General features: G+C 46.7%; 1 protein-coding gene across 1 annotated transcript; it reads left to right on the top strand.

The window, feature by feature from the left end:
• Positions 1 to 25,718: 25,718 nt before the first annotated feature.
• FRMPD2 (FERM and PDZ domain containing 2) lies at positions 25,719 to 128,897 on the top strand. The gene is made up of 45 exons (XM_045023661.1): positions 25,719 to 25,842; positions 26,091 to 26,248; positions 28,355 to 28,420; positions 29,824 to 30,009; positions 31,759 to 31,876; positions 33,115 to 33,240; positions 39,144 to 39,228; positions 41,731 to 41,881; positions 44,213 to 44,284; positions 45,001 to 45,175; positions 45,898 to 46,048; positions 46,145 to 46,283; positions 48,108 to 48,260; positions 52,739 to 52,924; positions 54,190 to 54,346; positions 58,201 to 58,411; positions 60,979 to 61,082; positions 62,515 to 62,613; positions 65,266 to 65,373; positions 65,485 to 65,601; positions 67,029 to 67,264; positions 68,862 to 68,966; positions 70,640 to 70,733; positions 71,222 to 71,307; positions 71,478 to 71,625; positions 73,300 to 73,514; positions 77,018 to 77,116; positions 78,843 to 79,210; positions 83,958 to 84,243; positions 84,531 to 84,689; positions 85,471 to 85,645; positions 86,562 to 86,772; positions 91,545 to 91,582; positions 99,662 to 99,726; positions 101,445 to 101,606; positions 103,245 to 103,413; positions 104,361 to 104,449; positions 106,739 to 106,812; positions 108,570 to 108,688; positions 116,809 to 116,957; positions 119,971 to 120,061; positions 122,086 to 122,420; positions 125,421 to 125,636; positions 125,878 to 125,940; positions 126,693 to 128,897. The coding sequence occupies exons 1-45, from the start codon at positions 25,719 to 25,721 to the stop codon at positions 126,771 to 126,773; spliced, it is 6,519 nt and encodes a 2,172-aa protein (XP_044879596.1). The 3' UTR covers positions 126,774 to 128,897.
• Positions 128,898 to 144,179: the final 15,282 nt, after the last annotated feature.

Below are 144,179 nucleotides of genomic sequence, written 5' to 3'. Positions count from 1 at the left end.
AGACTGGTAAGACACCTCTCTGACAATCACATCTTTCAAAGGCAATAAAATCAGTCCCTCAGCATAAAGACTGGAGTTGGTTTCTGTCACTGCGTTAGGAAAGATCTCTCCAAGTTCCCTTCCTGCTACCTGCTCAGTATTTGGTCCTGCTTGGACTTGTAAGTGGAGTGCTCACAGCACCTTATAGGATGGTGTCATTTCTTCTTGCAAAATGCTGTCCTTGGGCCCAATCCTGACATTAATCAGAGTTTCACCTTTAACCTGTATTGAGTCCCCTTGTTTCTGTCCACTCATTTACAGTGGGTGCTTAAAGTTTCCTGTCCTTACTGCAGGACAGGGAACTTTAAGCACCCACTGTAAATTAACTCAACTGTGAAGCTTCAAAAATCATGCCATAGCAGACAATGCAAAGGTGACCCAAAGGTTGCTGCGGCCCATAGCTGAGAAGTTTAGGACACTTGTTGAAAGGGGTAGATGAGAAGGCCAGAAACATCATAGCTAAAGAAGACTGGTCCAGGACTGTCCTGCTGGTGAGTAGCTTTGTAGGTGCCTCCTCAGATATGGTGCCAGAGGCAGCTGCCTCCTTAGCCTGTGTCTAGGACTGTCCCTACAAATGAGTGATGGAATTATCCTTCATCAAAAGAGGTGATGCTCAAAAGAGTCATCCTATTAGATTTGGAACGGCACCCAAAAGTTCAGATGCTTCTTCAAAGCTTAGTGCCTTAATTAAGCTAGATCATTATTAGCCAGTTGCAGATCAACTGAGTGTCCACATGGGGCTTTGCACCAGTGTAACTAAATTAATTAAAATGGGCCACTGTACCTTGAATGGTCCCTTATACTATGTGCTGACTACTTATGCTAATCATAGAATACTAAGGTTGGAAGAGACCTCAGGAGGTCATCTAGTCCAATCCCCTGCCCAAAGCAGGACCAACACCAACTAAATCATCCCACCCAGGGCTTTGTTAAGCTGGGCCTTAAAAACCTCTAGGATGGAGATTCCATCACCTCCCTAGGTAACCCATTCCAGTGCTTCACCACCCTCCTAGTGAAATAGTGTTTCCTAATATCCAACCTAGACCTCCTCCACTGCAAATTGAGACTATTGCTTCTTGTTCTGTCATCTGCCACCACTGAGAACAGCCAAGCTCCATCCTCTTTGGAATCCTCCTTCAGGTAGCTGAAGGCTGCTATCAAATCCCCCCTCACTCTTCTCTTCTGCAGACCAATTCCCTCAGTCTCTCCTCGTAAGTCATTGTCCTCCACTGGACTCTCTCCAATTTGTCCACATCCCTTCTGTAGAGGGGGGATCAAAACTGGATGCAATACTCCAGGTGTGGCCTCATGAGTGCCGAATAGAGGGGAATAATCACTTCCCTCAATCTGCCGGCAATGCTCCTACTAATACAGCCCAATATGCCGTTGGCCTTCTTGGCAACAAGGCCATACTGCTGACTCATATCCAGCTTCTCATCCACTGTAATCCCCATGTACTTTTTTGTAGAACTGCTGCTTAGCCAGTTGGTCCCCAGCCTGTAGCGGTACATGGGATTCTTCCTTCCTAAGTGCAGGACTCTGCACTTGTCCTTGTTGAACCTCATCAGATTTCTTTTGGCTCAATCCTCCAATTTGTCTCGGTCACTTTGGACCCTATCCCTACCCTTCAGCGTATCTACCTCTCGCCCCAGTTTAGTGTCATCTGTGAACTTGCTGAGGGTGCAATTCATCCCATCATCCATGTCATTAATAAAGATGCTGAACAAAACTGGCCCCAGGACAGACCCCTGGGGCACTCCGCTTGATACTGGCTGCCAACTAGACATCGAGCCATTGATCACTACCCATTGAGTCCAACAATCTAGCCAGCTTTCTATCCACCTTATAGTCCATTCATCCAATCCCTACTTCTTTAACTTGCTGGCAAGAATATTGTGGGAGACTGTATCAAAAGCTTTGCTAAAGTCAAGATATATCACATCCACTGCTTTCCCCATATCCACAGAGCCTGTTATCTCATCATAGAAGGCAATCAGGTTGGTCAGGCATGACTTGCCCTTGGTGAATCCATGTTGACTGTTCCTGATCACCTTCCTCTCCTCCAAGTGCTTCAAAATGGATTCCTTGAGGACCTGCTTCATGATTTTGCCAGGAACTGAAGTTAGGCTGACTGGTCTGTAGTTCCCCGGGTTCTCTTTCTTCCCTTTTTAAAATATGGGCACTATATTTGCCTTTTCCCAATTGTCTGGGACCTCCCCCAGTCATCACAAATTTTCAAAAATAACGGCTAATGGCTCTGCAATCACATCAGCCAACTCCCTCACCACCCTTGGATGAATTAGATCTGGATCCATGTGTGACGGTGCCACCCATAAGGCTTTATGGAAATATGCTTATGAATGTGTGTATATATGTATAAAACATAACTAGAATGTGAACCACTTATATCACTACCAGTATCTCAAAGCAATCAGCTGTGCACAGACCCTGCTCGACTATGCCATTGTGACGGGTTGGATCACAGAACCTCCCTTGGGAGCTGCCAACTGATGTGCCAAGACTACTTCTGCCCCTGCTTTCCAGCCCTGTCAGCTTAGGACTTCAGTGCCCTGCCTGGTTTCAGCCAGACTTGCTAGCCTGCTGCAGACCCAGATCCAGGTCTGACTCACGTCACCTAACAGCTGTAGGCTTGACTGAAAGCAGCTTACAGCAGTGTTTTTGTCTTTAACACTCACATGCCCAACTCCCAATGGGGTCTAAACCCAAATAAATCTGTTTTACCCTGTATAAAGCTTATACAGGGTAAACTCATGAATTGTTCACCCTCTGTAACACTGATAGAGAGATATGCACAGCTGTTTGCCCCACCCCCAGATATTAATACATACTCTGGGTTAATTAATAAGTAAAAGTGATTTTATTAAATACAGAAAGTAGGATTTAAGTGGTTCTAAGTAGTAACAGATAGAACAAAGTGGATTACTAAGTAAAATAAAATAAAACACGCAAATCTATGTCTAATACAATAAGAAACTGAATACAGATAAGATCCTCACCAGTTCCAGAACGGTTCCTTTTACAGACTAATCTCCTTTCAGTCTGGGTTCAGCAATCACTCACCCACCTTGCAGTCACTGTCCTTTGTTCTAGTTTTTTTCAGGTATCTTTGTGGGTGGAGAGGCCCTCTCTTTAGCCAGCTGAAGACAAAATGGAGAGTCTCTCCTGGGCTTAAATAGACTTTCTCTTGTAGGTGAAGACCCCCTCCTCTCTCCTATGCAAAGTCCTGCTACAAAATGGAGTATTGGAGTCACCTGGGCAAGTCACATGTCCGTGCATGACTGAGTTCCTTACCAGCCAAGCCACATTCCTAGGAAAGTCCAGATGTGGATTGGTGTCTCCAAGTTCATTGTTGGCTTAAGTGTTTCTTGATGGGACACTTACTGAGAATAGTCTTTTCTCAGGAAGCTGACCAACTGCTTCACTACAGCCTACTTAGACTCAAACAAGTATGCAGCCAATAGTCATAACTTTGAATACAAAAATGATACATGCATACAAATAGGATTAATAGATTCAGTAGATCATGACCTTTACATAGATATGTTACTTGGTATATGTAGCATAAAACACATTCTAGTTATGTTATATATATACACATTCATAAGCATATTTCCATAAAGCCTTATGGGTGGCACCGTCACACCATGGACTTGTGCATGTCCAGCTTTTCTAAATAGTCCTTAACCTGTTATTTCACCAATGAGGGCTGCTCACCTCCTCCCCATACTGTGTTGCCCAGTGCAGCAGTCTGGGAGCTGATCTTGTCTGTCAAGACCGAGGCAAAAAAAGCATTGAGTACTTCAGCTTTTTCCACATCATCTGTCACTAGGTTGCCTCCCCCATTCAGTAAGGGTCCCACACTTTCCCTGACCTTCTTCTTGTTGCTAACATACCTGTAGATTCCCTTCTTGTTACCCTTCACATCCCTTGCTAGCTGCAACTCCAGTCATGCATTGGCCTTCCTGATTACACCTCTGCATGCTAGAGCAATAGTTCTTCTTCGAGTGATTGCTCCTATGCATTCCAGTCAGGTGTGCGTGCTGCGCGTGCACGGCTCTTCGGAACATTTTTACCCTAGCAACTCCGGCGGGCCGGCTGGGCGCCCCCTGGAGTGGCGCTGCTATGGCGCTGGATATATACCCCAGCCGGCCCGTCCGCTCCTCAGTTCCTTCTTACCGCCTGTGACGGCCAGTTGGAACAGTGGAGTGCTCTCTGTCCTCCACAGCCCTAGCGTTTCTCTACCTTTGTATGTATATAGTTGTTAAGTACTTAGTTGTTAGATAGTTGAATAAGTTAGTTAGTTATAGTTTAGGATAAGGGAATAAGGGGGGTTTACCCCTCTTCCGCAACCGGTGCGGGCTCATGCCCAAGGCACCGGGGTTTAAGCCCTGTGCGTCTTGCCAGCGGCACATGCCAGTCGGGGATCCGCACGACTCCTGCCTACGCTGCCTCGGGGAGACTCACCATCCAGATAAGTGCCCTATCTGCACGGCTTTTAAACCTCGAACGAGAAAGGAGCGGGACAGTCGTTTGAAACAGCTCCTCATGGAGGCAACGCTCCAGCCCCCGGCACCGACCCCGCCGGCGCCGAAGTCATCATCGGCGCGCAGCGCACCAGCGGCCCCGAGCCGATCAGGTACCGAGGCTCCTCGGCCTCCGCGAGCGGCACCGGCCACCCGGCACTGTTCCCTCTCCCCGTCAAGAAAGCGTAAGCCGGCGAAGGCGACCTCGCAGCCGCAGCCTTCGGGACCAGTAGCCCAGCCACCACCGACGCCTCTGGTACCGGCAGTGGCGGTGCACAGACCATGCACCGTACCGTTGACTCCGGCGCCGCAAGGGCCGTTGAGTCCGGTATCACCCTGCTCCCCGGTGCCGACCGCGGTCGAGCTACAGCTCCCGTCCACGCCCGAGACGTTCTTGACGGCGAGAGAGCTCATAGAGCTCACAGAGGCACCGAGCCTCCGGCCCCCAGCACCGCCGGTGTGGGCTGTTAAGTCAGCGGGTAAGCCGGCTATGATGCGGCCCACTTCCCCTGATGAACGAGATAGATGGCGCTCCAGGACTCGGTCTCGCTCCCGGTCCCGAAGATGGTCACCGTCGCGCCGCTCCAGGTCCCGGCACCGCTCACCATCGCGGTACCGTTCACCTTCTCGACGCCGGTCGCAGTCCCGGTACCGCTCAACATCGCGGTACCGGTCGTACTCCCGGAGACGTTCCCGGTCCCGATCACCGTCCCGTCGGCACAGCAGAAAGTCAGATTCCCAGCACCGTTCCCGGCACCGTGACTCCAGAAGCCACTCCCGGCACCGCCAGTCGAGATCCCGGTCGAGCTCCCGGCACCGGTCAAGCTCCCGGCACCGCGGCAGTCGATGGTCTCGTTCGCCATCTCGGTACCGTGATGACCGGCACCGACCCTCGGCACCGTCCGGGGACAGGTTGCCAGTTTCGACGGCGCAGTCCGTCAGCGCCTCCGCACCTCCGTGGCCCTCCTATCACTCATCGGTCGCTTCGCGGGCAGACAGCTATGGCCATCTCCAGGCGGCCCCGCACGGACAAGTCCACGGTGCACAGCAGTGGGGTTTTTGGGTCCCCTGGGCCCAATACGAAGCTCAAGGGCTACCTTGCCCCCAGCGGACCCCAGCCTCCGAACGCAGAGTGCCAGATGCCACTGTCAGCAGGCCGCCCCCATCACCGGGTGAGGCCCAGTTACCACCTGATCCCACGGAGCATCCATGGTCCGAGTCAGCTGCGCACCCCATAGAGGACCCACTTGCGCAGGCGGTGGTCCAAGGTCTATCCTCGTCATCTTCACCAGACGAGGCGGTGGCGGGGGCTTCTACGGCAGACCCTCCACTTATTGACTTGCGGGCCCACCAGGACCTTCTTCGCCGGGTGGCGAAGGCTATCGACCTCCCTGTAGCGGAGGTCACTGAGGACGAGGACCCGGTGACAAATGTAATTGGAGCTGAGGCTCCAGTGCGGGTGGCCTTGCCATTCATCCGCACTATTCAGAAGAACGCCACTACCATCTGGCAGTCACCGGCGTCCGTCCCTCCCACCGCCCACGGTGTCGAAAGGAAGTACTCCGTCACCTCCACGGGGTACGAGTACTTATACACCCATCCTGCACCAGACTCGCTCGTGGTCCAGTCGGTCAACGACAGGGAGAGGCATGGTCAGCCAGCCCCAGCGCCGAAATCCAGGGAAGCGAGGCGCATGGATCTGTTGGGCCGAAAGGTCTATTTGGCAGGGGGTCTTCAGCTCCGAATCGCCAACCAGATGGCCCTCCTCGCCAGATACACCTTTGACATCATGGTGTCCCTGGCGAAATTCGCAGAGCTGATCCCAACAGCCTCGTGCCAAGAGTTCGCGGCCCTCCTGGAAGAGGGCAAGAAGTCCTCCAGGTCCTCCATCCAGGCCGCTTTGGACTCCGCGGACTCAGGTGCTAGAACCCTGGCCTCAGGAGTAACCATGAGGCGCATCTCCTGGTTGCAGTCCTCCACATTGCCACCGGAGGTGCAGTACACTTTGCAGGACCTACCCTTCGACACTCAGGGTCTGTTTTCTGAAAAGACGGATTCCAGAATTCAGACCCTGAAGGACGGTCGCATAGCCATTCGCACTCTGGGTATGCACACACCGGCTACCCAGCGAAGGTCCTTCCGGCAGCAACCCTACCGGCCATTTAATCAGCCTAGGTCGCGACCCTACAATAGCTGGCGTCCCAGCCTGAGTCGCCGTAGACCGTCGGGCAACAGGCGCAACCAGAGCCAGGCGCCTTCCAAGGCCCCTCAAGGGCCCAAACAGGCCTTTTGATGGGACGCCCGAGGACGGCCCATCAGTCTCTGTACTGGATCCTTCCCGTTTATTTTGCAACCGCCTTTCCCACTTTCTTCCGGCATGGTCCCAAATAACATCGGACAGCTGGGTGCTTCGTACAATCCAGTCTGGTTACCGCCTTCAATTTGTTTCGCCCCCTCCTTCCCACCCGCCTTCCCCGTCCCTCTTCAGGGACCCCTCTCACGAGCAATTCCTCCTACAAGAGGTCGAGACTCTGTTGAGCTTGGATGCCATGGAGGAGGTGCCTCACGACATGCGGGGCAGGGGATTCTATTCCCGATATTTTCTCATCCCCAAGGCGAAAGGAGGTCTCCGACCCATATTGGACCTCCGGGAGCTCAACGCATATGTGTTCAAGCTCAAGTTTCACATGGTCACCCTGGGGACCATCATTCCCTCCCTGGATCCGGGAGACTGGTTTGCCGCCCTCGATATGAAGGACGCGTACTTCCATATTGCGATTTACCCTCCCCATCGACGCTACCTGCGTTTCGTGGTCAACGGTGCGCACTACCAGTTTGCGGTGCTACCCTTCGGCCTGTCCACCGTGCCCAGGGTCTTCACCAAATGCCCTCTGCCGTCGTCACATTCATGTATACCCGTATCTCGACGACTGGCTGGTTCGCGGGACGTCCCGACAGCTGGTAAAGGACCAGATGTCAGAGATACTATCCCTATTTCGGTCCCTCGGCCTTCTCATCAATGCCGAGAAGTCCACTCTAGCTCCATCACAGCGGGTGAAGTTCATCGGAGCAGTCCTCGACTCCACTTTGGCCAGGGCCTGCCTCCCTCGCTCTCGGCACCAGACGATGGTATCCATCATCCAGGACCTTCTCACCTTTCCCACGACAACGGTTCGGTCCTGCCTGCGCCTCCTGGGCCACATGGCGTCCTGTACGTTCGTCACGGCGTACGCGAGACTCCGCCTTCGCCCCTTTCAATCTTGGCTGGCGTCGGTATACCGCCCGCACCGCGACTCAATAGACATGGTAGTCACCATCACAAAGCCGACACTCGCTTCGCCCAGCTGGTGGCTGAACCAAGAGGTCGTGTGTGCAGGAGTCCCGTTCCGTCCTCCTCGCCCACGGATGCCTCGGAACCCTGACCACGGATGCCTTGGCGTTGGGATGGGGGGCTCACCTGGGCGACCTTCACACCCAGGGTCTCTGGTCCCCCCAAGAGCTCGCTCTCCACATCAATGTCCGGGAGCTGCGAGCGATCCGCCTAGCGTGTCACACCTTCCGTGCCCGTCTGCAAGGCCGCTGCATGGCAGTCTTCACGGACAACACGACGGCGATGTTCTACGTGAACAAGCCCGCTCCTCCCTCCTCTGCACGGAAGCGATGCTCCTGTGGGACTTCTGCGTGACCCACTCCATTCACCTGGAAGCATCATTTCTTCCAGGAGTGCAGAACACGCTGGCCGACCATCTCAGCAGGTCGTTCCTCTCCCACGAGTGGTCTCTTCGTCCGGATGTGGTGCACACAATTTTCCGGAGGTGGGGGTTTCCCCAGATAGACCTGTTTGCCTCCAAGGAGAACAGGAAGTGCCATCTGTTTTGCTCATACCAGGGTCACTCCCCAGGCTCCCTGTCGGACGCATTCCTCTGCTCCTGGATGGATCACCTCCTCTACGCCTTCCCTCCATTCCCGCTCGTACACCGAGTGCTATTGAAGCTTCGAAGGGACAGGGCCCACATCATACTCGTCGCTCCGGCCTGGCCGAGGCAGCACTGGTACACCCTGCTGCTCGAGCTCTCCATTCGGGATCCCATGCCCCTCCCGTTATGGCCGGACCTCATCACGCAGGACTTCGGCAGACTCTGCCACCCGGACCTACAGTCCCTCCATCTTACAGCTTGGTACCTGCGTGGCTGACCCACGCAGAGAGGGACTGTTCGGCGGCAGTGCAGCAAGTCCTGCTAGAGAGCAGAAAGCCTTCCACTCGCTCCACCTACCTTGTGAAATGGAAGCGTTTCGCGCTCTGGTGTGATCAACGAGGCCTTAATCCCTTCGTAGTCCCTATCCCTACCATCCTGGACTACCTCTGGTACCTTAAGGAGCAAGGTCTTGCGGTCTCCTCCTTGAAGGTGCACCTGGCAGCCGTGTCTGCCTTTCGTCCATCCATAGAAGGTCGTTCCATCTTCGCTAACCAGATGGTTTCCCGCTTCCTTAAAGGCCTGGACCGCTTGTACCCGCTGGTGCGGCGTCCTGCCCCGACCTGGGATTTAAACCTCGTTCTGGCCAAGCTTATGGGACCGCCCTTTGAGCCCCTGGCCACGTGCTCTTTACTCTATCTCTCCTGGAAGACGGCCTTCCTCGTCGCAATTACATCGGCAAGGCGAGTCTCTGAGCTCCGTGCCCTAACAGTTAGTCCACCATACACCGTCTTCCATGGAGACAAGGTGCAGCTTCGACCACACCCGGCCTTCCTCCCTAAAGTGGTGTCGGCCTTTCACCTTAATCAGGAGATCTTCCTTCCGGTCTTCTTCCCGAAGCCGCACGCCTCACCTCGTGAGCAACAGCTTCACACCCTGGATGTCCGCAGGGCCCTCGCTTTTTATATCGAGCGGACGAAGCCCTTCCGGCGTTCGACCCAGCTGTTTGTAGCGGTTGCCGATCGCATGAAAGGCGAGCCGGTCTCCTCGCAGCGGATTTCCTCCTGGGTGACGGCATGTATCCGGACATGCTACGAGCTTGCTCGCGTGCCATCTTGTCGCCTGACCGCTCACTCGACGAGAGCGCATGCCTCGTCGGCCGCCTTCCTAGCCCATGTCCCCATCCAGGACATTTGTAGAGCGGCCACCTGGTCTTCTGTCCACACCTTCGCTTCCCACTACGCGTTGGTGCAGCAATCCAGAGACGATGCAGCCTTCGGCTCCGCAGTCTTACACTCTGCCACGTCTCACTCCGACCCCACCGCCTAGGTAAGGCTTGGGAATCACCTGACTGGAATGCATAGGAGCAATCACTCGAAGAAGAAAAGACAGTTACTCACCGTAGTAACTGTTGTTCTTCGAGATGTGTTGCTCCTATCCATTCCAGACCCGCCTTCCTTCCCCACTGTCGGAGTAGCCGGCAAGAAGGAACTGAGGAGCGGATGGGCCGGCTGGGGTATATATCCAGCGCCATAGCGGCGCCACTCCAGGGGGCGCCCAGCCGGCCCGCCGGAGTTGCTAGGGTAAAAATGTTCCGAAGAGCCGTGCACGCGCGGCGCGCACACCTGACTGGAATGGATAGGAGCAACACATCTCGAAGAACAACAGTTACTACGGTGAGTAACCGACTTTTTTTATACTCCTCCCTAGTAATCTGTCCAAATTTCCACTTCTTGTAAGCTTCCTTTTTGAGTTTAAGCTCACTGAAGATTTCATCGTTAAGCCAACCTGGTCACCTGCCATATTTGCTATTCTTTCTGCACATCAGGATGGTTTGTTCCTGCACCCTCAATAAGGCGTCTTTAAAATACAGCCAGTTCTCCTGGACTCCTTTCCCCCTCATATTAGCCTCCCAGGGGATCCTGCCCATCAGTTCCCTAAGAGAGTCTAAGTCTGGTTTTCTGAAGTCCAGGATCCGTATTTTGCTACTCTCCCTTCTTCCTTTTGTCAGGATCCTGTACTCAACCATCTCATGGTCACTGCTGCCTAGGTTGCTACCCACTTCTACTTCTCCTACCAATTCTTCCCTGTTTGTAAGCAGCAGGTAAAGAGGAGCATGGCCCCTAGTTGGTTCCTCCAGCACTTGTACAAGGAAGTTGTCCCCAACACTCTCCAAAAACTTCCTGGATTGTCTGTGCATTGCTGTATTGTTTTCCCAGCAGATGTCAGGTTGATTGAAGTCCCCCATTAGAACCAGCCTGTGATCTGGAAACTTCAGTTAGTTGTCCAAAGAAAGCCTCGTCTACCTCATCCTTCTGATCCGGCGGTCTATAGCACATGCCCACCACAACATCACCCTTGTTGCTCTCTCCTCTAAACTTAACCCAAAGACTCTCAACAGGCTTTTCTCCAGTTTCATACTGGAGTTCTGAGGTGTTTCACCTTGCGTTTCACTGTGATGCTTGGAGTACCTTTCCCAGACCTGGAGAAGAGCTCTGTGTGGCTCGAAAACTTGTCTTTCTCACCAACAGAAGTTGGTCCAATAAAAGATATTACCTCATCCCCCTGGCCTCTCTGATATTCTGGGTCCAACACAGCTACAACCACATTGCATATAAAAAAACCCTGTTAGTTAAACTAGTGGAACTTGTGTGTTTAGACAAGGCAATCTCACTTGTTGACATTACTTGAGGTCCTGTCTTAGATCTTTCACAGCTGTAGGGGATGGAATGATGAAGCAGGGCTGAAGACTGGAGGCCTGGTCAGAGGAAAGGCAAGGCACTCTCCAGGAATGGCTCCTTGGCAGTGAGAGTTGGGAGATGGCTTGGAGCAGGCAGAGTCCCCTGTCAGTTCACAGAGGGCTGGATTGTAGCCTGGGATGGATTCTTTAATTCCCCCTCACTATTTATGCACAAAGCATTGGTCTCACTGTTCATCTCCTCCTGGTTATTGGTCTCTTTCAGGCTGCTCAAGTAATTTGATGGGCCAAATTCATCCCTGGCGCAAGCCCTTTGAAGCTACAGCAGGGAAACATTTGAGCCAGTGAGTCCCACTCTTCCCCCAGCACCTTTCCAAGGACTGACTGAGTCCTGTGGTCTCTCTTTCAGCTGCCTTTTACTATATTATCAAGGACATGGCTCAAACAGTGCCTTTATTATATAGAAACCGCTTTCACAGCTGAACCAAATCCCCAGTGAAGTCCCCCTGATAGGCTTTTATGAAAAATGCCTCTCACTTAGCTAGGATTCTAAATATCCCCATTCTCTTGGGTTTTTAAATCCACCTAGCTGTGTCTGCCAAAGGAAAACCTGTTTCACTAGCATGGGAATCATAATTTGCAATTCTTTCCTCTGTTACACGGTGAATAAAACAGCAAAAATAAAGGAGAAGGCTGACAAAAGTGAGCTTGTTCCCTTACATGCTACTGAATCACATTGTCAAATCTAATAAAGCCAAATTGCATGTAAAGTGATCCTGGCGTATGAAATGAGCAGTGGCTGATTGATATGAAGTGTCATATTCAGCTACAAAGCTGTAGTTCATTATCCTGCATAATCAAGTCTATTACCTTCATTGACCCCAAATCTCATGAATGTTCACAGGGAGATAGATGTGTGCATAGGAGGAGACCCCCCGTGGTCAAAATGTGAAATATATCAAAATAAAAGGGAATATGATAAACATATGGGTACTGGGGAAAGGACCTTTGGGGTCTGTTCACATTGCGCTACTGAGAGCTACACAAACATATGAGACAAAATTCTTCATTAATCTCAGGGGGATTATGCAGTGGGTGAATCTATGCTATGGAGGTTTGGATGGGGAGGGTCCTTCACGCTGATTTTTCCAGACTGAGGTCTGTGCGTTTGGAGGTGAAGGAGCTGCCCCCCGCTTCCATTGAAGTCAATGGAAGATTTGCCTCTGACTTCAGTGGCAGCAGGATTAGACGCTAAAGGTCCGTTGTTACTTTTCACAGAGCAGGGATATTAACATCAGCTTCCTGGCCAAATTCCCATGTGGGTGATTACATTCTGCTGACCTACATTCCCCCTGGAGGCTCAATTTTACTCTTCTTCACTTCCTATTATATGGAGTCACTGTGAGCTATTAGAACCTCATCCTGCACAGTTGTTAACTTTGTCTGCTTTTCCTCCTAACCTAACCATTCTGTCTTATCACCTGTGTTATGTCCAACTAAAGACTGAACCCCCCTGGGGCATGGATCATGTCTTTCATTGATTGGAAGGACCAGGCACACATGTGGCACTACAATGAGAATACCTCCTTTTTACTCCTCTGCTTTATATAAAAGTCCTAGGTTGGCTTGAAAAAGACAAAATCATACACTCCTGAAAATGAGGGCAGTTTTGTGTTTGTTTCCAACATGGTACAGAAATATCACTTCCTGCTGACCCTGAAAGTCAAAAATCAAAAGTACACTCCATAAATAAACAGCGCTTTGGTTGTGTGTTTAAAAATCAATTGCTAATTTGCTTTTAAAATAACACTGCTTAAGCATTGACTCTGCAGTGAAAAGGAGCTTTAAAGCAACAATTTATTACCCTTTAAAGTGATTCTGATGTCCCTGCCCACACAACCTAATTACTTTCTTTAGAGAACTTTGCACGTCAGTGCTAGCAGAATTTATTTAACTTATGCTTAATATCGATCCGGGACATGTGCCTGATTCCCCAGAGAAACGTGCCCTCTGAAGGTTAAGTAGAACTGGTATCACTCCACTTGCTTCAGTGGCCGGGTGCCACCAAGGGCAGCCTTGACCCTCCGTGTTAGTTTATTAAGCCATTTAAGCTAGTTAGAAGCATCAATGCTGAACTAATTTGGCAGAAGTGTTTCCATCTAAAATAGATACAGCAGCTTTCTTCAGGAGGAAGCTGCATGGTGGATTAACCCTATGGTGGGGAGAACATCTTAACTCTAGCATTGGGGATTTGAACTGGCTGCCGAGTCCCAGCACCACAGAGTTAAATGAAATGCTGCCCCAGCAATTTATTACTAGGAGAGAATGGAGATGGCTTAGATTAAGAAGATTTTGTCTGTCTTTTCTAATTAAGGTTAGGCCTTAAGAAGCTTTACTGTCCCTTGAAGCCACATAGACTAAAATTAGTATTTTGGGTCCCATTTGAAATGTCAACAAGTTGGTTGAGAAAACCACGGGGAGGGCACTGAGGGCTCAGTTTACTGCCAATACTGTGGCTTCCGGTTTGGAAGATGATGAGTCTGGGGCACAGAGCCCCTTGGAACAGAGTGAAAATAATGCAGAACACCAAAGCATACACAGAGCGACCTGGTGAATACTGCATTATAAAGAAAAAGCTGGCTGAGGAACAGGCTGTTGGACTTACCAAACTCTTCTCTGCAGAAAGCAAGCAGCTGTGGCAACTGGGCTATGCACAGGGGTGTCCCAAAAGGCCAGAGCTTTCAGGCTGTGGGGTGAACGCAAAGCTCCAACACCTCTACTCCGTGGATGGCAATGGCGGCTGGATACGGACAGTGGTAAATCTGTCCCCTCCACCCTTCCCCAGCATGCCACTCTCCTGCCACTACCCACCCGATACAAAGCCTTTATATATATACAGGCTTTGGTTGTGTACACACACACACACTAACCTGTGGAACTCAATGCCACAAGAGATTATTGAGAACAAGAGCTTGGCAGGATTCCAAAACAGGATGAGACATTTATCAGTTTGAATTCAATCTTACTTCCACCAGTGTGAATCTGGAGTGACTCCACTGAAGTCAATAGCAGCATAACAATGGGAGAGAAGAATTAGACTCTTCTGTGAATAAGGAAAACATCTGCAGTTTCGTTCAATGGGATAAAGCATACTGAGGAATATAAGCCTTCATGCTTCAGGATACAAGTCAGTCTCTAACTGCCTGGGGTTAGGAAGAAACTGCCCCTGTGGTGATTGTCCACTGTGGAGTTTCTTGCACTTTCCTCTTAAGAATCTGATGTTGCCCACTGGCAAGACAGAACAGCAGACTAGATGCACCACCAGCCTTTGCCAGAATGGCAGTTCCTATATCCGACTCACACAGGACAATGTGCTGGGAGCCCCATGGAACCACACTCAGTGGCACACAGAAGGCATGTATAGCCTGCAAAACTTGCTCTCGTAACTGTGCATACGGAGTTAACACCTCACGCTTATGCATGCAAAGTGTGTGCTTCTATGCAACTGTATACAGTCTGCGAAAACAAAGCTATGTTAACAGTTCCAGATTATCTGAATACCACTGCCATCAGCAGTGTTTTCCCACTTGGCCAAACAATGCCATGTACTCATATCATGAAACACAAAGCTAATGTGTAATGAAATCATATCCTACTCCTAACTCCTATGTAGGAGCATAATACTCTGTCCTTTATGCTAAAACATCAGCTGGTAGTGTCATAACAAATTATCACACTTAATATATTGAACAGATATGTACAATCTCAGTTATGCAAATAAGTTCTATCTATCACATTTTCAATTCTTCATGTGGAAAATACAGGCATTTACTGCATTCCCCAAAATTAATATTTAAAAGGCACAGAAAAAGATTAGCAGAACACAGGGGCAGAGTTAAGGTTATTTGGGTGTGGGTCACTAAGGGCCAGATTCTGCTCCCCTTACTCACACTGTGTAGCATGAGTAGTCCAATTATTGTTTCTAAAGAGGGTGCTGCTCAACATGAGTATGAGTGGCAGAATCTGCCCTAAAGAAATTCTCTTTTCTTATAATGTTCATGTGTGCACGTGAATTGGATGTTAAGATTGGTGGCAGAAGGCAAAAGGGTCTAATTCTGCTCTCACTTAAAAATCAGGAGCAACTTTACAGAAGTCAATGGAGTTACACAAAGGTAAAACTGGAATCTGTGAAACTGGAATCAGGCCCAAAAATTTCTCATGCCCATACACTTCAAAATAGAGAGATGTGAAAAGTCACATTAAACATTTTAAGAGAAACCTTAATTCTTCCTTCCTTGTAATCTTGCTATGCAATACAATTGTCCAACAATTTTTTGGATATTTATGGTATGCTATAAGGCACAGCTTACATAAGGACAATGAATAAAACCAGTATTGGGAGTAATTTTAGCAGCAGATATATATACATATACACTGTATAGGGTGTGTATGTATAGCAGAAGATGTACTATAGAAAGATCTGTCTTAGTTACATACCAATATTAGATACACAAAAGTGTTCTTTGTGTAATGTCAAAATAATTGCAATGTTAGTATTCTGTAGTAGACCTTGAAATGTATTTCAACAAAGTACATGTATGCCATAGACTTCCATGTGTAGTTTGGTGCGAGGCAGTTATAATTACTGTGGATTTATTTGCACTTAATAGGCTGTAATTTTAGTTTTAAACCTTTTTAACAGTCTGTGTATAATCTATAAACTGAAATGCTATGACTTTTGATAATTAAATCTTAGGAGTTAGAGTTAAGGTGGTGATTAGAATGTCTAATGTGAATTTTTGTACGTCTGCTTGTTTCTAAGAGAAAGTCTGAGCTGGAAGGGTATTAAAAACTTCAGGGTAGATTCAAAGGTGAATCTCAATGTAAATGATTATAAAGGACTCTAAACTGAGGTCATTCATACCATCTTTTGACACCATAAAATGTAAGTTAGACTCACTTTGACTAAGGCCTGGTCTACACTAGGACTTTAATTCGAATTTAGCAGCATTAATTCGAATTAACCGCGCACCCGTCCACACCAGGAAGCCATTTAATTCGACCTAGAGGGCTCTTTAGTTCGAATTCGGTACTCCATCCCGACGAGGGGAGTAGCGCTAAATTTGACATGGCTATGTCGAATTAGGCTAGGTGTGGATGCAAATCGAACTTACTAGCTCCGGGAGCTATCCCACACTGCACCACTCTGTTGACGCTCTGGACAGCAGTCCGAGCTTGGATGCTCTGACCAGCCACACAGGAAAAGTCCCAGGAAAATTTGAATTCCTTATCCTGTCTGGACAGTTAGAATGTCATTTCGTGGTTGGACATCGGGGCGAGCTCAGCAGCACCGGCAGCGATGCAGAGCTCTCCAGCAGAGGAGTTCATGTAATCTCTGAATAGAAAGAGGGACCCAGCATAGACTGACCGGGAACTCTTGGATCTGATCGGTGTGTGGGGCGAGGAGTCTGTGCTTTCGGAGCTGTGCTCCAAAAAACGGAATGCAAAGACCTATGAGAAGGTCTCCAAAGCCATGAGAGACAGAGGATACAGCTGGGATGCAACGCAGCGCCGCGTGAAAATCAAGGACCCCAAACAAGGCTACCAAAAAATCAAAGCGGCAAACGGACGCTACGGAGCCTGCCACCACTGCCCCACCAGTGACCATGGACTCTGACGATGGGACAGTGTCGACGGCCAGTTCCTCGGCGATGTTCGCGGACGGGGAAGATGAGGAAGGGTTTGTGGAGGACGAGGCAGGCGACAGCGCTTACAACGCTGGTTTCCCTGACAGCCAGGATCTCTTCATCACCGTCACGGAGATCCCCTACCAACCGTCCCCGGCCATTAACCCGGACCCTGAATCAGGGGAAGGAGCAGTCGGTAAGTGCTTTATCCATGTAAACTTTTATTCTTAATATAACAGGAATCTGAAGTATGTGAAAAGGAGGTCTCTCTATATATGGGGATAGAACAGAAATCCTCCTGGGAGATCTCCACGAAGCTCTCCTGGAGGTAATCGAAAAGCCTCTGCAGGAGGTTCCTGGGGAGAGCTGCCTTACTGGGTGCTCCGTGGTAGCACATTTTTCCGTGCGAGGCTTTCATGAGGTACTCAGGGAGCATTGCCTCCCCGAGCACGGCTGCATAGGGCCCTGGTTTGTGCTGGCTTTCACGCAGCATGCGCTCTCTAGCTCCTTCAGTGACCGTCCTCAGGGTGATCTCGCTCGGAGACTCCTGCATCTAATTAGGGGAATTACTGTAATGTTATGCCTGGTCCAAAGTATTTTCAAAAAATCTCCGGACAGACGGCATAGCAGAGACTCAGCACGCTGCTGCGTGACGAGCATAACGGAAAGCCAAAGAATCAAATGGACGCTCATGGAGGGAGGGGGGACTGAGGACGCAAGGTATCCCACAGTTCCTGCTGTCTCCGAAAAGCATTTGCATTCTTGGCTGAGCTCCAAATGCTTCTAGGGTCAAACACAATGTCCGCGGTGGGTCAGGGCATAGCTCGGCAATTTACGCACCCCCCCCCACCCCCAGAAGTGAAAGGGAAAACAATCCTCTGTTGACTCTTTTACATGTCACCGTATCTTTACTGAATGCTGCAGATAGATGCGATGCTGCAGCACTGAACACCAATATCCTTGCTCCCCCCCCCCCCCGCCATGGGTGGCTGACGGCACAATATGACTGATATCCATCGTCATCATCAGCCTATTGGCACATGGGGGCAGTGCAAAAGGACTGGTAACCATGCCGACTAGCATCTATCAGGTCCCCCAGTGTCAAGTGAACCTAATTTTTCATGGTAGATGGTGCAGTATGGCTGGTAACCGTCTTCATCATAGCAACAGGGGGCTGAGCTTCATCAGCCCCCACCCTTCATGTGTAAAGAAAAGATTCAATTGCCCCTGGACTAGCAGCAGGATGCTGGGCTCCTCTCCTCCACACTCCTTAATGTCCTATCTGCACTATCATAGCAACTGGAGGCTGCCTTCCACTCATTTCTCACTAACAAGTCACTGTGTCTTATTCCTGCATTCTTTATTACTTCATCACACAAGTGGGGGGACAATGCTATGGTAGCCCAGGAAGGCTGGGGGAAGAATGGAATGAACAGGTGGGGTTGTTGCAGGAGCACCCCCTGTGAATAGCATACAGCTCATAATCTATGCAGGATCTGACACAGAGCAGCTGTGCTCTCTGGTTCTCTGATACAGTGGTTCTCTAGTACACTTGCCCATATTCTAGGCAGGACTGATTCTATTTTTAGATACCAAAAAGGAGGGATTGACTCAGGGAGTCATTCCCAATTTTGGCTTTTGCGCCCCTGGCTAAGAGCAGCCAGGGGCACTTATGACAGCAGCAAATGGTGCAGTGCAAAAGGACTGGTAACCATGCCCCTCTTATTACCAGTTTATGGTATGGTAGATGGTACAGTATGGCTGGTAACCATCTCTGCTGTCATGCAAAAGCAAAAGCATGCTGCTGTGTAGCGCTGCTGGACCGCCTCTGTCAGCGGCATCTAGTACACATACGGTGACAGGCACAAAAGGCAAAACAGGCTCCATGGGTTCCACGCTGTGGCGTCTGCCAGGGCAATCCAGGGAAAACGGGCTTGAAATGATTGTCTGCTGTAGCTTTCCCGGAGGAAGGGATGACTGACGACATTTACCCAGAACCACCTGCGAAAATGGTTTTTGCCCCATCAGGCACTGGGATCTCAACCCAGAATTCACAGAGACAGACTAGACTGTGTTCATTGTTCGCAAAAATGTATCTTTGCAAGGAATTCACTCCCTTTTTCCCATCACACAGCTTCGACTGTCTCCAGACCTGCCACAGCATCCCCCTCACAGAGGCTGGCAAAGATTAGGCGGCGAAAGAAAAAGACACGGGACGAGATGTTCGCTGAACTTATGGGGTGCTCCCGAGACGAGGCGGACCAGCAGAGCCAGTGGAGGGAGACCCTCTCTCTGTACCAGCGCTCACACAGCGAACGGGAGGAGAGGTGGCGTGAGGAAGACAAGCAGGCGACTCAAACGCTGCTTGGACTAATGAGGGAGCAAATGGACATGCTCCGGCGCCTTGTGCATGTTCTGCAGGACCTCCGGCAGGAGGACAGAGCCCCCCTGCAGTGTATCTGCAACCGCCCTCCCCCGCCACAAAGTCCCATACCCCCCTCGCCCAAAATAACCAGAAGGAGGGGCGCCAGAGGCCGTGAAAACTGTCACTGCTCCCCAGCAGAGTGCTCAAGTACCCGAAAGCTCTCATACCCTAAATTTTGAGAAGTGCTTTCCTTCCCGCCTCACCCAAGCCCCCATCCCAGTTTCATCCCCTAACTGTCTAGTTGATAATAAAAAATATTTTTCTTTTAATTACTGTTTCCGTCATGTTCTTTTAGAGGAGACTGTGTTTGAAGGGGGGAAAGGGAGTTGGTAATTGGACAGGACAATCACCTTTACCAGGGTACAGACATGGGGGCAGGATCAGCAGCAGGTCACACACACACTGCAGTCAGTACGCACCCTAGTCGGTATGGGAGGTGGTTTGCAGGTTCTGTGTGGGTGGGGGGGGTACGTGACTTTGTAGCGGGGGAGGGGGGTTACAGATCTCATGCAACGGTCCCTGTCCTGGACCACAGAGCCACGCAGCAGAGGAATCTGTATCCGTCCTCCCCCGCCAAAAGGCCACATAGCCCCCGCACACAGAGTCCCAAAAAGGAGGGATGGCAGGCTCCGTTGAAACATCCAGTCCGGCACTGCAGACCGCTCTGGGAGCAGGAGCCTGTCATTCCTCGAGTTTACAGGCGGTCTTTACATCACTGCACACCCTACCCAGCACAGTCCGTGTCCCAGTTTCAACCCTGTAACGCAAAGTCATCAATAAAGAAACCTTTGTAAAGTTACAGTGGAACATGTATTTTATTTTTAAACGTGTGTTGGAAGTTGGGGAACCGGGGTGGGCGGGGTATGTAACTGCAGATGCTAGTCAACAGTAACTTGGTAAAGAAACAGGAACAGGTTCAGCTTCTCTGTAAAGAAACTGAACAGTCACAGGTCACGCTGCTCACTGCTCGCTGGTACTTGAAGAGTTCCTTGTCGCTGTGCAAGGCGCCTGCACAGAGCTTCACGAGCCAGGGCATTAGCGGGTAGGCTGGGTCCCCGACGATCACTATAGGCATCTGCACATCCCCAAGACTTATTCTGTGGTCCGGGAAGAAACTACCTTCCTGCAGGCGTCTAAACAGACCAGAGTTCCTGAAAACACGCACATCATGAACTTTGCCTGGCCACCCGACGTTGATGTTGGTAAAACGTCCCCCATGGTCCACCAGTGCTCGCAGCACCATTGAAAAGTAGCCCTATTTCTCAGCAGCTGACTGTGGAAGAGGTGGACGATAAGGTGCGAGGAGTTGACAACGGCCATAACTGCAGTGGGATCCGTGCTCAAAGTGCTGTGGCGCCCGCGCTGTCACTGAGCAGAAAAGTGCACGAACAGATTGCCCGCAGGCGCTTTCAGGGAGGGAGGGAGGGAGGGCGTGATTGACGGTTCAATGATGACAGTTACCCAAAACCACCCTCGACACATTTTTCCCCCCAGCATGCATTGGGGGGAAATCCCAGAATTCCAATGGGCAGCGGGGAGTGCGGGAACTGTGGGATAGCTTCCCACAGTGCACCGCTTCCAAAGTCGACACTGGCCCCGTTACTGTGGACTCACACAGTCGAACTAGTGTATTTAGTGTGGATACACACCTTCGACTTCATAAGGTCGATTCCACAAATTCGAATTAAGTTGATTCGAAATAGTCTTGTAGTGTAGACATACCCTAACATCTGCTTATCAATGTAATTTACCTTCTCTTACACATCAGCTCTGAATTTGGCCCATTGAGAAGAAGTGAGTGTACACAGGTGTAACTTACATATTTTGGGGCCAAAGAAGTGTATAGCTGGAATACAAGGAAAAGTAATTCCCGGAAAGATATGAGGAGTGCATTATTGAAGGCCATTCCCTATTTGTTAAGCTGCCTCCGGAAGGAAGATAGGCTGTGTGACACTAAGAACTGTGGAGTGAACTTCTTGTGAGGTGTATTACTGAATGAAGCCAGGCTTCACAGGGGAGATAATTCACTGTGATCATCTAGGGGTTGCTACAACCTTGTAAGGTGCATCTTGTATGTAAATGACTGTCTGGCCTGTGCTGAATAGTGCCACAAAATGATACATACATGTATTGACAACTGTAGAAAAAAAATGCATGCATTTATATTGTTTAAGGAATAGTACGTGCTCAGTATGTAATTTAGAACCTGTGTGGTAATGATGCCTATGTACAGGGGGCAGAATTAAAGTTGCACGGGCAACCTTGACTACTTCTTTGAGTGACCGTCCACAGGTATTCTATTGCTGGTGCACATGCACCCTATGTGTGTGAGATCAGATTCTTTGGAATAGCAGTGTCTGTTGGGGCTGGGCCTGCGCCTGCGCCCCAGATATTTTGTGGCGCCCTGTAGCTTAAGGCATAAAGGGCAGGGTGGCTGCAATCACCCTGCAGTTCCTTCCGGATTCCAGGTGATATAGGACTTCGCAGCAGCAGGGAAGAAAGGCAGGTTGTGGAATCCATCTAGACCAGTGGTTCTTAAACTTTTTTTTTTTTGCGGACCACTTGAAAATTGCTGAGGGTCTTGGTGGATCACTTAATGATCTTTCCAAATGTTGTTAGTACCATTAGCTAACTATTGTATAGCGCTTTGGATAAAAGCACTATATGAAAAACCCCTTACTAATAATTAATGTGTTTTTGTTCCACAAATAAAAGCACACAACTCATATTTTACTATCAGTAGTCTTACCTTTCTAATGCGATGGATGTGCCCTCTCTCCCCTGCCGCGGCAGCCCCTGAGCTGGGTCTGGGAAAGAGGGGGGTCTCTCTCTTCCCCTCTGTGGCAGCCCCCAAACTGGGTCTGGGAAGAATGGGGATATTTCCCCTGCCATAGCAGTCTGGGAAGGAGGGCATAACTGAGTCTGGGAAGGAGGGCTGTCTCTCCCCCGGCAGCCGCAGCCCTGGAGCTGGGGAAAGTTCCTTCTTTCTCTGGCCGCCGCAGCTCTGCACATCCCAAATTGCCCCCACCCCCTCTTCTCACCCCACTGCCCCCTCCCACCTACCCCCTATTCTCCCCAAGGCCACCACCTCACCTTACATGTGTGTCTTCTTCAGGGTCCAGGCACCTAATTAATGTAGCCACGCCTGCACGGCTTCACTAATTAGGTGGGTGGCCCTTCATTCTCTTGTGTGCGGCCACCCAGGTGCACACCTTAGAGGGGACTATCCTGCAGACCACAGTTTGAGAACCTCTGATATAGACAATACATTTCAAAGGCCCACAGGAGGGTAAGTAACTGTTCTTTCTCCTTTGAGTGATTGTCCAGCTAGACTCACTTCTGGTGACTCTCAAGCAGTGATCTCATGTTCAAGGGTGCTCAGAGTTTGCTGACACAAAGACCATAAGACAGCTCTGTCAATGTGGGCATTAGATCTGGAAACCTGTGCCGTGGGGTCTCGCTTGGTGAAGGAGAATGAAACTCTTGAGCTATGTCCTCCCTGAGCTCCAAATCTCAGTTGTTATCAGCTGCTGAATTGTCGAGAGCCTCCAAACCTTCTCGGTTCAATCTTCTGAGGGGAGAGGGAGGAAAAAACACAGCTCTCAAGGCAATAGGAGATCTGCCTCACCAGCATGGATAGTGTTGAAGTCTAAACTAGCTGTTACTATTCAAGAAAGAGATCTTGGTGTCGTGGATAGTTCTCTGAAAACATGCACTCAGTGTGCAGTGGCAGTCAAAAAAGCTAACAGAATGTTGGGAAACATTAAGCAAGGGACAGATAATAAGACAGAAAATATCATATTGCCTCTATATAAATCCATAGTATGGCCACATCTTGAATGCTGCATGCAGATGTGGTCGCCTCATCTAAAAAAAGATATATTAGAACTGGAAAAGGTACAGCAAAAATGATTAAGGGTGTGGAATGGCTTCCATTATGAAGAGAGATTAATAAGACTGGGACTTTTCAGTTTGGAGAAGAGACGACGAAGAGGGGATGCAAGAGAGGTCTATAAAATTGTGACTCGTGGAGAAAGTGAATAAGGAAGTGTTGTTTATCCCATCTCATAACACAAGAACCAGGGGTCACCAATGAAATTAATAGGCAGCAGGTTTGAAACAAACAAAAGGAAGTACAGTGAAATCCCGTTATAACGCGATAATTGGGGTCCAAAAATTTGATCGCCATAAATGTGGGGTCGCGTTATAGCGGGGTTACGAAAATTTAACATTTCAAGCTGGTCAGTTTCTCTTGGACAGAAAACGACTTGTGAACTGCTCATAACGGTAACTGAAAGGATGTAGCAATAATTAGTGGCAGCACGAGCTAATCAATCTATTAAACAAACCAGAACCAGCCTGAGAATGGCTGGGTTTGGACTTTGAAAACCGGAGTTTTGGGACCTGGCAGACTGGGGCTGGAGCGGCTCTTGAGAGATCTGTACAAAGGCGCTCAGCCGACTCCCCTCCACCCGGAGAGCTGATTGCAGCGTTTGACACTGAGGAGTTGCTGATATTCAGAGCAGAGTTCGTGCCACTGTTTCTGTAGCATCTCTCCCAGTCCAGCTGTCAGCCTGCTCCAGCAGCAGGGGCTCTCAACCATGCAGCAAGAGAGGGAAACACTTGGGGAGAGCAGGGGAGATGTGCAAGGGGCAGAGGAAGAGCGAGGAGCAGCTGGGGAGGAGAATGGCTCTTCTCGCCAAAAAGGGAAGCGGGGACAGGGGGGAAGAGGCAGTGGGGAAGGCCCCCTTTTTTTTTTTTTGTTTGGGGCAGCCGGAGCCACCTTATGATCGCGTTATATCTGAATTCGCGTTATCATGGGGCGTGTTATAGCAGGGTTTCACTGTACTTCTTCACACAATGCACAGGCAGCTTGCGGAACTCATTGCCAGGGGATGTTGTGAAGGCCAGAACTATAATAGGGTACAAAAAAGTTCATGGAGGATAGGTCCATCAATGGCTATTAGCCAAGATGATCAGGGATGAAACCCCATGCTCTGACTGTCCTTAGCCTCTGATTGCCAGAAGCTGGGAGTGGACAACAAGGGATGGATCACTCAATGATTGCCAGTTCTGTTCCTTCCCTCTGGCATTGGCCACTATCAGAAGACAGGTTACTGAGCTAGATGGGCCATTGGTCTGATCCAGTATGGCCGTTCTTATGTTCACCTCTCCTTCAGCAGGAAAGAATGCAGGTATTTCTTTAATCTTGGGTCCATGTAGATAGCCAGATATTATGCTCTTTCTTGTGCAAAAAAGCATAAGGAAAGTATTTTAAATGTCATACATTTAATAGACCTTCTTGTCTCATGGCATCTCTTTCTTCTCCAGCTCTTTCTCACTCTCAGATGCTCCCTCCTTCGCCCATCCACCACCTCCCTAGGGAAAATCACAGAAGCAATGCTTTGTTCAGCCATGCTTCCTATTTAGAAATCGTAAGTCATCCAATCAGGGAGCAGAAATGATGCCATGTGATTCAGGTGACCACTCAAGCCTCCTGAATAATGAATAATCATACCAGCCACTTCCACAAAAAATCTGGTAGATGGAAATCATTTGCCCCAAACAATCCAGTAGCAGTTCTGCAGAAAAGGACCTAGGGGTTACGGTGGACGAAAAGCTGAATATGAGTCAACAGTGTGCCCTTATTGCCAAGAAGGCTAATGGCATTTTGGGTTGTATAAGTAGGGGCATTTCCAGCAGATCAAGGGATGTGATCATCCCCCTCTACTCAGCACTGGTGAGGCCTCATTTGGAGTACTGTGTCCAGTTTTGGGCCCCACACTACAAGAAGGATGTGGATAAATTGGAGAGAGTCCAGCGGAGGGCAACAAAAATGATTAGGGGGCTGGAGCACATGACTTATGAGGAGAGGCTGAGGGAACTGGGATTGTTTAGTCTGCAGAAGAGAAGAATGAGGGGGGATTTGATAGCTGCTTTCAACTACCTGAAAGGGGGTTCCAAAGAGGATGGATCTAGACTGTTCTCAGTGGTAGAAGATGATAGAACAAGGAGTAATGGTCTCAAGTTGCAGAGGGGGAGGTTTAGGTTGGATATTAGGAAAAACTTTTTCACTAGTAGGGTGGTGAAGAACTGGAATGGGTTACCTAGGGAGGTAGTGGAATCTCCTTCCTTAGAGGTTTTTAAGGTCAGGCTTGACAAAGCCCTGGCTGGGATGATTTAGTTGGGTTTGGTCCTGCTTTGAGCAGGGGGTTGGACTAGATGACCTCCTGAGGTCCCTTCCAACCCTGAGATTCTATGATTCTATGAATCCGGTGATGCTGCCCAAGGTCTAAGAAATCAGGTTCATGAATGGTTAGCTACCCTGAAAAGGGGATAAATGTGCAATGAATGTGATTTATTCTGAACAGTTCAGTCAGCTCTAGCTGTCTGGTTTCTATTGTAGCAAGGATGAGCATCTCATGTGTGACTCTGGCTGAGGTCCTGCAGCTGAAGGGAAGCCCTTTGGAGGAGGAAGATATATGGGCTCTCTTACATCTGGGTACAGAAAATCTTCTCCAGGACCTGCCCAAAGGTGAGTGGATGGTTGTGTTTTGGTAGCTGTCCATCTACCTGCCTACACTGGTCACACTGGAACATTCATATTGTTCAGAAGGACTCATGGGATTCCCCATTACCAAAACAAAGAGCAGTGATGGGAAAGACAGGATCCTTCAAAACAGACTGAGACGTTTTAAAATGTGACTGCATCAGAAGCTCATTGTCCTAGCAGAGTGAATTGAACAATATTAACCCTGCTTTCCTGCTGGTCCTGTTTTTCAGATCCACTTACCCATGTGATTTGCCCATGGTCAATGGTACTTTCAGCCAGAGGAAGTTTGTCTTTCCAAGACAATATGTCTCACCAAGAGGCTGTCCCTTTCAGGGCACCAGAACTGCTCCAAGGACAGAGTAAAAACAAGCATGTTGGATTGACAAAGGTGGGGGGTTTTGAACAGCCTGATTGTACCTTGGAGTTTGTTAGGCAAAATACCCAGGTCCAAATGTGTCAGCACAACAGACCCAGCATCTAACCTCAGACTCCCTCTCACAATGGCAGTGAACAAAACCAAGTTAGACCGTAGTTAAGGTTGCGAGAAAGGTTTGCCTGGAACCTAGAACCCCCCTGAAATCAAGAGGCATTTGGGATTCTACTGCAATCTCAAACATCATCCCATGGCCCCACGAGTCTGGTGGAAATGGGCCAAAATGATTTGCACCAGCCACCTCATCCCATCTGAGAAGTGACCCCCCACACTTCCAGTCACCCCACATTGTGAAAGGAACTTTTTTAAAAAAGACTTTTAACTAATAAGGTCATTTTAATGTCAGATACTGTGGGAGGATAGTGTTCCCTTGATTCACATCCAGAGGGTCCTTCCATGCTTACCTCACATCTCCTTGTTGGATGGGTTGCCTATTCCTCAGCACTCTCTAACACAGAGGACCCCCTTCCATTTTGGGGTATATAGAAAGAGCAGGAGGGCTGATGGCAGGATGGGCTAATTCACTGTGTGTCAGAAACTGTAGGACTGTTCTAGTTGAGGCACCTCTCTGCTCAAGAGGGGGTCCTAGAGGCAGCCACTGGCTTCATTGGATCTGGGCTGTCCGGGAGCTGGGCAGAGCTGTGGGGGGCCGGGAGCCATTAGGAGGAGGTATAGGGCTTCTGCATGGATCGGGTTCTCACCCTTCCATGGCAAAGAGGGATCCTAGAGTAAAGCTAGAGAGGAATGGTCTCTTAAAGTCAAGTCCCCGTACTAAATCAGTGACTGTATGAAACCTGGCTAATTGAAAGCAGCTTCTCTGTATAAACATGAGACAGGAATGTGCTAATCATCCAAATGGATTTTGCTTAATAACTGTTCAATAGACACCCTGCAAAATGGGTGTCTCTGGCAGCTTTGCTCTGCTGGGGTGATTTGCAAACTGAGCTCTGGCCCTCTGAAGCAGATGGGACTAATAGACATTTTAATAGACATCTTTACCGGGTTTGTTCTTGTGGCAGCCTGCTGGCAAATGGAATCACAGCTGGTAATAAACAGGCATAATGTCAGGGCTACAGAACAGAACGGAAACCTCCTCAGGACGCTAGAAGTGCAAGAAATGGCCATGGCAGAGCTGAGGGAAAAGACATATAGCAATGGGGACCAGATCTTCTGCTATGCAAGCACAGAAAGAGAGGTGAATGGACCCACTTTCTCCTGTGCAAGCTGTAGAGCAGCATTGCTCCCTGGCGGGTGGGGGCCTAGCTCCAAAGACAGGAATATGCACCAGATCTTGTCCTGGCTGATGCTATGGTGAGGGACGCTGACAGTGCTGTGCTCCAGGAATCCCACCAGCCAGGGGAAGGCGAACATCATTTATGCACCCCTGTGGCTGGCAACCCAGCTGGTGTGCAGAGGCTCCTTTCCTGCCTTGGGATCACTCACAAACACTCTTGGATGCCTCTTGATTGCCAACCCCTCTGTGAGTGTTTTTCGATGCTCCTACCACCACGCTGCCATCACAGTCCTAGTGCAGCACTGTAATCCTCAGGGCTGTCTTCAAGGAGAGGAAGCAATCTCATCAGCCACAGGCCTGGCTTCCCCTGTTAGCCCCTCTCTTTCCTCTGCGCTTCCTTCTTGTGCTTTACAACCACCTTCTCAGCTGTTGGGATAAGTAGCCCCTGAGCACATAAGCCCACAGTCTGATTAAGTAATTGTCTTCCGACCCTCAGTCAGGACTTCTCTGGGGAACTAGTTAGTGCCTAAGTGACCAGAGCATGGGTCAGCTGCTGGCTCGCCAGCCTGTCAAACCATCTCCAGCATGTGTTTTCATGCATAGGAGACAATCTGGCCCATAGAGCTGAAGTTCTATTATGTCCCACCTATTCCATCTCTCTGCTAGTCAGGGCTGTGTCCCATTGTACATGTACATGTGCTCTATCCAGTCCAGCTTTAAAAGTCCCAATCTCGGCTCACAGCTTCAGAGATCTCACTGCCAGGCGAGTTCTTTGTAATTGTTGACATATAATTCATAACTGTTGGTTGGGTGTTCTTGTTTGCCAGATGCTGGTGTATTCGTTGGGAATGACCCTCTATTGGTCAGCAGATTATCAGGTTCCTCCAAACCAGGTCAGTAATATCAATATCTTTGTTTTCCTTTATCTTGTCACACATTGGCAGGTTGGAAAGTTGGGAGGTATGAGTTGAACTTTCCATAGTCCAGGTGGGAAGTTTGTGGCTAGTGTTTTGGCTTGGCCCATTAGAGAGACCAGGACCAGCTGGGAAATTCAGAGCCAGATGCCAAAGTTTAGGATTATCCAAATCCAGGATTTGCATTTGAATTGTATCTTTCTTTTAAGAGTCAGGATTCCCTAGCCCCTCCCTCGAGGCAAGGGGAGGGGAATTTCCTTCATACCAGAAATAAGATAAATAGGGCTTCAAGCTTGGTTTCAAAAAAAGAATTACCGGTAAGTAAGCTCATGGAGGTTAGGTCCATCAATGGCTATTAGCCAAGCTGGTCAGAGAAGCAACCCCATGCTCTGTGTGTCCCTAAACCTCTGATTGCCAGAAGCTGGGAGTGGACGACAGGGAATGAATCACTCAATAATTGCCCTGTTCTGTTCATTCCCTCTGAAGCACCTGGCATTGGCCACTGTTGGAAGACAGGCTACAGGGCTAGATGGACCATTGGTCTGACCTAATATGGCCGTTTTTATGTTCTTATGCTGAAGAAAGTCACATCTGCATCCTTTTAGTGACCTGTACGTATACAGTATTGGACACACAGCTCTGTGCAAATGAAGATGACTTTTGTTCAAAGCATGGGATGGCTGTGAAGTGACTAACAATCTCTCTTTGTGCCCTGGGCAGGTTTTTACCACCAGAACTGCTATTAGTAGCCAACCATTTCCATTTCCTGCTCAGCCAGTTCAGTGTCTCTTCAAAGATTTGCAGGAGGCACTCTTGTTTCACTAACATGTCCTCCGAGCTATTAACTGCGCATTGGTGATATGGAAAGCTATTAGTATTTAGTCCATCTGAGCTCCTTTTCTAGGATGTTTTACTTCTCCGTGGTCTCAGTGTAGGGAGCCCGTAACCTAAATAACTATGTAGAATTTAAATATCTGATCTCCATAGAAACATAGATTTGAGTAGCTCAATTCTTGACCGTTCTGAGACTGATAGAGTGCCATGCAGCTTAAGGATGAGATGTTAAAAATGAATGATCTGAACTTCAGATTTGTGGAGCAGCCACAGTTGCTGTCAGTAGCCACATCTCCCCTGCTATGCACTGTTCTGAATCATAATATATGACATTTACCTTCAGTGACATCCTCCTTCCCCAGGTGGCTTCATTTCAGTAGTACTCTATGTATCTAAACTGGGATTTCCCAAGGGGCTAAGGGAATTAAGTGAATTCTCATTGGAACTTAAAGGTCCCTCAGAAAATTCCAGCCCTAGTTCATGGAGCATTTTACAGTGTTTTATCTAAATGAGAGCTATTATTTACCATTATCTCTCTGTTGTCTCAGTCCCTTCAGCTGAGTGATCAGTTACATGCCCTGCTGCTAAAGCTGTGTGAAGATCTGCCACATAAAAGACTTTCCCCAGAGTCCATTTTGGAGGCATGTGAAGTGCACCAGAAGGAATCTTCCTCTTCTCCTGCAAGTGTTTACATCCAGAGAATGGTCAAATTTGTGCTAGGAAGCATCACTGAGGTCAGTACCTCTTTTATTTCCCAGCAGTGACAATAATATAGTAGTTCTGGTTGTTTTTGTTTTTTTTGGCGGGGCAGGGAGTATGGACAGTAGAGTCAAATATTTTAGAGCAAGACAGCCTGTGAAAAGTCAGTGATGGCTTGAAATGAGTGACTCTTGTGCCATGGAAGAAGGTGCATGTACTTTCTTCAGTGTTTAGGTTGCATTTTTCTATTAGGCTTCTACATATTTTTGACACCATGGAAGCAGGCGTGAATTTTTCCAAAGTACCTGAAAAATCAATGGGACTTAGGCTCCTAAGTCACAGAGGTGGGCAGTTTTGAAAGTTATACCCAGATACCATTAAGTTTTAGGAATACAATGTATTGTCAACATTGGGATGCCATGGCCCCAATCCCAGGATTGCAATATTGTCACTCCTAGGATTCTCAGATGTAAAAGCCCCAGCCCAGAGCATGGTGAAAACCTTGAATGCTAGATGACTTTTAAGACTAGCTAAGTACCTTTAAAGCAACTGTGCTGTGGGTTATGGGCTATATCCTGCTGGATTTACCCATCCAAGTAACCCCACTGTATTTCAGAGGGAATATTTGTGAGAGTAAAGGAAGTAGGATCTGGTCCTAATTTCCCCCAAACCAGATTATGTGGTTGTCCTGGGGCATCTGGGCATAGACAGAAGGGAGAGGAGCATCTTCCCCACTTTCAGGCAACCAGGCTGACCACTCCCCAGCACAGCTGCCAGCACTGCCAATCATGGCGGCATGCAGCCACAGCTGGCACCAATAAGGAAAACAAACCCTGCTTTAAAGCAAGGAGAACAGAGTGAGACAGGGAAGCAGAAAGGCCTGGGGTAGCAGAGGGGCAAGAGTCTCAGGCCAGACTGACAGGGTGCTAAAGGAAGATTGAAAGCCCTGAAGTTTTAGGGCTGATTGACTGATTTTTATGTTAAATTGATGGATTGGGTTAATTTGAGATGAATAGTGGGAGACTAGCTAGGAGAGTGCTGGGACCTCTGGGAGACTGTCTCTAGAGCAGTTGACAGTGACCTTGTGTGGGTGTGTGCCCATGTGGATGAGGCAAAGAGGCTTCCCCATACAATGTACCTCCACGCATAGAGAGATACAAATCCAGTCTCCATGGGATCATTGCCCAGACTTCACGCTCCAGGCTAATGCCACAGTGATAGTAGCTTTTCCACAGGCTGTGAGACTTCACACTGGCCAATGGAACTGGCTTCACGAGGGAGGAGAGCATTCTGCCCCCTGTATAAAGAGTTTCCACTTGCCACTCTGGTCTATGTCATTCTATGAGCTCAAAGACATCTTACCTATATCAGATATCTGTGAGCTCCCTGCACCTCCTTTGCCGTGGGGCTGGGCCGTAAAGGCACAATCAAGCCTGAAAGGTGGTGGGGTTAATAAATAAGCTTGATAAATTGTTTTCAAGAGTTTACGTTTTCAAGGAGCACTTTTGTTGACATTTTGATTGGAAAAAAATGGGAGAGAAAGTCAATGAGATTTTCAAATAAAATGTCCCATTTTTTGATCAGCTCTAGTTAATAATAGTCCAATAGTCCATTTGCAAATAGTTTATTTCCAACCCCAATAGGAGGTATCATTTATTTAACACACACTCACATACAGTGTCACTGATGAGCCTAGACCAAGCTGAGGGTAAGGAGCACTTCCTCATGAAGGTTTGCAGTCCCCTGGTCTGCTGACATTGACTTGCAGTGCAATTGGTTTGCAGGTAGAACAGGTAGTCACTGAAGACAGCCAGCTGAACAGAAGCCATGTGATAAGGAAAAGGCTGCATGAGAAAGCATCTGACAGCTCAGCATTTCGCTCCCAGCTGAATTTTCATCAAGGTAAAGGCTTCTGGTTTACACTGCGCTTCTCAAAGGGTCTCCCAGGCCAGGTGAATTGTTTCAAATTATGTTGGGTCAATTATATGTAGAGTTGAATATGATATTTACTGCTTTACCTCTGAATGAGTGTATGATGGAGAAAAATCTGTGACAACTCAGCAAGACTTTCACTGCTTACAGGTTCAAAGGACTGTGATCTGAAGGCTATGGAGAAAGGTTATGTGGTCACCATGCATATATTTAACTCCTTAAAATGGTCTGCATGAAAGACACTATACCAAAAAAAAATTGTTTTGGTACTCTGTGTATCCAACGGAATGCTCAAAGGTGAAGAATAGTTTTCCCTGAATCTGTGCTCAAGCCATTTCAAGAGCATATTCACATCTTTCCTTCTTGAATAGCCCAGTAAAGGTCAGCATACATCTTCCTTTCAAAAAGTTTTTTACTCTTACTTTTATTACTCCTAGAGTAGTTTTAAAAAACAAGGCCAAATTCTGCTCATCAGACCCATGAAGGCAGCCCTACTGTAGCCAACTAGACAACTCACCTGAGAAAGGCGAGTGGGATTCATCCTTTTGGATCCCTGGTCAGAATGTACGCAGCAATCCATCCTGACTTCATGGTTCACTTTAACTGAACTTCAAAATGTTATTGTCCCTCCGAGTAAAATTCTGCTGTAAGATAAATATTGACTTCAGCTTCATGTCCTTTTGTTTCCTCTCAGGTCAATAAATCTTGATGTTCACCTCAGCAGAAGTTAATATCAGTGTATTTCTGTCCTGATTTTGCCCCTAAATCAGCAAGCTCTTATGCATAACATACGAGTAGCCCTGTCTCTATTCAGCAAATCATGTGAGCACATGCTTATGTCTCATTGACTTCAGAAGTAGCTAGAACTTGTTCCTTGGCTACCTGAACCTTCCTGACACTTTTCAATTAAAACTTGAGGGAAATAATATGTACATTAGACTCATGTTGGTTGGGATCGCTGAAGGGGCTGTAGGGACTGTCAGAGTAGGGCTCTAAAAAGCACAAGGGAAGAGAAGCAGCTCTGCCAAGGGATGGTGAATACTTTCCTGATGGAAGTGAAAAGCACTCATGACATTCAACAGCAAAGATGACTCAATCAAAGTGAGCCAAGACCAAGCGATAGCTAAGCGGGCACTCGGATACAGCAATTTTAGAATCAAAAGAGAATATGGTGATTTACCAGGCTTCTTTTCTGTTTCCAAACACAGGGGCCAGGTTACTGAATTATAGTCAGTCGGCAGAGGATTACAGACAACTCTCTGTGGATTATTGTGACTCCAGCAGCATTTCGGAGAGCACATCTTTGATACTGTCAAACAGGGGCCGCAGGAGAGGTAGGGTTCTACTTTGAAATGGTTACTATGATTTATCCTTGCAATAGGTCACCTCCAGACTGACTTCCAGCTTTCCCTGTGCAGAAATCAGAAAAGGTATTGAACAGTCAATGTTGTGCCAACAAACATGCAAATACCAGTTGGTTGATCCTGAAATTTTATTGACACCACTTTGCTGGTTCTGTTTTGTGTATGGAGGTGAAGGGGGAGCTGCGTGCGTAAAAGGCAATTGAAATAGTAGAAGCTGCTCCCTCCCTCCCGCCCTGAGTTGAGCTGAGTCTCTCGCTTGTTCTGTGCTGCCAGAGCCACAGATGAACATTTTATGTAAAAATAAAGGTTTTAAGTGCTGGTGACTGCCAGCATGCTGAATGCTGCATGAGACAGGGCCTGCAGGCTGGGCTGGGAACCCCCCTGCACACATCCCAGTTCCCCCTCCAGCCTCCCCACCTGCCCCTTTCCCTCTTCAGCCTTCCCATACCTCCCTTCCTTCCCCTGTCCTCTCCGCCCCCTCCGTGCCCCCTTGCCCTGTGGCCACTCTTCACTCTCCCATTCAGCCCAGATGGCTGGAGCTGTCCCACTCCCCAGTGGGGAAAAGCCCCTTGCAGTGGTCACCCCCTGAAGCAAGCATGCTGAAAACCAGGCTGGCCAACCACAGAGCACAGGCTGACAGAGGGCCTACTGTGGAACAAGGTGAATGTTAAGGCTGAAGAGCCTGCATGTGTGTGTAACAATCTGCTCCTGCCTTGAGCGGAACTGACTGGGGCGGGTGGCTGGGGCAGGTACACGGGGTCTCCAGGACCCTGGCTGTCAGGGGAGAGGGGAGGTCAAGATGCCCAATCCTGACCCCACTGGAGTCAGAGGGCTGCCGTGTATGACCCCTGCTGGCGAACTGCTCCTGGAAGCTGGCCGTAAAGGGGTCTCAGCTGGCTCAGAATCTTCAGCACCATGGTCATTTGGGAGAGCCCCCAAATTCTGATCTCCCTGGACCTGCTCAGTCCTACCCCAGGGCACAGCTTAGAGTGGAGCCGCCTGCACGGAGCAATGTGCAAACTGGGAGCAGCCTGCAGCATGCATCCTTGCTGATAACACACACAGCAACTCAGCTCTAATTTAAGGACATTTGCGCTGGTGGGCTGGGCTGGACACTCCAGAGTGCAGGGGGCTAGTGTCTTGGAGAGGCCCTTTCCGGCCTGACTGGTGACAAACTTCTCTGGATTGCAGTGGGCTTTTGGAGGAGGGGGTCTGGTGGCACAGCTCTCCTTTCTCTGGCAGCGTTGCAATAGGATTTGTTAATCAGCAGTGGGCAGAGAGACTGCAGTGGCTGAGCTGAGGCAGGCAGGTAGGAGCAGGGCACCCACTGAAGTTTTGCCTTGGACAACAAATTGCCTTGAGTGGGGCTGGGAGTGGGAGAAGGTATCGGGGTAGCACTGAGGCCCATAGGGTAGCCGGAGAGGTCTGCCCACAATTAGACAGACTTCAGACTGTCTAACTTGGGCCAGGAGTTGTTACAGCTCCCAGAGCAGCCCAGGTCTGGGAGGGTGTAAAGGGGTCTTAATGCCCCCTTAGTACCCCTCCCACTCCTTGGGCTGAGAGTTCTGGGATGCACCTTTAAGATGCACAGCACAGAATCCACCCCTCGCCTCATCACTAAAGGGGAAAAAAAGATCCTTCCTTCCTATAAGAGAGGTGGATACTTAAAGCTCCAAAACTGTAGTGAGTATAAACTTACAACAGACCATGGATGCTGCAGTGTGGGAGCCACTACTTATCAAGGTGCCTGAATATAGATTTAGAGGCTAGCCCCTTTTTGAAAATCCTGGCCATAATGCTCAGAACCAAGGGCTGAGTCCTGTGGGATGGTGCATACACTCAGTTCCTGCTGAGTCCGTGGCAGTTGAGGGTGCTCAGCACTTTGCAGGAGCGGGCCCTAAAAGCGCAGTATATAAAGTAACACAAGTAGATTCGGAGAGTTTGCTCACCGTAGCCATCCTTTCCCAGGATAATATATCCAAAAAAGACATTCTCCTCCCCATGGGGCTATTACAGTCCAGGAAAAGACCACCACAATCAAGGGAGATCCATATCCTCAGTGATCTTTGCTAGTATTCCAGCCTGTACTCTGGAAGCTCATTTGCATTTAAAAATTCATTGTTCATGGGAAGCAACTTCTTCCAGAGCCACATGCTAATCTTAAATCAGGAATATAGGACTGAATGGGACTTCCTGGGTCATCAAATACAATCACAAGCAACCCCATCATATAATCCCATTCATAAATTTAACTCATTTTCTGATGACTCTTGATAAATTGTTTCTCCCCACTGTTCCTACTGGAAGGCTGTTGCAGAACAAGGAATGGGCTTGATTTGTGCTAAAAGCATGGCATCAAGGCCTGTGAACTAGTCAGGTCATCCCACCAGGATGATGAAAAGCTAAGAGTATTTGAAGTGCTTGTCAAAGAATATGTAACCCTTCTGCCCCTCTGAGTTGGCAGCAACAAGGGCCGGGTTCAGTATCCAGGGGTTCCGTTTCAATAACACAATGCAAAACCGGCTCGAGCCCCCACCCAGTGACCTGGGACAATTACCTACCACCCCCCCCCGGGCGCCTCCAGGAGGCAATACTTCCCCACTCGCAAGCACAGAGTCCGAGTGTAGCAAAATTCTTTTAATAAAGGAGGGAAACAATGCGGCATCACGTTGGAGAGACACCACAAACAGGACTATACACAAACCATAAGCAAAAAAACCCACCTCCAAGTACATTTGGCACTGTCCTTTCCCCCTTAGGGTCTTAAGTCCAATCACCCCAAAGTCCAACAACCCAAGAGTCTCTGTCTCTGGTCAGTGCCACCCCCAGAGTTCAAAAGTTTATCTGCAGAGTTTTACCCCCCCCAGCCTGGGTGGAAATGGGGTGGGGGCGCACACAGGGTGTTAAGGGACACCTTACGTGGGCCAGGGCTGACTGCCCCACTTCTCCGTGGAGTTCTGCTGCAGCCTTCACCACGACTGGCTCCACTCCATCAGCTGTGCCGCTCCTCCAGCCAACCCGTGAACCGCATCAGCCGTCCCCGCAAACCGCTCCACACTGCTCACTGTTCCACGGGCTGCGCCAACGTGCTGCAGACTGCTCCGCTCTGCCAGCCGCTTAGCAATCGATCTTCAAGCTCCCCCACTCAGTGATCTCAGCTCAGTAAGCTTAGCTCTTTTAGTGATTTCAGCTCTTAGTGGTTTCAACTTGTAGTAGAGGAGCCGCAGTGCCACCAAATTAGCTCTGCTCTTTAACAGTGGAGAGAGGAGGATGTGCAATTGGTGTTCCAGGCCCTCAAAAGGGGCCCATACCATCAGGTACACACACCAGTCCCCAGCCTCTCTCTCCTCACTGGGTTTTGGAACCCATGTCCCTTGTCTAGCAAGTACTATTTAATGTAGGTTGAGTCATTTCTGTCATAAAGCAGTCTCATAGTTCCTCATTCACATAATTAAGGTAACAGCACTTTTTTTTCCTTCCTGCCCCAATAACAAAGAAATTGGGGATTCCACAGTGTGAAAATAACCATCCCATGCTGCTGTGTGTTATGCTAAGTGGAGTGGGTTTACCAATGCAAATGCACATTCCTAAAATTCCTTTGCCCACTCCTCATAATGTACCACCAGATGTCAGGGTAGATCTCATCCTGACTCTGCTTACAAATACATACAGGTAACTTGTCCTGGGTGAGTGGGCGAGTAGAGACTAGAGTGACCCGACAGCAAATGTGAAAAATAGGGACAGGGGGTGGGGAGTAATAGGAGCCTATATAAGGAAAAGACCCCAAAATTGGGAACTGTCCCTATAAAATTGGTACATCTGGTCACCCTAGTAGAGACTTGCAAGGCTGTCTTATCAGACAGGAGTGTAAACATGTGCCCTCCTGAGAACCTCAGCCAGTGTACATCGACACAGCTATGTTGACTTCAATGGGCCTATGTTAACTGATATAAGAGGAGGATCTGGCCTTGATATCAGACATGTCTCTCATTTCTCACTGCCAGCATCTTTGCCTCTGAGTCACCCAAAGAGCCTGACTTTGCAATACTGCCATCTGCTGTTTGAGAAAATACACTTTGATTTCTTTAGTCTCATTTTTTATAGTTACGTATTCGTTTGTTTTTGCATATTGCCATTGTTGCTGTTGTTCACCAGGCTTATGTTCAAGTGATTAATTTTCTTAATATTTTTGCTCCAAATGCCCAAACATGTTGAAAATGGTCTGACCTGTCTTATGAGAGAGTGGCTCAGATTTTCATTAGAAAGATTTTAATAGTTAGAATTGTGCATCAAGGGACCAGGAATCACATTGCAATAAAAGACCAGCAGCACGGCTGTGACTGGCCCAGGTCAGCTATCTCCGACTCCAGGGGCTCAGACTCCAGGGCTATAAAATAGTAGTGTAGACATTCAGACCTAAGCTGGAGCCCAGGCTCTGAGACCCTGCAAGGTGGCCTGAGCTCCAGCCTGAGTCTGAAGGTCTACACTGATATTTGTAGCCCTGCAGCCCAAGCCCCACAATGCCAGCTGACCCAGGCTCTGAGTCTTGTTGCAGAGGGTTTTTTATTGCAGTGTAGCGGTACCCACAGAGTTTGTGTCTGGATTCAGAGCCAAACGTCCACAAAGTTTGTGGCTATTCAGCTTTATGTATTTAACATAAGTTAACTGTAGATTTCCGAGTTACTGTTTTTTTTTTAATGCTTCAGATGGTGGCTCTTTTATTGGAATCCAACTTTGTATTTTTGTGTTGCTATTTAGAAAGAGGGCTTGATAATAACACTCATTTCTGGTGCTGCACCTGATTTTAGCTCCCCCATAATTGGAGGGAATTAGACCCTGCTCACCTCTAGCTCATTTCCATTTGCAAATCACTCCCCAACAAACCCTGGTTTCTGTGCTTGTATTAGTTATTCAGAAATATTCACCAAATAGTTTCTGCAAACTATTGGCCAAATAGCCTGCAAACAGTTCACTTCAGCTGTTTTGTATGGCTGGGGTGTGATTGGCAACCTGTGTCACATAATATTGTTTCTCTTCCTTGATCGGATGACTGGAAAACATTTAAACAGAAGAATAAGGACTTCAGTGGAATAATAAATGCTCCTGTTTTCACACAGGACCCTCATATTCACGCAAATATAGGGATTCACACACAAACAGCCATTCCCCCAAACTCATTTGTCTGAACGTCCACGAACAGTGAATAACAAGGGCTTCAGACATGGCCGAACCAAACAGCCAGTCCCAATACGAAGGATTATTCACTGATGCTGTTAATGCAGTGTTCAACCAACTCTGTCGTGCAGTCATTTATTATGTCCCGCAAACAAGGATACAGGACAGCCAGTTCAAATCTTCTCCCTGCCATATTGTCCCAGGATCTAATGCTGTGCGCGCCTCAGGGGAGATGGAACTGGGAGGCAGTTGGGGCTAGTGCCCTCACAATGGAAATATTGGGGAGAGGGCAGATCTATGTTTCCACCCACAAGTGTTGTTCTGCTGCATTCTGGGAACGAATAGGTAGGAGGGTGGTAGAAGTGAGAGCTGGACGTGGAGGGGCTGGAGCAGCCACCATTGTGCCTGTGATTGGGCCGGGGAGCAGGTGGGACCCGGGGTGACTGGGCTGGAGCTGGGAGCAGCTACACTTGGTGGCTGGCAAAAGCGAGACATGAATCGCCAGGACCCCTTCCCCAGCCTGGAGCCGGCTGTCCCACCCCGCTGAGTCTCAGTAGCTCCCCTTCTTGCTCCCTAGGCAGAGCACCCACCCCTGCTCCCCCTCCCATCCCTCTGCCTCCCTATGTAAAGCAAGCTTTTGCCACCTTTGGCACTGCTTCAGTGACAGTGATTGTGATATTCCCTTGATTTAATGTTAGGGAGAGCTCCGCAGGCACAGCAGGCGTGGGACCCAAACCGGAGTGGGTCGAGGACACACAGTAGCTACAAGCTCTTCATTAACAGGTAATCAGGAAAGTTTTTATCCTTAAAAGATGGACCTTTTTATGACTGTGGGAGGCACAGGGGATCTAGTGAGCCAGTGTGAAACTACAGGGAGCAACTGGATCAGTTAGCCATGTGGTAGCAGACACTGTTCATCTAGAGCCAAATCCTGAAGACTTCACTGCACTCCTGCTCGGTCCTTCCTCAGAGAAAACCTCTCATTCCCTTCAGGGAGTGTTTTCCTGAATAAGGGCGAAGGGAAAATGGAGCAAAGACTTCAGGTTTGGGCCCCCAACTTGTGCTGATGTTACTGTACGAGAGGTCTGATTTATAAGAGATGGGCCCTGATAGGCCGAGTTTGCAGTACATGGTTTTCAGAGTAATGTTAGCTTTTCCTATAGGTTCTCAGACTGAGTCACTATTTCAACCGCCCTGGCTCACTAAAGAGTTAAAGGTAACCAACAGATGCCACCAGCAGAAAGCTATGGGGCTTGTCTCTACTTGGGGGATTGGCCTCGATTCAGCCAGGGGTGGCCAGCAACCAGTTGTGACTGCTCCAGTGCAAATCCCAAGTGTAGACCATGGACGCTGTGATTTGCATCACTGGAGCTAATTCCTTTTTGAAAACAGAGTATGCTGCACCTCTGCCTATCTTGGGATGTCTAAAGCAGGGGGCTAGCATGCTGCAACTGCAGTTGGGTCTAATTCCAAGTGCAGACAAGGCCTAAGAATTGTTAGCCTCTGAGCATCACAAAGACCAGAATCCCCTATTTACATACCCCTTAATCCATGATAGTTACCCCAGTTAAGCAGAATTCTTGTCCTAGTTAAACAGGAGTTCCTGCCATCAAGCATGATTGACTTAATTCAGAACCATGGGAAGTGCTGCATTTAGATTTCTCCATTAACCACGTCCTGAGTAAACTGATTGAACTTCCTATTAAACAGCCAACAGTTAACCACAATTACCAGAGCTGTGAGCTACTCCATGTTCCCCCATATGTACGTAAGAAATCATTGCAGTGCATGCCCCAGGACAGCAGTGATTTTTGTGGGGATTTGGTACATTTAGAGGTGATAGTCACATGTTAAATTGATCAGTGTATTTATCGTGTGCTTTTTGAGCACCTCACCGGCCCTTTGCCCAATCAACCGTCCCTGCCAGGGTGTTCCAAGTCAACATGCTGACACTGTTATTGTCAACTCTGCCCAAAGGTGGAATCACTTCCCAAATTACTATGGTCTAAGGTCCAGGGCGGGCAATATAGAGTCTTGGGTCCATGATGGGTTTACGATCTATGACTCTAATCCTGAAGGCCCATAGGCGTGTGTTTTAACTTTACCACATTGACTTCAGTGGGACTACTCAGGGTATTCAAATGAAGCATGCCCACGAGTGTATGCAGGATTGGAGCCTGTACATAAAAATGTCACAGCTTTGAAGTCTGATATCTCACAGGATGAGAAATGGCAGCCTTCTCCCATGGGCAAGGAGAGACTCTCATCTTCCCACTGGACCCACTATGCTTGGCATTGGGCTTCAAACTCCTGACATTTTTATGTCTAGAAAAGCTATTTTAGGTCATTGGCTTTAATTTTTCTCTCCCTCTGAGGCTGGACTGATGGTAAAAAAGATACAGCAAATATTCTCAGGGAAACATTTAAAAATCTTTGGAAACATCTCTCAAATAGATTTGCTCTAATACATGTGGTATATTCAGAATATATGATAGCGTGGTGGGTATAGAAGTTTGGAATGGCTGCCAAAGCTCACTCACCACTTTGCTATTTGTTAATAACACAACTAATCCAAACTAATGCCAGCAAAACCTTTATACCCACAGCTTGGCATTGGCCATTCCCTATATATAACAGTGCATATGCATTACATATTTCTGATAAGTGTACATTTGTCTGGCAGTGTGGATGACATCAGTGTTTTAAGGGTTAAATCTCCAGTATTGTTGACATTATCTGAACCTCGATTTTCCACAGTGCTCAACATCTGTTAATTACACTGACAATCCCCTTGACTGTCTGAAACCTCAGTTATTTGATTAGATTCAATGTCTCCCATCCTGAAAATAGCCTATAGAAAGTAATGAAGAATGGTACCCTTTCCCCTGTTGTTTTTTAACCACCCTATAGAATTTAATAGAAAATGTCATCCTTGCTGCAGATTTCTTGAGGATAATTCAAACAACCTGCAGCCAAATCCTCTGCTGATGTAAATTGGCAATAGCTTCACTGACTTCAGGGGGCTATGCTGATTTCCAGAAACTGAGGATCTGGCCCAGGCAGTATAGAAAGGAACACATTCTCTGTTTAAATCTTATAGGCTTTTAGATTAATTTCTGTAGAACCTTCACAGTTTTATCCATATAACACTTTTCTGTAGGGGTCATGCCTTGTAGATCATGGAGATTGTCCTTTATTGCATAAGACAGTGCCACTCAAAGACTTTTAAACTCTCTGTCCGTTGCTCTGGATACACAATCTGAAATATTGCTCAATTCTTTGAAGATCAGCAAGTGCTGTGGATGAAATCCCTGCTGGAACTCAGAAGAACGACAAGCCCAACCTTCTGAATTTAGGCTCTACCTTCTCGGTGTCTGCCAAGGACTCGTTAGCAGCTGCTGCGTCTCTGAGGTGCATGTTCCAAAGGAAAGAAAAGGTGACTAGTGAAAATGAGTGCACTGATTGCAAAATGTAAAGCCCGCACAGATACCTGCCCCCAACGGTGTAGGGTCTATTGGATAGCTGACTCAGCTCATCAGAATGGCCTCCCATAACGACCGAGCCCAGAAGGGGCACCATCAGGGCCGGTGCAAGGAAGTTTCGCACCTTAGGTGGAACTTCCACCTTGCGCCCCCTCCAGCTAACCCCACCCGCTGCCCCTCTGGCGGCGGCTAACTATGCCCACCCGCCCCTCCCACCAGAAGGGAGCCCCCCTGCGGCAGCTAACCCAGCCCGCCACCCGGGGAGCCCTCCCCGCAGCAGCTACCCCTCCCCCCCCGCAGCTAACCCTGCCCGGGGAGCCCCCCCTCCATGGCAGCTAACCCCGCCTGGGGACCCCACCCCAGCTCTCCTCTGCTGAGCACGCCGGCGCCGCTCTAATTCTCCTCCCCTCCCAGGCTTGCGGCGCAGACTGGAGGAGACTTAGAGCGGGGGCTGTGTGCTCAGCGGAGGAGGCAGAGTGGAGATGATCTGGGGCGGGAAGCGGTTCCCCTGTGCGCCCCCCCCATTACTGCAGGTGGTCCTCCCCGTGCCCCCCCCACCCCAGTTCACCTCCATTCCACCTCCTCGCCTGAGCGGGCTTTTAGGCGCCCTAGGCGGCTGCCTAGTTTGCCTAAATGGTTGCACCGGCCCTGGGCACCATAGGATCTGGGTGTAATAAAGAGCTCAGTCCAGCAATCAGACTCCCAGAGATGTCAATGGGAGCTTTGTCTACATAAGGACTAGGAGCTGTAGGACTGAACCCTAAAAGGCCAAATTTCCCGCGTGAGGTTCTAGTCATGCTTTCTGGGACCAGTAATGCATACGAAGGGGTGTTTCTATCAGTCACCTTAGCTGTGCCTTCAACACCCCAGAGAAGGGCTGGATCCAAAGCCCATTGCAGTCAATAGGGATCAAAGAGCTTTAGAACAATCCCATGTTGCTCTTCTTTTACAATATACACCCAGGCAGAAGGCATAGCCTAGAAATTAACACACCCATGGGATAGTTGAGTGATCTTGGAGCTATTGGTAGTGCCACCATTAAGGTGTTGTATAACCTGTGACTATGAATGTCCTGTCTGTAAAATGGGGATGGTGCTTAGCAGTCTCAGCATTGAAGCCAAGGAATAAATGAACCATTGGGATTTAGTTCTCCTTTCATCCTCAGCTGTGGTTGAGGGTGGTATCCTTGTGCTATGGAAAGCAGAGGGGGTCAGCCTCCAGAACTGTCAATCGCCCAGCTGCATGTGTACACAGAGAGAGGAGCTTTTCGCTATTTTAATTTGGGTGGTTTTGTTTCCATAATGCTGCAGCAAAAGATGCTGGCAAGCAGATTTCTGTGGAGCTGGGAAATATGCTTCTCTTTTCAGGTTACTTTATTTCTTTCATGCCAGGTCCACTCTTCAGACCTCCTCTAAGCAACCCAAGCTTGTTGCTGCCTGCGTGGCCCCTTGGGCTGCTGCTGTCGTCCTCTTTCTTCTGTCTTTCAAATCAGTGGGGCTGCTCCCAGAGAATTCAAATTCCCTCTCGTCTCAGGCCTGAGCAGTGGCAGGGCTTTGAAGATCAATAGCCACGTGCGTCAGCACTTGGAGCTTGTTAGAGAGAGAAAAATAATTGTTCTACAGTGGAATTTAGATTTTAATAGTCTTACCTTTTTTGGGGGGGTGGGGTGTCAGATTCATAATTGGAATCCAATAATCGCACAACGAAACACTTTGCAGGAGAAAAGAAAGAGGGAGTGTGAAATGGATGGGCAGGGCAAGCTATTATTTATTTACTGTTTATATTACAGTAGCACCTCAGAGCCCCCAGTCATGGACTGGCCCCAACTGCGCTAGGTGCTGTCCATACGTAGCACAAAAAGATTCTCTGCCCCATTCAGCTGACAATATAAGTATAAAACAATAGTGAAGGAAAGACAAAAATGCTATTGTGCTTCTCTGGATCTGAGTGGGGGACCTAGGGCTGCCTCAGCTGGTCCCACCCCCTTTGGCTGCTGGAGGAGTGTAAAGGGTAGGGCTCGGCAGGGCTTTCCCAGCCTACAAATAATTCTGAGAGTTCAAAAATTTTCCATTTCTGCAGCGGGATGAAACTGGGGCCTTCTTGTGCAAAATGAGGGAGCAAGCTGCTCCCTGCTGTAGCCAATAGCCTGGAGGCCAGGGACTCACCTGCAATGTAGAAGGGCCAGGTTCACGTCCCTGCTTTGCTGGGTGTGTGTAGAGAGAGAGCTGGGATCTTCAGAATATGAATGACTCATTTTATTAACTTTCTAAATTGCTTCTTCCCAGTTTTCAGGGCCAGAATTTATCATTCTGTCCAGTGAACCACCAGTGACCTTACAACTGCCTGGATCCATTGTGGTAAATATGAATGTCTGGAATTTTGGCCTGATCTGGTGACTCTTAGATTAAATCTCTATGCTACCCTGTAAAACCTGCCTTTAATTCCCAGGCCGGTATTCCCCATGACGGGAGTCCTGCAGAGGTAGCATACTGAGACCCTAAAGACAGGTGAGCACCTCACATTGCTATGTTGTGATCCCTGTTGCTGCAGTCAGAGTGAAACTGATGGAGCCTCATCCATCAAGCCTCGGTTAGGGAAGGTCATTTTGATGCAAAACTTTGGGGAGGAGGATAGATGTCCTCTGAGATTACACAACACATCATGTACACTATGCTGCCTATGCTAAAGCAGTGAACACCTGTAGTGTACTTCCCAGACAAAAAACTTTATTAAGCTGGAGTTAAGGCTGAGAGCGCATAGCAGGGATGTTGTGGTAAAAATCCTGACAGGAATATCAATATTATGAAATAAACAAGTACTGGAAACCCAGGAGCTAAGGTCCAACTTGAAAGAACCCCAGACGCTGTCTGGAAATGGTTGTTTGTTTGCCCTGGGGACGCCATACATTTTCGAAAAGTTTGAAATGCTTGTGACATGACTAGGCAGCAGCAGTCTTTGCAACTGATTCCCTTCAGCTGGGCCATGGGACCAGGAGACCCAGAGACCAGGAATCCGGCAGGTGTTTCTGCATGAACACGGCACTCATTCTCAACTCTCCGGTTTGTGTTTTCAGACTAAAAAAGGGAAATCCTATTTGTCTCAAAGGGACCTCAGTGTGATTCTGCTCAGCGGGCAGTGCCTCGAGGTGAAATGTGACATCAAGTCGAAGGCGAGAGATGTCTTCAATACGGTTGTGGCCTACGCAAACCTGGTGGAACATTTCTACTTCAGCTTAGCTTACCTGAAAGGTACATGGCCATGTCTAGTGGCTGCACAGTGGCTCGTGACTATAGGAGTCATGCTAGCCTGTACTAATTAATGTGAGTGGAACCCTTTGAGATCCTCAGGTGGAAGGCATTTTAGAAGTTCAGTTTCAAACAGGATTAAGCCCCTCTGGTGTAAACCGTGTCCACTGCAGAAGTGTGCACCAGTGCAGCTACGTGATCTCAATGTAGATAAGGCCTTAGACCCAGACTTATCCTGAGGTAGGGCAGAGCCATGTTGCCCCATCAGGAGTTCCAGGAAGCTCTGTGCTTCAGGTGGGCCACATGCCTCCAAAAGCGTCCTTGTCCAGAGGGGGAGTATAATCTCAGCTACTCCCCTTAAAGAGCCCACCCCTGGTCCTTTGGAGTGGCTAGCAGTCACAGAGCACTGGTAGGGAGCATGAGGATTGTATGAAGTGTCAGGATCTCTTTATGCCCTCCCTACCTCTTGAGTGTCAACAAAGGGCTGGCCCCATCAATCATCTGGATAGCTGTACAGGGAGTTACCCTGGGTATTTCCAGGGTGGAATAAGCCATGAATAACCATCATGGAGGGCAGCTGTGGTCTCTGACTCTCTGAGCCCTTCCTGGCAATCTGCTGAAGGAAGAGAGGGGTGAAAGGGGTGAATGAAAAGCAGCAGAATTCAGCTCTATTGAATGGTCTCCTTCTGCTTCGCACATCATGAAACCCCAATGTCTCATTTCAGGTAAAGAGTTTTTCTTTTTGGACGATGAGACCAAACTCTACAAAGTGGCCCCAGAGGGCTGGAATGACCAACCCAAGAAGAAAACCTTCATCATTAACTTCACACTCTTTCTGAGGATAAAATTCTTCGTCAGCCACTTTAACATCATCCAGTAAGAGCCAGGGTTCTGTCGGCAGCCAAAGAGGAAGGTGGCATTTAATATTGGGGTTCGAAACTTATGACATTCCCAGTCTCTCTTGTTTTCCAGACATGGTCTGACAAGGCATCAGTTTTACCTGCAGCTTCGTAAAGATATTCTGGAGGAGCGGCTGTACTGCAATGACGAGACCTCCCTGCAGTTAGGTGCTTTAGCCTTGCAGGCAGAACTTGGAAATTATGCTCCCGAGGTACGGTAAATAATACACCTCTTCTCAGAGGTGTCCGCCGTCAGTCTGTGTGGCTTTCCTCGTCTCTTACAGTTAAGATGCAAGTTAAATGGCACCTTGACTTCAGTTCTGCTGGCATTTCTCAGTAGAGTGAGTGAACCCGAAAGGATTCACATTTCAAGTTCAGATTAGTTGTCCCTAAAGTTTGCCTGAGTATGCAGCACTCCTGAATATGACAAGCTTGGCTGGAAATCTTGGAGACTGGCAGGGGCGGCTCTAGGCATTTTGCCGCCCCAAGCACCTCTGTGACTGCGGGAGGTCCGCCAAAGCCGCAGCACCAGCGGACCCTCCGCAGGCAAGCCGCTGAAGGCAGCCTGCCTGCCGCCCTCACAGCGACCGGCAGAGCGCCCCCAGTGGCTTGCCGCCCCAAGCACACGCGTGGCGTGTTGGTGCCTGGAGCCGCCCCTGGAGACTGGTCCTTCTTGAGAGATTCCTGGTACTTCCTGCTTGCGTGGTAAGGCCAGAAATCCCAGAAGATCTCCAGAGTAATTCCAGCCATGGATGCAACTCAGAAGTGCAGAGGGGCTTGCAGAAATGAAAAAATAAGGAAGATATTGAAATTGAACATTTCAGCTCATTCTAATAGTTGCCATTTGGGCTGGGTTGTAGGAAGAGGCAAAGGTACAGGGATGTCAGTGCAGATATTTCTGAACCAGTTGTCCAATCCCTGGGTGTAATAAATGATGTTTTTTCCATATACAAAGGGCAGCTGTTTGAGTCCAGGCCAGATCTCCAGCTGGTGTGACTCCATCACCTGAAGTGGAAGTGCATTGATTCATACCAGCCGAGGATCTGGCTCTCAGTCTCTGTTGTTGTTTTCCTTAATCTAATATAAAAGTCAAGAAAGAATAGAAGTAAAGTACCCATGATAGGGAGCTCACTGGGAGTGTTGTCCTCTTCTGTAACAGCTGCAGTAACTCTGAGAACAGAATGGCTGCTGTCTCTGGCCACAGGCAGTTTTAGAATTTAAAGGTGCAGTACACAGAGAGCAGAGGCACTACATGTTGCCATGTACACTGGACAATATAGATAGAGTATCAGAGGGGTAGTCGTGTTAGTCTGGTTCTGTAAAAGCAGCAAAGAATCCTGTGGCACCTTATAGACTAACAGACGTTTTGCAGCATGAGCTTTCGTGGGTGAATACCCACTTCTTTGGAGAAGTGGGTATTCACCCACGAAAGCTCATGCTGCAAAACGTCTGTTCGTCTATAAGGTGCCACAGGATTCTTTGCTGCTAATATAGATAGAGTTTCCAGACTACAGTGTAGGCTATATTCTTCATTGTCTTGTGCAGTTGTCTTGGGGGAAGGAAAGGGGGAAGAAGGGCTGTGGACCTCTCTTCCTCCCTCTCCTAAGAACACCTGTACAGGAGCCAAACAGAATGGGGCTAGTTTCCTGAAAGCATGTTGGGGGCCAGCTGACACAGAACTAATGGTGCTCCAAGAGCAATGGAAGCCAGAGCCTCTCCTTCATGAACCAGTTAGTACCCAGAGACCGGCATGCAGAGGGAGAGAAGCTGCACACTTGTGCAGTGGATGTGAGAAGCCGTACTCCTCACACTCCCCTGAGACAGTCTCCTTGCATCTGCCCGCTATGACTCTGCATCCCATCCCTCCTGTCATGCCTCCAGCAGCAAAAGCCAGAATGGGGCCCCATGCCATGTGTGATGTTGCACCCTCCCTTCAACAGCTCTTCTGCTTTTGTGTGAACTGTATTTTCAGCCCTATCTACAGCACCTTGGGAACTAACATTTCCCCCTCTCGTTTCTCCATTTCTCTCCCGAAGATGCATGGGAAGAACTATTTTCGCGTTGAAGACTACGTTCCTGCGAGCCGGATAGAGAAAATGACCCTGACGTGCATACAGCGAGAACTCGCCAAGCTGCACCGCATGAACCACTCCCTCTTTGAAGATGAAGCCGAGTTGGAATTTTTAAGGGTATCGTCCAATGCGTCCAACTTTATTTATTTATTTTGCAGTAGAAGGGCCCTGTCTCTTTCTCCTTGGGCTGTTGTTTCCCTGTCACTGGTCTGATATGACATCAGAAAGGTGGCAGAACATGTGTGCAAGCTGAGAGTACGTATCGGCAGGTTAGGGATAGAAGTCCTTTCAAAGACATTGGAGTTAGCAAAGCAACCATGGCAAAACCAGGACATTCAGAGTTATGAATAAACAGACTAGACACCTAAAGGCTGATTGTGGTTACTCTATTGCTATGCACTCTCACTTTTCTCCTGCCTTAAGTGTGAGTGACAGGGGGGAGAGGGGGCAGAGAGGAGCGAGCAGTGGGTATCTGTATCCATCACATGCTGGTTTCTTCCATCTCCGATACAATATTTAATCTCTGAGCTTTCCCATTGTGACCAGAAAGCTTTCACAGTGGTAGTGTGAGGGAATGCTACTCTCCAGGGTGGCTGCATTTGCCAGTTGATTTTCCAATCACACACTCTCCTTATAGCAGGATCTTCTCTTTGGGAAATTTTTAGTTGCTCTGGGGTCCATTCCTGCAACCCTCTCTCCATTACTGCAGTGGATGAACTCTCTCTTTGACTTGGTATTTAGCTGTGTACCGTTCCCAGACCTGGAGAAGAGCCCCTGTGTAGAACATAATAAGAACATAAGAACATAAGAAAGGCCGTACCGGGTCAGACCAAAGGTCCATCTAGCCCAGTATCTGTCTACCGACAGTGGCCAATGCCAGGTGCCCCAGAGGGAGTGAATCTAACAGGCAATGATCAAGTGATCTCTCTCCTGCCATCCATCTCCATCCTCTGACGAACAGAGGCTAGGGACACCATTCTTACCCATTCTGGCTAATAGCCATTTATGGACTTAGACACCATGAATTTATCCAGTCCCCTTTTAAACATTGTTATAGTCCTAGCCTTCACAACCTCCTCAGGTAAGGAGTTCCACAAGCTGACTGTGCGCTGCGTGAAGAAGAACTTCCTTTTATTTGTTTTAAACCTGCTGCCTATTAATTTCATTTGGTGACCCCTAGTTCTTGTATTATGGGAATAAGTAAATAACTTTTCCTTATCCACTTTCTCAACATCACTCATGATTTTATATACCTCTATCATGTCCCCCCTTAGTCTTCTCTTTTCCAAGCTGAAGAGTCCTAGCCTCTTTAATCTTTCCTCGTATGGGACCCTCTCTAAACCCCTAATCATTTTAGTTGCCCTTTTCTGAACCTTTTCTAGTGCTAGAATATCTTTTTTGAGGTGAGGAGACCACATCTGTACACAGTATTCGAGATGTGGGCGTACCATGGATTTATATAAGGGCAATAATATATTCTCAGTCTTATTCTCTATCCCCTTTTTAATGATTCCTAACATCCTGTTTGCTTTTTTGACCGCCTCTGCACACTGCGTGGACATCTTCAGAGAACTATCCACGATGACGCCAAGATCTTTTTCCTGACTCGTTGTAGCTAAATTAGCCCCCATCATGTTGTATGTATAGTTGGGGTTATTTAGCTTGTCTCTCTCATCAACAAAAGTTGGTCCAATAAAAGTTATTACCTGACCCACCTTGTCTCTCTGGTATCCTGGTACAAACATGGTTACAACAACACTGTTGGTCTAGGTGTGGGTTACCTGTGTGTGTGATTTTTACCTTTTCTTTTCCCTCCCCTTACATTTGAAATATCTAGGATCAGAGTTTCTCTGAACATTAGCCGTTTTGCAGCAGTGACATATGCCTTTATTTATATAATCAGTTCAGCTGAGTTGCTGCTTAATTGTGTTAGTTTATTGCCTAAGGGTATGGCTACACTTGCAGCCATACAGTGCTGCCGCGGGAGCGCTCCCGCAGCAGCGCTTTGAAGTGCGAGTATGGTTGAGGCGCCAGCGCTGGGAGAGAGCTCTCCCAGCGCTGCAGGTACTCCACCTCCCTATGGGGATTAGCTTACAGCGCTCGGATCCGCACTCCCAGCGCTGGGGCAGTGTTTACACTGGCGCTTTACAGCGCTGTAACCTGCTGCGCTCAGGGGTGTGTTTTTTCACACCCCTGAGCAAGAAAGTTGCAGCGCTGTAAAGCACCAGTGTAGCCAAGGCCTAACACTGTCACTGGAATTGATTAGATGGGCTGATTTTTCTCTCTCTCTTCTGCCATTCAATTTCATGTGGAACATAGGGCCTTCACTGCTGCCTTCCATCTTTGCAGGTCTCCTACTGCAGTCTCAATGTCTTCTCATGTCATTTTGATAGCTTTCAATTCTGCTTCTACTGTGCCTTTCCATGTTATCCTTGGTCTACCTCATCCCCTCTTGCCCTGAGAGTTCCATTCCAACATGTCTCGTTATGTTATTCAGTCTTTCCTCCATATATGTTCAAGCCATCTCAGTTTTCATTCCATAATTTCCTGTATTATCAGTTTCTGTTTTGTCATCCTCTGGAGTTCTTTATTTGTGAATTCTTTCTGGCCATCTGATACTGAGGATTTATCTGAGGCAGCTGTTTATGAGAACTTGTAGTATAGATAGCAAGGTCTTGATAAGTCTCCAAGTTTCTGCACAATATCGTAAGACCAATTTTTAAAATGATGTTAAATCTTCAAAGTTTTGTTTGGAGGGCAAGATTTCTGTTTCTCCAGGTCAGCTTTAGAGTTACAAAGGCATGTCTGGCTTTCACTGTTTTGGCTTTATGTCTTCATCTGTTCCAGCTTACAGTGCTGCCAAGATACATGAATTATCAGACCTCTTCGTCATTAGCTGCAGAAAGTATTCCTGGTGTTTCATGTTGTTTGTTGATTCTCCTGGTATTAGTTTCCTTGGTGGTGATTAATGACCATCCCATCATGCATAGAAAAATAGCTTTGTTAGTCTAAAAAATAGCTTTGTTAGTCTGTGTTTCAATGATGATGTCTGTATAAAGTGTCACCAACATGCCATACACATGGTGAGAAAGTTAGTGCATAAAGCAAGGACATGCAAATTCTTCCTCCCAATATGAAACGGGATTTAAAGATTAAGGCCAAGATTTAGCTATTGGTTTTGAAGGCCTCAGATTTTGTGTGCCCATCTTGACTCACCGTAAACGGTCCTGATTCTCAAAGGACAGATGCTGAGCACGTTCTGAAAACCAGGCCCCTTTAAAGTGACTCATGTTGGTCTCCCAAAATCTTTTGAGAAGCTTGGGCTAAGAGGCTGGATTGGCCTGCAGGAGAATGGACTAGACCACAAGTTCTCAGGCTTGCTTTGGCCTACAACTCACAAAATGGATGAAAAATCACCCTGTGGCTTGCCATATTCCACCAGCCCTTTGCAAGGGATTGTAAGATTTGAGTCCCAGGATAATTGCTGAACATGTTGTGGCAGGGTGAGGAGGTGTAGAGATGTTGGGGTGAGGGGTTGTAGAATAAGGGGACAATTGGGTTCTTCTCCTACTCTATTCCAGCCTACATACTCAGCTCCGGGGCAGAGACAGTGCTGGTCCCCCCCCTGGCTGCAGTGCTGGCTCTTTGAAGCACTGCCCCCGCTCCTTGTGCAGGAAGGGCATGGGGCTGAACAACTGCTCTGGAATTCAGTGGAGTCCTGGTGGGAACCAAATTCCCCTCCCCAAAGCTGCTGTTAGGCTTGGCCTGCACTTTAATTACAATTTAGCGAGCCCTGGAGCTGAAGCTTCCAGGTGAGTCAGTAGCTTGTAATGCATATTTAAAAAAAAAAAAAAAAAAAAAGAAAGAAGAACCATGGGGCAGTAGCTCCGAGTGAGATTACTGAAGGCAGAGAGCTATTTTTTCCTTGACGCTAAGATTTCCAGAGGTTCTTTACGACGCATAAAGCAAATTCCACAACCACATAGTGCCGGGGCAGCCTTGACTCCTGATATCAATTGCTTAGCAGTTTTAGCACTATCAGTGTGTTTAATGCATTTTGTATTGTTTTGGTCTGATCACGGGAACAAAGGCCCAGAGAAGAAGGTGGGAAGGAACAAAACTGAATGTTCCTGGAGTGGCATTAACCCCTGAGCAGACTTCTACTCAGGAATCTGCACTGTGTCTAAGTAGCAGTGACACTGAGTACATGCATCCATTGTAATTGTCAGAGCACTGTACAGACAAGTAACAAGTCCTCACAGCCTCTCCTGTGAGGCAGGAGGGGAAGGGTTATGGCCATTTTAGAGTTAGGAAATTGAGGCAGGGAGAGGTGACCTGACATCCCCTAGATCAAATGCTAAGTCAGTGAGAGAGCTGGGATGAGAATTTTGAATGGGTTTCCAAGTCTTAAAGAGAGTGGGAGCATGCAGGGGAGCCACTGCTCCCCATCTCCCCTCCACGTCATCTGCATTGGTTCCCTTTGGGTTTGCTCCTTTCTGCTCAAGTCCTGGGATTGCAGCACTGGGCCCTGTGTGATATTTAGCATTCATTGCACATAACGCCGAGTAAGTGCACCCCTCTCCCTCTCTGCAAAGGTGACTCAGCAACTCCCGGAGTATGGGGTGCTGTTCCATCGGGTGTCCCAAGAGAAGAAGGCAGCCGGAGTGGACACTGTCCTGGGAATCTGTGCCAAGGGCATCATTGTGTACGAGATGAAAAACCACACCAGAATTGCCAGTTTAAGATTTCAATGGAGGGAAATGGAGAGGATTTCAGCTCACGTGAGTGTGATCCCACTGAACCCTTACCCCTCCGCTCTGGGTTACTCCCCCTCAGTCTGTTCCTTTGGTAAATGCAAACATCTACTTCAGAGCCATGCTCAGAATCATTATGCACGAGACATGTCCATTTTTGACCCAGTTCAAAAAACATCGGGATCCAGCTGTGGGGTTCTGAGCATCCCAATGCTCAGTGATGGTTGGATCTTGAGTTCTGACCACTTCTAGGGGCTAATGTTCACTCCTGCATAACCTAGACCTGGGGAACATTTTTTGTGCAAAACCTTTTTTGGACAAAAATGCATATTGAGGTCAACCAAAACAGTTCACAGATCTGAGCCGATTTCAGTTGGGGGAGGGAGGAATGTTTTTTTGGGAGGAAAATGTCAGAATTTTTTGTTTTGGAATTTCCCCCAGTTTTCATAGATTCCAAGGCCAAATCTTGGAGAAAAACCTCCTATAAAACCGTGTGAAAATGTGTTAATGCCCCCCACCCCCAGAAATGAAACAAAATATTTCATTTGACCCCCAAATGAATTTTTCCTTTTTTTACTTCTTTGGTTCGGCCACCAAACTGAACAATCAGCTATTCACATGGCTCTAGCATAGCCCTCAGCGTGGGTCATAGCAGAGGGATTCTATCAGGCAGCTGGTAGTCTGCTGCTCTAACCCATATCCATTTCTCTCTCCCATCTCCTCTCTGCCTTTCCCTTTTTTTGACCCCTCTGCTACTGTATTGGGCCACTGTGGCAATTGTCCCTTCCTCTCTCAGATCCCTCTCAATGTCCCCCCTGCCTCTCTATATGCTGATGTGCTAAGAAAAGTGTTGTGGGACTGCAATACCACCCCCCACCCCACCATGGCATTCTGACATTAGAAGGGTATCAGCCAATTACCACGCAGCCATCCACTCCCTTCCCACCACTAGCCTGCTTGCCCCTTTAATGCATTTGCAGTCTGCAGTCCGACTGGCTAAAATGTCATCATTCTTAGGTCCAAGTTTTCTCATGCCTACTGATCCTGCTGCCACTGAAGTCCATGTCAGAATTCCCACTGATTTCAATGGATGTCAGGATAGGACCCAAATGCAAATGAGTGACACCCCACTCACTCATATCAGAGTTGTGGAAGGAGTTCATTGCACTTACAGAGCCAGGCCAGATATATGCCTGGACAAACTAATATGATTCTATCGGGAAGCTTTGCATTCCCCTGGGTAATGTCCTGGGTGGAATATAAAGTGAAAGGTGTATTTTTATTTCCTTTAGAGAAGAAAGTTCATGATCGAAAGCAACTTCAGTGGCAAAAAACACACGTTTGTCACTGACACGGCAAAGACTTGTAAATATATACTGGACCTCTGCTCTGCCCAGCACAAATTTAATGCCCAGATGCATTCCAGGCAGCTTCAGCAAGCTTCGTCTGGTGAGTGTCATAGATACTGTCTGTCACACGGGGAATAGGCAAGGGCAGATTTGGTAAGGAATGGAGGAAACTCAAGGAGAGGAGAGATGCTGGGTGGGTAGGCACTGAGCTGGGAATCAGAAGATCTGGGTTTGCCATTTGGCTCCACCACAAACTTCCCATGGGCCTTGTGCAATCAGTTCATCTCACTCTGACTCAATTGTCCCTCTGTAATGTTTCCTGACCTCACAGGGGTTGGGGGCTGTGAGGTTGAATTAACCTCTGGGAGGTGCTCTGGTGACGTGTGCCATAAAACTAGGTTAGTATGAAATAAGCTTTATTATACTTAGCTGCAGGAACCCTGCTGGGAATTTTAAGGACAACAGATCAGATCTAGCCCTGGGGCAAGCAGAGACATGTTCCATTGCAGTCAATGGCTATTGTGCCTACTTGTGCAAGGGCGGAATTTAGTCCATTAGGAGTTTTTGCCCGAGTGAGGACCAAAAGTGAGGTTTACTTGGTCCTGTCTCAGCTCAGGGGGCTGGACCTGATAACTTCTCAGGTCCCTTCCTGCCTGACGTTTCTATGATGTTATGATTGTTATATAGCACTCTGCATCCACAGCTCTCCCAGTATTCTGAAGAGGTGGGTAAATATAATATATGGGGAAACTGAGACAGAGACGAGAGGGAAATAACTTGGCCAAGGTTTCACATACCTCTATTGATTTCAGTGGAGCTACACTGATTCACAGCTGAGGATCTGGCCCACTGACTTCAATGGAGTTATGCCAATTTCTGCAAGGTGCAGATTTGGCCCTGTGAGTCAGTGGCAGAGCTAGGAACCCTGACTCTCATACGAGTGTACTAGCCATTAGGTCAGACTGCCCCCCTCTCAAGTGGAAGTGTTGCATGCTGGGCAATGAGGTTATATCATGGGCACAGAATGGTTAATATCTTAATCAGTTTATTTTCAAAATTCTTTCATAGGAGACCAAGTTCTTGTTGCACAACTTAATTAACAGGAAATCACTCTGCAGAGGGCCGACCAGAGGATTCAAGGGTCCTGGGCCCCCCGCCGAAATGCCGCTGAAGACCTGGCACTTCGGCGGCGGGTCCCAGGGTGGAAGGACCCCCCCCCCACCGTGGGTCTTTGGGGGACTTCGATGGCAGGTCCCAGAGCGGAAGGACACCCCGCCGCCAAATTGCCGCCAAAGACCCAGAGCAGAAGAAGCTCTGGGGTCCCCGGAGTGAGTGAAGGACCCTGCTCCAGGGGCCCCAAAAAACTCTTGTGGGGGCCCCTGCAGCCCTGTTAGAAAGTAGCAGAAAGGCAGCTTATGTCTAGGTCCCTACAAAATTCACGGCCACGAAAAATGCATCACGGACTGTGAACTCTGGTCTCCCCTGTGAAATTTGGTCTTTTGTGTGCTTTTACCCTATATGATGCAGATTTCATGGGGGGAGAGAGGGAGGAGACCAGTGTTTCTCAAATTGGGGGTCCTGACCCAAAAGAGTGTTGCAGGGGGTCAGAAGGTTATTTTAGGGGTGTTGTGATATTGCCATCCTTACTTCTGCCCAGCCTTCACAGCTGGGTGGCTGGAGAGCAGCGGCTATTGGCAGCACTTTGCCAGTAGCAACACAGAAGTAAGGGTAGCAGTGCCACAACCCCCTTGACAATATCCTTGTGACTCCCCTCCCCCACACACAACTCCTTTTTGCTTCAGGACCCCTACAATTACAACACTGTGAAATTTCAGATCTAAATAGCTGAAATCATGAAATTTATGATTTTTAAAATCCTATGACTCTGAAATTGACCAAAATGGACCCTGAATTTGGTAGGGCCCTACTTATGTCCATGAAACCCCCTTTTATTTCTGATTTAATGCCAGGAAGCTGTGATCTGCAGTATACAAATGAGACCTGAGATTGCACCATCAGGCTTGTTGAGCAGCAATATTCTGTAATGAAAATGATTACATTCAAGAGATGAGGGAGAAAAATTAATTAGGAGGCAGGAAAATTATAATGCAAGCCCTGATTACAAGCATTTCAAATCACAGACTGTTCAGTCTTGTGCAGGCGATTAGCCTGATGGGCTGGGGCAGTGGATCCTGAGTGCAGAGTTATCTTTTCCTTGTGGGTCCTCCTGGATGGATTGGTTCTTTGAAGGCAGGCAGCAGTGACCCTTGTTCAGAATTAGACCCTCTTTGCAACCCAGCGCAGGTCTTTCCCCGGCAAGGCAGAATCCCTTCCACGCGAGTGGCTCGGAGAGCTCTCCTTTTACTGCTGCATGGCTCAGATGCATCCGCCACATTTTCTGCAGATCTTAATGCAGCTCCCCGACTCAGCCATCACTATGGCAACTCTCAGGCTTTGCTGAGAAGATGGACAGATCACCCTTTCAATGCCTCTTAACAAATGCCTCTGATCAAACCCACCGACGAAACGGGCAACCTAGGTGTAATGAAACTAAAAAGAAACATTCCAGAGGGCTACAAAAATGTCTAGTAGGGAGAGGCACTGGAGATCAGGGTCAAACAGGGGAGGGAGTGGGGAATGTGCAACCATATTGATTTCCAGCCCTCCAACTTGCAACCCACATCGTCATGGCAGCAGGGTTTCTGTTGTACTTCTAGGTGCGTCCTTAACTATCAACTGCCCCAAAGTCCACTTTAAGGGGTATTCCAGCCCATTGAGAGGGAACCTGAATAAATTAATATTGACTCCGTCAGCTTTAACTTATACCCAGACTTTCCTTGGGCCTGGAGGCAGGGATGTAAATAGATTAATAGAATTCCCAGGGCAGAAGGGACCACTGGGACCCCATGTAGTGTGACCTCCTGCCTAACACAGGCCAGAGAACTGCCCCACAATAATTCCTAGTACAGAGCTTTTAGGAAAAAACATCCAGTCTTGATTTAATAATTGCCAGTGATGGAGAATCCACTGCAATCCTTGGTAAGTTGTTCCAATGGTTAATTAACCTCACTGTTAAAAATTGACACCTGATTTCCAGTCTGAATTTGCCTAACTTCAGCTTCCAGCCATTGGAGTGTTTCAGATCTTTCTCTGCTAAATTGAAGAGCTCATTATCCAATGGTTGTTCCCCATGTAGATACTTAGACTGTGATCAATTCACCCCTTAACCATCTCTTTATTAAGCTAGAGTTTCTTCAGTCTAGCACTATAATAAGAAATGTTTTCTAATCTTTCAGTCATTCTTATTACTCTTCTCTGACCCTTCTCCAGTGCTGCAGATCCTTTCTTGCAGTCCCCAAATCTGGCTATCAATAAGGAATTGGTGGTTTCACTTAGAGGTGCAAAGCTAGATGTCATTCACTGCCACCAAAATAATCCCTTCTTCACTAGTACAGAGTGTGCAGGGCTGAGGACCTGATCCCTCTCTGATGTCGTGGGAGCACGTCTCCTCAGATACACATGTATTGGGCTGGTGGCCCATGAGACAGGTGAGCATCAGCTGATCATAGCTGCTCCAGACCTCTGCAGACAGAACCTTCCAATTCCATTGACAGATTTTTTAAATGTACATTTCAGAGACGCATGCAGGTTTAATGAGGCTGTGCACTGCATCTTCCTTAGTGGAGACTGAATTTGCAGCAAAGTTCACATGAATGAAAGCCAAATCCAAATGAAAAACACAATACCTCCTGTGATATAATAGAAAATGCTTGAAAACCCTTTCTCGCACTCCAGCCTCTCGATAGTTTAAGGAATATCAGAACAACTATATATAATAGGTTTTTTTTGTATGGCTGGCATGTTGAAAAGGCTTATCAGAAAGCAGTTCTGAACATAAAAGACTGGAAGAAAGTCAGCGGATTTATCTTTTTCTCATTCACCCTTCTCCATCAGAGGACAGCAAGTTTATGGAAATAGTCAAATCAAATTCTGCTTATGCAACTCAGCACGAACATCTTGCCCTGATTCAGAGACTATCCTGCTCAGAAAATGTGCTGTACGGGGCTAACCTGGAGCACATGTCTGCTGGGATGATGAGCAAGTCTTGCGATAACCTCAGCGTGGAAACCAACAATGGGATTGGGGACAAAAGCAATCTAGGCAGGTGAGTTTAAATTGGCCTTTTCCTCTGAATGGGACTAAAAAGCAGATGTTGGTCAACAACTGGGCTTGTGATTATTACCTAAAACCTTTTTCTGACAGCATGTCAGATGCTAGGACCCTGCATGGAGGTTCAGTGTTACTTTTGCTGATTTACTGTGATGTCAGATCGGGAGGGTCCTATTAGCTCCAATCTTGGAGCATATAAAGGTTTGAAAATCTCTGAGCCAGAGGGGACTAAGGGCAGACACAGAAGAGATCGTGTAGTGAGAAACCCTAGAAAGCAGCCAAATTTAGGAGAAAACTTAGCTTTATATTTTATTGTTAACTAAGTTAATAAAGGCAAAGAGATAGATCTCATGTGTGCATACTCTATATGGAGCATGCTGGGAACTCTGCCTGGACTTGTGTGGTTAAAGTTACTTGGCCTTTTCTGTAGTGTCATACAACCTCACTTCACAATATGCTTCCACCAAAGTGCATCCTCTCCCTTCAGATGTTAACTTGTGAGGCATTCCACCTACAGTGACCACCCACCGCCTTGCTTCTGTGCTGTCCTCTTCTCTACCAGCTTGTGCCATGGGCAGGGGACTTATTTGTTTAGCACCAGTTTCCTGCTCTACACCACATGGTCTAGTCATAATAACAGTGTCTCTAGGCTTTGCTGCCATTTGGGCTGAAATTAACTAGTTTGTTTCAGGTCACTGCAGACTTCTTTCAGGTCCCTTTCTTCAGAACTAGCCTGTACCCTTCATTAATATTTGTATTGTGTTCATGCCCAAAGGCCGCACCCATCAGGATAGGTTCTCTATTGGGTTAGGCACTGTACATACACACAGGAAGACAAAGAGCAAACAATCTAACAAGTAATTGTTTGAGTCAGAACTGGTGTCATGTTCGTTTCCAGACACAAAGAGCAACCCATTTACCTTCGGACTGAATGCTATTAATTTTGGATTAAGAAAAACAATGAAGAAAAGAAGGAACAAAAGTGAAGTCTTCAAGAGAAAGCACAGTGTGTGTGTCTCCTCTGTGAGTGGTAGCATTTGGGCTGAATACACAAGGGCAGGGTGTTTAGTCTGAAGAAGAGAAGGCGGAGTGGGGACATACTCTTCAAATATGTAAAATGTTGTTATAAAGAGGAGCGTGATAAATTGTTCTCCTGATCCACTGAGGACAGGACAAGAAGCAATGAGTTTAAATTGCAGCAAGGGAGGTTTAGTTTGGACCTTAGGAAAAACTTCTTAACTGTCAGGTAGTTAAGCTCTGAAACAAAATACCTAGGGAGGTTGTGGAATCTCTGTCATTAGAGGTTTTTAAGAACAGGTCAGAGAAATACTTGTCAGGGATGGTCTAGATAATACTTAGTCCTGCCTCAGTGCTGGGGACTCAGTCCCTTCCTGTCCTTCTATGATTCTATGTTTAAAGGTGCAGTACACAGAAAACAGAATGAGAACATCTCCTTTCATTGACATTACTACATGCGCCAATGTGTGGGTGGTTGCTGTAGCTGCACAGGGCTCCTGAGGCCTTTAAGAGATTTGAATGCCATTTGAAGTGCTATGAAGTAGAACAAAGCCTAGAAGAGAGAGGATCACTTAGAGTCCCCCCATTCCAGGGTAGTAGAGTCCCACTAGACAAGCTGTCCGTATGCTGTTTCAGGCAGTCTTCCATTCTGACTCCAGGTCCAGTACCACTTTCTCAGTGGCTGATAGGGGAACCCAGCCCTGCCGGCAACTATCGGTTCCAGCTCAGGGACCATATGTGTAGCAATCCAGGTCTGCTCAGTCTCAGAACCTGTTGCTGTTTCCCCAGACCCTTTCTACCCCTCCTGTCTATCTCCTTGCCTATCTCTGGGAGCTTCCTCTGCTCCTTTCGCTGGACTCCCCAGTCCAGGGCAGAAACCCAGCGTTTACTCTCCCCTGGATTGTCTCCTTGTCCCTGTCCAGCTCCCTTTCCCGCTAGGGAGTGACTACAGACCTCCTCCCTGCTCTCACTTCCTGGCTTTACACTCCTAGCCCAACTCCTCCCCAAGCTGGGCTTTACCTGCCATTCATGCTTAGCAATTCCTGGTTCCCCTCCAGGTGCAGCGTCCATGGTTAACTATCACAAGGTAGCCATGTTAGTCTGTATCCACAAAAACAACAAGGAGTCTGGTGGCACCTTAAAGACTAACAGATTTATTTGGGCATAAGCTTTCGTGGGTAAAAAACTTGAGAGATGCCCAAATAAATCTGTTAGTCTTTAAGGTGCCACCGGACTCCTTGTTGTTTTCATGGTTAACTGGCTGCTTCGGGCCGACATTAACCTGCTCAGGGCTTGTGTGAGGTGGACACCCCATACAGTCCTTTAATGAGCGGTCAAGTAGTGGATATCAATTGAAAGCTAAAGCCAGCCAGATTAAGCCCAGTCTTCTCTGATAAGGAGATCTAGTGGCCTGAGCCATATGTCCGGAGCCAGGAATTTCTCTGTTCCCATCTTGGTTCTGACCGGCTTTGGAAAGTTTCTTGAAGATGGAGAGTGCTGTTGTCAATTTGTTACATTAATGTAAGTCTCCTTTGTTGCCCCTAGCTCCCACTCTGGATTGTCCCAGTCAGAAGTACACATTAGTTTGAATGAAAAACGACGGAGTTATGACTATCTCTCTCTCCATTCAACTCCAAATACAGCCAGCAGTGAGTATGCTAGTCTGTGACGCACTCGGAGTGCACCAGTGATCTGAAAAGGAAACATAACAACTGGCACCATGGGACTCCAGGTTCATCACGTCTCAGTGATGGCAGATCAGATGTACTAACTTTACAATGTAAAGGATCGTTGTTCTCACGCCCAGGCCTGCAAACTATCCCTGGGCTCAGCGACTCAAGCTGGGTTCTTTATTCCCCCTGCATTGACACTAGTAGTAAGGGCCCAGCAGGCCAAGCTATTCCTCCAGTGATGCCCCATTGTCTTCAGTGAGGTTGCTTAGCTGTATCTAAATACCTGACGTGAAGTGGCACAGGTGTCAGTAAGGGTGGAATTTGGCCTTCCAATGGAAATATAACAACAATTCTGTAGTTGATGCGTGAGGCGGCAGAGAACGCAGCTCCCCCTTCTATGCCTGTGCTGGCACTACAGGAGTAAAAAGCCATAGAAACCGATGTTAGGCACTGAAGTCAGCAGCTGTGACTCTTAGACACGCTGGGGGTGATCTGATGAAGACAAAGATGTCATTTTTACACAGCCCCTTTTCAGAGCAGAGTCGCATTTTCAATGTTCACATTGCAGTAAGTGACATGGTACGACCAGTGACCCCAACCAAAAAGCCATTGCGACGACTGGAGCTGTTTGGATCCCATGACAGCACCTGCCTCCTTAGCCAGCAGGAAGGGCATGGAGATGAAGGCCCTGATTTGAGAAAGTGCTTTGGCATTCCTGCACTCGGCATGGCAATTGATTTAGGAGCCAAAATTTCATTTTCAACAGGGCTAGCAGCCAAAATCCCATTGCCAGTCGATGACACTTTGGCTGCTAAATCTGCTAGGTGTTGCAATGCTGAGTGCAGCAAAAGCTAAATCCCTTTTATGACCCCAGGCCTTAGGCGTAGTGGGATTTGGATGCCTAATTCCCATAAACTCCTTTAAAGATCCCAGCCTGGCCCCTCCCCCTTACTGCTATTTATTCTTTGTATTATCATAGAACCAATCATGGACCAGGCCCCCACCGTGCAAGGCACAGTACATTTCCAGGTGTATTACAGTAGCCTAGGAGCCCCAGTGATGGACTGGGACCCTCTTGTGCTGTACAAACACAGAACAAAAAGAGGGTCCCTGACCGTCTAAATAGAAGTGGTCCCTCCAAGTGAGGGGAAATATGTATAGGTTGAACATTGTGGGGGAAGCTTGCACTGTAGTGCTTACCCGTTCTGTAGCTACATACAGGACGCCAGTCTACAGGGCTCTCCATCTAGCACCTCTCATCTGCAGCATATTCATGTAAAAAAAGGAATAATTATGTTGAAATTAAGAGGAAAGCGTCTTAGCCCTAAACACCTGAATGGTCAAAGAATGTAAGTGTCCTCCCCTTGTCTGCACTTGTCTATTTATTCCAGCTATTTTGTTTCTGCAGCCCCAGGTTCCCCAATCAACCAAAGAGAGAATGCACTGGCTGGATTAGAAAGAGAAATCATTTGTGTCACCTTAAAACGAGATCCTAAAAATGGCTTTGGTGAGTGAGGGGCATGAATGGTATGTTTGTTACCAGAACTGTCCGAGCATGTACATAGGCCTTTAGATTCTTTCTTTCTTTCTTTCTTTCTTTCTTTCTTTCTTTCTTTCTTTCTTTCTTTCAATACAGTTTTTAGACATCTATTTAGAAAAATAAATCTGGCAAACAGGATAAGCTGTTCCCAGACTGAGTATTAGCAGTTACAGAAATGTCATCAATTTGTCTCTATCCAAAGGTATTTGCCGTGTGAAACTGGGCAAGTTAGTAGCTTCCTTGATCTTGCTGATCCCATGTGACTGCCAATGGTTGCATATCACTTTGAGGTCCACTGGTTAAAAATGGCAAAGCATCATTATTAGCCAGTTTTTCATCAGGTTTAACCAACACACAGAAGTTTGTGGTGGCCTTATTGGGTAGGCATTGGGTGTGGAACCAAATAAGCTAGGTTCTGGACAGACATCTGTCACCTAGAAAATGTGATTTTTTTTTTAGGTTTTTTTTGTTTAGCATTTTATGCCAACATATGGCTTGAATGCATGCACTGTGCAGTTATATATGTAGCTTACTTAGCTGCATAGTGACTATGCAACCTTAACTTGGGTATTATCTGACTTTTCAATGCCTGACTGTACAACCTTAATATTTTATTATGTAACACACTGGCAAAGTGTGTGTTGCATCCACTGTTAGTTATTGGCCCGCTAGAGAGTAGCAGCCTACTACTGCAGACAGCTAACACAGTTACTCTTTGAAGTCTTAAGTAACAGAGATCTGTACTGAAAGTTCTGGGTTCAAAACCAGCTGACAACCCATGTGGGGAGTTCTTAGAGTATACAGAATTATTATTTAGAGCTAAGTCCAAAACTAAAGCCTGGATCCAAACAAACTTGAATCTTGTGAAAGGTCTTGTCTGGATCCAGACCAGCACAGTTGTGTGGTCTAGTGGTTAGAGCACTGGCCTGGGACTCAGGAGATCTGGGTTTTAATCCCAGCTGTACCAAGGGGCTGCAATCGCTATCAGGCTGCTGACTGGCTGCTTGCTGGCTCCGGCCGCTTCTTCTGTGGCCCTGCTCCCGCTCCCCATGCTGCTGCCTAGAGGAAGTGAGAGCTGGGTCCAGGAAGCAGCAGTAGTGCTGAGGAAATGGATGGAGCCAGTGGGCCAGCAGTCAGTAATCTGTCCCCATCCTGTGCATGTCCTGGAGGTGCTTCCTCTGGGCTGCTGCTGCCCGGATCCCATTCCCCATGCTGCTGCTTGCTGCGCAGGGGCAGTGAGAGCACGGGGGAAGGATGAACACCTCCAGGGAGGCACAACCCACCTGGACTTTTCCTGCAACCCACTGATGGGTTTGGGAAACACTGGCTTCTATGACTTGGGAGCATGGCTCTTCAGGGCCCTGATTCAGGAAAGCATCCCTATTCAGGAAGGGCACCTAAGCACTTGCCGCTAAAGTCAGTGGGTCATAAGTTTGACTGATAAAGGTGATAGAGTTGATGTAATATACATGGATTTCTGTAAGGCATTTGACTTGGTGCTGCCTGACATTTTGATTAAAACACTAGAACAATATCAAATTAACATGGCAGACATTACGTGGATTAAACACTGGCTAACTGATAGGTCTCAAAATGTAACTGTAAATGGGGAATCATCATCAAATGGGATCCCCAGGGATTGGTTCTTGGCCCTACACTATTTAACATCTTTATCGATGACATAGAAGAAAACATAAAATTGTCACTGATAAAGTTTGCAGATGACACAAAAATTGAGGGAGTGGTGAATATGAAGAGGACAGGCCAATGATACAGAGCAATCTGGATCACTTGGTAAACTGGATGCAAGCAAATACTGTGCGTTTTAACACAGCTAAATGTAAAGGTGTACCGCTAGGGACAACGAATATTGGCCATACTCAAACTAGGCGGGAGGGGGTGGCAGACTCTTTCCTAGGAAGCATTGATTCTGAAAAAGATTTGAGGGTTATGGTGGATAATCAGCTGAACATGAGCTCCCAGCGTGACACTGTGGCCAAAAGGGCTAATGCAATCCTGGGATGCATAAACAGGGGAAACTTGAGTAGGAGAAGAGACATTATTTTACCTCTGTATTTTGCACTGTTGCAACTGCTACTGGAACTGCTGTGTCCAGTGGGGAACAAATATTTAATAATCAGCTCTTCAGTCTAACAGAGAAAGGTCTAACACGAGTCAACAGCTAGAAATTGAAGCTAGACAAATTCAGACTGGAAATAAGGTGTACGTTTTTAACGGTGAGAGTAATTAACCATCGGAACAATGTCCATCACTGACAAATTTTAAATCGAGATTGGATGTTTTTCTAAAAGATCTGCTCTAGGAATGATTTTGGGGCAGTTCTCTGGCCTGTGTTATACAGGTGATCAGACCGGATGATCACAGTGGTTCCTTCTGGCCTTAGAATATATGAATCTATGGAAAAAAAAGTGCATACTTAAAGTTAAATGCAAACTGAATTGCTTCCCGAACCAGGGCCTCGATAAGGCAAAATCAAAGAGCTCCATTCCCCAGAGTATGTAGATAACTTATGGCAATGGAAAAGATACTTTTGTTCTCCTAAGGTTCATTTTTCTAACACCAGCTTTTCCAACTTCTCATGCTATCTCATTTTTGCAGGTTTTGTAATTATTGGAGGAGAAAATGTGGGGAAATTAGACCTCGGAATATTTATCGCATCAGTTATCCCCGGGGGACCTGCAGACAGAGCTGGGCATATCAAACCAGGTCACCGTTCCCAGTTTTTAATTAGAATTCAAATGCTTTCATGGTTTAAAATGGACTGATCTGGACTTATGCCCCCACTCCTGATGTGTTTTGTTTTAATCCTGTTCTTAGGGGGACGACTCATCTCCGTGAATAATGTTAGCCTCGAGGGTGTTTCTTTTAATACCGCAGTTAAAATTATACAGAATTCTCCTGATGACGTGGAACTGATCATCTCTCAACACAAAGGTACAATAGGGTTTGGGAGGTGAATGGTTTTATGGGCCATGGGAGTGGTTGGCTCAGGGCACTGGTAATGGGATATCTTTGGAGGCTTTTGCCTCTTAACTGTAGGTTATAATTCAACCCAGCTCGGTAGTGAGTGCATGTGACCACAAGTAGATACCCTGGACAGCTGTTCAGCAGTCACTGTGAAATGAGCTGATGCTCTAAGGACCTGAGCCAGCACCACAAGAGTCAATGGGAACTTGGCCGTTGACTTCTATGGACTCAGGATTGATCCCACTGTCCAGTTCTTAGTCAGTGGGTGTCCACCTCACAAACCACCCCTCGCAAGTGGCCAAGAAACGAATGTGCCATTGAGACTGGGCTCAAAGAGATGGTTACAAACGGCAGATTAAAACTAACCAGGGCCCAGATGCACCATACTTTGCATTCCTAGAAAACATCAGTGCCCCCATAGATACCTTAAAATTCATTCTCCAGCTCTCTGACTCATCCTCTTTGCCCCTCCTCCATCTAATGGATCTTTCTCTCTCAGCATTCCCATAGGGTCTAGATGTCTCATAGAGTAACTGCTGTATCAGACCTGGATCCCAGCGTCCAGGTACTCAGGAGCTCATATACCAAGGTGAAGGGCACAGTATAAGAGCCTGAATAGAGATGAGGAGAAAGTTCCTCTCTTAATCCACTCTTGGTGCTCCCTCTAGGGCAATATTGAGGCACATTAGAAGGGTACTGTTGTAAAGCTTACACGGTTGCTACCAGCTGTGTACTTTACCTGTTCTGTGGCTATAAGGCGATTCAGTCCCCGGGGCTGTCAGACCAGCAAACAATTCACTCAAAAATGGGGAAAAAACCCAACAACAACAAAATTTTGGACGTTTAAAATCATAAAATCCTAAAGATGTTCTGTTATCTGCATTGGTTAAGAAAAGGTGCTTACGTTCAGAAACTACAGTATTTAATAAATAGTGATTGGTTGTATCAAAAAAGATGATACAGGTAAGAAATGTTTACAGATTGTTAAAGCAGTTGATTATCAATCAAAATAATCAAGACTGAAATGTGATTTCCTTCATAAATCCCATCCACTCTTGCCTCTTTCAGGAGCTAATAAATTTCTTAAAAATTCTTTTTGTGCTAAAAGTTTCCATGCTCCATCTTAGTGCAAGGACAAGGTTTATTCTATTTAAAGTTTCAGCAAAATATTCTCTGAAATTTTTGAGCCCTGCAAGGGTGAAATGAATACACTTGCCCCACATTTTCTAAGCAGAAATCCTTATCTCCACAATGGCTTGTTTTGTAGATCTTGTTGAGATTTCAGGACCAAGCCACTTTTGAAGTTAACTACTCCTCCTGTGCCAATACATAATAATATCTTTCTCTCCACATTTTTGCAGCTGTCAATGTTTGTTTTTGCTCTGTTTTCATAGACATATCTGAAGAAGGACTGAATGCGGAGAAGAATTTGTCAAGAAAAAACAGCACTAGTGGGTCTGAGATCTCTTGTGCAGACAGTGGAAGAAAAAGGATTCAAGACTGTCATACAGCACCTTCCAAAGAACTAGATATAAATACAGATGAACTCGAAAAGGTTCTTTCTTGGAATTTAGCACCAAAATTGAGTCCCAAGATTCCTGTTCTTTCAGTTGACAGCCAGGATATGGAGGTAAGCACAGTTTTGATATTGCTCAGCTGTGACACTACGTCAAATAAAGAATCATAGAAATGTTAGTGGAAGGATCCATCCCCCTGCACAAAGGCAGGAATAAGTAAACCTAGATCATCTTTGACAAGTGTTTTTCTAACTTGTTCTTAATAACCTCCAATGATAGCGATTCCACAACTTCCTCAGGTGACCTATGCCAGTGCTTAGCAAGCCTTATAGTTAGGAAGTTTTCCTAACACCTAACCTCAGTTTTTCTTGCTGCAAACTAAGCTGATTCCTTCTTGTCCTACTATGACGCTTCCCAGGGGTACCCAGAGTTGTGAGGCACCTCGCTACCACTTGCCCTTAGCATGAGGAAGCCCTGTTTTTGCCTGCCATGGGTCAGATCCCTGACTTCGCCGTCCACAGGCAACACAAACACTCCTCTCTAGGCCTCATAGGCTCTGCTGTCACTCTACATGTTAGCGATAAGCACACTCCAGCGCTCGAGCCTGCCGAGCATCTCTCAAGTGTCCAACCCCAGGTCCACTGCACACTCACAATATTTGCAGATTTGCTGCTTCCAAAGGAACTATACACCCCAGGTTACCAGTTCCACCTCAGATCACCGCTCCACTTAACACGCAGCACTTATATATGTTTATAGTGAAATCAAGTATAGGTTTTTTTAACAAAGCATGGAGATTCAAGTAATAGCTAGCAGGCGTATTAGAAACAAATGGTTACATATAAACCAAAATCATAACACACGTTCTAGAGCCTAGATTTAATTAACAAGATATTCTTATGTCTAGTAGAGTATTGTTCACCCAAAATCCTTGCAGCGTTTTAGAGCCAGGTTTGGGTGTGACCCTCCTTTCAGGAGATAGACACGCTGTCGGCTTGCCTCCTAGGTGAAGGACTCAGTATGATTCCTTACACTCCAAAATATACAAGAACAATCCTTTGTCTTTATTCATAAACAGGACACCCGCTGCTGTTTGTGTCGTCTTGTCAATTTCACAGTCTTTCATTTCCTCACTTGCTCAGTATGCAAATAGACATACATTATGAGGCATACAATACACAAGTGGACAGGCAGGGAGACAGGTGTCTGTTACCTCCTGTCTGAAAGGAACATTTCCAAGGTACATCACCTCCTGGTGACCTGCCTTAACTTCAAGATCTTGAGAACATATTTTCATTATAGACACATAACTCCTTAAATATTACCCACACATACATTTTCTAATAATTACGATGACCATTGGGTTACTGGCTCTCAGCAGACACCTCACATGCCACCCCTCAGTGCACTTTTGTGCATATATCTGACACAGTGTCTGCTAGTGAGGCTACCAGTTCTAGAAAACCAGACAGAAAATCTTATGGGTCTAGCCTTGACTGGCCTCCCCATCTGTCCGCAGCTTACGTTTTGAGCCACATTCTTCTGTGAGTGACGCTGGTGTAAATTTGGAGGAATGCTGTGGATATAAGTGGTGTTACTCTGGATTTACACTGGTGTAAATGAGAGCATGATTGAGCCCTTTATTTCTGCTGGAATATTTTTCTTGATCTCCCGTGTAACAGTCTCATTAGTGTTTATATTTTGAGACAGGAAGCCAACTCCTCTCACTTTCCACCATCTGCCGAAAGCAATTCAGATGAAATCTATTCTGTGGAGTTGGTTAAAGAAGACGGGACTCTTGGAATCAGTGTGACTGCAAGTATAATTGTTGATCTTGCAATGCATCCTTAACACTGTGACATTACCCGGTACACATGGCAAAGTGCGGCTCTAAAGGAAGATGTACTGATAGCGATACCCAGCACATGAATTTCAGCCTGAGATCCCAATGCTTGATGAAGTGATTATAAACCACGGGTTCTAGTCATCCCGATTCTCACCATTAGAACCCTGGCTGAGGAGCTGCAGTGGCAGAAAGTCAGCCTGGATAAAGGTCACAGCAGCATAAGCTCCCATAAACCCTAATGCAGCTGGAGGCTTGAAAGTGTCTGGGTATGCCAGGGAGGGGCCTGGCCAATGCATCTGGGAAATGCACCAATTCAGAGTATTCCCTAGACAGTGTCTGCTAGTGAGGCTACCATGGGGTCTCAGTGGGAACATAATGTTTCCTTCCCTAGTTCAGAGGTGCCAGGATGGGCAAAAATGGCAATGCTGAATGTTATTTCACTGGGAGATAACACCCCCTACTGCATCTGGGGAATTAATCGATCGTTCCTATAGATCCAGGGATCACTTCACCAACCACTGAAATGCAGCTGCCACTGGGGTGGAAAGCAACAGGCATTTAATAGTGTGTCATAGATTTCATAGAGTTTAAGGCCAGAAGGGACCACTGTGATGCAGAGGTAGATTAGGGGTTTGGGGGGCCCTGGGCCACAGCAAGTGGAGGCCCTTCCCCACCCCTTCTGCCTGCAGTCCCCTCCTCCCGGCACTCCTGATAGGCAAAATGGATTGGGGTTTGGCCCACCCCCTGCCTGGCACTCCTGCCGGGGAGTAGGGTTGGGGTGCGGGGGCTTACCCCGCTCCCTGGCAGGAACGCCCCTGCCCTGCTCCCCGGCAGGAGCGCCAGGCGGGCAGTGCACATCAGGTTGTGGGGGCGCCCCAGTTGGCCGGGGCCCCTGGGTATGGGCCATGTTAACTCAGTGACTAATCTGCCCCTGCTATGATCATCTATGTATAACACAGGCCTGTGTATAACACAGGCCAGAGAATCCCATCCTATGGCCTCGATACTTAGTGAGCCCAATATCTTGTGGCTGAAGTATATCTTCCAGAAAGGCATCCAGACTTGTCCACTTGAAATTGCCCAGGGATGTGGTTTGGCAGAATGGAATTAAGTGAGTTTGGAATTTGCCCAGGGCCTGGGGACTCACATTTCTCTTCTTGGGGAAAGTGCCGTAGGATTGTGAATGGCTCCAAGTGGTCAGGAGTCACAACCTTGTTTTTATATCTCCTCTGAAACATTAATAGCCATTGAGTGCATTGCACAGATTTAGGGAGTTGGGGCTGTTAGCAGGCTTTGAGATGTAACCACATTCCCAATGGCATGGGGAGGTGTTTATGAATTAATATGATTAAATAATTGTGTGTAGCCTTATCGATCTGCCCAGTGCTTTACAGAGAGAATAAGACATGGCTGTTGCTTTGAGGAGCATGTTACTCCTAGGTACAAAATGGGGGAGTAGTATCTGTTTCTAGTCCACCCCACCCCCATTTAAAAAATATGCAATTTCTGAAGCCGTTGTTGATTTCTGAAAAACTCTGTTCAGAATTTGCTTGGTGACACATCAAAATATGGTTTTGATTTTACCAAGGGAGGAGAAAATCATGCTAAGGCACTAATGTAAATGGTGGGTGAATATTTGCAGGGTGGGATCAACACTACCGTGTGTGATGGTGGAATATACGTGAAGTCAGTTATCCCCAGAGGACCAGCTGATAAGGATGGACAAATAAAAAAAGGTAGGACATTTGACAGTACAATTCTGCACTGCAGAATTAAATGTTTGGCTCTGCGTTCTCTCTAGGGGTCTTTGAAATGTGTTAACAGTTACAAGTTGGAGGGGCAAACAAAACTATTACCTTCCAGCTGTCTGGGATTCAGAATATGCAATCCCTGTAGCTCACACTGGCAATACCTGGTGTCCTTTTGTAGATTAGGGAACTCTATGTAACCACACATCTGACCAGTGGTTCTCAAATATATGTTCAGTGACTCCACTTGTGAACATCTTTCAGTGTTGCTTTTGGTAAGTAAATCACATCAGTGCATAATCTGAAGGGTCTCTCATTACAAGGGCTATATAGGAAATACTGCAAACACAGCAGTAACGGTATACAGTTGTAAAGCCTAACTCACCAAGATCAGTCACAATTGGCAAAGTGCTGGTATCTCATTCCTGTTAGATTAAAACGCCAAAGCGACTTGCCCCGATTGTTGTCTGCCTCAGGTGATCGGCTGCTGGAGGTGGACGGGATCAGCCTCTGTGGCATCACGCACAAGCAGGCTGTGGAATGCCTGAAGAAATCTGGCCAGGTTTGTAGAAGGGGAGATCTCAATGATGGAGCAAGGGGCTATTTCATGTGAGTCTGGGTGGCAGAACTGGTCCCAGGAACATTTATTTTCTGCTCTGTTAGTTGGAGAGAAATGAAAAGCCAATACTGACTATGCGGAGTGTCAGGGGAACTTGTCCATCATCTTGCTAGGTTGTCAGGCTGCTTCTAGAAAGGGGACGTCACAAATCTGCAGAGCCGTGTCCAGCTGCTAAAGACAGAACGGAGGAGAAATCTGTGATCGTTTCCTTGGCAACGCCCTTGTCAGCAAGTCCCAACGGCTACTCCTTTGCAACAGATGGTGAGCAATGATAAAGGCACCCGGGGTGTCTTCCTCCCACTTACTCATTCCATTCTGTAAGAAGTGAATGGAAGATAATATGAGATTTGCACTGGTCACAAAAAGATATGCCAGAATATTTCCTGCGGATTATACAGTGTAACTACATATTGAATAAATAGAAGCATTACAGGTGATGCTAGTGCCATGATTTAAATGAATTTGTTATTTCTGAAGCATTTTGGGTTGCAACTCAGATACACCAGCTAATTTACACCAGTGTAACCCTGCTGAGGTCAGTAGAGTGACTCCTGGTGTATGCAAGAGCAAAATCAGGCCTGGCAGGTATTGTGAGTGGCCCTTTTTGCTTTATCCCCTGGCTGAAGCACTACATATGCACAGTTAATTGATCAAGGGATGAATAATGGTTCCCTGTGCAGGGGTGCACCAGTCAGGATGGGGCAAATAGCCCCTTTCTCCTCCTCCACCGCATCCTCATGCCAGAGGCAGCCAGACACTGCCATGAGCACGAGGACAGAGTGGCCATGTCACTCTTGCTAAAGGAGGAGTGCCTGGGGCAGGGGTGTGGCCTATGATGCACTTACCCTGCCAGGAAACCAGAGCTGAAGAGAGCTGTTACTGCCCTTCTTTGATGGTCTAGCACGGGGGTGGGCAAACTTTTTGGCCTGAGGGCCACATCAGGGAATAGAAATTGTATGGCGGGTCATGAATGCTCACAAAATAGGGTTGGGGTGTGGGAGGGGATGAGGGCTCTGGTTGGGGGTGTGGGCTCTGGGGTGGGGCTGAGGATGAGCAGTTTGGGGTGTAGGAGGGTGCTCCATGCTGGGATTGAGAGGTTTGGAGAGTGGGAGGGGGATCAGGGCTGGGGCAGGGGGTTGGGGCATGGGGAGAGGCTCAGGGGTGCAGGATCTGAGCGGCGTTACCTCAAGCGGCTCCCGGAAGCAGTGGCATATCACTTCTCCAGCTCCTAGGTGTTGAGTGGCCCCTGACCTTTGGAGCAGGGCCCTGCGGCGGCTTCCAGGAGCCATGTGGTGCAGCCCAGACCCGGCGCCCCGCCTGGAGCACCAGAGCAGGGCCGAGCCGGCACCAGCGGAAGCTCATGGGCCGGCTTAAAATGGCTCGCAGGCTGGATGCAGCCTGCGGGCTGTAGTTTGCCCACGTGGTCTAGTAGGTCCCCCTCTCAGTTCCCCCAGAAGCACTCAGTCTACAGGGTGCCACCACCCTCCAGCTCCTTCACCTCCTTCCCAGCACCCCTCTTGAGGCAAAAGCCAGGATTTAGCCCTATATGTCTGGGAGGAGGGCATGTCCCTCTGTCTAGTCTGGAAGAAAACAACAGGTCTGATTCTGCTCTGCACAACCCTAGATTTACTCTAGTGGCCCTCCCACTACTCCTGACTGATGCTGGTACAAGTAACATCTGAATTAGACTCAGTAAATATACTATAAATCACTTCTGGTGTCTGCAAAGTATTTACAGACAGCCCAGACCAGGTGCAGAGTCTGTCCTCATCTGCCCCAAGGCAATGTTCCTCTCAATTAGTGCTACAAACCAGGAGCAGATCTGCTGAGGCAGAGGGCGTCGTTTTTATATAGGCACTTTTCAGAGCTGAACGGCACTTTATGGGATGCGTGCGCTGTGGAGCACACACAGGTTCCTGTCCCCTCTTTGAACAGATAATACGTTTGAAGTCAAGCTGATGAAGAACTCTGGAGGCCTCGGCTTCAGTTTTCTGCAGATGGAAAGAGAGGCTTGCGAACACCTCGGAGGAGAGATTGTGAGGATCAAAAGACTGTTTCCAGGGCAGCCAGCTGAAGAGAATGGAGAGATTGAAGTCGGAGACGTCATTTTAGCTGTTAATGAGAAACCTATTCAAGGACTCTCGTATCAGGTACCAAGCAGGGCTCTGCATGGGCCTCCCGCTGTGTAACATATTAATTAAGTGTAAATGAAGTTTCACCCCACCATTTTATTCTTGCCCAAAGGGCTCAATACAAGCAGCACTCTACTGAGTTTGGATAAAATCGTTATGCAGAATTTCCTTCACTATTTAATTTCCTTGCTCTCCACTATTGACATACAAAATCTATTGGCAAACACACACCAGTTACTTAATTAGCTGCAGTCTGTGTTGCTTTTAGATACATGAGTTGACACACTTTCCCCTCGGGTTCATATGTGTTTTATAATGTCATGCTAAATACCATGTGCAAGATTTCAGTATAATGATATAAAGTTTGTCTAGAATGAACATTACTCCAGATTTACACCAATAGGTTTGGATTTGGATCTCAGTTCTATCTTGACTGTTTATTTTTCAAAATATAATATTTTCTTTCCTTGTGAAATCATCTGATAGATCTACATGAATAAAACCATGGTTAATGAGGGTGCCTATTGCTGAACAGGGGTGATGGATAATGTTATGTAACTCTCTTATTGAAAGCATAGCGGTGTGGTTAGCAAGAGACAGGGCATTAGAAGACTTGCATTCTATACCCAGTTCTGCCATTGATACTTTATGTGACCATTAACAAGACACTTAAATTTTCCATGCAGTGGTTTCCCCATCTGTAAAATGAAGATAATAATACACTATTTACCTACTTTGAGCTTCTCTGATGGAGGGAGCTATATAAGTGTATATTATTGTTTTACTCAAGTGCTATATTAAAAAATGACCTTGTATAAATGACACCATAGAGTTCCGTATTCACCATGTCGCACTGGTTTCAAGTTCAGATCTGCTCAGGTGACATTTAAAAGTATGGTTTGAAAACAGACAGCTGTGCAAATGCCACCTGGGATTGGAGAGTCAAGCTGGGTCCTCTCCACTTTTTGCATCATCGCCATAAGCAAGGGTTTGGAGGCCAAATTAGTGCTCCAGTGACACTTGAGGAAGGCCAAGTGGGTTAACACTGGCATCACTGAGGGCATAAACTGAAGGTAGTGAATGTAATATGGCCTACTCAATCTTCCCTGCCACTACTGATGGCCAAGATAAAGAGAGCCCAGCTTGACTCTCAGATCCTAGTTGAGTTTGCACAGCTGGCTATAGGAAAAAACATAATTTGATTGGCAAACGGGGATGCTCTGTCCTGGAAATCAGTGAGACACAGGGAATATGGAACCCCAGCTGCCATAGAATCACACTTTAAAGCCTCTTCCATGGCTCTTCCAGTCCTCGTCCCTCTGAGAGCGAGGCATGCTGGGAGGGAGGAGCAAAGTGCTGACAGCCTGAGGGATCCGGAGGCATTCTGCCTTGTGTATGGAAGGGGGCCTTTCAGGCAATGTGCTCTGTAGTTCCCCTTACTGCTGCCCCAAAGTGCACATCCTGCCTGCTGCTGCTCACAACATGAGTATGGGGGGCTGCATTCCTGGTGGGCTCTACAAGGCCCTTGCAGTGCTCAGACAGGCCCCTCTTGCCAGTGCAGATATTCCCCTACATACCCAGAGATTAGAACAAGTTTGAAGGGGGAAAGTGGCGTTTTCCTCCTTTCTGCATTTCCAGTTTTTAGCCAGGGCAGGAAGTGGGAATGGCTCGAGGAAGGGGCTGTTCCCACAGCATCCTCAGTCTGGTTAGAAGCAGGCCGTCCTAGAAATCCCCCAGGGCTTTGAAGAGCATCCTAGCGTCTCGGTTCTTGTTCAAATTCCAGGCCCCGGGAGGTTTGCCCATCCTTCATGTATGATGATGTAACTTGTACTGTAGCATTAGAGCAAGGCCTTCAACATGCAGCTGGGGCAGGAAAAGTGCTCCTGAGTCTTCACACTGTGTTTGTGGAGAAGGGTCTCTGGCAGTGCTTGCTATGCAGTGTGCAAGGCTGGGGCTAAGATGTTCTGTGCTGGTTCAGGCATTCTGTCCGCATGCTGAATTCGCATCCCCTCTGGTCAATGGCCTCCCCGTAACTGGCTAGACATCCTTTCCATACGCTGCTTGGGACAGATCATCCCAGGCATGGGAAGGGCACAGGCAGAGGCAAACCCAGCAGATTCAGCACAGTTCCTCCATGAGTGGAGAGGTAGAGTACAGAGAGTCCAGGCAGTGGGATTTTCCCCTAACTCCATGTACCAATCAGCACCACTCCTTGGAGGCCTCCGCAGCAGGTCTGCAGAGGAAAAAAATTGTGTTGTGGCCAGTCCGAACAGATCTGAACTGAGACTACATAGGTCCAAAACCCACATGCAGCAGCTGTGGTAGCTGACTGTGGAGGGCTGCAGATGTATGTCATGCCCTGCCCCTGGCTTGAGGAAGAGTGTTCCCTCCCCTCCAGCTCCCTGTGTAGTGTCCCTGTGCTCAGCCCCTTTATTCAGTCTGTGCATAGAAATCAGGATTTGGCCTTTTAGGTACTTGTTCTTGTTAGTGCTGTGGAGAATTGCTGCGGCTGCTCAGTGCTGTTGTTGGAACTCTGATGTCAGCTGCGCTAGCAGAGAGTGCACCTGGCCGGTTCAGCAGAACCTCGATGTTGTTCATAAAGAAAGAGCACAGGCTTGGTTTGGTGGCCAAGGCACCCAGTCAGGTTTATTGCCAATGAAGCACAGTGCTAGCACGCTGGCTCTGTGGTTACAGGTACGCTAACACTTGTTTGCCCAAGACAATGATGCCCGCTCAGTCAGCGCACCAGGACGCTGTCCCCTCGGTGAGTGCAAAGGTGCCCCTCCTATGACTTCTCCTTTTATACACTGATACAAACAAGTTACGCATTACACTCCAGACGTGGTTAGTTACCACCCTTCTGCTTGTACCTGCTAGTTTGAACAAAACATCCTCAACCATTATCCTGTTATCCCATCCTTATCTTACGAGGGGCCAGTGTGTTCCTGTGCCATCCCTTGGGAACTTGTTTACATAGTTACTTGAGGACTCTGGGTGTCCTTGCACCATCCTCTGTGGTCAGGAATGTGCTTACTTGGTTAGCCAATACCTGGTGTATTGTTATTTTGCCAAGGCCAGGCCTGCTCTGGTTCACAGCCTTTGGTTTACACTGTTAGTTATGCCTAGGGCTCCAGCAAGGCCTGCAGTTCTTACAGAAGGTACCAAATCAGAAGAAACCTGGGGGGGGGGGCGGTGTTTATGCCCAAGGGGTTTGCTTTTCCAACTAAGTTATAGGTTACATTGTGTACACTTCTTGGGTGTAATTTACATCCATCACTGCAACTGAAAGCAAAGAGCCATTGAATCCAGGTGGCCATTGGAAGGCCAAATCCTGAGCTAGTATAAAAGGGCTAATTCTGCCACCGGATGCATGTCCTAGAGCAGTGATTGTGGGCACTGGAATGCTGCTGACTAATGGCACAACTAACCTTGCTCCTTCAGTCATGAACAGAGAGGGATGTGCTGCAGCTTGGGGGCTGTGTATTACCTTACCAGGCTAACAGAATTTCCCCCCTGTGTAGGATGTCCTGCACTTGCTGAGAGGAGCTCCTCGACAAGTCACGCTGCTTCTCTGCAGGCCTCCAAAAGGTCTTCTTCCGGAAATAGACCAGAGCGCACTGGTAAGACAAGCCTTCTTAGTACTGCACTTGCATCCGTAGGCCTGGAAACGCTCACTGAAGCACTTGCTAATGAGTCTCAAACAAAAAGGACATGGATTATTCCCCCCTCCGTCAGGCAGCTCTGTTCTTTTCCCTTCCTTTCTGTCTTGGGGTGGTCCCCTGAGAGAACTTTCCAGCCTCAGTCATTGACCAAAACCACCAGGTCTTCTTAACCACTGCTGTGCTTTAGAATATATTTTATTTACAATCAGTAGCAAGCTTCCCTGCTTGCTTCTGGGGAAGGGAGAGTAGCAGCAGCTCATCCTACTTACTTCTGCTTTCCTCCGGGCCCCCCACTCTCTGCGCAGCACTTCCTTCCTGTGTGCTTATATAGTGCTAGCTGCTGGGGACACTTCCACCCGTGAGCCCCTCAGTTGTCTCTCCACTCAGATAACTGGCCTGCTTTGTCAACTACCCGCCTTCAAAGCTCAGTTAATATAAATGAGTGGGGATCTGAGTGGCAGGGTGCTGAGCCAGCTCGCGACTGAGCCCGCCCTGGTACGCTCGTCCAGCAACAAACCCTGCTCCCACAATTCAGCAGTGACTTTCTCAGTAGCCAGAGTAGTAAGAGGGGAGCAGATCTGCCCCGCTGGTGTTTCCAGTCTGATCTTCTTGTGGCACTGTAGCACTGAACCAGCAGGATGCCAAAGGGTGATTGCAGTGTTCTGGGGCAGAACTGTGGCATTCTAGCCTAGGCCAAACATTGCACACGTTCTAAGCAGCAGTTTTCTGGGTGCTAATCTGAAGCTTTAAGTAGACTGGACCATTACTGAGATTGGACATGAGATATTGAACCTTTGACCTCGAGGCTGCCAGTTAGTGAACTTCATGAAATGCCACCAGTGGTCTCAGTCCAGTTTCCTGTGTGCAGATGTTCGCCTCTCAGAAACCACTGTCATGACTAGTACTGATTAGCAGGGACAGCAGAAAGGCCAAAGTGTGAATGGGCTGAGGAGCCTGAACCTAATTTCCTTCTATGGTCTTGTCTACACTAGAGAAATTTGGTGTGCCAGACAAACTCCTCCTGTGCTGTACCACATCTCATATCCACACACAAGCACTCCCTTGGTGCACAGGCCTTTGGATTAGACTTGATTCAGGCCAGGCTGACCACCCTGTGGTTCCCCATCATGCCAGTCTTCACTGCCACAGGGCCTGGTTGGATGGAGATCGCTGTTAGAATAGTCCCCATGGGACAAACAGATGCCCACACTACTGTGCTTCAGGGGCCTGTCTGCTCTTCTTTCTGCACTCTGCTGCACAGGGGTCAAATTGGCTGGAAGCCACTTGCTGCTAACTGGAGATTGTCCACACACCGGAGGGCAGTGAAAGGAGGAGGAGAATGGGGCCCGAAAATGTATCTTGCTGCTGCTCATACTGCACCTATTTGCTGAAGAGAACTTCCAGGCTAGTCTCCAGAGTGGGGAGTCGGGTACCTCCCACTAGCAATACATTCACTGGGGAAAAGTATTTTCCACATCCTTCTTTCCCTGGAGATTCAGCTTTTTATAGTGTCTCTCAGAGCTATTCTTCCACCACGCCACCAGCACTGTGGTGTCCTGCATGGAGAGCCGGTTGATAGTGGCTCTGCTGTGTTCCTCTTGGCCTGTAATAGAGGAAGATGGTGAAGGAGTGATAGGAGAGGGAGGCGAAGCTAGATTAATCCCTCTCTCTGTTGTTTTGATAGACCCCAGTGCCTTCTCCGGTTAAGGCGTTTGGGACCATGACACCATCTATCCCAGAGCCCAGTGGTGGTGCATCTCACACTGCTAGTGAGAGGGACAGTACCTCTCCAGAACTGGAAGACCATATGGATTCTGAAGCAGTGGCCTCTTGCGGTGACCCTCCTGAGGACGAGAACTTTTCTCCTGAGGAGCAGGACATGGAACCTTCCCAAGAGAAGCCACATGACAGGCCTGGAGCCCACAGTGAGCGCTCCTACAAGCACCTCTGGAAATGGCGTCGGGAAGCCATTGCCTCTGAGACATTCCTGTCTCTGGAGGAAGAGGTGATGCAGAACTGCTACTCACCATGTGAGAGCGGAAGGGCTGAAAGGTAAGAAGCGCGGAGCTCCACCCTGTGCTGCTTCCACTGGCCCTTAGAATTTTGCACCCAAGTGAAGTGCTGGGGTTTAAACACAAGGTTCTGTGCTTTTAACTGTGGTGTTAATTAACCAACATTTCCCCTTACCAGCTGTTCATGCCTGTCCCAGCCTGCTGTCTCCACCTTCTCCGGCCTCCTTCCTGGAACTGTGCAATAAGCTGCATTGTGAAAGAGTTGAATGAATAATGCATTATGGAAATAAACTGCATTGTCTAGCCAGGGCCTCATTCAGCTTCCATTGAACACAGCGGAAGGACCCCTATTGACTTAACTGGGAAATAAAGTAATTGAGATCTAGTTTAAGGTCCCTGTGTACTACCAGAATGGTAATAAAGGGCTACGGAGTAAATGAGAATCAGGCCCATGGTCTTTTCCAAGCCCTTTTTTACTAAGTACAAAGGGAAGCTCACCAATATTAAAAGCATAAAGTGTTCATAAGATTCTATTTCCAGATTCTGTACAATTTTTAAAGAAAGGAAAGGCTGTTAAAAGAACAGAGGAAAGAATATCAAGTTCATTCAGGTACCATTCTGCAATGTGAAATTCTCCAGCCGTCCTCCCCGTCTCAAAAGAAATGGGAGAGGAGACGCCGTGAAATGAGTGCTCTGCTGCGGATGGTGGGGGGAGCTCTGGGACTGTAGCACAGGAGTGAGAGCTCTTCCAGAGGGCCATTTCCTCTGCAGATTTATGAGATATTTGCGTTAGGAGGTGCTTGTGCCTATTCTCACATACAGCCAGTTGAGATCCTGGGGTGGCTGTCCAGATTCCCTTAGCGGCAATGACAGTACCAGAAATTCAGGGACTCTAGTACCCTTGCTCAGGGTGAATTCACGGGGTGGCTGCAACACAAGACCACCTTTAGCTCACCCATTCCCCAAAAAGCTCTTATGCATTTATGCATTCGAGCATTTCTAGTGTGAAAACTTGAGCCAATCAGTATTTGTTGCGTTGGAAGTTTTCCTGGCGGCAAATAGTTTAATCAGAAATGGAAGATTTTGCAGGAAAATGGCAATTCCAATGATGATTTTTTATTTTTTCACAGGAAAAAAGTCTAATAGAAATTTTAGTTTGGTATCAACTTAAAAAGTCATTTTGTTTCTGCTTCTGGGTTTAAATAAACCTAAACAAAATTGACACTTTATGTCAAAATGTCCATTCAAAAGGGTGATCTTCATTTCATTTCAACTTCAGATAGCCTTCTGTTTAAAAAAACTGAACCAAATTGTAATTTTCATTTGAAATGGGATGAAAATTTTCATTTCCCATTGGTTCAAAACTTCCCACTGGAGAAAAGACTTTTTATTCACAGGTTTCAGAGAGGTAACCGTTTTAGTCTGTATCAGCAAAAACAACAAGGAGTCCTTGTGGCACCTTAGAGACTAACAAATTTATTTGGGCATAAGCTTTTGTGGGCTAGAACCCACTTCATCAGATGGGTTGTAGCCCACGAAAGTTTATGCCCAAATAAATTTGTTAGTCTCTAAGGTGCCACAAGGACTCCTCATTGTTGTTTTTTTGTTCACAATTTCACATGGGAAAGAATTACATTTTTTGATCAACTCCAGTAAAAACACCTGGAGAATTAGGATGATGTAACTTTGGTTATGTCTATGTAACCCATGCCTGCTTGGTGTGGCACTAATGAGTCTGCTACAGCTTTGGCTAAGTGCCACGTGGCTTTTAGCTCGTGCAGTAGAGGCTCATGCATTAAGCTTCAGATATTCCAGGTTCGATTCTGCCTGCTGATGAGCAGGGTCTGTGGGGATTACATCTACACTTCAAACTGGGTGTAAATTCCAACTTGAGGAGATGTACCTGTGCTAGTTCTGATCGAGCTGCCATGCTAGGAACAGAAGTGCAGCCACAATGGCGTGCGTTGCCCCAGGTACACTTCCATCTGAAACCCTAGATCTGGGGTCGGCAACCCTTGAGAAGTGGTGTGCCAAGTCTTCAGTAATTTAAGGTTTCCCGTGCCAAAATAAATTTTACATTTACAGGGGCCCCCGACAGAACCCCCGACTGGCAGCCAGGGCCGGCTCCAGGCACCAGCTTAGCAAGCAGGTGCTTGGGGCGGCCACTCCGGAAAGGGGTGGCACGTCCAGCTATTCCGCAGCAATTCAGTGGAGGGCCCCTCGCTCCTGCTTGGAGCGAAGGACCTCCCACTGAATTGCTGCAGATCGTGATCGCGGCTCTTTTTTTTTTGGCTGCTTGGGGCGGCAAAACCCCTGGAGCCGGCCCTGCTGGCAGCAGGCTGAATGGGGCTGGCAGCTGGAACCCCAGACCGGCAGCGGGCTGAGTGGCTCAGCACGCTGACGGTCTGGGGTTCCGTCTGCCACCCCCACCGCCGCTCTGGGGGTCTGTCCGCCGGCTCCTGCCAGCCAGGGTTCCGGCCCCGCTCAGCCTGCTGCCGGCCAGGATTCCATTCACCCAGATTGGCAGTGGACTGGGCAGAGCCAGTGGCAGGGGCCGGTGGATAGAACCCCAGAGTGGTGGCGGGCTGAGCGGCTCAGCCAGCTGACAGTCTGGAGTTCCGCCCGCCGGCTCCTGCCAGACGGGGTCCTGGCTGTCGGCCCCGCTCAGCCCGCTGTTCACCCAGACAGGCATGGAGCAGAGCGGGGCTGGCAGCCGGGACCCCTGCTGGCAGCAGCGTGCCAGTAAAAATCAGCTCGCGTGCTACCTTTGGCATGTGTGCCATAGGTTGCCGACCCCTGCCCTAGATACATATGATGGGCAACTGGCCCCTCATGCTGTTACCCTCTATTTTTAGCGTGCTAGCTCGATGGGAGCTAAAGTGGGTATGTCTCCTTGAACTGGGAATTATACTTTCCAGCTCCAGTGTAGACATGCCCAGAATTACCAAGGAAACTGCAGCTGTAGTGCTTATTATACACAGGCTACACAGAATCCAGCCCATAGATTTAGGTAGAATTCCTGATTTATGTAAGGGAGAGCAGGGTCAGGATCTCGGTCTCTTCCCTGCTGCCAGAGAGATGGGCTAGAAGCAGCCCTTGCTTGCAGTGGTATGAGCCATTACTTGGCTGATTGCCATGAGCATTTGTAGCTCTGCCAACTACCTTCCAGGCCCAGTGCCTCACTGTCATGTAACACAACCTCTGCCATATGCTTAATGGTTGAGATCTCTGTTAAACTTGTGATCTCCTCCTTCTCCCCAGACCTTGTGTGCCGCCCTTCTTAAATAATTCATTAAATCATTGAGGCGCTCTTCCAGCACATCATAAATATCTGTCACCCTATCAAAGTACCTGCACTGACATACTGTCTGCCACGTGGGGAATGAAACAGTGTTATTTGAGATGGGCAGATCCTCTCCCTTTCCTCTCTATAGCGACGAGCTAATAAAGCGCTATTGCTCTCTTCATTGAGCTGCATACACACCCCGCTCCTCCAAACTCTTCCTCGTTTACTCTTACCAGGAAACCTACCGGAGCCAATGGGAATGGGTGTTCATTCAACAGGGGCATTCCACATAACAGTACCATCTCAGTGGGATGGATCACATGAGCTAAGAAGGGTTCTCTGTGTTTTTCAGTTTTCTGGCCAACCACAGCAGCTCAAACAAAACTTAGCTCTTAGGCCCTCGGGCTTAATATAGGAAAGGATAGAGTGACTTACACTCCTTTTAATTGCATTTATTCACTTGCTTTTGAATGCCGGGCAACAGTGCAATCTGTAATCAGAGGGATGGGGAGAATGTTGAAAGATATTATTATTAATAAAATGTCTATCCTCTGTGAAACATGGTTCTTTGTAAATGACACATGTCGAAGCTCATTTTGAGATTGTTTTAAATGTTTTTTCATCATTTTTTTTACATCATTTACATCAACGGGGTCAAGAGCGGGCTTGTAATGGAAAGTTATTTACCACCTTAACTATAGAGAGATGACTGCCTCATCATAACATACCTGTTGGTCCCATGAACAAAGGTTGCCATGCAAAGAATTGTATGCGTTAGGCATTGCCTTTCAAATAAGGAGAAGGTGGAGATGAAAACTGATGAGACATTGCAATACAAATTCATACTATGCATTGGACAAGTTATTTGCTTATTCTTTTTTTTAAATGGCAAGTGAATGAATTTATAATGCTAGCAGGGTAACTGAAAATGTGGCCTCAGGGACAGAGCACTGGACTGCAACTCAGGAGAGCGAGGTGCTGTTCCCAGTTCTGCCAGTGGCCTGCTGGGTGACCTTGGGCAAGTGACGTTGCTGCCATGTGCCTCAGTTTCCCCATATGTAAAATGGGATTAATGAAACTACTCTCCTTGGTGTAGCACTTGGATATCGAGGGATGAAAAGTGCTAGATAAGAGCTAAGTTTTTTTATTGACTCTTTCTTCCCAGTTTAATAAAAAAACTAGAACTAGTCACAAAATGAGGAAAATTTTGTGGAAAATGCTTTGTGAAAAATGTATCTGTGTTTTACAGACAAATTTTGAAGCCTGAAATGATTTGGGTAAGTGTACAAAATGCAGTACTTGTTCTCATGACTGATTACTTGTATTGTGTAGCTATATACTTCTGGAGGCCATGGAGAGCAGTTTAGAATAATAAGTATTTAGATAAGACAAAAGGGAGATGATTTACCTACAGCAGAGGTTTCAGAGTCCTGCTGGTGAAGTATCTGGGAGGCAAGTCCTTCCTGCCCTGCAATCATACGGGTTTTTCTTTCTTTCCCAGCCCTGCCTTTGAGAGGAGTGACGATGACCTCGCCAGCACCTATTGCATCCCTGACAATCTCTCCCCCACCCCAGCTGATGAGGAGTATCTCACGCTCAGCTCCACATCTTTGACCTCGCTCTCATGTGGCGGGAGCTCAGACACGGCCTCCACCACTATCGCCACCCCGCAGCCACGTGGCCCTTTCTCAGCCCCCTTCCCTGCTAGAGAACCGGGCAGTAGTGACAACGAGTGGGAGGACTTTGAGGAACTAGAGGGAGAGGAGAAGGAAGAGGAATATACCATGGTAAGTGATAACTATTGTAATAGCTCCATCATAGGCTGTGACCCTTATTTTTATTACAGTCCAAAATACAGGGTCTGATCTGATCAGGTCCCAAACACTGAATCTGTGTATTCCTTGGTGCATTAAAGACCTGCAGCCAGGATCCCACCTGCTGTGAATCGGTGTAGCTACAACTGATGCTGATTTATCCCAGCTGAAGATCTGTCCCCTAATTTGTATCTAAAACATGAAGGAGGAAGGCAAGAGAAAGGAAGGTGTTAAAACACATTGTGTGCTGCATTTGACAGGAAACGGAGGTGCTTGTCACTGTGACAAGATCAAAGAACAATTGTTATGGATTCACGGTGGTTCCTAACAAACTGGACAACTGCCTGTATGTGGAGGAAATCCTGGCTGAGCCTATCCTGTCTGATGGAAGACTGAGAAGAGGGGACAGACTCATTATGGTACGGAAATCCTTTGAATTAAAAAGGAGGAACAGATGCTAGTAGACCAGTGTCTTCTTGCTTTGTAGCAGGAGTGTAAGACACCAGAAACGTTAATTCATTCACTATATTAAATGTAACAAGCTACATTAACATAATAGTTTGCTTCCTTTGATGTATAAACAAAGCCTAGTTTTTTGAAGGTTCTTCCTCAGCTTGTTGTGTTAAGCCTTGTCTTCCATGGAGGAGTAGAGAAGTGGATCAGGAGGTTTTTCAGTCCTCAAACTGATGGGTGTTGGGAATGTTTGAATCTTTAACAAAGGCAGCTTTCCCTGCAAGTGTATGTCAGGTGTTTGAGTTAAATATGTTAACAAAAAACAAAGAAAAAAATAACCCCAAAGAGTTTTAAACAGTCTGACTAGATTCTCCCTCCCCTCTGAATATCGGGGGTTTCCATACCTAGTTTCTTGATGTCATCCTGCTAGTTCTCCCATCTTCCATAAAGGCCTCCAACAAAAATAAGGTAGACAAGAGCTGATATTTCTAATGTAAAAAGAAAGAGAAAGACATTAAAAAATGTCTTTCACACTTTCTTTATACATCATGAAGAAACAAACCAGGGCAAAATGCATGGAAAGTCTATTTGAAAAGATAATTTTATAGCAGTGAATGCTGTAACAACTCAGTCAGACCGGAGTGGAGACTGCCTGAAGCCCGTATACCGAGCTTTATAAAAGGAAGGAATGTGTGGTCAGTTAATAAAAGACCTAGGACATGGTTATAGCTGCTCTCTGTCTCTTAGGTGAATGGCGTTGATGTCACAGCATTCTCCTTTGATGAAACCCTGGCGTTGCTGCACAGCTCTTCTCACGATTTGCGCCTGGTGGTTGGCCGGGTTAAGGAGGACCCCCATGCCTCTGTTAGACCAGATGAGATTCCTGAAATCACTCTCACAAAAGACGACAATGGACAACTGGGTATGTGGTGCAGAGACTGAAATTTGCCCCTTCTTTAGGCCAGGAACGTGCTAGTGGTAAGCTGCATGAGAACTGGCACAATCCTAGATTTGTGCACTGGTGGGTTAGCTTGCCAGCTTCCCAATGCCATTCTTCAGGCTGGCCCAGGTCTATAGGTCGTTGTTTATCACACAGAGAGCTGAACACTGCTGCTCCTGAAGTCGGGGCAAAACACCTGTTGTGGCAGTAAGATCTGGCTTTAGATATATTTTCTGGGGCATCTCTTTAATATCAGATTTTGGGATGTCAGGGGCTTAGGCCAGATGCCTAGATGTTGGCGTCTACCATCAGCTGAGATACATGAAGCAACATTAGACCAAAAAAACACAAGCGTATGTTTGAGAAGAAGGATGGTCTGGTGGTTAGGGTGCTAGCCTGGGTCTTTGGTTCAATTCTCTGCTCTGCCCTAGACTTTCTGTGTGACTATGGGTGAGTCACTTCATCTCTCTGTGCCTCATTTTCCTCATCTTGCAATGGGGATAATAGTCCTGCCTCACAAAAGTGCTGAGGTTAAATCAATTAAAGAGTGGTGCTGAGATCATGAGAGCCATATAAGTACCTTGGCTAGTCTGAATTCAATAACTATCCAATAGCAAGTGCTACACTCCAGTAGTTGGGTGCGGACAGGCCCTTCATTGTTTTTGTTCTTACGTTTCTCTCAGTAACATGTCCCTGTGCTTCACTGCCCCAGCCTGTGCTCTAACATCTAGTCCAGCTGGTGCAGGATTGTTCCCCACAGGATATTATCCAGTGCTTTGTCCAGCCTAGCGTCAGTGGAGACGAGTCTCTTGTGGGAGATTGTTCCACTGTCCTAGTCTCATGCTAAGGAACGTTCAGAAACCACTGTGACACAATACACTTATCTGTATCCTTCCAGGCTTGAAGTTAACAGGAGGAGCCGGGAGCAAATTGCAGGGTATCTACGTGCTTGAGATCGTGCCAGGCTCTCCCGCCAGTATAGAAGGCAGCTTGCAGCCACGGGATCAGATTGTCTACATCTGCGGGCTATGGATGGAGGGCCTCAGCCTGGACGATGCAGTGCGAGTGTGTGAGGCTGCCAGCCACAATGTCTGCATCAGGGCAATAAGGTAAATCTGACTCTGTGATGCTTTAATGAGACTTCTGTGGGTTAGTGCAGGGTGCAGTGCCCCATCTCCCTCTTTCCCTCCTAGTCTGTTGCTGCTCCTCTCTCCCCTTTTCCGCTGCTCTGTGGTGTGAGTGTGAGAGGTCAGTCTTGCTCTCAATAGCAAGTCATATTGCTGTGTTGGCATCTAATATCAGAGGGGTAGCTGTGTTAGTCTGTATCCACAAAAACAACAAGGAGTCCGGTGGCACCTTAAAGACTAACAGATTTATTTGAGCATAAGCTTTCCTGGGTAAAAACCCCACTTTTTCAGATGTGTTGGCATCTGTTATGTTCATGACACACACACACAGAAGTTAGAGTGTTTTGGTTTTTTGCTTTCTGGAAGTAAGAAATGTAACACTACTTTATATTTTGGAATCCAGCACCCTAACGCACCACAACCAAAACCAGAGTGAGACAAACCAGACTGCTCTCTAAGGCAGGCAGGCACAATTCAACCCACCTTACTCTAGGCTGGCTCTTTGCAGATTTCCCAAAGAGAATCCAGTTCACACAACTTCCCTCAGAGCCCCTAGCCTGCAAGCAGGACCCTTACAATTTAAAATAACAGCATGTAATCTTAACACAGTTTTTCCAACACACAGTAGCATCTGAAAAAGAGAAGCTTGTAATCTCAATCTGAAAAGCTTCATCTCAGTCCTTTGCCATTACAGACCACATTCATGGCTGGAATCATAGAGGGTGAACTGAGGGGAAGGAGTTTGTTACAAAATGTAGGACCTGACTTGGGCTGCCCAAATGTGCCTCGGGTCAGTCTTTCAGAACATGGAAGGTCTCCACAGTGTAGACCTTAGTTCAGGTTCCTGAGGGAGGGGGAATCTCCAATTTAGATGTCATTGTTTTACAGGTAATTTCACTGAGCTAGTTATTACTAGAGAGCCAAATTCTGAAGACAGTGGGGTTGCAGGGGGGTATAAGGGAGGATTTGATTCTAAATTACTTTAAATATTAAAATAATTGCTGGTGAATCATTTACTAAGGAAAACGTTTCTAGTCCAGGTGGCAGAATTCATTCTAGACTATGGCTAGTGCAGAGAGACCCTCATTTTCAGAGTCCTTCCTCCAGGGGGTTAAGAAATAATATGACTGGTGGAAGCACCTTACTCACCCCAGCATGTTGCCCTGTATTTGATTAACAAGTACCAGTGTGAACTCTCAGGTTGTAGGTGAATCATCCCAGGTGACTCGAGTTCAAGTTCCTCCCAGCCAACTGGCTGGCCATCCAATTATTCCTTGGCTGTGACCTTCAGGCCAATTATCTTAGTACAAACTTCTCCTTAGTTCTTTAAATGTACTTTGGGAAATGTAGCAGCTGCATGGAACTTAGAGGGAGGAGCACAGCTTCCAGGAGGGAAAGATTTGGAGGAGGTATAGGGACTCGGGCATCGGCAGTCAGGCCTAATGGTTAGAATCAGGAGCCTGGAACCACCCAGTTGCCAAGCCAGGGATCAAAGCCGGAGTCAGTGTAGGGCATAGGAACAGGGACCTAGATCAAGGCAGGAAAGCAGGAACTGGGAACTGACGGGGTCTGGGATAAGGAGGACAGGAACAGGCAGGAAGGCAAGTGGGCAAGATCTGTGGTAGCAGCCAGCCAAGGAGTCTTCTAGTTGCTCAGACAACTTCCTTTGCCTCTTTCTGGTTTAAGTAGGACTTCCGAGCCAATCAGTGAAGCTCGATGTCTCCCCCAATCAGGAGCTTCATGCAAGCTACAGCCTTGCTGGTCCCCTTCTCCAGTTGTTCAGGTGAGCTGCTAGATGGCAGCTGTGGTCTGAGCACTTCCTGTGGGCCTGGATTCGAGGCCTATCATTGCTCACAGGAGGAATCAGAAAGCCAGTGTATGTGCACATGGCTGGCATGCCTGCTGCAGTTGCAGCACCTCTGTAAATAGTTCTCATAATAAAGAACCAGTTTATTGTTAGAAACATGGAGTCCTTGTTTATTATTACCCAGCAGGCAGTGCATGAGAGAGGTGGTATGGGTGTTTTCTAACATAGATGGCTGTGACGTGAGGAAGGTGATGGTAAAGGTAACAAGGAGCCATGGACAAACCAGTCTTCTCCTAGGTGGAGCAGATAGCCATCACTTCATTTTCAGCCCACACCCATTGTCAAGCCATCACTTTCTAATGCACCTTAATTGGTGTGGATGAGAATGTCAGTCTGTCCTGTGGAGCAGTGCCATGTCGTTACGCTGAATGCATGGCAGAACAATTCGCTGGCAAACATTTATAGTAGCTATGGATCCAACCAGAAAAGTTTCATCTGGATTTGGATCCAAGCTTTCCCAGTGTTCCAGTTCAGATCTGTCTGATAGAACTGGCCCCAGTCATCAAGTTCAGACTCAGATCCAAACTCCCGGGAATGTTTGTTGTTTCAGTTTGGGTCTGTTCTTATCAGGAGAAGTGGTCATTTTTTCTGATCTAGTAGCAGATTAACTGTAATTTGTAGTTAATGTTTCTCTCCTGTGTTACCCATCTATTAGGAGGTAGTAATTTAGTTATCTCTTAGCAAAAGATTACTGCAGAGATAGGCATTGGAGGGATTTTGCCTGGTGGAGGAGAAAAGTGGTTTAGGAGCTGGATGGGTTATTCCAGTGATACTCAGACTGAGGCTGGGGAGCCGCAAGTGGCTCTTTAATGTGTCTCCTGTGGCTCTTTGCAGCACATGATATTAAAACACTGTGTGATTTCTTTGTTAACCAATCTAAGTTATTAACCAGTCAGGATGCTTTTTCTATGATCACATGTTTCCTAACTCATGAAGAGCTGTTGAATCTATAGTACTATAGTAAATGAACCAATGAATACTCTTTTGGGTAATGTTGATTGCTAATCTGGCTCTGGAAACACTGAGGTTTGAATATCACTGGCCTGTTCCATCTGTTCAATCAACAGAATAAAATGATGGTGTGTAGGATGCACCCTCTTCCTTGGTGTTGCTCTTAGCATCATCGCTGGACTCTGAAGCATCTTACAGATGCAGTAAATGGGGCCCGAGAGGAATTTCTCCTCTGCTCCTGCTCTTAGCAGGTGCAAACCAAACTCAGTGACTCCAACCATCTATAATTACTGCCTTCTTTTCTTAAAGGTGAAGTGAAATGCTTAAAAACAAAGAAAATAGTACAAGATCTCAAATAAAAACCAATTCTGTAGAGACTCAACAAGTGAGATCAGGGTCTAACTACCCTGAGAGTCATGGGTTGTTCAGGCCCATCTAAAAATGTAATTAAAAAGCATTTACTCCTTTGTATACTTGCCAAGACCTGACTTTACACTTCTGTGGTTTCCCATGCTGCAGCTGGACTAGGGACGTAACCAGGGCAGGGTGAGAGGGGAAGCTGCCCTGTGTGCAAAGCTGCAAGGGCAGAAAAATGGAGGGGGAGGCATGTGGGGTCATTTGCCCTCCCAGATTTCTGCCTTTTATTTAGCACTGAAGTTTTCAAACTGTGGCACATACCCCTCTCATCAGGTCTTGACTGCACTTTGAATTTATTTTGGTCCCTGATTCAATGAAGCCCTGCACAGGCTATAGCAGAGGTCTTAAACTCAATTTACCTTAGGGTCAGTGCCAGTCCTCAAATCCTCCTAAGCGAGCCAATAATGTCACTGAAGGTGGTGTTCAGAAAGAAAACGTTTATATTGTATTTTTTATTTTGAATTTCTTAGAAATAATAAAACTGTCATACAACTGTATAGAATTCTTCACCTGCCAGAGAGTTTTAGTGTTTGCCAGACACCTGGCAATGCTTCAGTTCTGTCAGTTTGTTGATGTTTGGCCTCAGTGACTGAGCAGTTGAAACCTTCAGAATTGCAGCAAGGTGTGCATCAGATAGCCCTGTTCCATATTTTGACATGTTTATATTCATTATGGAAAAAAGTGATGCTGCCTCCATGACTGACTCTGCCTGGCAACTAGTGATGGTATTTCTGTCCCTCTCCCACAGCCACTGGGAGCTGCAGGAGGCGGTGCCTGCAGCAGACATTGCCGGCAGCGTGTCTGCATGTGTCTCTCCTCCGCGGGCCACAGTGAAGAGGTTCTCGGGCCACAGATGGTCCACAGGCCAGGACTTTGAGAGCCCTGGCCTATAGCATGATATCCCGAAACAACTCCTAGATATCTCAGGTGGAAAATCAAATAATATAAACACACCAAAAAGAGTGATCTTGCTTAAAGAGCTGACTAGTGAGTCTGTTGTAGTATGTCCAATAGGATTTCCATTAAGCTTGAATAATTTATTATTATCCACTATTTGTATTATAGTAGCACTTAAAGGCCCCAACTGAGATGCACATTTATATATGTAGAGACACCCCCTGTTCTTAAGAGCCTTCAATGTAAATGGACAAGCCAAACGAAGGGTAAATGAAATGAAGGGTTATTATCCACATGTTACAGATGGGGAACTGAGGTTGGATTTAACCAAATGCACTGTGGATGTCTCTACATTGGAACAGACAATATATAACAGGTGCTTTCTTTCTCAAACATATATGATTAAGGAGTATTGATGTAGGGTAAATATGGAATAAGAATCTATACATTCATTAAAGGTAAGTTCTTTATAAAAACACAACTTTAAAAATAACATAATAATGGAAGTACAGATGTAAAAATATTACTAAACTATATGCCTTTTAAACATATAGTACTCATACTTGCATTACAAAGTCTGGAATTCTTAGCATTCAGAACATTTTCTTTTTTTTTTTGGCAGAAATGGCAATCCAGTGGTTCCCACAGAGCAGCAGAATAGTAAGTAATGCTAGTTATATTTTTATTTGTGTGTTCACAGTACAGGCCTGAATGTGGGAATCACGGACTCATAGAAATGTAGGGCTGGAGGGGACCTCAAGAGATTATCATGTTCAGTCCTCTGGACTGAGGCAGGACCAAGTACACCAAGTACCTAGACCATCCCTGACAGGTGTTTGTCCAACCTGTTCTTAGAAACCTCCAGTGATGGGGATTCCACAGCCTCCCTTGGAAGCCTGTTCCAGGGCTTAACTGCCCTTAGAGTTAGAAAGTTTTTCCTAATATCTAACCTAAATCTGCCTTGCTGCAGATTAAGCCCATTACTTCTCATCCTAACTTTAGTTGACATGGAGAACAATTGATCACCATCCTCTTTAGAACAGCCCTTAACATGTTTGAAGATTGTTATCAAGTCACCCCTCAGTCGTCTTTTCTCAAGACTAAACATGCCCAGTTTTTTAACCTTTCCAAGTAAAACAGGTTTTCTAAACCTTTTATTATCTTTGTTGCTTCTCTCTGGACTCTCTCCAATTTGTCCACATCTTTCCTCAAATTAGGCACCCAGAACTGGATACAGTTACAATTTTGTAATTGTGCATTTGATTTTTCCTTCCTAAATTCAGTACTTTGCGCTTGCCTTTATTGATTTGCATCTTGTTGATTTCAGACCAATTCTCCAATTTCTAAAGGTGGTTTTAAATTCTAATCCTGTCCTCCAAAGTGTTTGGAGCCACTCCCAGCTTGGTGTCATCTGCAGACTTTATAAGCAGACTCTCCACTCCATTATCCAAGTCATTAATGAAACTATTGAAAAGTACCATACACGAAACAGACCCCTGTGGAACCCCTCTATATACGCACTCCTAGTTTGCAAACCATTGATAATCACTTTTTGATTATGGTCTTTTAGCCAGTTTTGCACCCACCTTATAGTAATTTCTTCTAGATCACATTTCCATAGTTTCCTTATGAGACTGTCATGCGGGACTCTGTCAAAAGCCTTACTAAAATCAAGATATAGCATTTCTACAGCTTCTCCCCATCCACTAGGCCTGTAACGCAGTCAAAGAAACCCTATCAAATTAGGTTAGTTTGGCATAATTTGTTCTTGATAAATCCATGCTGGCTATTTCTTCTAATCCTATTGTCCTCTAGGTGCTTACAAATTGATTGTTTATCCTTTGCTTCAGTATCTTTCCAGGTATCGAAGTTAGGCTGATGGGTCTATAACTCCCTGAGTCCTCTCTGTTCCTGTTTTTAAAGTTAGGTACTATGTTTGCCTTTTCCAGTCTTCTGGCACCTCACCCATCCTCCATGAGTTCTCAAAGATAATTGCTAATGGTTCTGAGATTGCTTCAGCTGGTTCCTTATGTACCCTAGGATGAATTTCATCAGGCCCTGCCGACTTGAATACATTTAATTTATCTAAATATTCTTGAAATTGTTCTTTCCCTGTTTGGCTTGCATTCTTTCCCCCTCATTGTTAAATTAATTGTGTTGAGTGTCTGATCACCATTAATCTTTTTAGTGAAGACTGATGCAAAATCAGCATTAAAAACCTTGATGTCATCAGTTATTACCTCTCCTTCCCCACTAAATAGAGGACCTACAATTTCCTTCCTCTTCTCTTGCTCCTAATGTATTTAAGGAACCTCTTCTAATTACCTTTTACATCCCTAGCTAGGTGTCATTCTTTTTGTGCCTTCGCCTTTCTGTATTTGTCCTTACATGCTTGTGCTATTCTTTTATTCCCCTCTGAGCAATTTGTCCGTGTTTCCACATTTTGTAGGATTCCTTTTTGATTTTGCATGTGATTAAACAGCTCCCGATGGAGCCATATTGGTTTCTTATTATTCTTCCTATCTTTCCTTTGCACAGGGATAGTTTGCAGTTTGTCTTTAATATTGTCTCCTTGAGAAACTGCCAGCTCTCCTTTATCCTTTCTTCCCCTGGGACCTTACCTACCAGTTTTCTGAGTTTTATTAAAGTCTGCTTTTTGGAATCTGTTGTCCTTATTCTGCTGCCTTTGCTTCTTCTTTTCCTTAGAATCAATTTCACCTAAATTGCCTTCCACCTTCAGATTTGCAACCAATTCCACTGTTGGTCTGAAGCAAGTCTAAAATGGCTATCCCCCTGGCTACTTCCTCCACTTTCTGAATAAAAAATGTGTCCCTAATAGCTTCCAAGAACTTACTGGAAAATTTGTATTTTGCTCTATAACTTTTCCAACTGATGTCTGGGAAGCTGAAGTCCCCCATTACTAGCAGGTCTTGTGCTTTGGATATTGCGGTTGTTTTAGAAATGCCTCGTCCACCTCCTCTTCCTGATTTGATGGTCTATAGGAGACCCCTACCATGACGACACCCCTCTTTTTTCCCCTTTTATCTTTACCCCGAGACTTTCAACTCCTCTGCCTCTCCCCTCTTGCTGGACCTCAGAACAAGTGTTAATATATTCTTGTCAAGTATCAGAGGGGTAGCCGTGTTAGTATGGTTCTGTAGAAGCAGCAAAGAATCTTGTGGCACCTTATAGACTAACAGACGTTTTGTAGCATGAGCTTTCGTGGGTGAATACCCACTTCTTCGGATGCAATATATTCTTGGTGTACAATGCAACACCTCCTCACTTTTTCCCTGCCTGTCCTTCCTGAACAAACTATACCCCTCTATGCCAATATTCCTGTCATAAGATTTATCCCCCAAGTCTCTGTGATGCCAAATAAGTCATAATTTAGCTTGTGTACTAATACTTCCAGTTCTTCCTGTGTATTCCACATGCTCCTTGTGTTTGTATATAGACATCTAAGATGTTGAGCAGATTCCCCCAATGATTTCCTTGTTATTGCTCTCATGACTTCTATTGTAAAAAAAATTTCTGCTCCCACTTCCAACATCTAACCCTTTGTTAAAGTCGCCTCTTTGTGCTTATCTATGGGTTTATCTGCCTCCCTTTGAACCTAGTTTAAAGCCTTCCTCACAAGGTTGGCAAATTGGTGTCAAAAGATGCTAATCCCCTTCTTAGTCAGGTGGACTCCATCTCTTCCCAGCATCACATGGTCAAGGAAGCCAAAGCCCACCTGTCGACACCATCTGCACAGCCATGCATTCATCTTCAGGATGTGTGCTCCTGCCTAGGCCCTTACCCTCAACTGAGAGGATGGACGAGAACATAGCCTCACCCCCAACTCCTTCAGTCTCACCCTCAGAGCCCTGTAGTCACTGCTGATCTGCTCAGGGTCGTACCTGGCAGTTTTATTAGTGCCCATGTCGATAAGCAGCATAGGGCACTGGTTAGAGGGATAATGTTTCCAGGATCAGTAGATCAGAGTCTCAATAACCTTTCCATAATGTCTTGTACGTGGACTCCAGGCAGGCAGCAGACTTCCTGGGACTTCATGTCAGGTCAGCAGATGGATGTCTCCAGCCCCCTCAGAAGGGAGTCACAGACCACAAGCACCCTATACCTCCTCCTCTTGGGTCTGATGGCCATGACCCTCTTAGCTTTGGGGGCAGGTGGCACCTTCTCTTCAGCCATTGGGGTCTGCCCTTCACTGCCTATTGCCAGAACAGCATATTGGTTCTTGACTGCGAAGGATGGGGAACCTGGATGGGGGTGGAGCACTGTCTACTGCCTGAGGCTGCCGGCAGCCAGTCTCCTTCCAGCAGAGGCGCCTTCCTGTGTATTTATACCTGCCTACTGTATTTGCCACTCAGTGCATCTGATGAAGTGGGTTTTAGCCCACAAAAGCTTATGCCCAAATATATTATTTAGTCTCTAAGGTGCCACAAGGACTCCTCGTGGTGCTGCTGTAGCAATCTGTAGTCAGCTAACATCCTCCATCCAGGACATCTCATGCTCCTGGATGCTACGCGGATGTACCATCTCCTCCTGCAGCTCCCTTACCTGCTTCCTGAGGGACTCCAGCAATAGACACCTCTCACACCAGGTGGTTCCTCATGCCTGGCTTTCATTGGCAGGGACATGCAGGCCGTATTGCCAGCAAGTCAAGACAAAGACCTGGATAGAAGCTGCCAGGGTCAGGAGGACACCTGTTTGGCCAGGCCCCCCCTGCAGGCAAAGGAAGAGCTAGCAGTGGTGTTAGCGGCACACCATTTCCCTCCTATTGTGACTTCTTCCTTGTAGAGTATCTGCAAGTTAAGGGAAGGAAAACAACAACCCTAGTTACCTGCATTCCTTCGCTGGTGAACTCCCTTAATCTCCCAGCTGCCTTCATCTTACTAACCACATGTCTATGTTGATACTTTGTGTTTTAAAATATGCAATGGATAAATTACCACTTTTAATTTATTATTTCTACTAAAATCACACCCACGGTGAGAACAGAATTACACAGCACTTTACCAAAAGAACTTGGTGAACTATTGGCCAAGAATAATTTGTTCAGGGAATTTAACCCATGTTTGAATTCTCCATGCTCAGATTTTGGTGAATTTGTTCATTGTTCAGACAGATTGAATGGAAGTTTTCTGCAAACATATTTTAGTCTCTGGGTTGATTGCAAATGATTCACTAAGACTGTTTTGACTATTTTCTAGCCATACTTCACTGTTGCACAATGTGATTGGTCATCTAAGGCCTTGTCTACACTGCACCAGTGTAACCACACTGATAGAAAAAAAGAAACAAACTGTGCTGTTATAAATCCTTTTTTAGCACTATAATTGCATCTGCACTAGGGGGTTGCATGGATGTAACTAAATCTGGTTTTCAACTGTTTTAGTTAAATTGGTGCAAAACCTGAATGTAGGTGAGGCCTAAGTCAAGTGATGATGTTTCTGATGCCTGATTGGCTACCTGAAATCTTTATCCATATGAGGAAGGCCTGAAAAAGTCACTTCTGGACCAAAATGTCTCACCAGCCCATATTTCATTCATCTTAGTGAGACTCTAGCTTTCCATGAATTTTCCCAGGACCCTTTCAAAACCAGTTATTCTCTTTCCATAGATTTATTATTGTGATGATAAGCGACACAAAGGCGCAGTAAATTTCATCTCCTTGATTACATATTCTTTTTATAATCCCAAATGATTCTTTTTAGCAAAGCCCTTTTAAAAATAATAATAATTTGCTTCTCAGTGCATTTATTGTGTTGACAAGGTAACACCTTCCTTATATGCAACACCATGGCCAAAAAAGCTAATACAATCCTTGGATGTATAAACAGGGGAATCTTGAGAAGAAGTAGGGAGGTTTTATTACCTCTGTATTTGGCCCTGGTGCGACCACTGGTGTCCATTGATGGTGGCCACAATGCAAGAAGGATATTGGTAAATTGCAGAAGGTTCAGAGAAGAGCCATGAGAATGATTAAAGGATTCGGGGGGAAACCCATGCCTTATAACAATAGCCTTCAGGAGCTCAATCTCTTTAGATTAACAAAGAGAAGGTTCAGTGGTGACTTGGTCAGTCTATAAGTACCTACATGAACAACAAAAAGCTGATAATAAAAGGCTCTTCAGTCGAGCAGCCAGAAGTGTAAAAAATCCAATGACTGGAAGTTAAAGCTAGAAAAATTCAGATTAGAAATAATATGCAATTTTTTAACAGTGCGAAGAATTGGAACTCCTGGAACAATTTACCTCAGAATGTGGTGGATTCTCTATCAGAGAAAAATTTTAAATGAAGATTGTATGTTTTTCTTAAAGATCTGTTGTATTTCAAACAGGAATTTATACAGGGAAGTCCTATAGCCTGTGTTATAAGGATGTCTATTAGATTATCATAGTGGTCCCTTCTGGCCTATGAATGTAGTAATTTACATTATTTGAGTTCCATAATAACACAATAGAAAATTTATTGCTTATATAATTCAAACATAAAAAACCCACATAGTGAAGCCAGTGAAAGTTGCTAAGGATAATAATGCAAAACTCAAAGCCAGAAAGGAACAGGAAATATAGTTTTCAGAGCGGTAGCCGTGTTAGTCTGTGTCAGCAAAAAGAACGAGGAGTCCTTGTGGCACCTTAGAGACTAACAAATTTATTTGTGCATAAGCTTTTGTGGGCTAAAACCCACTTCATCAGGTGCAGGGAGTGGAAAATACAGTAGGCAGGTATAAATACACAGCACATGAAAAGATGGGAGTTGCCTTACCAAGTGTGGGGGTCACTGCTAACAATTCAATTCAATTAAGGTGGATGTGGCCTATTCTCAACAGTTGACAAGAAGTGGTGAATACCTAGGGAGGGAAAATCACTTTTGTAGTGCTAATGAGGCCAATGCAAACAGTTGACAAGAAGGTGTGAGTATCAGCAGAGGAAAATTAGTTTTTGCAGTGACCCATCCAGTCCCAGTCTTTGTTCAGGCCTAATTTGATGATGTCCAGTTTGCAAATTAATTCCAATTCTAAATTTCTCATTGGAGTCTGTTTCTGAAGTTTTTTTGTTGAAGAATTGCCACTTTTAAGCCTGTTACTCAGTGTCCAGAGAGATTGAAGTGTTCTCCTACTGGTTTTTTAATGTTATAAATCTGGAGGTCTGATTTGTGTCCATTTATTCTTTTGCGTAGAGATGTCCGGTTTGGCCAGTGTACCTGCAGAGGGGCATTGCTGGCACATGATGGCATATAGCACGTTGGTAGATGTGCTAGTGAACAAGCCCCTGATGGTGTGGCTGATGTAGTTAGGTCCTGTGATGGAATCCTTTGAACAGATATGTGTACAGAGTTGGCAACGGGGTTTGTTGCAGGGACTGGTTTCTGGCTTAATGTTTTTGTTGTGTGGTGTTTAGTTGCTGGTGAGTATTTGCTTCAGGTTTGGGGGCTGTAAGCGAGGACTGGCCTGTGTATTTATACCTGCCTACTGTATTTGCCACTCAGTGCATCTGATGAAGTGGGTTTTAGCCCACAAAAGCTTATGCCCAAATACATTATTTAGCCTCTAAGGTGCCACAAGGACTCCTCGTTGTTTTTTTAGGAAATATAGTGTACTGTAAAGCTATATATCTACATACATTGCCTTTTCACGTATACACTCACAAACATACTATTCATTCCCTTAGCAAATTGACCCGACTTGACCGCACTCACCAAAGATAACATTAACTTTGCCCTGTGCTTGTTGTCAGCATTTTAAAAACATTAATTATGGTGATTAAACTGCATGACATACTCATGAGTTATGCAAGTATTAATTATACCACTGTGCAAATGAGGAAACTTAAGCACAGGACAGGGACTCTATGTCTACACAGCAACTAGACACCCCTGGCTGGAGCCGGAGCTCTGGGACCCTCCCATCTCGCAGAGTTGAAACAACCCTGCAGCCCAAGCCCCATGCAAGCCTGAGTTGGTTGGAACAGGCCAGCCAAGGGTTTTTCATTGCATTATAGACATACCCCAAGTGTCTCATCCAGGGTCATACAGTGAGTGAGTACTGGAGCTGAGATTAGAATCCAGGAGTCCTGGCAACTAGTTGGCTAATCTAAACCCTAGTCCGCACTCTCTCACATACATTAAATTTAGCAGGGCGCCAATCAGCTATAGCAAATCTACACGCTTGTTTTTAGAGCCACCTGCTGAGCCAGAGGAAGTCAAAGTATCTCTTTCAAATGAAAACATGAGTCTCCAAGAACAACATCTACCCCATCAACATAGTAAGGAAATTACTTTGCATTTCTCAATCTGGCTTTGTAATGTTTCATGCCATCTCTTTCAAAGAAAAAGAAAATCTGCAGGTGCTTCTGGCTGTGAATGGAAAAGATTAATTATTAGTAAGCAAAACGGCCTCCCCTGGAGTATCAGAGAACATTTTTGTACATTATCAGTTGTCCAACTGATGTTTCCGACCCTGTGACGTGCAGCTTTAAGGGTTGCTTGGGAAACTGCTATGTGGGAGGTAAAAGGACAGTAGAGGACAGGCACAGGGTTCAGTTAACAGCCCAAGAAGTGGAACCGAACAAGCAAACCGTGTAAGTGCAGAGTGAGTTTTTAGTGGTGGTCTTTTGCTTGTGAAAACAAAAATAACTTGCGTTATGTCTAATAGTAGTGTGATGTCCAGTGTTACACTGTAAAACGTACCACTAATGCAGCTTTGTAATAACCCATCCTGTTTTATCACAGCAAAGCACCTGGAGGAAGAAAGTGGTTGGGTTGAGCAAAGCACATCTGACTCAGCAGATTATGAGGTAAGTCATCGTTTTATTAAGTGAAAGGCAGCCTGCTGAGCAGAAGGATCTCGATACAGATTTTGGCAGTGGGATTTTCTACAGTGACACTGAATGTATTTGCTTTATCTTCTGTTCCATTGCAAGTGTAAGCATATTCCATGAGGGCCATAGCTTGTGAGGTGCAGAGCGATAACTGGCTTGAAGGTGCTGAGGCACTCACAGGACTGGGTCCCTCTACTGCTATTTTTGTATGTGTAATATTGCTATATTACTGGCTCCGTAGTATAAAAAACCCTGATCATACACAGTGCCCTCTTGGGAGCACTCACAAGGAGTTTAGTGTTTCCAGCTCCTCACAGGATCGAGCCTGAACAGAGAAGGAAAATGGCACAGACACTAGAGATCTAACGGTACAGCTGGGAATTCTGCGGAAATGAATGTAACTAGAGCTGTGAAACACTTTCACAATGTGAGAGTCCCCAGAACTCCTTGGAACGTGAGATTTCTGTATGTCATTATGAGATTGTTAAACTGGTCCAGTGTGTGATAAACCTGTGGAATTTTACAAATATTTTTTATCCAAAATGGCTTTATATTAAAAATATAGTCTGACTTGCCAGCAGAAGAGGTGACGTGTTTGAAATTTTGAATTTCCAGATTAGACATGTGTATTCACAGGAAAATCAGTCTTCCCACTGAAATGTACAACATTTCCCACATCTCACTGCAGATACTCATTTCTGCAAAAATATCAGGGCTGCAAAGTGGTTTGGAATTAAAATTGCCCATTTTGGGGGTGGAATTTTTATGGCAATGTATTTGCTAGTGTCATGCAGCTGGTGGTTTGCTAGAGGGGGCTTCTGGGAGCCTCTTGTTAAAATTCAACCACCAAACTCAAGGGGAAATTGGAATGACTTCCCTGCTTCTGATGAAGCTTTCCTCCTCCCGCTCCCCACCCCAATCACTGGATTCTCCTACATCATCTCAATCTCATCTCCTGCATCATCATCATCTGTATCCGGGTAGCTCATTCAAATATTTCTGAAGAGCAATTCTTTGTCTTTTGGAGTGGAACAGATTGCCACAAGTGTTAGAGAATGTGCCTCATTATCAATATACTCTACATATTTTTCAGAGACAAAATTTAAACATTTCCAGGGCATTGCACTTGATATAAGTTTGTCTGCCAAAACCTTAACTCTGACCTCAAACTTTTGCCTGTGAAAGTAACTCACCATACTATCTACCGGTGCACAAATGCCTAACAGACATGAATAGTGGTGTTGCTGAGGCTAAGGTTTTGCATTATAGTCCAGTGGAGAGGCTGTGGATTGTGTTACTGTACATGTTGGAGGTATATGTGACTTACCCATCAGTGAAATTTGACCTTGTAAAGAAGGACACTTGAACTAGACATTTTTTTGCTTTGAAGGGTTTATGTGGGTGGGCTTTCCCCTCAAGACACTTTCATTGTTTTTAATAAGTTTATTTTTAATGGAAATATCTATCATACCATCTCTTTGGTACTTGTGTGCAGCTGCCATTTAAGTCCCTTTGTGTGTCTATGCAAGAGAAGAATTTGCCCTATAATTTATACCATCATCGAGTGAAAATTGTAAAGCCCATTGGTATCCTGTAGGGTGAAGGGCACATTAGAAATTTCCAGTCACGATCACTGTCAGTTCATTTGGCTCCTGACTTAGCTCCATTTTGAACAGAGACCTTCTGTGTTGCAGGACTGCATCATTAAGATTGAGCTGGAGAAAACAGCCAACGGGAGCCTGGGATTTGCACTGGTAGGTGGCAGAAATGGCCGGGCTATCCTAATTAAAGCCATCAGCCCAGGAAGTATCGCTGATCTCGACGGGAGGCTTCAAGTGGGTGACATCTTACTAAAGGTAACATTTGGCCTCGCTGCTTTGGTCTAGATTTGCCCTGGAAGTTTAGGGAGAGTTTGTGTTACGCTGTGCAATCATAACCAAACACTGGACATGATCACTGTAATCAGATCATAATGGGGGTTCCCGTGACTTGCCACCTGCCTGGGCAAATGTCAAAAGTTTGGGAAGGCTCTTGGGGGTTGGGGGATGCTAGCCCGGCTGCAGCTGAGCTTCCTCATCTACAAAACCCTGCAGATCCCCACTCCTAGGCATAGTGCTTCCCATAAGGGCAGGCACCAGTTACTGCAAAGGGGGCGTATCTGTGCTATTGCCTGCGTTAGGCCACTAGTTTCTAGAAAAGGGTTGGCCTGCTTCTGACGTGACTCAGATCAGCTGGCCTCTCTGTAGTGGCTTCTGTTAATGAATTAGCTTGAGACAGCAAAACCCCAGACCAAAATGCTGAGCAACTCTCTGCAAGACTGCACATGCCAGCTGTTGTAATGATAATATCTAATTAAATGGTCAGGCTGACAGAGATCCAGATACCAGAGAGATGGGCATGGGCAGAATTGTGGGGAAGGGGAGATACATTGCCCTTCACAACTTCCTATGAGGCAGTTGTGGTATCTGTGTCCTCTCTAACTTCTGGCTGGCTGCAGGAAGAGTCGCGGGGGGGGGGGGGGGGGGGGGGGGGGAGGGGTGGACAGGCAGTGGAGTGAGGCAAAGAGGAAAGTCTGAAGCTGCTTTGTGGAGCTACATGTCCTTGGGCTCAGGTAGGTGGGAGGCAGCTGCAGTGTAGCCTGCTGCCTGTAGGAGTCACTCTGTCCCCTGCTGTGGCTTCTCTCTGCACAGCTCAACTCCCTGCCTGTCTTGGCTTCTAGCCCTCTCCCCCGACACCCCAGTCTTGGCTGAGTGACTGCAGAGCAGAAGTCTGGCCATGCCAGGAGGGGCAGCACTGGCAGGAGCTGTGGTTTCTCCTCCCTTCTCCCCTCCCTCCTCCCCCCGCTTAGTGCCAGGCTTTTGGGGGTGGGGGAGAATGGGGGGGAGCAGGGCTGGGGATGGCAAATGTGGGGAGGAGGGAGGAGATGGTGGGGATTTCACAGAGGGAGCAATCTGGAGGACAGAGGAGTCAAGAATGAGGGGGACTCCTGTGTGGGCTGGGGCTGACTGCCAGGAAGATTGGGAGGGATGCAGGAGGGCACCTCAGGGAGCGCAGGGGGTGGGTCGCTGAAGAGCTGGTCACGCATTTCCAGCAGCAAATGGCCTCTTGCTCCAGACTGAACGTTTGCAGATCCCCAAATTTTCCTCTCTTTTTAACAAAAAGCTGAAAAAATCCCAAATCACCAAATTTGTTCTTGTTCATATTTCATCCCCACAGCTCCCTTTCTCTCTTCTTTCCATTGGATAAAGGGGCAAAACATGGAAAACTGAAAATGTGTCAGTTCCTAGAGGGTGGTGGCTGTCTGGTGGTACGGCTCTGTACACAGGCCTACCTAGGAGAGAGGTTCTACTGAGTTATTAACAGTGAAGGGGATGCGGACAATCAGAGCCAACTGAGCTGCAGGGGAGGTGTGCACACGTGCTCCGTGCCAGTGTGCGATATGAAACCCTTCTGCTCCAGGGCTGTAAAGGCATTTGTCTTTGTGTGCTTTCCAGGTGAATGGAGATTTAATGTCTGGTTTGACGCGCAGTACGGTGATCGACCTCTTACGCAAGGCTCAAGGCACCGTTCAGCTCACTGTCTGCCGAAGCGCGGCATTGCATTGGGCTTATTCAGGCAGCCAGTGTGATACTTCTTCTCTCCAGAGCACAACAGCCCAGTCGGGTAAGCATTAGCGCGACCCACTCCGTGCATGTTCAAAGTGGGCAGTTAGTGTGCTTGGGCTCGACTCTCCTCTCAGCGACATCAGTATAGCTCCATTGACTTCAAAGGAGTCGCTCCTGCTTTACACCACTGTAAATGAGAGTAAAATTGGGCCCACTGCCCCTGATTCTCTGCTCTGACTTGCTTGCACTCTAAGCGCTGGCCCATCCTTCCCCTAATGCTGCCCAGACTGTACTGCCGGTGTGCCGTGTAGGGAGAGTTTCTCACCCAGGCTGGGTGCTGGGGGGTGCCAGCCAGCGATGTCACAGAGACCGAGGGAGAAGGTTCTACCAGAGGGTGTGACAGTTGACGGCAGTTGAGGAATGAGGCAGGACGGATGGGGACGGGGGTCCATCAGGCTAGGCTGATCATGAGGGACATGGCCCCCAGGTGACCCCTGTGAATTGGAGTCAGATATGGGGAGCAGCTGGTTTATGTCCCCACCCCCCTTTTCCGGTCCTTTTGAGCGTCAGGCTGAGGGCTACAAGTCACATTAAAAGTCTCTTCTCCACAGGCCTCAGAAGCTGCATTAGGTGCTGACCTGGAAGGAAGAGGTGACCTGTTCCCCTCTTGTCTCCAGTGTGGGAGTTGGGATAAGTGGGGCAGATGGGGAAGAGCTGCCAGATACACAGCCTGGGGGAAATTCTGCTCCCACAAAGTCCCTGGCAAAACTCCCATTGACATCAGTGCGGGTAGGACTGCACTCTATATGTGCTAGTTGGAGGAGCCAGAAGCTCACTTTTCTGGAGCCTGGGGCGTTTACAGATAGTGCCTGCTTCTATAGCTCTCTGCTGATGGGCTTTCCATGCCGACGGCCCAGCTGCCGGTGTCACACTGCACAGAAGAGGAGGAACGTGCCTTTCAGATTCTAAAGACCTTTTTCTTTGCTCTCACTCTCTTGCGTTCAGATGAACAAGGTAGCGAGGGAAACCTAGAAGCCGAGCACTCATTCACTTTCAGAGGAGGGGAAGAGGAATCCAGCCAGATGTGCAGCAAGGTGAAGCCTGAGTGGAATTTCTAGACATTACCTGGTGACCTGTTTACATGTGTCTCAGTGGCATTTGGGGAAATGAAGAGAAATCAGTTAATGGGCCACCGCTCTGGGGAGGATCATATTCTAATAAAGCAATAAACCATGCTGAAGGGAATGGGCTATTATAGGCAGAACTGTTAGCTCCGGATTGAGGCAGGGATCATATGGAAAAAACATAGTATGTGATCCTGTAATTAAAGACTGTCTCATAACACAGATACACAAGGGGGCTGAATTCAGATTGCATAGACAACCTTTATTCTGGCATTTCTTAACTTCTGAATGTTTGACTTTGTAACCTTAACATTCTTTTAACATCATTTTTTTAATGAAATACATATTAAAAAGTTGCACCTTACTGACCTCCAATTGCTGCCTTTGAAACAACTAAACTTAACTTCCTAAAACTTAGTTTGGTATCCAGGGGCGGCTCTAGACATTTTGCCACCCCAAGCACGGAGGGTCCGCTGGTCCCGCGGACCCTCCACAGGCAAGCCGCCGAAGGCACCCTGCCTGCCGCCCTAGCGGCGACCGGCAGAGCGCCCCCTGCGGCTTGCTGCCCCAGGCACGCACTTGGAGCGCTGGTGCCTGGAGCCGCCCCTGTTGGTATCTAAGCCTCAGCAAGGTCTACCAAATATGCCAAGTTTTGTAGCTTCAGCCATTTTTTAGTTATACAACTGTAAAATTGCTGATAAAAAATATGACCAAAATGTAATGCTTTCCATGTTCAAATGATTAAAAAAAATAGCTCAACCAATTTCAGTCATATTTAAAAAAAAATAAAAAGGTATCTTTGAGTTGAATCGAGCTGAGAAAATTTCAGGGTGGGAGGAATTTGTTTGACAAAGTTTTGAGCAAGGGATTAGAATGAAGATTGGAACTTAACTGTCCAAGATCGCTAAAATACAGACTCACACTTATGCTGTGTGTATGATCTAGCAAATAAGTATGCCCCAAAATAAAATAAAATCCTCAATTAGCAATATATTAAAACTCTTGTTTAATTTTAAGCATATGGTTAAGTCCCTCCCTTCTCAGCAAAGCACATGCTTAGCATTCAACCCACATTTAAGTTCTTTGCTGAATGGGAGCCTAAAACTTATGTCTTATTCTTGGTTATTTTCAGCATGTCTTGAGCCCAGTCTCCTTCAAGCAGGTAGTGTATATGCTTTACTTTCAAAACCACTGCTGCCATTTGCTCCCAACGGGTAGCTTTGGAAACTGACAAAGTACTGAGAAAAATGGATGAATAAAGGAGCAAAGCAAAATATCTTCTTTCTGCTAAGAGACCAAAAAAAATCCCCATGGCTTTCTCCACTCAATTTGGTCCGTAGGTGTAGAAATTGGATTACTGAATTCATGCTTCTTTTGCATTTTTGATGGGGGAAAGTAAGCCTGAATATATGGCAATAAGACAGAAATGGTGACTTTTGTAGAGGTACTTTTGGGGATTCAACAGTTTATACTTTGTAACATGCAAAGATGGTTTTCTGATTGCATCTGAAATACAAATTAGGGAAAGAATGAGAATAAATCCATCCTGAACTGAAATCTAAGTAAATATCTCTCATTCGTTACAATTGAGAAGGAGCAATTTGCATATGATAAAGGCGGACGTTCTGTATCATAATCTAAATGCAGAACCCAATTATCACTCTGGAACTGTACAATCAGCCACTGATACGCAAGCTCTCTCCTCCATCTGGAGAGCAATCAAGTGTCTGCTTTCTCTGCCAGTCAAGTGTTCCTTCCATAGGCCAGCTGCTCCGTGCCACTAACAGCTGGCATTGTTGTGCCTGGGATAAAAAGCAAGTTATTGCCAGTAGTTCATGCTCATCCAATGGTGCTTCCTGCTGCCAGTTAATATAGTACATGGTAGACAGAGAGCATGCCGTGGATCGTAAATCCTGTAAGTGACTGTACTCTCATTGTGAGAGCAGAGAGGAATAATTTATATGGATCCCTCCAGATCTCAATGATGCATGCTAGGATGTGCACTTGTACAGAGATGTCTGGATTGTTGTGGAGCTTGCAAATACAGCTGAAGAGACTTTTTATGCTGAGTAGGTCCTGCAATGCTGAATTGAGATTTGCGCATGTATCTTTGACCGGGAAACTTTCCATTTTCCTTTTCTGGCTTTGACAAGGGACATGTTTTTGTCAGATAAGAAGTAAATTTATCAATAAAATTAATGATATTCTCGATGCTTCCTCCCATTAATTTTTCATTATGGTTTTATTTTGTTTCCACAGGATTCAGAAAGTAAATGCGGTTCACCCCTGCAAAGTCAATCAACTGAACTGGAGTATGAGGCAAATGCAGACAGGTCAGTCTTTCCAGCACATAAAAATTCATGACAATGTACTGCATGGCCAGTTTGTTCTTCTATTTCTTTGAGCAATCCTAATATCATAAATATATATAGCACCATCCATCCCATAGTGAGTCCCAAGCTATAATTATTCAGCACTTTTGAAATGCAGCTACCTCTGGAATAGGGATGCCAACAAGCCCCCCTCCCCAACAGTGATGGGAGGGGGAATTTTGGACAAGGACATCAAGGCATATTGTACTCTTACAAAAATCATCTTAAGATTTATGTTGTGTGTGCAGCACCAGGTGGTCAGATTTTCATGCTCAGCACCCTCAGCTGCCATTGACATTGCTGGGTGTCCCTGGTTCTGCTTGGCTCTACCTTGGAAGTCATCGAATCTGTGATCAGAAACAGTTCCCCATGACAGAGATCATGAATAATGAATTAGTTCATCTGAGCAGCCCATTGATATAAGTCATTCATCAAATGACAAACAAAACCAGAAAGATCAAAGTCTATTTGGGGATAGTTCACAAACAGAAAAATGAGTTCATATGGTTGAATAAATAGTTGGCCCCACTTTCCAGCAGACACACATGGATGTGAACTGGAAAAGAAAATGTTAATCAGCCATTTTCATAACCGTCAGAAGTATGTAGCTGCAATTTTGGTAGAAAGTTTGGTAGGTTGTGTTTTCCACAAGATCAGTAGGGGGCTCATCCCTCATAGAAGCAGAGAAAGACATTGTGTGTGATTTTCTTGCACTTAAAGGCATAGGAATTGTTTTTTTCTGTTTGAAATTAACAGCTATGATAAAGAAGACAAATATTTGTATCTGGCATTGGTCTTTGTATAGTTAAGAGGTGAGAATGTGACCATGCTGTGACCTGCTAGTGCCCTTTCATTGTGGACTGTTGTAGTTCAAGATGAGCTAATGTTTCTTATGTTTAATTCTATACTAGACTCATAGACTTTAAAGCCAGAAGGGACCATCATGATCATCTAGGCTAACCACCTGCACATTGCAGGCTACAGACCCTCACCCACTCCTGAAATAGACCCATAACCTCTGGCTGAGTTACTGAAGTCCTCACAGCATGATTTAAAGGCTTCAATGTACAGAGAATACACCATTTACACTGGAAATGGGTTCCAGCTAAAAGTGTGGATCTGGATTCAAACTTTTCCAAAGTTTAGTGTGATTTTAGATCTGGGGTTTTGGTTTGGCCCATTGAAGAGTTAAAAGTAGCCTCAAAGTTCGGATTCAGATCCAGACTTTCCAAAGTTAAGCAGTGTTTGGATTAGGACTTTCTATTCATGGCTATCTCTGTTCCATGCTGTAAAACACTCTGGGGGATATTTATTTTAGGAAGCCCTACCAGCTCTGCCTATTAGCTAAGTTAGGTTAACACTTCTTCTATTATAAGACTCTATTTTCAGTTGCTCATAACTTTACCATGCTTTAACTGTTGTTAAGAGTTGTTTGGATTTACATATAAGGTCTCCTAAGCCTTTTAAAATTAAGCTCCATAAAGTTAACAGCAGATACTGTTAGCTGCTGTATTTACAGACACTGCTACAGACAAAGGGACCCTTTGCTGCAGGGGACTTGTGACATCCAAAACTCATGCCAGTGCCTGAAAACGGAAAGTTAGTGAAAGTGCTGAGTGTTTTAAAAAGGAGCTTTAGAACTCAAACACTTATGCAGCCTTCACTGTAGTGGTGGCTCCCACTCCCAACTAGAATGTTAACTGAATGTTGCTTTACAGATCACAGAAATACTCCAGGTGTGAGAGCAGCCTTAGAACAGACAGTCAGGAGTCTGAGACTGACAGCTGGATGAGTGAGGAAGATGAAGTGTCCCGGCGGATTTCCGTTCTACCCAGAGGTAAACATGTGAAAGGCTCTCTCTTTTCTTTAACATACTGACCCAGAGTTCCACTATAGCTTTAATGAGATCGATAGAATTAGATCCATTCCAGAACTGTGTGTTCTGTGTTTGTACAGTGCCTACCACTACTGGTCTGTAAGTAGGGCCCCTAGATGCTACACTGATATAAATAATAGTAGGTCACCAGCTGAGGCCCTCTCTATCTATCCCACCTGTGGCTTCTTGGAACACAACTTTCATCATTATGCTGCATGCTATGGCCATTGGAACTTCATGATAATGGCAGGAATAGAGCTTAGATTGTCCTGCTCCAACAGTACCGGCCCTTGTAACTTGAGCTAACGAGAAAACGCCATTTGCTGTTAGCACTACAGGGTCTATGACCAGAGCTGGGCCAATGGAGATATTATTTGTTGAACAATGTAATTAAATTTACTGAATCAATTACTCCTCATTTATATTTGTGTATGATTTGACCAGATCTACAAACTGAGCAAATAAAGGGGAAAAAGTTAATTACCTAATTGATTTGAATAATGTCAATCCATTTCATAGAATCATAGGCTTTAAGGTCAGAAGGGACCATTATGATTGTTTAGTCTGACCTCCTGCACAACGCAGGCCACAGAATCTCACCCACCCACTCCTGTATCAACCCCCTAACCCAGTGGTTCCCAAACTTGTTCCGCCGCTTGTGTAGGGAAAGCCCCTGGCGGGCCGGGCCGGGCCGGGCCGGTTTGTGTACCTGCTGCGTCTGCAGGTCCGGCCGATCGCGGCTCCCACTGGCTGTGGTTCACCGCTCCAGGCCAATGGGAGCTGCTGGAAGCTGTGCGGGCCGAGGGACATACTGGCCGCTGCTTCCAGCAACTCCCATTGGCCTGGAGCAGTGAACCACGGCCACTGGGAGCTGCGATCGGCTGAACTTGCGGATGTGGCAGGTAAACAAACCAGCCTGGCCCGCCAGAGGCTTTCCCTGCACAAGTGGCAGAACAAGTTTGGGAACCACCGCCCTAACCTATGTCTAAGCTATTGAAGTCCTCAAATCGTGGTTTAAAGATTCAAGGTGCAGAGAATCCTCCAGCAAGTGACCTGTGCTCTACGCTGCAGAGGAAGGTGATAAACCCCCAGGACCTCTGCCAATCTGCTCTGGAAGAAAATTCCTTTCTGACCCCAAATATGGCGATCAACTAAACCCTGAGCATGTGGGCAAGACTCACCAGCCAGACACCTAGGAAAGAATTCTCTGTAGTAACTCAGATCCCGCCCCATCTAACATCCCATCACAGACCATTATTTAATAGTCAAAGATCAATTAATTGCCAAAATTAGGCTATCCCATCATACCATCCCCTCCATAAATTTATCAAGCTTAGTCTTGAAGCCAGATATGTCTTTTGCCCCCACTACTCCCCTTGGAAGGCTGTTCCAGAACTTCACTCCTCTGATGATTAGAAACCTTCGTCTAATTTCAAGTCTAAACTTCCTGATGGCCAGTTTATATCCATTTGTTTTTGTGTCCACATTGGTACTGAGCTTAAATAATTCCTCTCCCTCCCTGGTATTTATCCCCCTGATATATTTATAGAGAGCAATCATATCTCCCCTCAGCCTTCTTTTGGTTAGGCTAAACAAGACAAGCTCTCTGAGTCTCCTTTCAGAAGATAGGTTTTCCATTCCTCGGATCATCCTAGTAGCCCTTCTCTGTACCTGTTCCAGTTTGAATTCATCCTTCTTAAGCATGAGAGACCAGAACTGCACACAGTATTCCAGATGAGGTCTTACTAGTGCCTTGTATAACAGTACTAACACCTCCTTATCTCTACTGGAAATACCACGCCTGATGCATCCCAAGACTGCATTAGCTTTTCTCATGGCCATATCACATTGGTGGCTCATAGTCATTCTGTGATCAACCAATACTCCGAGGTCCTTCTCCTCCTCTGTTATTTCCAACTGATACGTCCCCAGCTTATAACAAAAATTCTTCTTATTAATCCCTAAATGCATGACCTTGCACTTTTCACTATTAAACTTCATCCTATTACTATTACTCCAGTTTACAAGGTCATCCAGATCTTCCTGTATGATATTCCGGTCCTTCTCTGTATTGGCAATACCTCCCAGTTTTGTGTCATCTGCAAACTTTATTAGCACATTCCCACTTTTTGTGCCAAGGTCAGTAATAAAAAGATTAAATAAGATTGGTCCCAAAACCGATCCCTGAGGAACTACACTAGTAATCTCCCTCCAGCCTGACAGTTCACCTTTCAGTATGACCCGTTGTAGTCTCCCGTTTAACCAGTTCCTTATCCACCTTTCAATTTTCATATTGATCCCCATCTTTCCCAATTTAGCTAATAATTCCCCATGTGGACCGTATCAAATGCCTTACTGAAATTGAGGTAAATTAGATCCACTGCATTTCCTTTGTCTAAGAAATCTGTTACCTTTTCAAAGAAGGAGATCAGGTTGGTTTGGCACGATCTACCTTTTGTAAAACCACATTGCATTTTGTCTCAATTACCATTGACCTCAATGTCCTTAACTACTTTCTCCTTCAGAATTTTTTCTAAGACCTTGCATACTACAGATGTCAAACTAACAGGCCTGTAGTTACCCGGATCATTTTTCCCCCCTTTTCTTAAAAATAGGAACGATGTTAGCAATTCTCCAGTCATACGGTACAACCCCTGAGTTTACAGATTCATTAAAAATTCTTGCTTATGGCCTTGTAATTTCATGTGCCAATTCCTTTAATATTCTTGGATGAAGATTATCTGGGCCTCTCAGTTTAGTCCCATGAAGCTGTTTGAGTTTGGCTTCTACCTCGGATGTGGTAATATCGACCTCCATATCCTCATTCCCATTTGTCATCCTACCATTATCCCTAAGCTCCTCATTAGCCTCATTAAAGACTGAGGCAAAGTATTTGTTTAGATATTGGGCTGTGCCTAGATTATCCTTAACGTCCATTCCATCCTCAGTGTTTAGCGGTCCCACTTCTTTCTTTGTTTTCTTCTTATTTATATGACTATAGAAGCTTTTACTATTGGTTTTAATTCCCTTTGCAAGGTCCAACTCTACATGGCTTTCTCACTTTATCCCTACATGTTCTGACGTCAATAAGGTAGCTTTCCTTGGTAATCCCTCCCATCTTCCACTCCTTGTAGGCTTTCTGCTTTTTCTTAATCACCTCTCTGAGATGCTTGCTCATCCAACTTGGTCTACAACTCCTGCCTGTGATTTTTTCCCTCCTTTCTTGGAATGCAGGCTTCTGATAGTTTGTTGAACAAATTCAGTTATACCCTGTTTAATCACCTCGACTTGCAATCATGATTTTGTCAATTAGGGGGCCTTGGTACACATTCACACTAGCCAGTTCTTTACATTGTTTTGCTGAAAGAGATGTAATAGAGGTTAAGGCCAGAAGGGACTGTTAGATCAATTAATCTGACCTCATGTCAGAGAATCTCATAATTGATTCCTGCAGTGCAGGGAATTATTATTTCCTGCTGCAGAGGTGAATACTCTAGCAGAACCTCTGGGCAGTTCTTTTAAACAGACATCCAGTCTTACTTTAAAGACTCCAAGTGATGATGAATTATTATATTTATGATTTATTTAATGCAAAAGGGAAGGTTCTGTGGGCACAATGGAAGAGTTACAAGTTACACACTAATTTTTTCATCTTAATTTTAAATTTGTTTCCAAGGATAAATACAGTAATTCACCTGAAAGACAGTATCTCACAAAGTGTGGAGAAGCACTGAAATGAATTCCAGTACAGTGCTACAAAATTCATACTGGCCTTTTAATGCTCAGGGTTACAAGAGGACCTGAAAACTTGATCCAAAAACACAAACAGGGACTACTGAAGGAAACAAAGAAAGGGGGAAAGAACCAATTCTAGTTTAAGGCCTTGGTTCTGCCAACAATTAAACATATGCTTCATTTTATGCGTGTGAGTGATCTCATTGAAATCAATGGGACTGCTCATGCACTTGAAGTTAAATCCTTTAGTACATCAAGGGCTGAACCTCTCTCCAAAGGCCTCAGAAGACCCCCTAGTCACAGCAGGACTCAGCCTTATCTGTCTTGTAAGAAGTTCAATTGCTCCTATCCCAAATGCAGAAGAATACCTTGAGCAAGGGATGGTGATGATTGAGGGCTTGTTAGATGAACACTTAGTTGATTGCAAGCTGGGATGTAAATTTACAGCTCACTAGCATGCCATGCACTAACCGTCCGTGTGGACACCACTCTACCACACACTAAAAGTTCCCTAGTGCACTTTGACCTACTGGTCCCCTAGACTCCTAGCTGCGCCACTCCAGGAGTATCTCAGAGACACTGCTATAAGGTGCAGTTCCCACTCAGCTTCCCTTTCCTCTGCAGAAGCAGTGATTTGCTGATGGATGGTTTTTACCAGCAGCAGAGTACGACATGCCCAATGCAGGCTCAGCTCTGTTGACTGGTGCATAGGAGCATATAGCCAAAACACCATTCATTTCCTGCCCACTTGATTTTATGAAAGCATTTGATAGTGTACACAGAGAAGCCTTCTGGAAGATCCTGAGACAATAGGGAATTCCAGCAAAGATTATTACTTTGTGTGATGGGGTAAGGCCAGATGGCTACAGTAAAGTAGTAAGGAACAGGTATGTTAGCCCCAGGCTAACCAAATCTCTAGTACCATGGTAACCAAATGGCAGTTGCTCCAGGTTAATCAAGACACCTGGGGCCAATTAAGATGTTTCTAGAAGGCAGTGGAGATAGCTACATTGATTGGGCCACCTGAATCCAATCAAGGGCTGGCTGGAACTAGTTAAAAGCCTCCCAGTTAGTCAGTGAGATTCGCGTGTGAGGAGCTGGGAGCAAGAGGCGCAAGGAGCTGAGAGTGAACTGCTGGAGGATTGAGGAGTACAAGCATTATCAGACACCAGGAGGAAGGTCCTGTGGTGAGGATAAAGAAGGTGTTTGGAGGAGGCCATGGGGAAGTAGCCCATGGAGTTGTAGCTGTCATGCAGCTGTTACAGGAGGCACTATAGACAGCTGCGATCCACAGGGCCCTGGGCTGGAACCCGGAGTAGAGGGTGGGCCCGGGTTCCCTCCAAACCTCCCAACTCCTGATCAGACACAGGAGGAGTTGACTCAGACTGTGGGTTCCACCAGAGGGGAAGATCACTGAGGTGAGCAAATCCGCTAATAAGCGCAGGACCCACCAAGGTAGAGGAAGAACTTTGTCACATTTGATAAAAACTTTGTGTTGCATCTGGCACAAAGCAGAGACGCCAAATGGTTTAAGATAGTTTCTAGTGTAAGGCAAGGTTGCGTTCAACCCCCCGCTTCTCTTCTGCATTGTCATAGACTCTGATGAGAAAAGTGATGGCTGCTGGCAAGAACATGGGCATTGCTTGGGCAAGACATGAGCTGTGAGACTTCAGTTTGCAGATAATCTAGTGATATTGGCTACCAACTTGGATGGAATGAAAAGATTTTTTTATGAGTATAAAAGCAGAGGCTACTAAAGTGGGGCTTTGTATCAGTAAGCAGAAGACCAAGGCCATGGAGATAGGAGAAAATGCTGTCAATGCAGGCGGATTGATAAGAGTACAAAGGAGTGAATGACTTTGTCTATCAAGGAAGTGCAATATCTGCTAACGGACAGCTCGCTGAAGAAGTGAAGTCAAGAATCAGTAAAGCTTTTGGATGCTTTACCCATTTATCAAGCATCTGGAAGAGGTGGCGATACAACACTATTGCCCTTTCAACACTACTGTATACCTCAGAATGTGGCAGCTGGTGGGAGAACACAACAGGGAACTGAATGCATGTCACCAGTATTGTTTGAGACAAATTCATTGGAGAAATTGTGTGACCCATGTGGAAGTGCTGTGCTGCACGAGTCAGCAGACTGCAGACTCGGTAATTAGATTGAGATGGCTTCTGTGTCATCAGGCCATCCCATGGCAGAAAAACAAGGTATATCTTAGACTGGTTTCCACCTGGAAGGAAGAGAAGGTGTGGAGGACAAGGAATGACCTATGGCAGGACAATTGAAAAGGATGCTGCCATCATGGAGACAATTTACGATAGAGTCAAACACCTTACTCCAGATTGACAGCAATAGGAAAAATGAGTTGCCTCATGTACCACTAGACACAGAAGGGTATAAGTCTTCCCTGCCTACTGCCCCCTCCCTTGGTCTGGGCTAGGACAGTAAATGAGCATTCAGCAGCTACTAACGTCTGTGTATCTAGACCCCAGGTATTTACTCCCCAGCACAGGTGCTTAGTCCAAGTTATGACCTAGCTTTGAAATATTAGGGCAAATCATTATTAGGGTTGGAAGGGACCTCAGAAGGTCATCTTGTCTAACCCCCTACTAAATCCCCAAATGTGAGCTCAAGGATTGAGCTCACAACCCTGGGTTTAGCAGGCCAATGCTCAAACCACTGAGCTATCCGTCCCCCAAGGCAGGATCACTCAATTTCAGTATATGCAGACCACATTCATAAAGACAAGCCACAGAGTAACTCACCCCAGCATCTCTGGTTCCAGTGTCACCAGCAGTCTGAACATAGACTCACTGTATTGTCACACGAGAGTTCAGATAGACCAAATGTGAGTCTTCATATTTCTTTGAACTAGCAGTGTTTCATGTAAGAATAGTTGACATTTATGCAGGTTTTTTAACCATTTACCCTTGTGCTCAATAGACCACAGTCTCAAATTGGGACACCTATGTCAGGTAGGGATACAACCAATAAAAATTCATCTTTGCTTTGGTGCAGCCAACTTGCTGAAAAACTGTAAGTCCTTGAGTGGGAGGGAAAGGTAAAAATAGAACATGATATATTTCCTGACTCGGAAAAAAGTTAATGTACAGTGATTATTCCTAGAACCACAAAAGTGACCACACTAATCTGTAGAACAGGGGTTGGCAACCTATGACACGCATGCCAAAAATGGCACACAAGCCAATTTTTGATGGCACGTGGCGTCAGGCTGAGCTGCTCAGCCCGCAGCCGCTCTAGGATTTCCACTGCTGGCTCCTGCCAGCCGGGGTCCCACCACCGGTCCCACTCAGCGCCCACTGCTGGCCTGGGTGAAGGACCCCCAGGCTGGCAGCGGGCTGAGACCCTGGCTGGCAGGAGCCAGCGGCCAGAACCCCAAAGTGGCGGCAGGCTGAGCCGCTCAGTTGCTGCTCTGGGGTTCCAGCTGCTGGCCCCTTGCCAGCCAGGGTCCCCGCCGCAGCCCCGCACACCTTGCTTCCAGTTGGAGTTCCAGCGCAGGCCCCCTGCCAGACAGGGTCCAGGCCTCCAGCTCTGCTCAGCCCTACCAGCCGCCAGCTCCATTCACCTCAGCTGCCAATCTGGGGTTCCAGCCGCTGACCTCCTGCCAGCTAGTTAATGACTGATCAGTCAGAAGTCTGTGTGCAGCTTAAAGTATCCACATACGTGCCACCAGACATTGGAAAGCTCAGCAAGGAAAAGTAAGGGCAAGGATCACACTAAACTGATAAGATCTGCATTTTAATTTAATTTTAAATAAAGCTTCTGAAACATTTTGAAAACCTTGTTTACTTTACATATAACAGTAGTTTGGTTATATAATATATAGACTTATAGAGAGACCTTCTAAAAATGTTAAAACGTATTACTGGCATGCGAAGCCATAAATTAGAGTGAATAAATGAAGACTCAGCACACCACTTCTGAAAGGTTGCCGTTCCCTGCTGTAGGAAGTAGAGGATTTACAGTGAAGATGTGGGTGGAGTCTTTCGCACCAGTTTAAGCAGGCATTGAAGTATACAGTTCTGCAGTAACATTGTATTTAGTCTAGGCTGTTTAGCCATTGCATGTAGCCATGAGCTGCAGTGTATGGCTCAGGATCCAGCTTCCGTGAAATTTGGGGGTTTAGATCCAGGGTTTTGACTTATGCTCGTGTCAGCTAGGAACATAAACAAGGTTGAGAAACTGCTTCTGGATTCTGCTTCCAAAAAGTAGGTGGCAAAAGGCACTGAAGACTAGCAGTCCCCTCCTTTTCAAAGCCAGCAGTGTGTGTGCATTGCACTACAAAAATTAAACTCATTTCCTCTTTGTTGTCAATGCCTAGGCAGAACACTTGTTTCTGAAGACGAGCTGACTCAGCTGACTCACATTATGCCATCGCTGACTGGGGTAGATCTGAGGTCTCGTCTCAGAGTTCTGATACAGAACCTTCGGAGGCAGATTGAAGAGCAAGAGATCCTGAAAGAGTTTGTGGTGAGATGTGCTGCTTTGCTTTTGTAGACCTAAGTGTTTGGCACAGCTGGGAAAGTGAGTTGTATGTGAAAAAACCCAATCTCTCAAGGATTAGCACGTCCCCACCAGCTGGAGGAGAGATCTGTGGGTGCAGGTGATTTTTTCTGACTCCATTGGGTCAGGGAATCATTCCCAGCTAGACTATGCCCCATGATCTGTGCTTAGAGGAGATCTTCCACATGCAGCTCTCCTTCTTTCCATGCAGGCGAGGGCTCAGTCACCTTGATGGCACTTTCCCTATGTCTCTAGACCCTATTGGCTGGGGGGTATTTGTACATCTCCAACTGACACAACTGGGAATCACCTTAGATGTATTAACTTTTTGACAGAGCACTCTCAGATCTGATGTGCTGTTGTGTCAGGGGGATTCCAGGGGTGGCATCAGACTGAAGAATTCCTGACTATGCTCCCAGGGAAATACATTGTTACACAATGCACGATTGACCTGTGGAACTCATTGCTACAAGAGACCATTGAGGCCAAAAGCTTCACAGAAAGATGGGGACAAATTAGAGAAAGTCCAGAGAAGAGCAACAAAAATCATTAAAGGTCTAGAAAACATGACCTATGAGAGAAGACTATAAAAAATGGGTTTGTTTAGTCTGGAAAAGAGAAGACTGAGAGGGGACATGATAACAGTGTTCAAGTATATAAAAGGTTGTTACAAGGAGGAGGGAAAAGAATTGTTCTTAACCTCTGAGGATAGGACAAGAAGCAGTGAGCTTAAATTTCAGCAGGAGAGGTTTAGGTTGGACATTAGGAAAAACTTACTAACTGTCAGGGTGGTTAAGCTTTGGAATAAACTGCCTAGAGAGATTGTGGAAGCTCTGTCATTGGAGATTTTTAAGAGTAGTTTAGACAAACACCTGTCAGGGATGGTCTAGATAATACTTAGTCCTGCCATGGCGCAGGGGACTGGACTAGATGACCTCTCAAGGTCCCTTCCAGTTCTATAATTCTATGAATTCAAAAGACGATTAGACACTTCTATGGATAATAACATGCAAAGTTACAATAGCTGGGATAAAAATGATAAAAGGTATAAACTCTCCTGCTTCAGAGCATAAGCCAACCATTGACCAATGGGGGCTAGGCATAAACTCCCTTACGGACAAGTTATTCTATAATTGTCTGTTACAAGGTTGGACCTTCCTCTGAAGAATCTGGTAATTGTCCTTGGTCTCCTTGGTAATTCCTATTTTATATGTTCCTTTGTTCCTTTTACTTCCTGTCCAGCTCTTGCCATCCAGTAACACAATCCCACCAACACAAGGGTGTTTGACAGAAGTGTGTAGTGTTTGCTAACCACCCCACAAGCCCAACAGCCTCTGAAGCTCCTATCTATCAATAACTCAGGCAGGAGGGTGCCCTAGGGTGCACTCTTGGCCATAGTGTCCTACAGCAGCTATCAGCTGAGTCCTGTGGTCTGGTCACACATTCAAAACCAGTTTGCATTTTGTCTGAATGAGGCCTGGGCCCATGGTACCCTTATTAGTCCAGAGCTCAGGCTTTGGCTTCGGCCCTGGGTGGCGGGACTCAGATTACAGGCCCCTTGCCCAGGGCTGAAGTTCTTGGGCTTTGCCTCCCCCCCGCACCCCTGCCAGGGTGGCAAGGCTCAGGCAGGTGCAAGCTTCAGTCCCCGCTCCTGGGGTTGTGTAGTAATTTTAAGGGAGTTGCAGGTGGGCATCAAAGAAGTTTGATAACCCCATATAAGTGTAGCATATAAGTCAATAATAGGGTGTAAGTAGGTATTGGAGAGTGCAAGTTGGTGTAACTCGCACCATGGCAATAAAGACGTAGGACAGGAAAAGCAACTAACAAGAAAGTGCAAAAAGGTGTCAATGAAACGACCTTAACTGACATCTTCCTGTTCTTTGTTGGGTCTGTTATATCAAGTTAAACCTTATACCTATGTACAAACAGTGCCCTAATCACTTTCCCCATCACTGAAATGTAGCCACCGCTGGGATGGAAATGCGGGAAGAGCTGAGAAAGAGAAAAAAAGGAAATCAGCTGTTGCCACCAGCTAATTAAACAATATGTGCACAAACCTCTTAAGACACAAAAATCCAATTCTGTTCTTAAAAAAGGTAAATTTTATTAATAAAAAAAAGAAGAAAGAAAATACATCTGGGAACTCAGGCTATTGCTAGATTTTAAAAGAGCAACTACAAGGATTAAGCACCAAGAATAGCTTTCTTGAGGTCCATCTTAAAGGTTATAAGCAAAACAAAAGCACCTGGGGTTAGCACTGAGGAATCCACAAGCCATAACAAAATAAAAGGGATAAACCTAATTGTGGCTTCCTAGGCATTTCCTGATCTACTTACATATCTGGAGTTTTAAATGAGTAGTTTCTAGGTATGATACTGATGACTTTTTGATACCTGGCCCAAGCTTCTTATAGCAGAGCTGCTGCCCTGTCTTCCTCTCCCCAGGAGAACAACAACAGACAGACAAAGTGGAGTCTTTTTTCAATTTTAAAAAGCTCTAGCCTTCTCATTGGCTCTTTTGGCGAGGTGCTCACTCACTTCCTTTTACCTATGCATAGCAGTGAGACTTTTTAACCCTTTACAGGTAGAGCAATTAGAGAACCACTACTAAGAGGGATTTTATAGCTTCTGGCTGGCTGAGTGTTCATAAAAGGGAGCTAGCCCCTGGCTTCATTTATCACACTCGTGGTCAGGACCTTGTTTGAAATCTCGTGGGAAATCCCTGGAAATACTCACTCTTGGGGGCTGAAGAATGTCACTGGGTCGCTCGAAGTGTTTAGAAGATAGGAAATGAAAGCGCCTGGCTTTTGGGCCTCCGTCTTACCTGAAAATATAGAGTAGGGTGTATTGAGTGTATTCCAAACAAAACTCTGTTTCCTAGTCATAGGTCACATACATTGATGGTGAGTCCTAATGCTAGCCCTGCAGCTTCTCTTTGGAGGCAGGAAATGAAGTGTCTTGATTGTCTACCTTTGATCTAGGCTTTAGAACACATGAAACCGCTCGATGGCTGCCGAGTTGGGAAAGCGCCAGAAAACCGGGAGAAAAACAGATACCGAGATATCCTTCCATGTAAGCAAGTACACTAAAGGGCCTTAAAAACACTTGAAGAATACATGGGAGACAAGATAAACAGCTGGTAGGCTGAGTTATAGCAGGCACATCCAGCCCCTTCTCTTGTCCTGGGGGGCTCCAGAAACAGTGGAATCTGGTACATGGGCAGTGGGTAGAATTGGTGGGGTTTATGCAGGAGATTTGGACCCCTTCAGTGATACAGAGCCCAGCTCCACGAGGGGTCCCTCCTCTTTCCCTCTACAGTGCGTTTCTGGGAGTAGGGCAAGAGTAAGGCCAATGAATTTGCTGCTGTCTAGATTCCCCAGACATTGTCCCCAGGGGTGCAGGAGAGGTGGGAGGTGAAATGCGGGATTTAGTCCCTTCTCTGTCTCCATAGAACAGAGATGGACAAACTACAGCCTGCAGGCCACATGTGGCCCGCAGGACCATCCTGACCAGCCCTTGAGCTCCCAGCCCGGGAGGCTAGCTCCCGGCCCCTCCCTGTTGTCCCCTCCCCGCAGCCATGCCACCACACAGGCAGCGCTCTGGATGGCGGGGCTGCGCACTCCTGCAGGGCAGAGCTGCAGCATGTCTAGCTACGGCCAGGCAGCACAGCTGCCAGACATGCTGCTCTGAGCGGCATGGTAAGGGGGCTGGGGGTTGGATAAGGGGCGGGGAGGCCCAGGGGGCAGTCAGGAGACAGGGAGCAGGGGGCAGTTGGATGGGGCGGAGGTTTGGGGGTGTGTATCAGGAGACAGGGAACAGGGGGGTTGGATAGGCGTGGGAGTCCCGGGGGGCTTGTCAGGGGGCAGGGGTGTGGATAGGAGTCAGGAGATGGGGAACAGGGTGTGGATAGGCATGGGGTCCCGGGGGGCCCATCAGGGGGTGGGGGTGTGGATAGGGGTCAGGAGACGGGAACAGGGAGGGTTAGATAGGCGTGGGGTCCCGGGGGGGCCTGTCGAGGGGTGGGGTGTGGATAGGGGTTGGGGCAGTCAGGGGACTGGGAGCAGGAGGGTTGTATAGGGGGTGGGGTCCCGGGGGGCGGTTAGGGGTGGGGGGTCCCATGAGGAGGTGGTTAGGGGACAAGGAGCAGGGGGGATTGGATGGGTCAGGAGTTCTGAGGGGGGCAGTCAGGGGGAGGAAAGTGGGAGGGGGCAGATAGGGGGTGAGGACCAGGCTGTTTGGGGTGACACAGCCTTCCAGACCTCCATACAGTTTTGCAACCCCAATGTGGCCCTTGGGCCAAAAAGTTTACCCACCCCTGCCATAGAACCTCTTCCTAAATTTTGCACAGGAAGATTTGCGCTTTAAGCCAGTCAACTGACTGTGATACAGTGAAATTCTGTCCCAGCATGATTGAGGCCCCCCAAAAGGGGTAACATTCTTTCCTATGTTCCCAGGCATCAGAGAACATAAATATTTTCTGATCCAACCTGCAGACCCCAAATCCACCATTGATCAATCCAAGCAAGGCACAAAAGTTTCCTTACCAATTGGAGCTGGCTTCTTGAATGAAGACTTGATTGCCACAGCAGAATGTTCACTATTAACAGAGCATTATGCCATTTTCATTTACACACAGACCCCTTTGTAATCTGTAACAATGGGAATAAAAATACAGGATATGTTGCATTGCAGTGTTCTGTAATATTGGAGAAATAGTACAAGGTTTTTAAGTTACCTGTGTTACAGAAACTTTACAGTATCATATGGTACTGGTTCAGGTAACAGTAGGATGAACTGCAGTGCTTTGTAATATTACCATAGGACCCTGTTATATGGCTTGTCAGATTGTGACAGAAGTGCCTTAAAGAAACCATATAGTTCTTAGCAGGAAGAGATGAATCATATAATATGATTGTAGGAATTGCCTGCTAGCAGGGATATTAGCGCTGCTTGGCCAGCCAAATGCACCATGAATATCACTGAGACAACGTTCAACTGCCTGATGTTCAAGCTCCCCTTAGGTCCTAGATAGAGACATGAATTTGGATCTCCAGCTGAAATAGCAAAACTTCAGAAGACTTTTTCTTTCTGTCCAGATGATGCGACACGGGTTCCTCTTGGAGCAACCAGGGGCTATATTAATGCAAGTTACATCCGAATGCATATTGGAGAAGAGGAACATTTCTATATTTCAACACAAGGGCCTCTGCCTTGCACTGTGGCTGATTTCTGGCAAATGATTTGGGAGAACGAGTCAGATGTGATTGCCATGATGACGAAAGAAGTGGAGCTTGGAAAAGTCAAGTGTCACAGATACTGGCCTGAAGCTCCACAGCACTCGCTAGACCTCAGTGAGTTCCATCTGAGGCTGGACAACTACCAGATCTTGGAATATTTTATCATCCGAATAATAGAAATAATTAACAAGCAGGTAAATTAAACATATTTTATTGTATGCCTGAAGAGCGGGACTCGGATACTATGTATTGTATCTCTCTGGCAGTATTTAGAGCAGCATTGAGTAACTTTCTTCTGTAGCATTTTCTGGTTATTTTCAGCTTTATCAAAACCTGAATTCTATGAGTGCACATAGAGTGGGTGATTTTTCCTTAGCTCTGTGCAGAAACAGTGGATCTGACAGTTTTCAGGACAGGGACTGAAGGCCTTTAACAGCAGTGTGTGTTGAAGGCACTTGCAGGATGTGCTCAGATTAGAACCCTTATAAATCTGTGTCCTCAGTAAGGACAACTGTGGGGGGGGGGCAGTTCTTTGGCTGCACTGATGGGCAATCCGCACTCAGTTCAGAGAAGCAGCCACGTGTGATGTCTAGGGCCTTACCAAATTCACGGCCATGAAAAATGGATCACGGAGCATGAAATCTGCTCTTCTGTGTGCTTTTACCCTATACCAGGGGTCTCAAACACGCGGCCGCAGGACACACGCAGCCTGCGGAGTTATTTCCTGCAGACCACCGTAGGTGCTGACTCTGGGTGCTTCGGGGCTGGAGTGAGTGGGTGCTCTGCACCCACTGGCAGCCAAACTCCACTCCTCCCCACCCCCCCCATACCCTCCCCAGGGTGCCATGTTCCCACTCCTCTGCCTACCTCCTAGCACTTCCCGCCACCAAACAGCTCTTTGGCCATGCTTAGGATTTTCCAGGAGGGATGGGGGAAGAGCGGGGACGCGGCGTGCTCAGGGAAGGGGGCGGAGAAGAGGTGAGGCCGGGGTGGGGATTTGTGGAAGGGGTTGAAATAGAGGCAGGGAGGGGGCAGAGTTGGGGCAGGGACTTTGGGGAAGGGGTTGGAATGGGTGCGGGGAAGGGGTGGGAAGATGCAGGGCAGAGGCGGGGCCTAATGGAAGGGGTGAGGTGGGGGCGGGGCCAGGGGCAGACAGGGGGACACTTATGCTCTCATTATAATAGGAGAAGGCACTTGTTTGACAGCAGAGTTGCGTGAACTATTCAGTCATTATAGCCTTCTTCCTGTTTGTGAATTGTCTGCAAACATACTAAGATTTTTATTAATTGAACTTAAAGTCATGCATTGGCTTAACTTCAGCGTCTTAAATAAGATACGTTCAAATTCAGGTACTCTATTATATATACTTAAATAGAAATCCTATAGTCTATAAAGGTCTGCCAGTTGTTGATTTATTATATATTTTTTTAAAATACTGACCATATATCAAATCCTGAGATTCAGGATTTTTACTTAGGAAAAACTTCACTTGTGCAACATCCTGCAATATACCAAGTACCAGCGGAACATCCTAAATTACAGTTGGGCATGCTCAGCTCCTCAAAGGATCTGCCTCAACAGGAGTTTGCCAGATTTGTTCCTAATTGTTTAGAGTGAAATCCTGGGTCCACTGAAGTCAATGTATGGACAGCGAATATGGGGAACTTCTGTATCACACTGAAGTTAGATGGTTGAGTCATGGAAATGTTTTGAAGCGTTTTTTTGCTCTTAGTGAGGAGATTGATTCCTTCATGAAAATGAAAAACAAGGAGGTTCCACAGCTTGCTGATTCCACTTTTATCGGCAACCTTGCTTTTCTAACAGATGTAATTGATCACCTGAATGCACTGAACTTGAAGCTTCAGGGTAGAAAACAGGTGATAGCACAGATGTATGACAGTGTTAAGTCATTCAAAATCAAGCTTACTTTGTGGGGGAAACAGCCGACTGCTGGCAATTTGGTCCATTTCTCGACTCTGAATTCCTTAGGAAAAGTTGAACCCAAATCCTTGAAAGAATATGCAGATATCATTTCTAACTTACACAAACGGTTTGATGTGCGGCTTAAAGATTTCAAGGCACTTGAACCACATTTTTAACTTTTTTGCACACCATTTGCTGTGGAAATTGACAATGTTGCAGAGGAAATGCAGATGGAATTAGTGGAGCTTCAGTGTGATACCATTTTGAAGCAGAAGTATACAGATGTTGGAATTCCAGAATTCTACCGGTTTCTTTCACAAGAAAGATTTCCCATGTTATTCTCTGCTTCTGCAAGGGTAATGGCAATATTTGGAAGTACATATATATGTGAACAGTTTTTCTCTTCCGTGAAGATTAACAAATCTCTGTTAAGGTCAAGGCTCACTGACGAACATTTGCAAGCAACACTGAGATTGGTTTAGTCTCAGGATATCAAATCTAAATATTGATGCTCTGGTTGATGCAAAACGCTGCCAGCTAAGTGGCCAAAAATGAAATGACTGTCAAAATTAGCACTGACTTTTCACATTACAGTTTTAAAAAAGTTAATACATTGACTTTTAATAGCATACTATATTACTCTTCATTATTTTCATTTTTGACCATACTTTTGTATCATTGTATGAAAAGGTTTCAGTGATGCGGCCCCCAGGCCAATGTACTTGTCCTCATGTGGCCCTTGTGGTGATTTGAGTTTGAGATCCCTGCCCTATACTATACAGATTTCATGGGGGAGACCAGCGTTTCTCAAATTGGGGGTCTTGACCCAAAAGGGAGTTGCAGGGGGATTGCAAGGGTATTTTAGGGGGGTTGCAATATTTCTACCCTTACTTCTGCACTGCCTTCAGAGCTAGGTGGCCTGAGAGTGGTGGCTGCTGACTGAGGGCTCAGCTCTGAAGGCAGTGCCCCACCAGCAGCAGAGCAGAAGTAAGGGTGGCAATACCATACCATGCTATCCTTACTTCTGTGCTGCTGCAGGTGGTGGCACTGCCTTCAGAGCTGGGCTTCTGGCCTGCAGACATCGCTCTCCAGCTGCCCAGCTCTGAAGGCAGCGCCACTGTCAGCAGCAGCACAGAAGTAAGGGTAGCAATACCCCAACCCTCCCGACAATACCTTATTCCACGTGAGAAGCCACCGTCCTTAGTTTTCTGGTTGACTTTACAGGAGTAACTCCTACAATGAAATTCACATTGGTGATTGCTCTCTTCCAGACAGGAGAGAGACGCTTCGTAAAACACTTGCAGTTTACCACTTGGCCAGATCACGGTACTCCCAGACTGATAGAGCATCTCGTAAAATTCATTCGCTACATGAGAAAAATTCACCAGACGGGCCCCATAACGGCCCACTGCAGTGCTGGGATTGGAAGGAGTGGGGTTCTACTTTGTATTGATATTTTGCTGAGCTGCATTGAAAAAGATCTATGTGTGAGTATATCTAAACCATATCATTATAAATATTACCATGGGCTTATTTGTGGAGGGACACTAATTCGCCCCAATGTAAATCAACTCAAGTTGTTTGTAAAAAGGAAATGGTATTAGGTTCTGATTCCTGTTGAGTGTAGGGACAATAATTAATACTAAAGCAGGGAAGGAACAACCTTACACTTCCCCGTCGAGCATGTTCTTTTTAATAACTTGAAATAACACTGTTCTCTCCTGACAGTTCAACGTCAAGCAAATAGTGAGAGAGCTGAGGCATCAGCGATTTGGCATGATTCAAACCAAGGTAAGATCTCCACCTTGAGACCAGGCTAACTTTTTCTAACGTCCCTGATTCAGCAAGGCACATGCTTCACTTCCATTGAAGTTCATGAGACTTAAATATGTACTTAAGCGCTCTGCTGAATCGGGGCCATGAGCAGTGCTTAATTTGTTCCAGGGCTTGCGAGGGCTGAGACCTGCCACCTCTAGGCCTGGCAGTTAGAGCCCCGGCACCTCTGGGCCCGGCAGTTTAGAGCCCCGGCACCTCTGGGCCCAGCAGTTTAGAGCCCCGGCACCTCTGGGCCCGGCAGTTTAGAGCCCGAGCACCTCTGGTCCCGGCAGTTAGAGCCCCAGCACCTCTGGGCCTGGCAGTTGATAGCCACAGCGCCTCTGGTCCTGGCAGTTGAGAGCCCCGGCACCTCTGGGCCCGGCAGTTCAGAGCCCCGGCACCTCTGGGCCCGGCAGTTCAGAGCCCCGGCACCTCTGGGCCCGGCAGTTGAGAGCCCCGGCACCTCTGGGCTTGCTGCACCAGTTCTGAATGTAAAAAACTTGCTTGAGCCCTAGTACCTTTTTCATTAGAAATTAAGCACTGGCCTTAAGGCTAAGGAGGACAGAATGCAAGAGAGTGGGTAGGGGAGGGGAAGGAGGCTCTCCCTAAGTTTCATGCAGCCCTAGATTATATTCATGTTACAGACGTGCTCCCAAGCCAGGAAGTCCTTTGTATGTGTCTACGGAATGTAACTGGGTGACTCCATGCTGTTTTCTCCACATGTCCAGGACCAGTACCTGTTCTGCTACGAAGTAGTGCTGCAAGTGCTGCAGAACATTGAAGCCATGGAATCCCATCTCCTCCAGTAAAAATCTCTGCTATTGCCACTCGTCTTGGAGACCCCCCTCTTACTTGAGACTTATTCTAATGGGCTGTCAGACCAGCATGGACAGGCGCTGTACTGCGTGCACTATCTTGCTTGTCACACTGTGTTAGGAAATGTTGATTTCTAAAGCATTTCTAAACCAGCATAAAGTAGGTTGGTAAATTATTTATACGCTGGCTCACTGGTAAGTTGCCACAGAGAGTAATTTGGATGTCCTGCGTAACAGCATATTGGTGTCTAGGAGAATGTCTTTGGCTAGTGGCTAGGAAGTAACGTACACTGTCAAGGACTGCAGTTGTATTCAGTTAGCTTTAATATCGGAAGGGCAGCTAAGAAGCTCTGAGACCATGACTGTTTCAAGTTGAAGGTCAGTTGTCTCTCCCATGTCACTCTAGACTTTTGCTCCTGTATTTTGAATCAGTATTCTCTGCTCCCAGTGATGCTCTCAAGGGGGGGGGGGTGCCAATTCATTTGCTTCTGGTTGTTTGAACAACTTAGAGCCATTTTCTGCCATCATTCTAGCTTTAGGTGGAAGTTTTCATAAATAAATTGATGGCGGGACATGACCCCAAAGCTCTAGCGAGCTACTTTTAGAGCGGGCAGAGAGCTCCAACAATTGGAATGGATGGCTGTTTTCCCCTAGCAATATCAGCTGTGTAGATATCATTAGCTCCTTTCATTCTGTACCCATATCAAAAGGAAAGTATTACTAAGCCAGCTCTGTGAGTGTGTGTATATATAACTGTCACACTAAACATGCAATTCTTCCCTTCCCATTGATTTACTACCTAATAGTCCCTTATTTAGGGCCTGATCCAACTCCAGTTCAACTTGATGGAAAGCTCCATTGATTTGGGGGGCAGGGGGGTTGAATCTGGTCCTTAAGCAACATTAAATAGCTCTGTTGTACTATACACCTTTTTGTGAAAGCTGGTTCATTTTCTGCAAGTTCCAGTTTGAGCAAATCTCTCCTGTTTTTCCCTCCCCTTCCCTCCAATTCATCCCATGAGACTGAAATCTGCATTAAACTGGAAAACTCTCTGGGATATCTTACCTACCTCACAGCCTGGGGCATTGTGGGGGTTCATTTGTTCATGTTTGTAAATTGCAGACTACTGCTATGATATTACTGTAACTTGTTTGCCTAGAGGGTTATATTTATGGAAGTAGAATTATTAGCTATGCAACAGAAGATCACCTTCTGTTAAAAATAGGCAACACAGTGGTGAAATATATTAACAGCAATGTGTGTATAAAAACTGCTTCCTTGACTTCAAGACAGTAGTAATATTAAGAGGTATTTGCATACAAAGCCACTCTGCAAGCTATAAGATAATAATAAATACTCTTGTTTCATTTTATTATGGATCAGAATGATAGATTTATGGCGGAAGACGAATATGACATTAAATACAACTTAAAAGCCTGACTTTCAGAAAAATGCATCTTTATAAAGTTATTCTAAGATTCCAGGTCAATTTCTCCTTTCTGCTCTCAGCTACCCTGGACTAACCCAAGAGTAGAATTTACAACATAAGCCAGATGCTGATTCAGTCACAGTGATAGAAATCCAGAACTCCTATTAAGTCATTGGAGCAACTCCAGATTTACACTGCTGTAAATGAGAACAGAACCTGGTGTTCTAACTTGAATTAACTGAGTTTGAGCCTTCTAGAAAGCATTATTCTCCATGCATTATGAATTTGTTTTACTCTCTGCATGCTGCATCTAGAGTAGCCATTATTTGCACAGATTTGTCAAGCATCGTTAGCCAAATGTTCATAAATCTGTTACCTCTATTGGGTTTTGGCCTTTCACTTTGGTTTTATTTACTGCACTATACATGTATTGCTATGTAAGATAAAATTGCACAACCTAATGCACAATTCACTTTTTGTACTAAACTGCTTTAAACCAGTTTTTCAAGGGAAACGTACTGGACTTTGTACAAACATGGCTGTGAACAAACCTATTGGACTTTTAAAGGCAATCTTGGTGGTACTCTGTATTGCTCCACTTTTTATGTGTGCATCATCTTTGCAGCTGTTTGAACATATAAATGTTTCCTGTTTTACAGGGATATTAAAGTAAGAGATGTTTGACAAAACCGTCTTGCGTTTCATTTCAGTCTCTTGCTATGAAATAGATATAATAATAGTAGAGTTTAAACTAACAACAAGAGATTTGAGAGTGATATAAACCCTCATGCCTTGGGGCATAAAACAACTTCTAAATCCTGGGGATTAGAAGGAAACATTCTAGCTCTGAGGATAGTCAAGCAGTGGAACTGGTGGCCTAGGGAGGTTGTGGAATCCCCGCCATTGGAAGTTTTTAAGAACAGGTTGGACAAACGCCTGTCAGGGATGGGCCAGGGATACCTAATCCTGCCTCAGCATGAGGGATGGACTAAATGACCTCTTGATGTCCCTTTGAGCCCTCCATGTCTGTGATTCCCTAGGCGCATACTGTCCCACATCTGCCCCCACTGTGGCATTTCTTGTACCTTCCTCTGAAGCAGCTGCTACTGGCCACAGTCCGAGACAGGATGCTGGACTAGATGGATGTGGGTCCAGGGCCAGCTTTAGGCCGATTCCCCTGATTCCCCTGAATCGGGCTCTGCCCTAAAGAAGAGCGCCTAACTTTTTAATTTTTAGTCACCCGGCAGCGGTCCAGGTCTTCGGCGGCACTTCAGCGGCAGGTCCTTCACTCACTACAGGTCTTTGGCGGCGGGTCCTTCGTTTGCTCCAGTCTTCGGTGGTGGGTCCTTCACTCTCTCTGGGTCTTCGGTGGCATTTTGGTGGCAGGTCCTTCAGTGCTTTGGAAGACCCGGAGCAAGTGAAGGACCCACTGCTGAAAACCCGGACCACCGCCGGGTATTCGAATCGGGCCCCGCACTTCCTAAAGCCAGCCCTGTGTGGATCTAATCCATTCTGGCAATCCCCGTGTTCCTACGCTGTCAAAGATTGATTCCTCAGCATCTTAACCTCTGCGACAAGTGCTGTAGTAATGGATCCAATCCTGCCATCCGTACACAGGCAAAATGTACTTTAGTGTTAGGGCTACACCGTCCTACAGAGTTGGTCTTCCTATCCTCTGGGATGCTTAGCATGGACAGCATGGTGGGAGAGAGCTAGCCCTCCAGAAAGCGCAGTCTGAGGTACAACAAATGGCCATCAGAACTAGAACAGAAAATAGGGCCTTGTTCATTGAGAGACCTAAAGCCACTTCAGTTAATACTGTGCACATCTGGACAGAGCCTGTACTGCACCTCCATTTCATGGGACATCAGCAGAGTTGTTAGCACAGGGTCGATGCTGCAAAGTGGGCACCTGCCAGGGAGCGAGAGAGGGATAATGTGGACACATACTGAGCAAGCTGCAAATGGCCAGGAATAAGTTGCGCATGCAATCAGCAGGGGGCAGAGAATGCAAAGGCACAGGCACAACCTGTTCACGTTTGCTGCTCATGGTGTTCAGGGAGTGGAGGAATCCAGTGCTCACAGCAACCCTAGACACCCGCTAGGTGCCAGAGAGGAGAGGCCTGAGGAGGAGTAGCCCTGGTGGTTGGAGGAGTACACGTTGCACCCTTGTAAAGGGTGCAGCAGAGGCGGCTGTTGTGTATGTTCCCCCATTGCTCCCAAGGGCGTTGACGCACAACCTTTCCTCAGCTTCCTCCCTCAACATGGCTAAAAGCCAAGCTCAAGAGAGGTTGGATGGTCCAGTGATTCAGTGACTAGCCACTGGGCTCAGGTGACCTAGATTCAATTCCCTGCTTTGCCACAGCTGTCCTGTGAGATCTTGTGTCGCACACCCTAGTGAGCGTCCCCTTCCAGCTATGGACGAGGACCCTTGGGAGGGGAATATCAGCCTCTGTTCTCTGCGTCCCCATGGACGTTTCAAGCTCATGGAGCCTCAGTAGACTGAAGCACTGGTTCCTCTCTGGCGCATTTCTTGGGCTCTGACTCTGTGTGTTATCCCCTCATCAGAAACACGGTGCCTCAGCCCACCTGCACCAGTGATCTCCTACTTAACCTCAGCCCTCTCCCAGAGCTCCCCCCCGCAAGGTGGGAAGCATATGGCTTACTGTTTAACTCTCATAAGGGTGTGTGGTAGCTATGACACAGTCAACATACGCACGCTTTGCACAGTCTACCATCTTTCTGCTCTTTTATCCTTCATCCTGTAAAGCTCATCAGAGTGCAGCTCATACAAAATAATACATATCTGAAACCACAGTGGCCCTCCCTTTGCAGTTCATCCTTCCCCTGTGAGTCCTGGGGGGAACATCTGGGCCCAGGAAGGCAGGCTGTGGCATGCTAGCTGGTCTTTCTCTCCCTCACGGAGCCCCTGCCAAGCTTCTGCTCTTGCTCTCTCCTGCTCCTCTCACTAGCTCTTCTTGTCTGGCCCCTGTTCCTGTGTGTTTCTTTATTTAAACCCTCCTGGTCTCCTGGCCTCTTCTGGTCTCCTCCTGGTAACTTTCCACTGCTCCTATCTTTCCCCAACCTTTCAGAGGAGTCTGCTACACTCATTTTTCTAAGGATTCAGCTGCTTTTTTAGCATAACCTTTTGTAAGGGTTAAGTGCCGTCATTAACCTTAACTATTTCCCATTGTGTCAGTCTGGGGTATATCTGCTACAGGACCTGTAAACAACAGTGGATCCTCATACACGTAGGCATTCATGACAGATCAGATTTCCCAATATCAATCAGAATTCATCAGGTGACCAGATACAGCCCCAATTCATCACGCTGTGGGCAAGTCACTTAGCCTCTCTGGGACTCTGTTCCCCATGTGTGCCATGGGACAGCATTTCTCTACCTTATAGGTCTGCTTGCTGTATTATGAGGTGCTCATGTTGAGTCTGAACTCTTTATGAACTGAAACTTAACTCAGACTACATGTCTCTGTCTGAAACTTTTAATCAAAAGTTTTGACCTGCGAACTACTCATGACCCTTCCCCTCCCAATAAGTAGCCATCTCCCCTTTTGTCTTCTCCAATTTGCATTTTAACCTGTTTTATCCTGTAGAATCTTGATTGATTATGCATGACCATTATGATCTGTTAATCACTTTGTTTACTTCTGTGTATAAACATTGATGCTCACCCCTAATAAACTTGCCACACTCCTCCAAAGCTTGGCTCTTAAGCTAAGGATGGTGTGAGCCCGTTGATCAACGAATTGTTGTCTGGTCTCTGACAGATCTCTGAGCCCTATACCAACTCCGCACAAACTCAGGTGCTGGAGAGGTGAGTAGGACTTGCTTTTTACCTAACACTCAGATACTATGAAGGTGGAGCCCATAGAAGTACCTACATAGATATACCTAAGATGGCAGCTGGAAGATCGTCTAAGTGCAGTATAACCTCAAGGAACTTCAGCTGTGAGGAAGTCAATACTTTTAAACTTAAGAGTCTAAATCTAAGTTTAGACACCTCAATTCATGATGTACCTGAACATGGACTTTTAGATCCACATCCTCAGAGGTGTTTAGGTGCCTAACATCCACTAAAATCAATGAAAGTCAGGAGCCTAAATACCTTTGAGCATCTGGGCTTTAGATGGCCACATTCTGAAAGTTTTGACCTTGGCTTTTTTCCTTACCCACTATTTGCCTCCTGTTGTTTCCAACGGCTGCTGTTGAATGACGGCCATCTTGTCACCAGCTCCACCTCCAGAAGGAAAGAGGGGAGAACTGTTATGAGGCCAAAGCTGCTGCTGTGGATCAGCAGGCATATGGAAAGCAGGATAAATGGAGTGAGAATAAATGCTGGAATGGCACATACCACCCTGCCCCTAACATCAACACCATTTAGGGATAGTCCTGATGCCACAGACCTGTTTGCCTATTGCCAACTCTCATAAAATACATTCACTGCCCTTGCAGAGCTCACTGAGCGAGGTGCTCATGGCTGTAAGAAAGGACTTGAGTCTTCAGTGTACATCACATTCTAAATGGGAATTTGCAGCTGGCCTGTGAGAAATGCTCTCGGATGAGTAGCCTTTGTGGTAGTTCTGTGCAAATTGCCCTTTCAAAAATGCTGATCAACAATGCAAAGCAGAGAAATGATTACTTTGATGCTCCAAGGTGTTTATCAGAAAGAAATACAATGGGTCACGCTTCCACCCCCTGCTAATTCAGTAGTCAATATTTCTTTGCGATAAGAAACAACTGACTGATTTTAGTTCTAATAATCCTTGAGAAGAGTCCCTAAATGTAATTTACAACCAGCCTGTCATTCTCCACCTACTTTGGGGTGAAATATGCTGGCTGTATTCCAACTTAGTGGTTTCCCTGTTGTCTAAATCGATAGCATTCCTGCTCTGTTAGTTTTGTAACTAGGCTCCTCATTTGCCACATGAATCTTCTGGTTCAGAGCTGAGTTACCATGACCCTTACACCACATGCAGCCATGCTAGCCAAGAACCTCATAGACTGCACTCTATTCCCAAGGCTGAACTTAGTCAAACACACATGATGGGCCCAGTCCTGCAGTCTTTGCTTAGGCAAAACATCCATTGACTTAATGTTATTTATATTCCAGTAGCATCGAGAAGCCCCCCAGCAGAGATCAAGGCCCCATCATGCTCGGTGCTGCACTTATGTGTAGCACGGGACAGTGCCAGCCCTTAAGCACTCCCAGCCTAAGGAGACAAGACAGCAACACATGGGAAGGAAGATTTATTACATGTGGGGAACTGAGGCACTGAGAGGTTAGATGACCTGCCCGCTGTCATACAGAGAGTCTGTGGCAGAACTGGGAAATGATCCCAGATCTCCAGCCTTCCTGTTCAGTGCCTTAACCTTAAATTCAGCCTTCCTCTGTCATCATGGTAGGCATAGGTCTGCCATTTGGCTAGCGGCAGAAGGGAGCCAGTGTCCCCCATAATCATGTGAGAGCAAAGTACCTGCAGGACCATCTTTCTCCTTATGTCACACGAGGCAACAGAGCTCAGCTGGGGTGTCCTCGCTTGCTCTCCTGAGACTCAGTCTGTGGTCAGTGTTAAGGTAGTGGCTTGTGGCTCTCCTTCCCTCAAACCATTCAGGACCATCTGGGTCCCTCTGTGACTGCTCACAGCGCTCCCTGGGTGGGTTGGTATATCCATGACCATTTAGCACCCCCATCTTGTACCCCCTTCTTCTAGGTAGCTACTTATAGTGATTTGTGGGGGAATGGGGCTAGGTTTAGTGGATGGGAAACAGGGATGTCTCACAGCTGGGCCGCTGGACCTGCTGTTAGAGTGTATTATTGTTCATGCAATACAGTGCCTTGGGGGTATTTTAGGTGACAGAGCCATTTAAATAAAGGTGCCTGTGACAGCCACTGAAAATGGAACGAGCCGGCAAGAGCAACGAATTGATGGCTGCTCACAGGCTGTTGGAAGCTCCTGGTGCTGCAGCTGGTGCAGTGCCAGGGGACCAGTGCTGTGGAGGCACCTGTGGCCCAGCCTGAGCATCTGCCATGGACAAACTGACCAGGGGCCTTGAGTTAGGGAATAGCAAGTGTCCGACTGTGAATGGTAGTAGTGAGCAGGGGAGTGTATGTTCTGTACCCTGGCCATACCCCGTAACACAGATGGCTGGTTGGTACATGGATGGGGAGACGTATAGAACCATGAATAGTGATGGTTGTCGTAATGCAGTGCTGGCTACGGAGTCCAGCTCCCCTAGGGATTGCTGTGCTGTTCTCTAGCCCTGAATGCACACCCTGCCCACCCCCAAACTTGGGGAGGGTGTGAGGAGAAGATTCCTATCGCATTTGGCTTTGGGGTTTATATCACTAGAGTTGCAGGCAAAACAGAGGTGGACATGAATGCACAAGTCTTTCCTCTTAACTTCTGATTTCCCTGATTTTAACGTTTGGGAGCAAGGGCCATGTCCTACCACCACCGTAACTGCCACTAAACAGAGTTGTTGTCTGCTTAATTCTTCTCCAGTCAGGGAAAAGGGAGGGGCTGCCCCGGCCTGGGAATAAGAGGGAGAAACTATGCTACTGACGCTGCTTCTGGCTGTGCCGATCCTCATGAAGGTGTGAGAAGCTGAGACAGGTCTCAGTTAGTTCTTGGTGGCTGTAACATCTGATCCCTGCTTACAAATTACTGAAAGTAAGTACAGCCAGAGCAGCCCTTTCTGGTAAGCCATGGCAGCATCTCTGTCAGCTGGAGGGAATCAGTGTGGAGGAGCCTGGGTCATCGCTCAGGCCTAGCTCCTCAGAGGTATGTTGTCACCTTACTTCTGGGTGAATCAATGGGTGTTAGGTGTCTTTGTACCTTTGAGGATTTGGGGCTCACTTCCTAAAACTTTCCATAGCCTCTCATGGCCTTCTGGAAGTTGGATACTGCCAGGAGCTGGCCACCCAGCAAGTCTGGCCCACTGCACGCCCCCATCCTGGCCAGACTGAGGGATACTGCATCATTAAGGTTACATTTTAGTCATGGGTATTTTTAGTAAAAGTCATGTACAGGTCATGGGCTGTAAACAAAAATTCACGGCCCCTGACCTGTCCATGACTTTTACTATATACCTTTAGCTAAAACTTGGGCCAGGGGGCTGCAGGTGCTCTGGGGAGGTGGTCCAGGGGCACTGGGGTGCTGGGGGGGGGCAGGGGGCTGCAGGTGCTCTGGGGAGGTGGTCCAGGGGACCCCTGTTGGTGCTGGGGGGGCAGGTGGGGATCCCTGCTGGTGCTGGGGGCAGGGTTTGGTGGGGCTGACAGGCTACCTACCCAGCTCCAACTGGCATGTCCCTGCAGCTCCTAGAGGGAGGGGCGGACGGGGGGCTCCACACACAGCTCTTGCCACAAGCGCCAACTACACAGCTCCCATTGGCTGGGAACTGCAGTGCACGGAGCCCTCTGGCCTCTCCGCCTAGGAGCTGCAGAGACATGCTGGTGGGAGCCAGGGAGCCCCCCAGAGGTAAGTGACGCCCCACACCCCAACCCCCAGTCCTGAGCCCTCCCAAATACCCAAACTGCTGCTGCTGGCCCAGGGGCTGCCCAGCTCGGGCATTGCAGAAGTCATGGTGGTCTCGGAAAGTCACAGAATCCATGACTTCTGTGACTTCCATGACAGACATGCAGCCTTACTCATCACTACATATAAACCCACCGGTGTGGGACACCTAAAAAGATGGTGGCTGGATGCCCTCTTGGCCAACACTAAGGGCTGGGCAGTGACGCTGCACTGTATATGATTTTATGAAAGTATGTTGATGAGTGTGAATATAATGTAACTAAAATATGCTTCATGCAAAAGGTCTCTTGTAAAGTATCGTTACAAAGCTTATAGTCTACTGAGTGTGATCATCCTATTTGTATAAATGTTTCACTCTTGTATCTGAAACTAGAAATATGAAATATAACTCTGAGGGCCTATTGTAGTTATGCAAAGTGTGGGCCATTAATTGTGGTTTGGAATCTTAATGGCTCCCATTAACCAGGACAATTGACTGTAGAAGGCTTTGTTTTACTTGTAAGTCTTCCTGTATACGCGTGTGCTGGCAAGTGGGCAATGAAGTCTTACATTGACATGTGATCATGTCACCTGAACTGGAATCCATCTTTAACCTGGTGCTTTTCCATTGAGAAGGAGGGGTGGGAACCCAGAGAGGGACAAAGGATTCCCGCCTTATGCAAAAGATATATAAAGGGGTGGAACAGAACACAGAAGGGAGCCATCATAAGAAATTCCCTAGCTACTGGAACAAGGGCTGTACCAGGGGAAAGGATTGTGCCCAGACTAGGAGGGCGTCCAGTCTGTGAAAGAAACTTATTGAACCATCTCTGAGGGTGAGATTTTATCTGTATTCAATTTTATTATTGTATTAAGCTTAGATTTGCGTGTTTTATTTTATTTTACGTGGTAAATCACTTTGTTCTGTCTGTTACTACTTGGAACCACTTAAATCCTACTTTCTGTATTTAATAAAATCACTTTTTACTTATTAATTAACCCAGAGTATGTATTAATACCTGGGGTTGGGGGCAAACAGCTGTGCATACCTCTCTATCAGCATTATAGAGGGCGAACAATTTACGAGTTTACCCTGTATAAGCTTTATACAGGATAAAACAGATTTATTTGGGGTTTGGACCCCACTGGGAGTTGGGCATCCGAGTGTTAAGGACAGGAACACTTCTTAAGTTGCTTTCAGTTAAGTCTGCAGTTTTGGGGCACGTGGTTCAGACCTGGGTCTGAGTTGAAGCAGACGGGCGTGTCTGGCTCAACAAGACAGGGTGCTGGAGTCCCAAGCTGGCAGGGAAAGCAGGGGCAGAAGTAGTCTTGGGACATCAGTTGGCAGTCCCAGGGAGTTTCTGTGATCCAACCCCGTTACAGAAAGGCTGGGCAGTGACCTCCAGAACTAGGGATCTTTACAGTTTGTGCTGAAGGGCCAGGCCCTCAAACTCAGAGCTGTCACGGCCTCACATCCTCTATAGATTAGGCACAGAGGGGAACATATAACACACACACTAACCAGCGGGTCATATTAGGTTAAGCCCTGTAGCTGGAAGCCCTGGAGAGTCATGAGCTTGCTACTGACACCTGTTGGTGAACAGGGAGAAGAATAGCTCAGAGCTGCTTGAGAACACCAGGGGGACAAAAGCTTCTTAGGGGAGGGAGCTCTCTGCTTCCATCTATTGGTGAGCAAGAGGAAATGACTGAGTTGGCCAGGCCTCATTTGCATTTCTGTTATGTGATAGTTTGGGGACATTTTTGTCAAAATTCAGGTTAAGTTTTATATTTGGGGATAATACAACCCTATTATCTCTATCAGGAAACTAAAGGTCCAATGAACTGCACCAAATGTGAATGAGATGAGTGGTCACTCTAACCAAAAGGACAGTCTGTTATGGTTGGGTGACAGAGTCTGGACAAAACCAACAAAGAGTGGAGAGGTATTGTTAGTTTCTGGTGTAAGTGCATTTCCTAGGGTAAGGATTTTATCAGAGTCCTATATGCTATTAAACTCTTCTGAAGACTTTTTGAAAAAGAGATGTTGTAGAAGCACTTAATAGCATAAAAACAGCTTTCCTGGACAGGAGGGGACTTCATAGATGGCTTCAAGGCAAGAGATGATGGTAAGGTGGTTTGGGCTGAACTGGCAGAGAACAGCTGCCTGTTTGAGGGACTCTAGTGCATGCATGCGCCTTCATATCTAGCACCAAAACTGCAATTGCTTCAGCTTGGTTAGATGGTAGAGTGCCTGGAGGCAGCACTGCTCTTTGGGACTGGAGGTGGACCTGCCTGAGTTTTGGGCTCTGGATAAGTAGAGGAAGGGAGTGCCTAATGGTAGAATGCATTGCCTCAGGAGTCTTCACAATCAGGAAAGGAGGACTGAGGCTAAGGCTATTGCCTAGACACCCTGGGTGGTGGGAGTCTGACCTTGTAGATATTGCTGACTTATTAATTGCTGGCTTTCCCAAGTTTATTCTCTGTCCCCCTTTCTACCTTCTCCCCCAGTAAAGTCCTCTTTGTTTGAAATCCCTAAGCTCAGTTTTTGTAAGGGGGAAGCATATCAAGGGTGCCCAGGGGATGTAATTTAATTTCCCCAGGTTTCTGCAGGGGAGCTCAATCCAGCAGTGTTTAGGTTTTCAGCAGGAACTCATTGAAACCCAGCTGTTTTTGTTCACAAAAACACCTGGCAGCAGGGTTACACTAGCATCGTGCAACGAATGCTGGAAGTGCAAAACACGCAGATTTTGGGGATTTACACTTTGATATACTACTGATCAAAGTAACCTGATGTGAAGAGGTCTTGCTGTGTGAATTACATGCAACAATGCCATCCCCCACAGAGAGTGCCAGCAGGGTTTGAACCCCTTGATCTTCAGAGCACTACCTTTGACACTAATAGGAGCAAAGAGTCTTGTGGCACCTTATAGACTAACAGACTTTTATAAGTCTATAATGTGCCACAAGACTCTTTGCTGCTTTTACAGATCCAGACTAACACGGCTACCCCTCCGATATTTGACACTAATGCTTAAGCTACAGGAGTAATTACTGACCCTACTGTAGCCCAGCTACTGGACACATTTTCCCAGTGGGTTACCCAACTATTCACCAAGCACCAGTAGAATATTGGTGTTCAGGAACCCTGGATTTGATCTCTGCCTCTGAGAAAAGGGGGCAATTTTATCCTCTTGAGAAAGGATAACCCAGACTGGCTTAAAAGATAGGGTAATATTGGGGTTGGCATGTTAGACACCTGGGTTGCCTGCAGTAACACCTTGAATAAGCTACCTGAAAACTTATGTAAAAACCCAGGGGGCAATGTTCAGCCTCTTTTCCCTAAGTGTCTTCTAGGTTGAGGGCCGTGGCCTGAGTTAATGATAATTGTGTCCCATGGCAGAACAATTAGCAAATAAATGTAAATACCACCAATGTTGCCAGATTATAACAGCTAGTAAAGACTGCCACCTATTGGCCCATAACAAACACTACACCATTAACTGTGGTCATGTTCAGTGCCTAGACACTGGAGCATTGGCAGCTTTTGGAATTGAGAGGTGTTTTTCCCCGCTTCAGTCTTGTTTAGAAATGATCAGACATTACAAATGGAAAATTCCTATTGAGCATTTCACAGGCTGGTTTTATGAAGCTTTCTTTTATTTCTTCCTGATGGGTGTTTTTAGCTGAACCATTTGCAAGCCTGGTGCTTAAGCTCTGTCTCCGGCTGAGGCATTTTTAGTGCAGGTTCTCAAACGTGTAAACTGGCTTCCCGGGTCATTTCCCCCCCCCCCCCCATCTCCTGACCTTTGGCTCTGGTGCAGCCTCTGCCTGGATAGTCCGGCCTTTGCCCTGAGCAAGGATTGGAGGAGGGGGCTGCTCCTGGGGATGGTGTTTCTGAGATCCTTGAAATGGGGATTAATGTGGAGATTGGCTGCCTGCTTGTAGTGGATTTGTAGTGCTATAGCAGCATTTAGACACCCCTGCTAAGGTCTCATCACTAGAAACATCTACAGTATGTCTACATTGCAGGCACAGGGTGTGACTGTGGCTCACATAGACTGAGAGAGCTTTAATTGAGCTAGCTCGGAACGCAGAGCAGTGCAGCCTTGGCAACATGTGCCTCAGTGCGAACTAGCTCCATTAGTAATTACCCCGAGTTTCTGGCAAGCTTGTACAGCCCGTGCTGAAGCCTGCTCCAGTCCACAAGCTAGCTAGTTAAAAACTAGCTCAGCTACGTCTACACAAGATGCAATCACATCCTAGGATTGCAGTGTAGACATACCCATCATTAGCGCTCGCACTTGAAACAGACAAAGCACAGGACTGGGAATAAGTTACTAATTTGTTTTTTTAATTTCCTAGAGGCTTTGTGATGGGCATGTGCCTTATAAATGCACTTGTAATAAGGGCTGGTTTACACACAACTTTTGCACCAATAAACGATGTAGCTTTTGGAACTGATCTATTTATACTAGTGTCGCCCCCTAGGGCAGACATAGAACTATAAAAATGTTAATATAGCTTATTCCGGTCAATTACGGAGTCCGCGTTAGGGTGGACACCTTTGAAGTTGTCTGTCATGATGGTGCTGGTGTGCGGAGACTGAATCAAAGGCAGAGATTGATTCACTTTGATTCAATGAAACTAGATGGTCTGACAAGTCCTTCAAGTGTTGGCAGAGGTTACAAAAGCGTCAGCCCCCCGAGGTGCATCTCAGAGGTGTGTGAGATCTGCTCATGTCTGGGCTATGCGTTGTCTGTGGTTGGATCCCACGTCTCATTCCTGTCCCAGCAGTACAAGCTGTACCCTGCACTTTCAGAGGAGGTAGGTGGCCAGCACAGAACTTGCTGCTCTGTCTGTCATGCGCCAAACCAATCAATGCAGCCTGGGGCCCGGGATCTCTTTGAGATCCTGCTCTGAATATTGCAGCTACTTAGCTTGCAAATTAAACCATTCGATGTAAAATAAGACAAAGATACCCTAGGGCTATACAGCCCTGACCCAGTGACCAGCACAATGGGAACTATACACTTCCTGTCCAGGGCTCCTAGCTCATTAGCACAAACCAGCATTGCTCAGGGTCTCCCTCCTTGTTTCATTTGCTCGCTCCATGGTTCCTCCTCCTCCTCCTGGTTCAGCCCCCTTGGAAGTAAGCCCTCTGATTTGGAGCATCCCCTTTCCCATCCAAATGTTCCAGCAGGCCCCTAGTCATCCCCTTCTCTTCCTTCTTCCTAGCTGGGACAGATTCCCTCCTGGCCAAACCCCAAATGCAGTGAGCTCTTCACTGCCCATCTAGTCCATCTATCAGTAGTTGCTGTAGTTTCTTGCTGTAAGCTTGGTTGGTGCCAATGTCCTTGGATGAGCATCATTTGTCAGACACCAAGAAAAAGGGAACAGTTCATGCTGGAAAAATGCAGCTGTAAGGGAGGCTGCTGCTGTTCTATGGAAAGCGTTGATCAAGGCAGGAAACAGGGTTCTTAGCTTGAGAACTGAGTGGGCCTGGCTGGCACCTGTGCCCCATCCAGAACACATGGGCAATGCACACCAAAGGCTGCTCCGCCTTGGTGCAGGCACTTCTGTTCTGGGAGTCATTTTTTATTAATAGTCATAAAGAAACAAACAATAAGAAATACAACAAGGTAAACTGACTGACAGCTTCCGTATTTACCAAAGGCTGCACATTCCACGTCACCAATTAAACTGGGCAATTATGCTACTTGCCAAAGCTATAAAACCAGACAATGTAAAACCAGCAATACTGGATATAGATAGAACGTGGTAAGGTGGGAAGAAACAAACAAAAAAAGATACACAAATCAGCAAAATAAAGTGAAGGGTGGGGCTGGAAGAGGGAGGGCAAAAGCAGAGAGGTCAGGTGGAATGGAAGTCTGGTATTATTTGTGCTGTCTCAGGATTCTTTATCCAAATGTATCAAGAAATTTCTTTGAATTCATATCATTGCCCTTCACTTTAACTTTTCTTTCTTTCGTTGCTGACTCAGACAGGGGCAGGCGTTTCTGATTAGCTGGGAGCTGGGTCCCAAACTGCAAAACATTTGCAATGAGCTTTGCAATGAGCATGCTCACCTGGCCTTGGATTTCATCACCAACTCAGCCTAGGGTCAGCAGGGGAACCTGTTGCTATTAATAATCACATGACAGGGCACTGAAAGGTTCTACTGTGGCAGGCGCCATACAAACACCAAGCAAGATACAGCCCTTCCCTTAAGGGCTCCCAAACTAGAGAGGCAGAGGAAGTATTACCTGTTCTGTTCATTCCCTCTGGGGCACCTGGCATTGGCCACTGTCGGTAGACAGGATACTGGGCTAGATGGACCTTTGGTCTGACCCAATATGGCCGTTCTTATGTTTGTCTATATCAGCCCCCACTCTATAAATGGGGCACTAACAGAACAATGGACTTGCCTTCAGTCATACAGGGAGTTCACAGCAGAGCCAGGAACCAAACCCAGTTCTCGCCAATGCTTAACTACCAGCCCAAGCAGCATCCTTTTGGTCATGGAAACCAGCTGAAACTTGCACCCGTGTGTTTTACAAGGAGCTAGGGGAAGCTCAGTGGTTTTAAGTGACTTTTGGTTTGGGCTCTTGGGTTGGTTTGAACCCAAACCTCAGGGTGAGTGCTGGGAAATGTATATCCCCCTTGGAGCAAAGGGGAAGAAACTGTGTTGCTAAATGACACTGCTTAGTGTTGCACATCTCTGGCCAGGACTCCTGGGTTCTCTCCCTCACTGTGCTCAGAACTCCTAGCTTCTAAAGCCAGAAGGGACCATGGTGATCATAACACAGGCCAGGGACTCCCCTGACTTAATTCCTGTTTGAACTAGAGCAGATATTTCCCAAAAGCATCTAGTCTTGATTTAAAAATTGCTTTGTGATGGAGACAGGTATCGGAGGGGAGCCGTGTTAGTCTGGATCTGTAAAAAGCGACAAAGAGTCCTGTGGCACCTTATAGACTAACAGACGTTTGGGAGCATGAGCTTTCATGGGTGAATACCCACTTCGTCAGACGCATGTGATGGAGAATCCAACTTGCTGGGAGGCGAGCCCTTTACCTTGCTATGCCTCAATTTCCCCATCTGTCAAATGGGGATAATGCTCGCTTACCTCACAGGGGGCATACGAGGCTTAGCAAATGTTTGCAATGTGCTGAAAGAGCCTTGGAGAAAGACGCTATAGGAGTGCAAAATATCCTGCACATTAGCACTTCCTAGTTACTTTTACTGCTATAGCTGCTATACCTGTGTAATGTGCATCCACCCAGCCACTGTGGTGCTATAACTCTGCCAGCAGGGGGCTTGTGCTGCTCCGAAAAGGGGATTATCTATTTCATAACTGCTGGTTATATCAGCGGGTGAGTACAGACCCACCTCTGTCTGCACTGGGAAAAGCAGGATTCGGCCAGTGCAGTGTGTGTGTAGAGCAGGACTAAGCCGTACAGCCCAGACTCCCCCTGGGGTTTAACTCAACCCGCTTAGCATGGGCTAAAATATCATTAGTTTTGCTTTATTAGAGTTTTAGACCAAGCCAGGTGACACCGTCTAGCACCAGCCCTTTGACCTTAGCCCAGACAAAGCAACTGGTAGGGGGAGCACAACGACACCTGGGGTGGTCAGGCCCCTGTCACCAGCCGATGGAGATGCTCAGACACCGATCAGTGTAGGTGCCTAACTCCCTTCGAGGTTCTGAGCCCCAGTCCCTGCAGAGCGATGCTGTTTTTGCGAACGGGTCTAATCAGACATAGCAGCTTCCCATTGCAGAGTGCTCCACGTCAGCACAGGCCAGAGAACTGCCTCACAATAATTCCCAGAGCAGCTCTTTTAGAAAAAACATCCAGTCTCGAATGAGAAACTGTCAGTGATGGAGAATCCACCGTGACCCTTGGTAAATTGTTCCAATGATTAATTACTCTCACTGTTAAAAATGTACGCCTTGTTTCCAGTCTGAAACTGCCTAGCTTCAACTTCCAGCCATTGGGTCATGTTACACCTTTCTCTGCTAGGCTGAAGAGCCCATTATTAAATATTTGTTCCCTATGTAGGTACTTATAGACTGTGATCAAGTCACCTCTTAACCTTCTCTTTGTTAAGTTAAATAGCTTGAGCTCCTTGAGTCTCTCTCTAAAGCAGCTTTTCTAATCCTTTGATCATTCTCGTGGCTCTTCTCTGACCCCTCACCAATTTGTCAACATCCTTGCTGAATTGGAGGCACCAGAACTGGACACAGGATTCCAGCAGCGGTCACACCAGTGCTATGATAGAGGTAAAACAAGCTCTCTGCTCCTACTCAAGATTCCCCTGTTTATGCATCTCCGGATCGCATTAGCTACTTTGGCCAGAGCATCATGCTGCAAGCTTGTGTTCAGCTTATTATCCACCACAACCCCCAAATCTTTATCAGCGTCTCTGCTTCCCAGGATAGAG

This window comes from Mauremys mutica, chromosome 7 (genome assembly GCF_020497125.1).
Source record: "Mauremys mutica isolate MM-2020 ecotype Southern chromosome 7, ASM2049712v1, whole genome shotgun sequence".
Lineage (NCBI taxonomy): Eukaryota > Metazoa > Chordata > Testudines > Geoemydidae > Mauremys > Mauremys mutica.
This window is presented reverse-complemented; position numbering and strand designations above follow the sequence as displayed.

Excerpts from the sequence above, each read along its gene's own strand:
- FRMPD2 (XM_045023661.1), top strand. The coding sequence starts at position 25,719 with ATGAGCATCTCATGTGTGACTCTGGCTGAGGTCCTGCAGCTGAAGGGA. Across the intron at positions 39,229-41,730 it reads TACAAGCTCTTCATTAACAG|ATCAGCAAGTGCTGTGGATG; the intron begins GTAATCAGGAAA and ends AATTCTTTGAAG. Across the intron at positions 62,614-65,265 it reads AGATCCTAAAAATGGCTTTG|GTTTTGTAATTATTGGAGGA; the intron begins GTGAGTGAGGGG and ends TCATTTTTGCAG.